This window comes from Thamnophis elegans, chromosome 12 (genome assembly GCF_009769535.1).
Source record: "Thamnophis elegans isolate rThaEle1 chromosome 12, rThaEle1.pri, whole genome shotgun sequence".
NCBI lineage: Eukaryota > Metazoa > Chordata > Lepidosauria > Squamata > Colubridae > Thamnophis > Thamnophis elegans.
In genome coordinates, this window is record NC_045552.1 from 10,500,596 (window position 1) to 10,644,774 (window position 144,179).

Below are 144,179 nucleotides of genomic sequence, written 5' to 3' on the forward strand. Positions count from 1 at the left end.
TTTTTTAGCTCAGCTGATTCGTACAGCATAGTGGATTGTCGCATGTGAGTTGTTTTACTCACAGGCTCTGACATAGAAGGTAAGTTTTGAAGCTTGAAAAGCTTCTTTTTTTGAATGCTGCATGCATGTGCAAAGCATGCATAAGACACTCACTGAACCGGTTGTTAAACTGGTTGCATCCCACCACTGGATAAACCTAAAGGAAACAAACCACCTTACTCGTCTCAGTGAGCCCATCCTGTATCTTTAATTGGCAGAGGAGGAAGTAATGTCCTCACCACCCACTTAAGACATGCTCAGATTTGCCTCGAACCGCAAATGGTTTGATAATAATGATTAAAAAAATGACAATAGGTACCACCTAATCTACACATGGTCCAGGCAACACTGGACCCCAAACATGTGTGAGAGCGTATAAAGCATTTCTTTCTGGGACTTGAGAGGCCATGCAAAACCAGAAAAGGATGCAGTTGCTTTAAAGAGAGGCAGCAATGTCTTTATGCTCCTGTGAGAATCCAGATTCCTCTTGGGAATGGAATGAAAAATGATTCATATCCTTATTTGAAACAAGGAGAGACAGAAGCATTTAACAGGCTGTTGGCAGGCTGAGAATTTCTATTCTGAGCTGTAGAGAGAAATGCATGCAAACAAATGGCTTAAAAAAATCTCACGATGTGTTTCTTTAGGTTGTGGTCATTTATCAGAATGCGACTCCTGCTAATGCTGAGCATCCACCCATCGACTGCAAAGAGCCAGAATCCCTCTGAGTTGCTTTCCCTTCATAGCAGCTCTTCCGGACTGTATTGGCACCTGCAATATTGAAGCCTGAAGCTTTTTAAGGAATTGCATGGAACTTTTTATTCAGGGGAACATAAAAATCTTTAACGGGATAAGCAAGGCACCATGTTAAATGGAAATATGAATGTTCTTTGTTGCTGGTTAAAATATTTCTGTATATGATGGTTGGCACCTGTACCAAGTTTTGTTTTGCTGTTAGAAAATCACACAGTTGGTGGGTTTATGGAACATGTTACAGATAAACTCAAGTTTCCACAATACGATTGTTGTGTCCAGTGGTGGGTTTCAAAAATTGTTCGAACCTACTGTGGGTGTGGTCTCCTTTGTGGGAATGGCTTGCCACCGATGTGACCGGATGGGAGTGGCTTGCCGGCCATGTGACCGGATATGAAGATGCTGACGACACTTGTCAAAACCACCTTAAATTACCTCACACACAGTTCTGGCATGCTTAAGAATATGATGTAAACTTGTTTTTTAAAAGGCATCTTTGGTTTGCGTTAAAACAACTTCAACACACGCAATGTTCTGATTGCACCACAAATGCAGTAGTCATCCTTACCTTATCCAGAGGCACTGAGTTTTATAAATATGAGCATGATAGTGTAGAATAATCATATCCAAGGACCAGTGGTGGGTTTCAAAAATTTTTGGAACCTCTTCTGTAGGTGTGGCCTGCTTTCTGGGTCCACTGGTGGAACCTCTTCTAACCGGTTCGGTAGATTTGACGAACCGGTTCTACCGAATAGGTGCGAACTGGTAGGAACCCACCTCTGGTTGTGTCACAGACCAGGCAAACTCCAAAGCTCAGCTCAACAGAGCTTAGCCAGATGTTTTTTTGCACCCAGTTACATTCATGTAACCAATTATGCTTATGGTTTATTTTAGCAACGGCTACCCCTCCACACCTTCTAGTAAACTGCTGATCTTGTCACTTGCCATTTTGATTTTTCATCTGAATTGCACTGGAAATAAAAGTGATGGAAGGACTCTAATTTGGGTTGGACATGTGTGGCACCAAATGAATTGTTGTCCTCGCCTTATGGAACATCGTGCCCTCTTCTGGCTTTTCAGAAGAGATTCATGAACTGCTTTTGTCAATTAGCAGAGAGATCCAAGAATGATAGGTCACTCTGGGAGTGATTGGTAGTTTGGGGGTAGTCCCTCTGTCTTTTTAACTTTGTCCTTTTAACTTTTTCTTTTAATGTTGTCCTTTTTGTATGATTTATAGTTTTTTAAAAATCTGTATATCACTGAAAGTCATTTCAATAGTGGAATGGATGGTGTATAAATGTGATTAATAAATCAAGAAAACATAACCCTTTAAAGCAGCTGTGTCTTTCCCCAGAATTGCGCAATGATCCTGAGAAAAGACACTGCTGCTTTAAAGACACCACATTAACATTCCTCACTTCAATAGTGGAATGGATGGTGTATAAATGTGATTAATAAATCAACAAAACATAGCCCTTTAAAGCAGCTGTGTCTTTTCCCAGAATTGCGCAATGATCCTGAGAAAAGACACTGCTGCTTTAAAGGCACCACATTAACATTCCTCACTTCAATAGTGGAATGGATGGTGTATAAATGTGATTAATAAATCAACAAAACATAGCCCTTTAAAGCAGCTGTGTCTTTCCCCAGAATTGCACAATGATCCTGAGAAAAGACATGGCTGCTTTAAAGGCACCACATTAACATTCTCATGCATTCCAAAGCACTTTGGTTGCTTTAACATGGTTGTTAAGTGAATCTGGTCTCCCCGTAGGCTTTGCTTGTCAGAAGGTCGCAAAAGGGGATCCCATGACCCCAGAACCCTGCAAACGTCATAACTGTGAGGCACTTGCCAAGCATCTGAATTTTGGCTACAGGAGCGATGCCGCAATGTTTGTAAGTGTGAAAAGGGTCACGTGTCCCCTTTTTTCAGCCCCGTTGTAACTTCGAACAGTCACTAAAACGAACTGTTGCAAGTAAGTCAAGGACTATCTCTATACAGAATCATTCTGCCCCCAGTCATTCAAAGGGGAAGAAGCAGAAAGGTCTCCATTGAGAAAAAGAAAAATTCAAATCAGATATTATTGTTTGGGAGTCTCTCTCTTTTTGCTGACCCTTGTGCTTTGCAGCAAATTTGGGAGGCTTTAAAAGAGAGCCGGACACTGGGATGGGTCTTTAGATCCCAAGCAAGCAAGCAAGTCATGATATTTCCCTGTAAGGACATAATCCAAGTTGGGAGTTTTGAAGAAGCAAGAGAGGAACAATATCGGCTGCTATGAAACCTGGCGTTGAAGAGAGGACTCGGGCTCTCCTTCCTGGCAGCACAGATCGCTGGCCCGACTCTCCCTGGAGAAAGGAAAGGAGGCGGAAAAGCCCGCCTGTCAATGGCATTCATTCCGCCTGGGTGAATCAGCTCCTCCTTCCCGGGCGGGCCTCGGGCAACGCTCAGATCCGCGGTTAAGCAGCGGCTGGACCGGACGGGGGCTGCTAAGCCAAGCCAAGCTGGATCGGATAGGTCAGCTTCACTTCGAAGGGGAGGGAGGGAAGACGGCCTCCTCCTCCTTCGTCCTCTTTTTCTCCTCCTCCTCTCTCCCTCCTCTCCCTCCTCCCTCCTCCTCCGTCTCCTTCTTTCTCCTTTTCCTCCTCCTCCTCTCCTTCCTCTTCCTCCTCTCCCTCTTCCACTTCCTTCCTTCCTTCCTCCCTCCCTCCCTCCCTCCTCCTTCTCTCCCTGCTCTTCCTCCTCCTCCTGCGTCCTCCTCCTCCTCCTCCTGCTCCTCCTCCTCCTCCTCCCTGATTTCGGAGCCACTGGGTACGGTAGTCGGTGGGCAGGAAAGGGGCATGTCGGGCGGGCAGGAGATCGCAAGGAGGCGCCAGTTACTTGCGCTTCTTTCGGCCAGATCCGAGTGGCGCGCGTTTTTACGCGCGGGGGGCGCTTCTGGAGCGCGCCGTGGCTTTGTGGAGAAGCCCGTTTCCTCCTTTTCGCCCGACGGGCGGCTGAGCAACGGACCGGACCGCACTCAGGACGGTAGATGGCGGGGTGGCTGTTCAGGTTTTTCAAACCTGTTGGATCGAACGCCGCAGCAGCTTCTGCATTCGGGCGATGCTCTAAATCGGTTGAGGTTTATATATATATATATATGGTGGATTACTGTTTTGTTTTCATGGGCGCGTTTCTGGGCCCCACCTCTGGCACGACTCAGCGTGTTTCGCAAGCAGGTGGATGAAATAAGATCATTAAGAGCCAAGGTGGCGCAGTGGTTAAATGCAGCACTGCAGGCTACTGCTAGATCAGCAGGTCAGCGGTTCAAATCTCACCGGCTCAGGGTTGACTCAGCCTTCCATCCTTCCGAGGTGGGTAAAATGAGGACCCAGATTGTTGGGGGCAATATGCTGACTCTCTGTAAACCGCTTAGAGAGACCTGAAAGGCCTATAAAGCGGTATATAAGTCTACTGCTATTGCTATTGAAGGTGTTGCGTCAATCCACTTGAGGTCCCACCCACGCCAAAGTGTCGCGGAGGGTGGGTTGAGGAAGTTCAGCCTCTGAAGTGCTGCTGGAGACGCTCCTGGGAATCTAGATACAGATGCAGATTAACAGAGTTGGAAGGGACCTTGTAGGTCATCTAGTCCAACCCCTCCCCCCAAGCAGACCCTTCACCATTTTTGAAAGGTGACAGCCCAGTCTCTTCTTGAAAGCCTCCAGAGATGGAAGCTCCTACAACTTCTGAATGCAAGCTGTTCCCACTGGCGGATTAAGGCTCACTGGTGCCCTAACTCACTTGCCCCTGTCTCGAATGGTATGATTGTTGCGTTTTAACTATGTATTGTTTCTGTGTTGTTATTAACTGTCTGTATCCCCCTTCCCTTGAGTTGTGAGCCGCCCTGAGTCCCTTCAGGGAAAAGGGCGGCATACAAATGAAATAAAACTCAAACTCAAACTCAAACTTAACTGTTCACCAAGGCTGCATTACTATTACTCATCGTTCCTATCACCCATCTCCTCCCACTTATGACTGCAGGACTGTAACTTTGTTGCTTGTATCCTTACGATATATTGATTCCTGATTGCTTATGACTATCATTAAGTGTTGTACCTTATGATTCCTGACAAATGGATCTTGTCTTTTTATGTATACTAAGAGCCTATGCACCAGAGACAAATTTCTTGTATGTCCAATCACACTTGGCCAATAAAGAATTTATTCTATTCTATTCTATTCTATTCTATTCTATTCTATTCTATTCCATTCCATTCCATTCCATTCCATTGTTCTTGATGAATGTATTTTATTCTCCTTATGTACATTGAGAGCATAAGCACCAAAGACAAATTCCATGTGTGTCCAATCACACTTGGCCAATAAAGAATTCTATTCTATTCTATTCTATTCTGTTCTGTTCTGTTCTGTTCTGTTCTGTTCTATTCTATTCTAAGCACTGGGAAATCTTGGTGCCCCCCTCTTTTGTACATACTGTACAAATCTTAATTGTTGTTTTTTTTTCTTTCTCAACTTTGGGCCTGGTTTGATTAATGGTTAATACACCACTGGCTGTTCCATTGGTTGATTGTTCTCTCATTGTCAGAAAATTTCTCCTTATTTCCAGGTTGAATCTTTCCTTGTTCAGTTTCCATCTATTATTCCGTCTGGCCTTCGGGGACTTTGGGAAATAGCTTGACCCCCTCTTCAGCTTTAGGAAGCCTCTTAAGAGTATGAGAGTGATGTTTTCATTAAAGTTATCTATTGTTGCATCTTGGTTTCGACACATCCTTGAGATAAATCTGGCTGTGGTGGGGCATTCTTAATCCAATGCCCTGAATTGTTGGAGTCCCTCCATACCATTAATATGAATTTGGCATGGATAGTAAGACTGGTATCCTAGCTTATTCTTCCTCTATATTGTTGTTGTTGTTTTGTTATCATTATTAATCATCACACAATCAACCAGGTGTTCAGCATGGGTTTGGCATTTTTGTCTACCTATTGAGTCCTTACCTGGGATGGGCAGATCAGGATTTGATAGTGTTTTTTTTTTACTAGAATGTGCAGAAATGAATAGATTGACACTGTCTATCAAAGAGAAAGAACCAACTGATTATTATACAATTCGGGAATCATTTTACCAATGGTTAGAGAATAGACGTAAGAATTAATAGTAGAAGAAGTTGTGTAAAATATAGAAAATGTATTAATAGTTAACATAATTAATAGAGTTAAGTAAATCATGATGAGGATTGTTATAGTATCAGACATTTAAGGCATTGAGAATTAAGCTGAGAATAGATTAACGAATGAATATGATTGTAAATTTTAATTGTTGGCACAAAATATTTGTACCCAGGTGACCCATGGTTTAATGGAAAATCTCCAGACTCTGTCACATCCATTATTCAGACTTTTTTGTCTGTCTTGTCAACAATTGTTAAGTCTGGAGCATTATGTGGCAGATGCCCATCTATTTGAATTCTAAAGTCCCAGAGCAATTGAACTTCTTCATTTCCAATGATTTCCCCCTGTTTTTATGGTCTCACCAGTTCTTGCTTATAGGCAAATGATATTTCTTGCACCATTGTTGCTCCTTTTCATGCCACTGCTTGTAGTCAGTTGTTGTGGTTGTTATTATTATTGGTTGCACAGTCAGCCAGATGTTTATAGACTGGATTTGGCATTTTTAGCTAGCTATCCAGTCAGGACCTTGGACAGGCAAAAGTTGTTGTTTTGAAGGTATCGTTAGCAATAACAGTTAGCAATAGCAGTTAGACTTATATACCACTTCATAGGGCTTTCAGCCCTCTCTAATCAGTTTACAGAGTCAGCATATTGCCCCCAACAACAATCTGGGTCCTCATTTTACCCACCTCAGAAGGATGGAAGGCTGAGTCAACCCTGAGCCGGTGAGATTTGAACAGCCGAACTGCAGAACTGCAGTCAGCTGAAATAGCCTGCAGTGCTGCATTTAACCACTGCGCCACCTCGGCCACCTCATTGCAGATTGTAAGCTGTTCGCAGTAAAGTTGTTTTTCTATGCTTCCTGTATTTGCTCTCTTATGAAAGTAAGGCTCTCCTGCTATCAATTGGTTTGACTCTTGACAGAAGCTGCATTGAAGACATCAATTAGATTCCTATCTATCATTATATATTTGTAGGCTATTGGGGAGTAAATTGGATGGCTATATAAATTTTCTTAATAAATAAGCAATGTGGTTTACGTCTGTGGAAGAAGCTGTCAGTCATGCTATCACCAAACCCTAAACTGAATCTAAACACAATTTGCAAATTGCAAAGATTCTGTTTGTGCAGCGAGTAAACCAAGCTGATCTTCAGAGCTGACTTTTCGTAATGTTTCTTATCCTCACAAATGGTTCCTTAACCTCAAGTTCAATCAGACAAAGACACAATCGCATTCAGAATAGAATACAATAAGGAATAGAAGAGAAGAGAAGAAGAGAAAAGAAGAGAAGAAGAGGAGAGAAGAGAAAAGAAGAGAAGAGAAGAAGGGTAGAATAGAATAGAAGAAGAGAAAAGAAGAATAGAGAAGAGAAAAGAAAGAATAGAAGAATAGAATAGAATATAAAATAAGGAATAGAATAGAATATAAAATAAGGAATAGAATAGAATAGAATTCTTTATTGGCCAAGTGTGGTTGGACACACAAGGAATTTGTCTTTGGTGCAGATGCTCTCTGGGTACATAAAGAAAAATTAGATACATTCATCAAAAATCATAAGATACAACACTTAGTGATAGTCATAGGTTATTAATAAGCAATCAAATCGTACTAGGAAACAAATAAAACATTATAAATGTTAAAGATACAAGCAACATGGTTATAGTCATAAGTGGGAAGAGATAGATCATAGGAAGGATGAGAAGAATAATAGTAATACAGTCTTAATAGATATTTTGACAGTGTTGTGGGAATTAGTTGTAAAGCAGAGTGATGGCATTTGGGAAAAAACTGTCCTTATGTCTAATTGTTCTGGTGTTGCAGAGCGTCATTTTGAGGGTAGAAGTTGAAACAATTTATGTCCAGGATGTGAGGGGTCTGTAGATATTTTCACAGAAGTTCCTCTGTCTGATTGTTGTTTGTTTATTGTTTATTAATGCTTATAGGCCGCCCTTTTCCCTGAGGGGACTCAGGGCGGCTTACATAAAATGAGGGGGGGGGGGTATACAGACAATAGACACAAACAATACATAGAAGTAAAATAGTAAGCAACATTCATTCATCATTCGGGTGGGGACAGTTATCTTTGTCCCCAGGCCTGACGGGCTAGCCAGGTCTTAAGGGCTGTGCGGAAGGTCTGGATGGTGGTGAGGGTACGAATCTCCACGGGGAGATCGTTCCAAAGGGTCGGAGCTACTACTGAAAAGGCTCTCCTCCGTGTAGTTGCCAGTCGGCACTGACTGGCAGATGGAACTCGGAGGAGGCCTAATCTATGTGATCTAATTGGTCGCAGGGAGGTAATTGGCAGGAGGCTGATATTGTGGGAGGCTCAGACCCAAATGCCTTTTCATGCCATAGATGGACGGCTCTCTTTTTACTCTTCTCCCAAAGATCTGAGAGTCAAGCATTCCCAAAATAACTGCAGTTCCATCTTGGGAAAATGTAACCACTAGGCCCCTATCTGCTACTCTAGAGGAAGGCAAACACCAGAAATGAAGGATAAAAGCAGTGGTGGGATTTAGCCAGTTCGCACCACTCCGGGAGAACCGGTTGTTAACTTTCTGAGCAGTTTGGTGAACTGGTTGTTGGAAGAAATCATTAGGGCAGAGAACTGGTTATTAAATTATTTGAATCCCACCACTGGATAAAAAGATACTGTGAAGTGCATTCCTTCTAAGACTCCTGATGCAAAACTTTAACTACTGAAGACTGGGAAATTAATAACGGGGATCATATGTTTTATATTTTGTAAGACTCTCTATTTTATTATCCCCTCTGTTTTCCTTCCTTTCTATAGTCCCCAGCCTTGCTGACAGATGGCCTAAAGGATTTCCCTACTTGTAAAGCTCAGCATGGATGCTCAGCCTGTGGTCCTGAGTGTGGGCTCTTCTCCTTACACCACTCAGAGTGATTTTCCAGTCCCGCTGAAAAAGTTTTATCAGGGTGAACCTTTGGCTCTGGGGGTGAGTATGGAGAGGAGTGGAATGATAGCTTCTCTTGTTTGGAGGATCCCAATGGTCTCCTATTCTGTTGCAATAGGAGCACAATGATTCTTTGTTTAAATACTGTACGTATGAAAATTCTTGGACCATTTGTTATTCTGACCGGCTAATGTAACATCTAAAAACTATATAACCCCCTCCCCCTTAAGGGAAGGTAAATCTTGAGGCCGGTAGCATGAAGCCCAGAAAAACAAAATCAAGACAAAAATCCCTTCTCTTCGTATTTATCTTCCTTTTTAAATAATGCTTAGACTTACATACTTATAAGGCAGTGCTTTACAGCCTTATCTAAGTGGTTTACAGAGTCAGCCATTTGCCCCCAACAATCTGGGTCCTCATTTTACTGACCTAGGAAGGATGGAAGGCTGAGTCCACCTTGAGCCGGTCAGAACTGAACTCCTGGAGTGAATAGTGAGCTAGTTTGGAGTACCTCATTGTAACCACTGCACCACCATGGCTTATTCATATACATATACATATACATGAAAGGTGGCTCAGTTGGTAAGACGCTGAGCTTGTCAATCAGAAGGTCAGCAGTTCGGTGGTTCAAATCCCTAGCGCTGCGTAACAGAGTGAGCTCCCGTTACTTGTCCCAGCTTCTGCCAACCTAGCAGTTCAAAAGCACATAAAAATGCAAGTAGAAAATAAATAGAAACCATCTTTGGTGGGAAGATAACCGCGTTCTGTGCGTCTTCACCGTTTAGTCATGCTGGCCACATGACCACGGAGATGTCTTTGGACAGTGCTGGCTCTTTGGCTTTGAAATGGAGATGAGCACTGCCCCCTAGAGTTGGGAACAACTAGGACATATGTGCAAAGGAAACCTTTACCTTTATTTATACCAATATCTATGCATATGAAAAAAGGTTGAACATGAGAATCCCTGATGAGTCCCAACAAAGATGAAACTGATTGTTAGTGCCTCCTACTGGCCAGTAGCTAAGATGACATGAAAAATATGTTGTCCAAAGGTTATTGAACAATACTGTAGTGACCAGTTGCCAGTGCCGAGAGATGCTGGAAGTTGTAGTTCAGCAACAATATCATTGAGCGTGGGAAGGTTGTAGCAGCCGCAGATGAATTGCATGTAGATATTCTATTTTAAAATATGGTATTACTTTACTAACATTCAAAGTTTTTGGGGGAAGGGAGGGGGGAAAGGATACATAGGTTTTGGCATGCATCTCGTTTCCCTCCTGTTCTGTTGCTCTGGTTTGTGGCCTGTGAGTGAAGGCGCTGTTTTTTTCCCCACTTTGCAGATCACACAGATATTCATAGGAATCATACAAATTATCTTTGGGATGCTGATCAACATAATTAATGAGAATGAGATTTTCTACCTTGTTGTATGGATGCCCTATTGGAGTGGAATCTTGGTAATTTTACACTTGGGGTGTCAAACTCAGTTTCATTGAGGGCTGTGGGTGGTGGTGGTGGTGACTGAGTGGGTGTGGCCTACTGGGTGGGTGTGGCCTGATGCCACTCACTGGGCGTGCCTGAGGGCCAGACAAGGAAGAATAGATGGAAACTGAACAAGAAGAGATTCAACCTGGAAATAAGGAGAAATTTTCTGACAGTGAGGACAATCAATCAGTGGAATAGCTTGCTTTCAGAAGTTGTGGGAGCTTCATCATTTGAGACTTTCAAGAAGAGACAGGACTGCCATCTGTCAAAAATGGTGTAGGGTCTCCTGCTTTGGGGGGGGTTGGCTAGATGACCTACAAGGTCCCTCCCAATTCTATTAAACTATTAAATCTGTTAGTGCTGGGTTGCACAACAAATCAATGACTGTACCTCCTGGCTGTGACACCTTAAAGCAGCTGCATCTTCAACTAGAATAGGGAATGGTGGTTGGGTTTCAACACAAAAGAGGAGTCCTACGGGATTGGGCGGCATATAAATGTTATTAAATTCAAATTCAAAATTCACAAAAGATGACCAGAGAACAGCAGGCAGTGACAATAGGTAGAAGTTTAAGGTGGAGGAGAGATGATGGGTCTACACTCTAAATCCAGTTCTCTGGGGATAGAGATATAGGGGTTCACTTCCTTTTCTTTTTCTTCCAGTACATCATCTCCGGATCCTTAGCTGTGGTAGCTGCTCGGAATCCCAGGATGCCTCTGGTAACTAATCTATTGGAGCAAAAGTAACAGTCATGGCTTAATCCAGGGGTGTCCAAACTCAGGAACTTTAAGACTTGTGGACTTCAACTCCCAGAATTCCCCAGCTGGCTATGGAATTCTGGGAATTGAAGTCCACAAGTCTTAAAGTTCCCGAGTTTGGACACCCCCTGGATTAATCAGAAACCCTCCACCTATGAGATCCTAGCAATGAAAGACTGAGAAAGCCTCTCCTCTGAAGCCCATGGAGAGCTACAATCCATTGGGTTACCAATCAGGAGCTTTGGTGGATTTCTGAAAATCCTGGACCACATCACGATGGTTGTGATTTCTTGTTTAAGAGTCTCTCCCCCCCCCCCAAATTCCTTTTTGGGAAGCTGAGGGCCTTTTGCGAATCTCTTTTTGCTTGATTTTGGCAAAGAGGTTTTGTGTCTCCATCTCTGGTTATGAAATAGTCTGGTTAGTTGAGGCACATGTGGAAGTTGCCTCTGTTGAAGTTGTCTCAGTTCTTTCTCTCTTGTCTCTCTTGAAGTTGACTCTCTTTCTCTCTTGTCTCTCTTGAAGTTGACCCTCTTCTTTCTTGTCTGTCTTGATGTTGACCCTCTTCTCTATTGTCTGTCTTGAAGTTGACTCTCTTCTTTCTCTCTTGTCTCTCTTGAAGTTGACCCTCTTCTCTCTTGTCTGTCTTGAAGTTGACCCTCTTCTCTATTGTCTGTCTTGAAGTTGACTCTCTTCTTTCTCTCTTGTCTCTCTTGAAGTTGTCCCTCTTCTCTCTTGTCTGTCTTGAAGTTGACCCTCTTCTCTCTTGTCTGTCTTGAAGTTGACCCTCTTCTCTCTTGTCTGTCTTGAAGTTGACCCTCTTCTCTCTTGTCTGTCTTGAAGTTGACTCTCTTCTTTCTCTCTTGTCTCTCTTGAAGTTGACTCTCTTCTCTCTTGTCTGTCTTGAAGTTGACTCTCTTCTTTCTCTCTTGTCTCTCTTGAAGTTGACTCTATTCTTTCATGGTGGCTAATCTGCCACGCAAAAGAGTCCCCATCCAACCTGTGCTACTCAAGAGGAGCAAGAAGGCTCAACGTTTCTGGCTTAAGCAAATCCAACACTGACACTCTCCTGTTCTCATCATTGTCTGAGATATCTCAGTTGCATCATAGCCAGCCTGTGTGTGTGTGTGTGCACGCGTGTGTGCACATTTGTGTGCGTCTTTGTCTGTATGCTTATTACTTTATTTTGTCTCCCCTAGGTACAAAGCATGGTGGCCATGAATGTGTTAAGTACTGTAGCAGCTGGATTGGGCCTGGCATCCCTGTTCGTCAGCTTCAGCGTACTCTTTCCATTCGATTTGTCTTGGTATTGCCACAACCTTGAAATAGAAATTCAGGAAAAGTGTAATCCAATCCGGGTACGCCCTTTTATATAATAAGTATGTGACCGTCCCAAATTCATCCAGATGAAGTTGATTTCAACAGGGGAGAGAAGGGAAAAGAAGTTAAAAGTGACCTCTAAGGGGGCATGTATCTCTTTGGAGGAGGTTCTAAAAATACTCCAAAATTCCCAAATAGAGTTTTAACCACAGAAAACTTTTATTAACTTTGGGATTTCTAAAATCAGGGTATTTTTCTTTTGCCAAGTCTTTCCAAAGGGATATATACCAGGGCTGTCCACAGGGATGGCCATGGTTTCAAGGTGGCAGCTCTAACAGTACAGTCAAAGCTTTGCTAGATATTTATGTGTGGCACAGAAAAAAGAACCTGGCCCAAAATAGTCTGATTGGACGGTACCTGTACATTGGGATGTACACTTGCTTGGGCTACTTCCCATGTTATCTCATTGCTTGGAATGCTAAGATGCCTCTGATAATTAAAGCATTGGAGAAAAAAAATTGTAGGTCATGGATGTAGCATCCCAAATGTTGGCCCATTGCCCACAATGTCTATGGGGCTGCCAGAAAGAAGAGGGGGTCAACCTACTACTGCAATGCGCTCTACATGGGGCAGCCCTTGAAGAGTATTCGGAGACTTCAACTCGTCCAGAACGCAGCCGTACGAGCGATTGTGGGTGCACCTCGGTACACCCACGTTAAACCTATCATCCGCGAGCTGCACTGGTTACCGATCAGTCTCCGGATACGCTTCAAGGTGCTAGTCGTACCTTATAAAGCCCTTCATGGTATTGCACCTGGGTACTTGAGAGACCGCCTGCTGCCAATTACCTCCCACAGACCCATTAGATCTCACAGGGTTGGCCTCCTCCGGGTGCCATCTACCAGCCAATGCCACCTGGCTATTACCCGGGGGAGGGCCTTCTTGGTGGCAGCTCCGGCCCTCTGGAATGAACTCTTCGTAGGGATTCGGACCCTCACCTCTCTCCAGGCCTTCCGAAAAGCCGTCAAAACCTGGCTTTGCCGGCAGGCCTGGGGGTGATGAGTTCCCTCCCCTCTCGACATGTATGGTTGTGCGACTGTTGTCTACTTTTATTATTTGTATTTTGTCTTTTATGTTCCCCCCTTTTTTCCCCCTTGAATTGTTCGCCGCCCTGAGTCCTCCCGGAGAAGGGCGGCATACAAATAATACAATACAATACAATACAATACAACCTATTTTCCAAAGCGCCAGAAAGGCAGGAGAAGAAACAATGGATGGAGAGAAGCAACCTAGAACTAAGGAGGAATTTCCTGATAGTTAGAACAATCAATCAGTGGAACAGCTTGCCTCCAGAGGTTGTGGGTGTTCCCTTCAATCCTTCAATCCCCTTATAACCTAGGCAATAGATCTTCCCTGTCACACCCAGGTCACCTTCCTTACTCTAGAATTGGAGATAAATATGCCTGTCTGGATATATAAAAGTGGAGATGTTTCTTTTCTCTTTCATTGGTAGAATATTGGCAGAGGAATACTGATTGTTCTTACTCTGTTCACCGCCCTGGAGTTCTGTATCACCATTTCAGTTGCGTCTTTTGGATGTAAGATGCTTTGCCGAGATACCTTCCCTGAAAAAGTAAGATTTCCAAAGGCAGATGGATAGTCAAGGGAAATGGATTGAGAAAGGGAAATGGATTGAGAAACATGGATTTCTGATATTTGGTTGAAGGAATAGTTGGATTGGAAGGCATTATGTTGGATGTTCTTGCCTGCTCTCCTCAGGCTAGTTTTCGTATACAATGGTACCTTGGTACTTGACGTTAATTGGTTTCAGGCGGTACGATAGATACTAAAAAGGACGAATCCTAAACAAACCATGTGACTTATCACCCTTTGTTTTGAATGGGAAGAACTTTCTGTCTGTCCCTTTTTATATGTCAGTGACTTTCCCAGCATGGCTGACTTCCTGTCCGCCCTCTGTGGTTGTCCCCCTCCTTTTGCAGTGACCTTCCCAGCATGGCCAACCTCCTGTCCGTCCTCTGTGGTTGTCCTCCTCCTTTTGCAGTGACCTTCCCAGCATGGCCAACTTCCTGTCCGCCCTCTGTGGTTGTCCCCCTCCTTTTGCAGTGAACTTCCCAGCATGGCCAACTTCCTGTCCATCCTCTGTGGTTGTCCCCCTCCTTTTGCAGTGACCTTCCCAGCATGGCCAACTTCCTGTCCGCCCTCTGTGGTTGTCCCCCTCCTTTTGCAGTGAACTTCCCAGCATGGCCAACTTCCTGTCCATCCTCTGTGGTTGTCCCCCTCCTTTTGCAGTGACCTTCCCAGCATGGCCAACTTCCTGTCCGCCCTCTGTGGTTGTCCCCCTCCTTTTGCAGTGAACTTCCCAGCATGGCCAACTTCCTGTCTGTCCTCTGTGGTTTCCCCCCACCTTTTGCAGTGACCTTCCCAGCATGGCCAACCTCCTGTCCACCCTCTGTGGTTGTCCCCCTCCTTTTGCAGCGGGCTTCCCAGCAAGCATCTCACTAACATGCTTTCTAGCTCTGTTCTCCTTTGCAGGGCAAAAGAAGACTTGGGAGGCAGAGAATAGAAGGGGGCGGGGCCAGCCAGAGGTGGTATTTACTGAATAGTTTCTCTGAACTATTCAAAATTTCCACTATCGGTTGGCCAGAACTGCTCAGAACCAGCTGAATACTACCTCTGTGTAAAGTCTTACTAGAAGCAGATAGAATCAGTCCAAAGGCTGTTGGAAAGCTGAGGAGTTCTGTTTTGAGCTGTGGAATGAGAATGTATGCACACAGACACACGTAAAATGGTGCTAAAGCTTTTGTTATTTGTTTTCTTTAGATTGTGGTCGTTTATCAGAATGTGTCTCCTGCCAGGGCTGAACAATGTCCTCCCCTCGACTGTAAACAGGAAGGAATTCAGTCCTGACTTGCTTTTCTTTCATAGCAGCCATTCTGGAGTGCATTCACCTCCTGCATCTTGAAGCCTTACACTTTTTTTAAAGGTCGTTTTTGATCAGGGGAACATAAAGGCTTTTAATGGACGAAGGAGGGGCAAAGGATCATCTGTAAAAGATCTTGTCAATGTTCATTGTTGCTGGTTAAAATATCATTTAATGAGCGGGTCGGCTGAGCCGTGGTGGCGCAGTGTTTAGAGTGCAGTACTTCAGGCTACTTCTGCCGGCTGCCGGCTGCCTTCAATTTGGCAGTTTGAATCTCACCAATGGTGAATCACTTCTGAAATTGTTGCCAAGAAAATATCATAGACTTGTCCAGCCAATCCAAACTATCAAAACTGACTCAAAGACCCCACCGAAACAAAACAAAACAAAAATAGTTAGGATTCTGGTTGACTTGGTAAGTTGATTTGGGGTTGATGCCGTTGTTCCTAAATTGTAGGTGGCAGCCGCAATGGTATAAGACAGTGATGGCAAGCCTTTTTCTTATGGCATGCCAAAATTGGGTGTGTGCCCACACCAATTTAATCCTCCTCGCCCACCTGCGCATGTGCACGTGACCTCCCCAGGCTCCGGAGGCTTTCTTGGAATTTGGGGAAGGTGAAAACGGCCTTCCCTGGGCCCCGGAGGCCCTCCGGAAACCGGAAATGAATCATTTCTGAATTTCCTGTTGGCCCGTTGGGGCTATTTCTCACCCTCCTCAGCCTCTGGAGGATTTCCTGAAGCCTGCGTTGGGAGAAAAGGGGCCTTTCTCGGCCCTCCAGGAGGCCAAAAATCAGCACATGCCTGCCAACAAATATGACTCTGTGTGCCACCTGTGGCATATGTGACAGAGGTTCGCCATCACGGGTTTAGGAGGAACAGTCACTATTGAGAGAACGGTTAACTAAAAGAGGACCAAGTCCAGGAAAGGAGTAAATGTTTTGGATGAGACCGTCCCCCCCCCCTCTAGTTTGATGAAGACAAAGGGAGAGAAGGGGAAAACATTCAGTCTTGTTAGATTGTCACTAAGGCTTTACAATAAGAGTACTGACCTACGTGACATTGAATTCCCAGCCTGATCTTCCTAAGATGTGCCTGATCTCATTGCCTGAAGGAACCTTGGCAAATTTAAGAGCCTTGGATGGGGAATTCTGGGAGCTGAAGTCCACGAATCTTAAAATGGCCAAGATTGGACACCTCTGGCATAAAGAATTGAATAATCGATGTGTGTATGGAGACCCTGGAAGTTTCAACACTGGAAGTTTTTAAGAAGATGTTGGATAATCATTTGTCTGAAGTGGTGTAGGGCTTCCTGCCTAAGCAGGGGGCTGGACTAGAAGACCTCCAAGGTCCCTTCCAACTCTGTCGTTCTATTCTATTCATATTGGTGTGGATACCCACATCACATTTTCCACGCTTTGGGATATTACATGTGCGCCCATCTCCCATGAAGGAAACCAACTTCATAGAGTGTTAGGCTCGTCACTCCCCTTAAAAGCATCACACGAGCACACACGCACAAACACAGACACACACATACTTTATATATGCACAGGCTGATGTATTCACACATATAACAATTGTGTGTTTCTTTCCTGCACTCCACAATGGAGACACCACCTATGCGAATGCAATCATTTATTGCTAAATCTACGGTCACTGGCAGCTCCAGAAAACTTTTTTCTTGTTTGAAGAGGGTAGCAGAGGGATTTGAGAAAGATGGCAGATGCTGTTCAACTTGTCCCAGCTGGCATGGAGAAGCAGATGGCCTGCATTGGAAGCGGTTTCACCTGATGAAAAGAGACAACAGCAAAATAAGTAAGGGGCCATGGATCTAGTAATTATTTACATATCTATCATCATTATAGAGCCGAGGTGGCGCAGTGGTTAGAGTGCAGTACTGCAGCCACTTCAGCTGACTGCTAGCTGCAGTTCGGCGGTTCAAATCTCACCGGCTCAAGGTTGACTCAGCCTTCCATCCTTCCGAGGTAGGTGAAATGAGGACCCAGACTGTGGGGGTGATATGCTGACTCTGTAAATCGCTTAGAGAGGGCTGAAAGCCCTATGAAGCGGTATATAAGTCTAACTGCTATTGCTATTTCTTTTAATGACCCCATAATCCCTTTGCGAGGTGGAGTCTGGGCAACTTAATGAAACTAGCAGTGTTTTAATGGCCAGATTCCCTTCCTGTTGCCATAGCGGAGATTTGTTCAGCAGATCTATTCTCAGTGTGCCCAGAGAGAGAGAAATAACTGCCTCTACCTAGGATAGAACTCGCAGCCTCCTGATTGTAAGGCGACAGCACCACCTTTAGGCCACTGCATCACTCCAATTATTCACATATCTATCCTACTAGCAAATAAAAGAGAAAGTCTGGCACTTACTTATTTAAACAAGCAATCACTTTTTGCCGTGGGAACTCCGATAACTGTCGTATCCACTTGAAACACCCAGCGACCTTGTTCACCGACATTGGTTGTCTCTTTAATATTGAGAATTCCAGGAGTTCGGGAACCAGGGATGTTGTAGTAATTTGTTTGGTCCCCACTGTCAAAGCCAGCCTGGGGAAGAGGTAGAAAAGGGGAAAGAATGACATCTTTTCTAATTAACACCCTAACAAACTTTCTCATTGAATTCCATGTCTGGGTATCGACCATAGAATGTTATTTTAAATGTTATTGTTAATCTTAATTGGGTTTGTTTTTTGGATACTCTATCTAATTTTTTTAAACTTTTGTAATATGTGTTGTTTTTTAATGTTGTACGCCGCCCTGAATCCTTGGGAGAAGGGCGGCATATAAATCCAATAAACAAACAATAAACAATGCAGCTTCTAAACGGGCAGAACTATTTTGCGCTGTGTTAACAGGAGCATAGAATCTCTCTGCCACGATGTAAAAAAGATGTGGAGACACTAGAAAGAGTGCAGAGAAGAGCGACAAAGATAATTAGGGGACCGGAGGCTAAAACATTTGAAGAACGGTTGCAGGAACTGGGTATGTCTAGTTTGATGAAAAGAAGGACTAGGGGAGACATGATAGCAGTGTTCCAAAATCTCAGGGGTTGCCACAAAGAATAGAGGGTCAAACTATTCTCCAAAGCACCTGAAGGCAGGACAAGAAGCAACGGGTGGAAGGAAGCTATTCAAGAAGAGAAACTAGAACTAAGGAGAAATTTCCTGACAGTTAGAACAATTAATCAGTGGAACAACTTGCCTCCAGAAGTTGTGGATGCTCCAACACTGGAAGTGTTTAAGAAGAGATTGTCTCTTCTTTTTGTCTGAAGTGGTGTAGGGTTTCCTGCCTAAGCAGGGGGTTGGACTAGAAGACCTCCAGGGTCCCTTCCAACTCTGTTATTCTATTACTCTACCCTGATTTGGTTTTGGAATTGAAGGTCACTTTTTGCAACGGTCCATTTTGATTAAAGGAGGTTGCATTAACTGGGCAAACATCATCCTGCATTTCTTGTTGCACCTTCAAGCTATCCCAAAGCTACCTGAGCGGGGAGTCCTCCAAATCCTGTGTGGATACCTCCACCGTTTCCCGTTCCAGTGGTCCACTGTATATCAGCATAGTTCAGCATGATGAAGGATATTTCTCCATCCGTGGCCAAGATAGCTTGGAAAGTGTTGACCTGCAACAAAAAGGGGGGAAATGGTATCCTTTCTTACCAAAGCTGTTTCTAAAGGAAAGTCATCTTGGAGTTGAATTCAAGTCTTAGTGATTTAGAATAGAACAGAATAACAGAGTTATTCTGAGACTTAACTCTACTAGACTTTCTAGGTCTCCAAACTTGGCTATAACTTTTTTTTGCAGGATGATAGAGGTGCCATCTAGTGACAACTTTGAACACTACATGTTGAAGATTATTTAGATCAGGAGACCCCCCAACCTCTGGGCCATGACTTGCTACCAATCCTGGGCCCATTTGGAATCATATGCGTGCCCACTGTTCATGCAAATAGAGCTGTGCATGCTTGCACCTACCTCTCACACAAACTGACAGCCTGGGTTCGAGACCCGAGAACTGTGCAACGGGTGTGAGCTCCCATTTCTTGCCCCAGCTCCCATTCCTTGCCCCATATGCCTGCTCACTGTTCATGCAAATAGAGCTGTGCGTGCTTGTGCATGCGCCTACCTCTCACACAAACGGACAGCCTGGGTTCGAGACCCGAGAACTGTGCAACGGGTGTGAGCTCCCATTCCTGCCCCAGACTGGGGCAGGTCTGACAGTATTGAGAGAGAAGGACAGTCTTAAAGTCATCCAGAGAGCCTCTACGGCTGAAGATGAACTTAAATCCGGGTCTTGGTGCTCCTTGTCCTACCCACCTAGCAGTTGGAAAGCATGCAAATGTGAGTAGATAAATAGGTACCACTTTGGTGGGAAAGTAACAGCGTCCGGGGCACCTTTGGCATATAGCCAAGCTGGCCATATGACCATGCTGGCTCCTTCAGCTAAGAAATGGAGATGGGCACCATGCCCTAGAGTGGGACACACCTGGACAGAGAAACCTTTACCTTTCATAATTTTAAACTTAAATAAAATAAGAAAGAATTGAAGGGTTAAAGGACTCAAACTATGAGTGTGGTATAAGAAAAACAAAGAAGTTTATTCTGCTCATTTTACTTTCATTCCCTGGGTCCCATATACGTTTTTTGGTAGAAAAACCTACATGCCTATGAACTGGACATTCTTCCAGCCAGGTGTATATTTTCTTAGGTTTTTTTTCCCCATTAGATTTATATACTTCCCTCCTTAAATTTATATCCTGCCTGTCTCCTTATCCTATATATGCTATAGTACTATAATCAGTGCTGGGATTCAAATAATTTAACAACCGGTTCTCTGCCCTAATGACCAGCTGGGTAGGCGTGGCTCAGTGGTCATGTGACCCGGTGGGCGTGGCCAACTCAACATCACTCAGATCGATGGGCGCTTTGCCTTAGCTGTGACAATGTAATAAGGGTTAAATGGAAAGGCAGTTTCTGTAAGCAGGGCAATAAAAATGAGGCTAGAAACAATGCCAGAATCTTTCCTTTCTGCCTTCCTTACAGGATTAGCCCATCACTGATTATAATATACTATATATTCAGTGTCTGTAACGTAAGTGTCAAGTTTGCCATCTTCGGCTTGGCACATCTCTGGCATCCTCCCATCAAAGGCTATGGGGGGGAAGAAATAGATAATAAACCTGTATTAGTACACGGAACATATTATCATTTATGGTGGACCTGTGAGGAGGCTAAATTTTTTTGGAAAAGGATCAAAAATTGGGTGGAGGCAATAACAGTGGTTAAAATAGTATGGAAACCTGAAGTTTTTTTATTAGGAATAATGTCTGCGAAATACAAAAAAGAAATTCAGTATTTAATACTACATATAATTACGGCGGCAAGGATTACCTTTGCCCAGAAATGGAAAAACAAATTAACTCCAAGCGAAGATGAAATAATAAGAAAGGTTATAGACTGTGCTGAAATGGACAAACTAACTAAAGAAATCCAGGGAAAAGAAGAATCAGAATTCTACCAGATATGGGATAAATGGTATAGGTGGATGGAGGAAAGAAACAAGAATCAACGAAGGAATATAACAAAACTCAAAAAATAATAGTTATGAGTAAAATAAGAGGGTTAAGAATGGTGAAATCCAAATGAAACAATAGAAGGGGAAATAATATAAGGTGAGCGGTATCAATTGATAATTGCTATTAGAAAGAACAGGAAGCTCCTGTTCGTATTGTATTGTGTAAATGTGGTGTACGTCTAAGTTTTGTACATGTTTGTTAATAAAAATAAGATAAAAAAACAAAAAAAACCTGTATTAGTATGTGCTGAGAAATAGAGAGGAGGGAGCTTGCCTAAGAACAATGAAGCTCCGAACCAGTTTGTGCCAGCACTCAAGGCCATGCACCCTGGGAAGGAATGTGGATTATCCCAATGATCTCAGTGCTCTCAAAACACCAAGGAGGAGGGGGGGAGGAGGAGGGTCGGGAGGAGGGGGAAATTTTTGCATCCTTTTAGCGTGGGAGATTTAATTCCAGCCTGACCTTACTGCCGTCAGCGTCTTTTAGTAAAAGAACCTATCACTTCTACCAAATGGAGTCGAGGGCCTTTCTTTCCTAAGGGATCAGACTAGGGCAGGTCTGACAGTATTGAGAGAGAAGGACAGTCTTAAAGTCATCCAGAGAGCCTCTATGGCTGAAGATGGACTTAAATCCGGGTCTTGGTGCTCCTTGTCCAACACTTTCACCTCTACCTCCATGGCTCTTGGACTGAGGGAAGGATTGACCTAAAGTCATCCAGTGAGTTTCTGTGATGGGACGTGTGGGAGGCTATAGTTCAGTACTTTTACCTATACGCCACATTTACTTTCAATAAATAAGCAGCAGTCTTCTGGAAGAGGAGGAAAACTCCAGATTGCCATTACTGTGTGAGACCTACCTTTTTTGAAGCAGATCCAAAGTAGCCTACTTTGTACCAGGTGGCAACAAACATCCACGTGGGTGTGAAAGAAATTTCAGGGTGATACCGACTGAGGTCCACAGCAAACCGACTAAGCAGCACTGGGTCTTCAGACTGTCTCGAGAAGATGCTCCCACTGACTCTATTGTCAACATCAGACCAAAATGGAGCAACAAAGGGTATTCCATCTTGCAGAGGGAAAGCATTAGGAGTGTACTCTGAGATGTACTTTCCAAAAGAGATAACCCCATTGTTGTTGACCTGGAGAAATATAAAGCAAGGTGGTAAGCCATGTTCATTTGACACGCTCAATATTATTATGAAAGTAGGCAACTTTCTGGAATCTTAAAAGATATTAAGCTATAAACTAAGTAATCTGAGTTAACATAGAATGCTTTCTCTCTTTCTTTCTCTTCCATACACACTCTCATCTTATCTATCTATCTATCATCTATCTATCATCTATCTATCTATCTATCTATCATCTATCTATCTATCTATCTATCTATCTATCTATCTATCTATCTATCTATCTATCTATCTACCTACCTACCTACCTACCTACCTACCTACCTACCTACCTACCTACCTATCTATTATCTATCTATCTATCTATCTATCTATCTATCTATCTATCTATCATCTATCTACCTACCTACCTACCTACCTACCTACCTACCTACCTATCTATTATCTATCTATCTATCTATCTATCTATCTATCTATCTATCTATCTATCTATCATCTATCTATCTACCTACCTACCTACCTACCTACCTACCTACCTACCTACCTACCTATCTATTTATCTATCTATCTATCTATTATCTATCTATCTATCTATCTATCTATCTATCATCTATCTATCTATCTATCTATCTATCTATCTATCTATCTATCTATCATCTATCATCATCCATCTATCCACACAACTCTCTCTCTCTCTACACACACGCACCAAAGTTAACTAGATTTTTAGCAAACGAGGACAACAGAGAAATCCTGAAACTAGTATAAGTTAATATCAGAGACGAGGAACCCATGGGCTTCAAGATGCTGTAAAATCGTATTTCCCAACATTGTCACTTTCGGTTGGACCTATTGGGACGTGGAGGCCAACACTGGGAGCCCCATAACTTTCTCACACTGATTTCTACTGTGCTCATGATTGGGTTTCTGAATGGTGATTGTAGCAGAGGTGGTATTCAGCAGGTTCAGACCAGTTCTGGAGAACCGGTAGTGGGCATTTTGAGTAGTTCAGAGAACTGATAAATACCACCTCTGGCTGGCCCTGCCCCCCATCTATTCTCTGCCTCCTGAGTCCCAGCTGATGGGGAGGAAATGGGGATTTTACAGTAACCTTCCCCTGCCACGCTCACAGAACCGGTAGTAAAAAAATTTGAATCCCACCACTGGAGTCTATAGACTGCTCATATCCCATCCATTCATTCTCATAAAGGCATATCGTGTTTCCCCCAAAATAAGACAGGTTCTTATTTTCTTTTGACCCCCGAAATAAAGCGCTTGGTCTTATTGTCAGGGAGGTCTTATTATTTTTGAGGTGCAGGAGACGGTGAGCATGGTCACCTCATGGCTGCTGCTGTGTTGCAATATTTTCAGGGAGGGCTTATTTTCAGGGGAGGGCTTATTTGCAAGGAAGAGCTTATTTTAGCTTATTTTAGCGATTGGGCTTATTATCCAGGGAGGTCTTATTTTCGAGGAAACAGGGTATTAGTGGGAAAGTATTAGTTCGGCCTCTTATCTCCCCAGGAAGCTATTTTAGAAATGAAAGCCATGGGGAGTTTGGTCATTCCCAACTAACTCTGCAAATGCTCCCTCTCTTCCCTCTCCAGAGAGGCCTGCAGGAATTACACATTAAGGCCATATTGAGAGTCAGGGGGTGGGTGGACAAGCCGAGTTGAATAGCCCGTTTCTTAGCTTCTGTAAAGAAATACGAGGTTTACATCTGGCAGGTATTACATACGAAAAGGGAGTTGTATTTCTTGCCGTAGAAGGAGAATGGCTTTTGGATGGAGATCTCTGGAGAATTCCCATCATCAGCTATTGGGTTTTCTGAGTCACCTTGGGTTTTCCCATAAGGATAGAGCAACGATGCTAGAAAAAGGGAGAACATCACTGGTTCACAAAAACAGTTATGTTGAGACCTTGGCATTTCTCCTCCCCTTCCAAACAGCTCTCTGGAACATCGATTTCTACAGATGTTGCTCATTCTAAATTCCCTTCGTGCCTCCACCTGGGTATGGATCCTGTTCTTCAAAACACCATCTTTCCTTTTGGGATTTTCAACCCTTAGCTGATTCTTCTGTTGATGGCCTACAGCAGGGATGGCTAACCTTTTTTGTCATCATGTGCCAAAAGTGCTTGCGTGCGCATGAAACAGTGGCCACCTGCACACATGCAATGTGTGCATGCCCCCACATGCCCCCACCCCGTACACATGCATGTGCAACCCCCTACACTCCTTCTCCCCCCTCCACATATGCGCGCATGATGCCCTGTGCCCCTTTTTGGGCCTACTAGGCCTCTGCGCACCACCTGTGCATGCCATAGATTCACCATCATGGGCCTATAGGGTTTCCTACTTGAGCAGGGGGTTGGACTAGATGACCTCCAAGGTCCCTTCCAACTCTGTCACTCTGTTCAATGGAAACAAAAAGTGTGCTTTTGCGATTCGCCACCCAACACGTTTAAAAAGCAATGTCATTCAGGTGCATTTATATTGTGCAAATGTTTTGGCAGGTTTGAAATTGGTATGTTGTTCTAAAATTTCCTGATCAACCCGATTTCTCATCCACTGCTAACCTGTATTGCACCCAAAGATGGATTCTGTTTATATCTTTTGGGTTCTTATTTCCAATGGATATGACTTTAGTCTACTGGGTAGTATCTAACCACAGATTTCTATTCATGATTGGCTAACTCATGATTGCTCTTGGCAGCAACTGGTGAATTGATAGTTTAATTTGGGGAATGACCAATAGGGGCCAGTAGAAATTTGTTATTAGTATAAGAGCAGTAGGTCTCTAACATTTTGCACAGAACATTCTATGATTTTCAAACATTATTTTTTTTTGCATTTTAAAGATTGATTACCAATATTCAACTGCAATCTCATCTGAGCTCTGCTTACAAAAGCACTGATGGAATTGATGGGAGTTTAGAATTTTGCCAGGTGATCCCATCACAAACCGACTATGATCATAAAGAAGGAGAAATTTCCAGACAGTGAGAACAATTCATCAGTGGAACAACTTGCCTCCAGAAGTTGTGAATGCGACAACACTGGACGTTTTTAAGAAGAGATTAGATAACCATTTGTCTGAAGTGGTGTAGGGTTTCCTGCCTAAGCAGGGGGATGGACTAGAAGAGCCCCAAGGCAGGGGTGGGTTGCTTAAGCTAATTTTTATTTTTTTCCCTTTCAAATTTATTCATAGATATACATTCTTATAATTGCTATTTAACATTTATCTATTCATCATTAATCTCTCTCTCTCTCTCTCTCTCTCTCTCTCTCTCTCCTATCTTCTCAACCTCCCTTCTCTGCCTTCTTCTTTCTTCCTCTCCTTCCTCCTTTCTTCATCCCCTCTCTTTCTCCTCTCCTCCTCCCTTCTCCTCTTTCTTACTCTCTCTCCTACTCTTAATTCCCCACCCTTACTTTCTCTGCTTTACCCTTTCTTCTTTTACGGCAGTGGTGGTAAAAAATATGCCGACAACGGCATCACCGACCAGGAAACCAATTCAGGGACGTGGCCAGCCTGAGTCACTGCTGGTTTGGGCAACCAAGGCCAAAATACCACTATCAGTTCGCCTGAACCAGTGCGAACCGGTAGCAACCCACCTCTGCTCCAAGGTCCCTTCCAACTCTGTTATTCTGTTCTATCCTAAGTTTGTTCTTGCACTCAGATGGGTGCGAGAAGAATTCTCTTGAGACTTTGCCATCCAGTACAGCATCATTGGAAGAAACATCTAGGGCTAGGCATACACAGAGGTGTAAGGCTGCCTTCTCTAACTTGAATGTCCTCTCGGGGTGTAAACTTCCAACTCCTAGGATTCTCCCAACAGCATGGCTGCTGCTGTGAGACTTCTGGCAGGTGTAGTCTGAACACCTGGAGAACATGGTGGGGGCAAGGTTGATCTGGAATGTGGGAGACTATTTTTGGATGATGCTAACGGTGATCCTTGTCCTGGGATCAATGTCTACTCCACCATTTTACTATTTTGCTATTTTGTCTCAACATAGCATTGTCTTTGCCCCAGAAAACACCCCAGTTAGATTGATGGATTCAACTAAAACTTACTCTTTGGGTTTGCAGCCAGACAAGGCAATGCTGATCCTAAAAGGAAAAAGAAAAAAAAAGAAAAAAAATGCAATCAGATCTGGAGTGTTTTTATTCATGTATGTAAATCCAGATACACGCATACATTCCTTATTCAGTCATTTTAATTAAAATGAGAATGAAGATGACTGAAAAACCACTTAGGTTCAAAAGCAGAAGATAGAAACACAGAGTCATTATTCCGGAGGTCTAAAGATCTGTTGTGCAATGTCAAAGGAGGAACTCAGAACACAGAAAGTGGAATAATTTTTAGATGAGCTTGTACATTTTTGACATGTGAGTTCCTCTTGGACATAATCTTCTTAAAAAGGATAGGAATTGTGCTGACGGCAGTACTTTCTATAACACTCCCATAGTCAGAAAGGAGCGCCATCAAGCCCACCCATCCTATATAGAGCTATGCCCTGATCTCTGCTAAAACCTCCTTGTAGTCACCAAACCTCAAGTAGCATCCTTCAGATGGAAACTGACCAAGGAGCGATTCAACCTAGAAATAAGGAGAAATTTTCTGACAGGGAGAACAATCAACCCATGGAACAGAAGTTGCCTTCAGAGGTTGTGGGGGCTTCATCACTGGAGTCTTTCAGGAAGAGATTGAACTGCTATTTGTCAGAATTTGTGTAGGGTCTCCTGCTTGGACTAGAGACCTACAAGGTCCCTTCCATCTCTGTAAACCCAACCCCAACCCCAACCCCAAACCTAAACCTAAACAATTTAAATCTAATGAATGCCTTCAGGTTTCCTTCTCCAAGTGACCTCCGGACATGTTATTATTCCCCAAATGAATAGCCAGCATGGCCAAGAAATGGCTGACAAATTCTCCAAAGCTATCTAGAAAATGCCAGAAGGGCAGAAGGATACTTCAGAGGATTAGGTTGCCTGTCCTTTGCAATAAGAATAATCTACTTCTTTATGAGATCCGTAGGAATGTTAGGCTACACTAAAACTGAACTCAGCAATTGGTGGTCCAGGAAGTTATAAGAATTCAGCTTTTATCTTCACATGCTGGAGGGGGACCAGGTCAATATGTTATGACATCATATAGATCAGTGGTTCCCAACTTTTTTTTGGCCATGTCCCACCTAAGCATCTCTGAAATCCTGATGCCCCATCCCCCCCATGACATATGCTTCTTACTTTGCTCAAAATGGAACTCTACTCATACTCACCTAAAAGGCCATTAACTTAGTTTAAACAAGGTTCAAATTGCGGGGGAAACCTAAAAGGCCATTAACTTAGTTTAAACAAGGTTCAAATTGCCCCCATGAAAAATCAAATTGCCCCCCCCTGTGGGACGTGGACCCCAGATTGGGAACCACTGATACAGATTGTTGAAGCCTTGTATGTTAAGATGGCTATAGCATTTTATTACTTAGGCTGAGTGTTAGCAACCTGATCACCTAGCCATATTTGTTCTTTCCATTCTATTGCGCTTCACTGTATTGAAACTTAAAAACAGTATTAAGTCTTGCATTCACTTATTAAGGTGGCTAGTCCAATTAAAAACACATTCTTATTTTTTTATTAACCATATCATATACAGTTGTCAATTTTTAACTCTTCTTCTTGTAGGTTAAAAGTCACTTAGGATCTCTTGGGTTTAAACTGAGATGCTTTCATTTTAAATATCTAGCTTTGATGAACATAACATACAACGATGAACTGCCTTATACAGTATGAATTGGTAGATAGATGGAAGTTTTAACGTATGTGCAATGCTTTTTGCCTCTGTAAGATAGCATGGTGGACTACTATTACACGCAACTTGTTCTGAAATCTAGCTTCCTTTTCAGGAATTGAAATTAGGCTGGATCTGCCATTTGCGGGAGAAAAAACAACCCCAACTTTTAAGCTCTTCACTTACCTGCTGCTAGTAGTAGGAAAATATAAAGCCTCTCCATTGTGCTCCTTTTTTTGATTGAATGAATGTGTGCAAGGCTGTTGCAGTAACCAGTGATGCCTTCGTTTTCTTGTACGGTAAGAAAAGGCCAACGTGTCTTGTCTCTCTCTCTCTTTCTCTCTCTCTATATATATATGTCTCCCCACACAAAGACCCACATATGTCTCTGCCACACCTAGGTTTACAAAGGCAACAAACGTTGGCCACAAAAGGGACCTTAAACCAAACAAAAATGCTGTGGAACATTTCAACCCATTGTATGAATTTCCCCATCCTTTGTGAGAAGCAGTCAACACCAGGATTGAGGGACAGGCCAGCTTCCTGAGTTGTGTCATGGGAGGAGGAAGAAACGTTCACAGCTATTAAATATTGAAAGACAAATTTGTTCCGGGTATTGTTGGGCCCTGAATGACACAAGAAAGTGCACCTCAGTGGTCAATTTCAAAAAGATTAAGTCAGGGTCAGAGCTGACTTAATCCTTGAATGGAAGGCCACCAGAAAGTCCTAGGACTACAGGTTAAGGGGCGGGGGGGGGGGAGGAAAAATACAGGCTACCTTAGGAAATGTCTCATTCCAAGGCTATTGGTCTGCCCCACTTGCTCTGGTAAAAGGGGCATCCTGTGGACCCCATTGGCCAAGGAAATTAGGGTGGCGGGGTACAGGAGGAGAGCTTTTTCTGGGGTGGCCTCCATCCTTTGAAACAACATGCCAGTCAAGGTGAGATTCACCCTCTCCCCAGCCTTCTGAAAGGGCCTGGAAAAATGGAAGAAGAATAATATACCAACAGAGGGGAATGTTAGAGTGAAAGTGTTAAGAGTGTGCAGAAATGGACAAATTTACAAAAGAAATAAAAGAAAAGGTGGAAACAGAATATTATATGGGATGGAACTAACTCTGAAAAGGCTTCCTCTCTTCCCTCTCCAGAGGGGCATACAGAAATTACACATTAAGGCCATATTGAGAGTCAGGGGGTGGGTGGACAAGCCGAGTTGAGTAGCTTGTTTCTTAGCTTCTGTAAAGAAATACAAGTATTTCTTTACTTGGCAGGTATTACATACGAAAAGGGAGTCGTATTTCTTGCCGTAGAAGGAGAATGGCTTTTGGATGGAGATCTCTGGAGAATTCCCATCATCAGCTGCTGGGTTTTCTGAGTCATCTTGGGTTTTCCCATAAGGATAGAGCAAAGGGAGAACATCACTGGTTCACAAAAGCAGTTATGTTCAGACCTTGGCATTTCTCCTCCCCTTCCAAACAGCTCTATGGAACATCGATTTCTACAGAAGTTGCTCATTCTAAATTCCCTTCCTGCCTCCACCTTTCTCCCCAGCCTTCTGAAAGGGCCTGGAAAATTGGAAGAAGAAGAATATACCAACAGAGGGGAATGTTATAGTGAAAGTGTTAGAGTGTGCGGAGATGGACACATTTACAAAAGAAATAAAAGAAAAGGTGGAAACAGAATATTATATGGTATGGAACAAGTGGTACAAATGGCTAGAGGATAGGTGTAAAGCTTAAGGAAAGACTAAATGAAGAAGGCACAGGAATTAGAAATTAGCAATGGATAGGCAGAGATGAACAAACGTTTATAAATGGAATGACGGATTGTAAATTAAGGAATGTATATAATAGTATCATACGTATAGACAAAGAGAAACTGAAATAAGGGGGAAGAAGTACATTTACAATGGATGGGTGTATACCGAGGTGGAAATGAGGTACAAAAGGAAATTGCAAAATATATTTTTTGTCTTTTTTATTTTTTAAAAAACCTATTTAATAGAAAGGGCCTGGAAACTTGGCTCTGCTGATTGGTTGGTAGCCCCGATGGGGTTGTCCCACTCTGGAGGTGGTTAGTGGACTGTGAAGATTCCCAACTCCATCCCACTTGTGTATTGGTTCCTTATCTAGTTTTCTGATACATTCTTTCACATAAATAAAGCAGTGTGACTAGGTTATCGTGTGATCCAAGATCTTCCAACTACCAAATATAATCCACGTGGAATGATTACTGATCTGCAAATGCGGTGATGTAATGACATTATGGGCTATGTTCTCTTCTCAACTCAGCATTATCTGTGTTTTTTTAAAAATCCTAAAATTAGTCATCCGTGTTTGTTTTACAAGAAAAGTAAACTTTCTTTCTTTCTTTATAAATCAAAAGGGAGACTGTTTGGCGTTCTGCTGGTTGACAGACATCAACCAGTAATGAAATATTTGCTTTAATGTCTGATTTGATGCCAAAGTCCCCATCTCCTGCTTTATCTTCAGGCCACTGGGTTATTTCTGTAATTTGAGAAATGCCTTCGAATTCTTTGCCCATGACTATAATAACAATTAGTAATTATTGATGCATAGATAAAAATGGGTTCACCAACATTGAAGAAGCACCTAGAACTAAGCAGAAATTCCTTGACATTGAGAACAATTAACCAGTGGAATAACTTGCCTCCAGAAGCTGTGGATGCTCCATCACTGGAGGCTTTTAAGAAGAGATTGGACAACCATGTGTCTGACATGACATAGGGATTCCTGCCTGAGCAGAGGGTTGGATTAGAAGACCTCCAAGCAAAAGGGTGATGGGAGTTGCAATCCAAGACCTCCCAGAAGGCTTCTGTATGACCATTGCCACCTTAAGGGTCATGGAAGGAGAGCTCTTCATTGGAGAACTAAAGGCTTCATCATTGGCCAGCTGATTGTGCTCCTACAAGGGTGTGTGTCAGGGGTGGGTTTCTCCAGGTTCGCACCAGTACGCCAGAACCGGTTCGTGAAATTTAGCATACCTTTTGGAACCTGTTCAGGAAGGAAGGAAGGAAAGAAAGAAGGAAGAGAGATACACACAGGAAAAGAAGAGATACACACAAGAAAGGAAAGAAGGAAGGAAGGAAAGGAGGGAGAGTGAGAGAAAAGAGAGAGAGAGAGAAAGAGAAAGAAAAAAGAAAGAAAAAGGAAGTGGGAGAGAGAGAAGAAAGAGGTGGAGAGAGACAAAAGGAAGGAAGGAAGGAAAGAAAGTGTGTGTGTGTGAGAGAGAGAGAGAAAGAAAGAAAGAAAGAAAGAAAGAAAGAAAGAAAGAAAGAAAGAAAAAGAAAGAGAACTTATGACCATAATTGAGCCCAAAATTTTGGTTACTAAGCAAGAGCATTGTTAAGTGAGTTTCACACATTGTCCAAGCTGGCCATGCCCACCCTGTCACATACCCACCAAGCCACGCCCCGCCAGTCCCATGACCACCGAGCCACTCCCACAAAACAGGCCACACCTACAGAATAGGTTCTAAAAATTTCGAAACCCACCCCTGGTGTGTGTGTGTGGAGTGAGGAGATAGAAGGGGCCATTTTGGGGAAGTCAGGATTTCTGGTTGAACAATATTGAAGAAGATTATGATTCTCCCACATCTGTAGTAGTACTTTCTTCGTCCAGCAAATGGAACCTGCAATTGGGCTACATCAGATTTCTTTCTATAGGTTTGCAGTGAACTTACTTCTGGAAGCATTCCCCACCTCCTCATAATATCTTCTCCAGCCCCATGCACACCCATTGTGGGACAAATCTGAATGAACAACTTGGAAATGACTTGAGAGTCAAAGCTCAAAGGACCGAGCTTTGGACCTAAACTACAATCAGGAGGCCACTCACTTCGGGTTCCAAATGGTTTAATAAGCCGGATGCTTGGCACACAGTGAGTTCTGTCAACAAAAAAAAGTAAGGAATAAAGTTAGAGCTGGGAGCCTCCACCTCCCAGAGCCCTATAAAGGCTGGAGCCGCCGCTCTCTGCTCCTGGAGCAGCTGACCATCCGGTAGGCCCAATCAGCTGATTGTCAGAATGCCGGCAGACTCGACCAGCTGCTGGTTGGCCAGCTTGCAGGGAACCATAATCAGCTGATTGTCAGCCAGCATGTATTCAGATGGGATTAGCTGTTTGTCAGCTCTGTGTTTCTCGCCGCTTGCAGCCTTCCCACCACCCACCTGCAGTCCAGGGGTTGACAGGTGGCTCCCCTCTACCAGGGCTGCACCTGTAAGACAGTAAGCACAAGCATCACGTTAGCAGACCATCACGCCTGTCCTCCCATATACCTCCTGGGTTTGTGGGGATATTCCTTGTAGAATTTATTTATTAGTCGTGTGGCTCTAATATTCTTACTCGCCACCCCGGAGGCTTCCGTTAATGGGTACCCTTCCCATTGTACCAGGTATTGCAGTCTTCCCCTATGTATCTGGGAATCCAACACTGGTTCAGGGTTTGACACAAACATACTTTGGATCAAATCGCATGCGCAACAGGTACTCAAATAAATTGAGTGTCAGCAAAAGAGAAAGAGAGACAGGCAGAGTAAGGTAAATTGCTCAAACGTTGCCTTGCAAAAGACCTGACATGCTGAGCCAGCAAGATTCACCAAATAACCCGAAGCTGAAGGCTGTTATTAGCATCTGGGTGAAACTGTGCTAAAATGAGGTGAGGGAAATGGATATAAGATCCAGCCTGGGACTTCAGCAAGGAGAAGTGAGGGAAAATATCTGCCTCTCATATATTAATTTGATCTGGCCATTCAAATCTGTGGTTACAAATCTCCAAGCGTCCACAAGAGCGATTGCACAGTTGCCTAATAATGCAACTATCTCCTGGAACAGATGAGATACTTCTCTATAATGGCACAGGGCAAACGCATGGAACCTAAAGGGAAATCATTTCTCTCAAAGAAATTGCACATCGTTCCTTTCGCCAATATCCTTTTAACCGAATGATGCAGACACAGAAGGGGCAACAGGCCCACAGAATGTAATGCCTCTAGAAATCTGACAAAAAAGGAGCTGAAATTCAAATAAATCCCATTTTGTTGACAGCAGCACTCACACATTGCAAAATCCCTCACCATCAACCCAGGCAAAATAAAAGAAAAGAAAAAAGCTCCTTTATCTATCCCTTCTACTTCCAGCTAAAGGTAAAGGTTCCCCTCACGCATATGTGCTAGTCATTCCCGACTCTAGGGGCGGTGCTCATCTCCATTTCAAAGCCAAAGAGCCAGCGCTGTCGAAAGATATCTCTGTGGTCATGTGGCCGGCATGACTAAACGCCGAAGGTGCAGGGAACGCTGTTACCTTCCCACCAAAGGTGGTTCCTATTTTTCTACTTGCATTTTTGGTTCACCGACAAAAGCATGCCTGACAAAAGTGCGCCCGACTAAACCGTGGTGACAAAACCGCGAGTTCTGAACCGTGCTGACGAATGAGCGTTGAATCGCGCCGACAACAGCGCGTCGACAGAAGGGCACTGTAAACCTAATGCTAATGCTAACGCTAACCCTAACCCTAACCCTAACCCTAAACCTAACCCTAAACCTAAACCTAACCCTTACCTTAACATAAATCGCCTTTCTGCTGGCGCACTGTTGTAAATCGCCCTTCTGTCGACGCGCTGTTGTCGAGGTGCTGTTGTTGGCGCGTTGATGATGTCACGGTTTTAGCGATGCGGTTTTGTCGGCATGCTTTTGTCGTGCACGTTTTTGTAAAGAGACACAGAGAGACACAGAGAGACAGAGACAGAGAGACAAAGAAAGACCGAGAGATAGAGACTGAGAGATAGAGACTGAGAGATAGAGACAGAGAGAGAGACAGAGAGACAGAGACCGAGAGACAAAGAGAGACAGAGAGATAGAGACAGAGAGAGGCAGAGAGACAAACACAAAGAGAGACAGAGAGAGACAGAGATCGAGAGACAAAGAGAGACAGAGAGATAGAGACAGAGAGACAGAGAGAGACAGAGAGACAGAGAAAGATACAGAGAGAAAGACAGAAAGAGACACACACACACAGAGAAAGACAGAGACAGAGAGAGAGACTCACGCTCACCTGGGAGCACACAACTAGACTTAGCAAGGCATTGCTTTGGAGAAATTAGGTTCAAATTCCTTTATTTGCTTGCTTAGCGTAATACAAAGACTTTGGGAAATATAAAACTTGTCCTGTCGCCGTGAATCAGCTGAGATTCTTGAAAAATCAGTAACTTCCTCCTTGCTCTCTCTCTTTTTTTTAATTTATCAGGACTTATTGCAATTACCAGGACTTTCAGCTTACTCCCCTTGCTTCTCTCGGCGGTTTTTTTACCCTGCATACATGCTGGCTCTGCTTTGAGCTCTCAGGGCAGAGAGTTCATAAATTTATAAAGGTAGCTCTGCTTTGGCCTCATGTAGGGCATTCACTCCTCCCCTTGGGATCAAACTAAGCTACATATGCCATAAAGGAGGTAAACGTTGCTCAACTTCAGCCCAGTGTCCTCACCACTCGAGCCACCGTGCTCCAATCTGTGGGTTGAAAATCCTTATAACCCAATCTGCAGTTGGGAATTCTTATCCACCAAGGGCTTACAACAATTGCAGAAAGAGCCAGAAAGATACAATGTTTATTTATTTTTATTTTTTTTGCAGATATTTACATTACACTCATATAGGATCAAAAGATTTGGGAAAAGTTAACATACCACTCATTCTATACTTCTTGGAAAGAAGAGTCTTTGAGATAAATCTGCTTCCAGTCAAATACAGCCAGAAAGGAAACTCTTCAACATAAAAAAAAGTAATTCTTGCATAACCCCCTTCAGTTTCAAAGCAATCATAGATGATTAGACTTCTGTAAATAGTGGTAAACAATATCAGGTTGCCAAGGAGATCTGCTGCTTCAAGGACAAGTAAGATTCCTGGCGCTTCCTTATCATAACAGAGTAGTTAAATAAACAAACTTCGTTAGAGTGTATAATTAAAGTGTAGAGGTCTACGTATTAAAAATATAAAGATAACTTCTCAACTTTACCCTCGGGGCTAAATAATTGCCTATTCAATTGGCTTTGAAACTGTACTGCACAAGTATTGAATCGTAGCTACTTGCAACTAACATATACTTACTCGGTCCCCTAAGACTAGATCCAGTGACTCACTACATTAAAAAAAACATCGTGAAATGATTGATTGGATCCTTTCCTCAAACCCCATCTAAGTTTCTTGGATGCTGTTTCTACCACTGATCACTGTAAGACGGGGGACCCCAATCCCTGGTCTGCAACCCGGCAGAAGTGGTGGGCGAGTGGGCATGTGAAGCTGCCTCTGTGAAAGTGGTGCGTGTGCACCAGTGCTGGATTGCTAACTAGTTTACTACCGGTTTGCTCGTGCTCGTGCACAAGTGCAGAAGCGTCTGGGTAGGTGGGTGGAGCCTCCCGCCACCGCCACTACTGGTTTGGCTGTGCATGCAAAACCATCCCCTCTAACTTCCCCTCACTCCATCCACTGCCCCCACCAATCTGCCGAGCTAGAAAGGTTTTTTTTAATTATTTTATTTCATTTCATTTTATTTTATGGATAACAGATATATGTATATACATGGTTATGAATACATCAGTGGTGGGTTTCAAAAATTGTTCGAACCTACTCTGTGGGTGTGGCCTCCTTTGTGGGAGTGGCTTGCCGCCCATGTGACCAGATGGGAGTGGCTTGCTGCCCATGTGACCGGATATGAAGATGCCGACAACACTTGTCAGAACCATCTTAAATTATCTTGGGTACTTGGGAGACCGCCTGCTGCCAATTACCTCCCAAAGGCCCATTAGATCCTACAGATTAGGCCTCCTCCGGGTTCCATCTACTGGCCAATATCATCTGGCTACTACCCGGGGGAGGGCCTTCTCTGTGGTTGCTCCGGCCCTTTGGAACGAGCTCCCCGCAGAGATTCGGACCCTCACCTCTCTCCAGGCTTTCCGAAAAGCCGTTAAAACCTGGCTGTGTCGGCAGGCCTGGGGTTGATGAGTTCCCTTCCCCTCTCGAATCGTGTGACTGTTGGTTGTCTTTTAAATTCCCTTGTACCTTTTCTGTTGTAGTTTCTTGTGTTTACCTCCCCCTTGGGTTTGTGAGCCGCCCTGAGTCCCTCAGGGAATAGGGCGGCATATAAATAAAATAAAACTCAAACCTCACACAAAGTACTGGCATGCATAAGAATATGATGTAAACTTGTTTTTTAAAAGGCATCTTTGGTTTGCGTCAAAACAACTTCAACACACGCAATGTTCTGATTGCACCACAAACGCAGTAGTCATCCTTACCTTTCACAGAGGCACTGAGTTTTATAAATATGAGCATGATAGTGTAGAATAATCATATCCAAGGACCAGTGGTGGGTTTCAAAAATTTTTGGAACCTCTTCTGTAGGTGTGGCCTGCTTTCTGGGGTCCACTGGTGGAACCTCTTCTAACTGGTTCGGTAGATTTGACGAACCGGTTCTACTGAATAGGTGCGAACTGGTAGGAACCCACCTCTGGAATACATGAAGTATATTCAAATACAAAGGAACATTAGGACAGGGAGGGTAGGCACTCTGGTGTGCTTATGCACACCCCTTACAGACGTCTTAGGAATTGGGTGAGGTCGACAGTTGACAGTTTAAAGTTAAAGTTATGGGGTTTGAGGATGCAACAACAGAGTCAGGTAGTGCATTCCAGGCATTGACCAATCTGTTGCTGAAGTCATATTTTCTGCAATTGAGCTTGGAGTGGTTTACCTTGAGTTTGTATCTATTGTGTGCTCGGGTATCATTGCAGTTGAAGCTGAAGTTGTCATTGACAGGTAGGACATTATTAGCGGATAATTTTATGTACTAAGCTTAGGTCGGATCAAAGATGGCAAAGTTCTAAGTTGTCTAAGCCCCAAATTTCAAGCCTGGTGGCATAAGGGATTCTGTTGCGAGCAGATGGAGTGGAGGACTCTTCTCGTGAAATATCTCTGGACTTGCTTGATTGTATTAATGTCTGATATGCAGTGCGGGTTCCAGGCGAATGATATATTTTGTGCTGATTAATGATGGCAATAAATTTGACCTGATCACTTCTGGTATTTTTCTCCTCCTCCTCTACCAGTAACTGCAGCCATTTGGGTCTCTTCATTATATGTCTGGCAGCAACTATTGTTTTGACCTTGTGCGGGGTTTTCCCTCTCGTTTCTTGCAAATTCTGCTCCCTATAAAAGAGGAAACAGCTGCAGGGAGGAAGAGGGTGAGCACAGAGAGTGCTCCTCTTCTTTCCTCAAACCCGGAGAAACCTCCTCAGTGGTGGAAGGTAAGAGTTGCGACAGACAAAAGCCCTGTGCATTTGTATTCTCCATCATGCAACATGTAGCTTTTTGTAATTGTAATTGTATGATGGGATGGCTGAGCTTCCGATATCTCAGGGGCTGCCACAAAGAAGGGGGAGTCAAGCTATTCTCCAAAGCACCTGAGGGCAGGACAAGAAGCAATGGGTGGAAACTAATCAAAGAGAGAAGCAACTTGGAACTGAGGAGAAATTTCATGACAGTGAGGACAATGAATCAGTGGAACAGAAGTTGCCTCCAGAAGTTGTGAATGCTCCCACACTGGTTGTTTTTAAGAAGAAGTTGGACAACCATTTGTCTGAAGTGGTGCAGGGTTTCCTGCCTAAGCAGGGGGTTGGACTAGAAGACCTTCAAGGTCCCTAACAACTCTGTTATTCTTTTCTTTTCTATTCCTCTTTCAACGGGTAGCGAATCAACTAATTCTGCTCCTCCCCCCTCCCCCGAGATCAATTACTTTTTGAAGAATAAACTGGTATTCTTCTCTTGCATCTTGTCAAACAGGTTTCATTAGATTGAGCTATATAGACAAATAAAGGCAAACGATTTTCCTTAAACCGAAATAATGCCTATTTTCAATCGCCTAAAGGAAATAGGCTGCCTGCCACAAGGAATTGAGTCAGACCTTGGATCCTGTGCGTGGAGAGAATTTTGCTTTGTTTACTTGCTTGGAGATTAATTTTTTTTCTCGAATCGTACAGAAGAAATTGCCTATCTCTTCTTTAACAGTTTGGAAAGATCTGGATATATATATATATATATATATATATATATATATATATATATATATATATATATGTGTGTGTGTGTGTGTGTGTGTGTGTGTGTGTGTGTGTGTGTGTGTGTGTGTGTCTGTGTGTGTGTCTGTGTGTGTGTGTGTGTGTGTGTGTGTGTGTGTGTGTGTCTGTGTCTGTGTCTGTGTCTGTGTCTGTGTCTGTGTCTGTGTCTGTGTCTGTGTCTATGTATATAAATTATAATATATATTTATTTTGGGGCACTGGAGGAAGGGGAGGGAAAGATAACCCAACAAATGGGAAAGGCTTGTCCTGTTGACTTCTGCCTAATAAATCCATAGAAATGAGAATCGCTCCAAACTTGATTGCAGAAAATACGACTTCAGTAACAGAGTGGTCAATGCCTGGAATGCTCTCCCTGACGCTGTCTTTGCATCCTCTAATTCCCACAACTTCAACCTTAGACTGTCTACTGTTGATCTCATCCCATTCCTCAGAGGTCTGTAAGGGGGTGTGCATAAGCGCATCAGCGTGCCTACTGTCCCTGTCTTACTGTCTATATTTATTCATATCCATTTCCTGTATTCATAAACGTGCTTTTATCTGTTATCTTATACATGCTTGACAAAATAAATAAAAAATAAAAATATGGCTGGTCATAGAGGCTGCATATCCAACCACGAAAGAAAGAAAGAAAGAAAGAAAGAAAGAAAGAAAGAAATGTAGCATTTCGTCAGGAAATCTCTATGCCAGTCAATGGTGTTAGTTTATGTTTACATCCTATTTAACATTCCTTCTTATATTCCTTTTGTGTCCTGTAGCAATGGGGCTGCTACCGCTGCTACTCCTTTTATCCTTAATGCTGCAAAATGGTGAGTAAACCCCAACACAATGGGGGAAGCTTGTTCCCAAATCCCAGTCTTGTCCATCCATGTTTGTCTGTCTGTCTGCCTGTCTGTCTGTCTGTCAGTTTTGTCTATCTGTCTTCTCTTTTTTCATGTCCAGACCCATGAGAACCAATGTGTCATTGTGCTGAAGGGGTCAGGACTGGGGCGATCCAGATTTTAAATGAATCATAATTGGCTAGACTTACCCGATATATGAAAGCCCACAATAAGATGTTAGACTTGGACTGGAGAGATTCTAAAAAGTCATTCTGCGATCTTGGATCGCTCTCTGCCCCCCCCTCTCAACTCTTTGACGGAGTTGTGGTCACTGGGTAATCATAGACATCTCTCTCTCTCACTCTCACTCTGTCTCTGTCTCTCTCTGCATCTCTCTCTCTCTCTCACACACACAAACACACTCTCACTCTGTCTCTGTCTCCCTCTGTTCCCCTCTCTGTCTCTTTCTTTCTGTCTCTGTCTCTCTCTGTCTCTCTCACTGTCTCTGTCTCTCTCACTGTCTCTCTCTGTCTCTCTCTGTTCCTCTCTCTGTCTCTCTCTCTCTGTCTCTGTCTCTGTCTCTCTCTGTCTCTCTCACTGTCTCTCTCTGTCTCTCTCACTGTCTCTCTCTGTCTCTCTCTGTTCCTCTCTCTGTCTCTCTCTCTCTCTGTCTCTGTGTCTCTGTCTCTCTCTGTCTCTCTCTGTGTATATGTCTCTCTCTGTTCCTCTCTCTCTCTCTGTCTCTGTGTCTCTGTGTCTCTATCTGTCTCTCTCTCTCTGTCTCTCTCTGTGTATCTGTCTCTCTCTGTTACTCTCTCTGTCTCTCTCTCTGTGTCTCTGTGTCTCTGTGTCTCTATCTGTCTCTGTCTCTCTCTGTCTCTCTGTGTGTATCTGTCTCTCTCTGTTCCGCTCTCTGTCTCTCTCTGTGTGTCTCTGTATCTCTGTGTCTCTGTGTCTCTGTCTCTCTCTCTCTCTCTCTGTGTGTATCTGTCTCCCTCTGTCTGTCTCTCTGTTTGTCTCTGTCTCTGTCTCTCTCTGTCTCTCTGTCTCTCTTTCTCTGTCTCTCTTTGTCTTTCTCTCTCTCTCTCTGTCTCTGTGTCTCTGTCTCTATATCTCTCTCTCTCTGTCTCTCTCTGGGTATCTGTCTCTCTCTCTCTCTGTCTCTCTCTGGGTATCTGTCTCTTTCTGTTCCTCTCTCTGTCTCTCTCTCTGTGTCTCTGTGTCTCTGTGTCTGTCTGTCTCTCTCTGTGTATCTGTCTCTCTCTGTCTCTGTCTCTCTGTTTGTTTCTGTCTTTGTCTCTCTCTGTCTCTCTTTGTCTCTCTGTCTCTGTCTCTGTCTTTCTCTCTCTGTGTGTCTCTCTCTCTGTGTCTCTCTTTGTCTCCCTCTCTGTGTATGTCTCTCTCTGTCTCTCTGTCTCTTTCTGTCTCTCTGTCTCTCTCTGTCTCTACCTCTCTCTCTTTCTCTGTCTCTCTTTGTCTCTCTGTCTCTGTCTCTGTGTGTGTGTGTCTCTCTGTGTGTGTGTGTGTCTCTCTCTCTTTGTCTCTCTCTCTCTGTGTATCTGTCTCTCTGTCTGTCTCTCTGTCTCTCTCTGTCTCTCTTTCTCTGTCTCTCTTTGTCTCTCTGTCTCTGTCTTTTTTTCTCTCTCTCTCTCTGTGTCTCTCTCTGTCTCTCTCTTTGTCTCTTTCTCTGTCTCTCTTTGTCTCTCTGTCTCTGTCTCTGTCTCTCTCTCTCTGTGTATCTGGTTTATGGTTATGGTTTATGGTTTAATTTATTTGTATGCCGCCCTTTTCCCTGAAGGGACTCAGGGCGGCTCACAACTCGAAAGGGAGGGGAAATACAAACAGAGTTACAAAAACATAGAAACCATACATAGTTAAAAGCACAACAATCATACCATTCGAAGTGGGGCAGCGAATCTTTAGCCCCAGGCCTGTCGGAACAGCCAGGTTTTAAGGGCTATGCGGAAGGCCTGGAGGGTGGTGAGGGTACGAATCTCCACGGGGAGTTCGTTCCAGAGGGTCGGAGCGGCCACAGAGAAGGCTCTCCTCCGGGTAGTCGCCAGTCGACACTGGCCGGCTGATGGAATTCGGAGGAGGCCTAGTCTGTGGGATCTTATCGGTCTAGTGGAGGTGATTGGCAGTAGGCGGTCTCTCAAGTACCCAGGTCCAATACCATGAAGGGCTTTGTAGGTGACAACTAGCACCTTGAAGCGTACCCGGAGATCAACAGGCAGCCAGTGCAGCTCGCGGAGGATAGGTGTTACGTGGGTGAACCGAGGCGCACCCACAATTGCTCGCGCGCCTGCATTCTGGACAAGCTGAAGTCGCCGAATACTCTTCAAGGGCAGCCCCATGTAGAGCACGTTGCAGTAATCCAGTCTGGAGGTCACAAGGGCACGAGTGACTGTTGTGAGAGCCTCCCGGTTCAGGTAGGGACGCAACTGGTGCACCAGGCGAACCTGGGCAAATGCCCCCCTGGTCACAGCTGACAAATGGTGTTCAAAAGTCAGCTGTGGGTCCAGGAGGACTCCCAAGTTGCGGACCCTGTCTGAGGGGCGTACTATTTGACCCCCCCAGCCTGAGAGATGGAACACTTGGCCAATTAGTAGGAGGGAAGCACAGCAGCCACTCGGTCTTATCTGGATTGAGTACAAGCTTGTTAACCCCCATCCAGTCCCTAACAGCCTCGAGGCCCTGGCACATCACGTCAATCGCTTCATTGAGTTGGCACGGGGCGGACAGATACAGCTGTGTATCATCCGCATACTGGTGGTATTTTATCCCGTGCCATCGAATGATCTCACCCAGCGGTTTCATGTCTCTCTGTCTGTCTCTCTCTCTCTGTGTCTCTCTCTCTCTCTCTGTATCTCCCTCTCTCTGTCTCTCTCTCTCTCTCCCACCAAACTATCTTACAATATTTTTGTTGTGGGAAACACTATGCACTGCCTCGAATTCCTGAGGTGAAAGTGTGAATAATGTAAAGAATAATACAGTAAAATAAATTAAATATTATCTCTTCAAAAGTGATAAAGAAAGTGAAACATTAATTTATGTGCCTTTCACTTTGGCCCATAGCAGTTTCCAAAATGTCTCCCTTCTCCCCCACCCCCGCCCCTTCTACTTTCTTCTTTCTTGGGGTATTTTATTGCTCTTCTTTCCTGACCTCAGTTTTTCACCCCTTTCTATCTTTCTCTCAGGCCAAGGGTTCTCGAGCTCCCAGGGAAAGCAATTCATCACAGCTTTCATGGAGAATTTTGAGACCAGCAGGCCATCTGAAACAAGCTTGAAGCTATTTCTCGTGGGCCACGGCAATGACACCAGGGTCTCCGTGACGGTGACCAGGTCTTCCTCCCGCCAAAGTTACTCTGTTGCAAGCGATGAAACGGTGCCTGTGGATCTCCCCGTGAGTTTGGAAATGAAGGGCAGTGGCATTTCCCCCCATTCCATTGTGATTGAGGCCGAGCACGACATTTCGGTGGTCTCATTTAACCGGAAATTGTATTCTGTCGGAAGCATGACCCTCTACCCGGTCCATGAGCTTGGCAATAGCTATTATGTCATCACACCTCCGGGCAACCAAGCGGACAGTTACAAGAAAGAATTTGCTGTCGTAGCTTGGCAGACTCCTACCCAAGTCACTGTTGATCTGCAAGGCGGAGTCTACTTCAAGGGACGGTCGTACGCAGCAGGGACTACCCTCACGGTACGCCTCAAAGCTTTTGAAGTTCTTCAGTTGCAAAGTACGGAAGACTTGTCTGGCACCAGGGTTCAGTCCTCGGCTCCCGTGGCAGTCTTGAGTGGCCATGTCTGCGTCCAGGAAAACTATTACTGCGACCATGTTGTCGAGCAACTCCTGCCAGATTCCAAGTGGGGCAAGACTTTCATCGTTCCTCCCGTGCCTCTACAGACGGGCTTCGATATTATCTATGTGGCGGCTAGTCAAAGCACGCGGGTTGTTTATCAGTCAGGACAGGAGAAAGGCTTCCAAGATATGGTGCCTGGAAAAATCGCTCAGTTTCAGCTCCAGTCCCCTCAAGCGCTTTACATCTCTGCTGATGCTGGGATCCAGGTACTGATGTTTTTCACTGGGATCAAGATGAGGAGCGTAGGATACGATCCATTTCTCATCAACATCCCCGATGTCAACAGTTATGGCCTGGCCTACCGAATTCATGGTCTCAGAAAGTTTGACAACCATGTCCTTGTTGTGGCAAAAAGCTCCGAAACCCTGACCTGGGATGGATCTGTTGAAGCAGGCATTCAATGGCAATCGATCCCTGGCTCAGAATATTTCTGGGGAGAATATAACTTGCAAGCTGATCTTAACCAACTTTCAGTTTTCCTTGAGAATCCTCAAACTCCCTTTGGTGTGCTGGCCTATGGAAACAAGAATTACGAAGGCTACGGATTTGCTCCATCACCTGTTGGCACGCTCGGTAACTAATTGCCTTTTGTCTAATAATCACCACTCTCATAATTACTGTATTTTTCAGAGTATAAAACGCACCAAGATTTTGAAGAGGTAAATTAAAAAAAAAAGTTTTGCACTCTGCAGACCTCCCAAATCCTCTGCAGACCTCATTTTTTTTTGTGAAAAACAGGGCATGCGGAGAGTTTGAGAGGCCTACAAAGTGCTCCTAAGGGCTGGGGGCAAAAACAAGTGAAAAAGGCCTATTTTTTTTTTTTTTTGCAAAAATGGGCCCATTTTATGCACCAATAAAGGGCATGCATAACCTTTAGAAGGCTTGTAGAGTGCTCCTGGGGTTTGGGGGGGGGGGGGGCGTGGGCAAAAAAGAGCAAAAAGGCCCATTTTTGTCATTTTTGCCCTCCCCCACCCCCAGGAGCATTTTGCAGGCCTCCCAAACCTTCTGCACGTCCATTTTTGTGAAGGGGGTGGGGTTTCAGGAGGCCAAAAATGCTGCATTCAGTGTATAAGACGAACTTAGATTTTCAGTCTCTTTTTTGAGGGGAAAAGGTGCGTCTTGTACTCCGAAAAATACGGTATGTCTTTTGAGTTAGAAGAATTTCTCACATGGTTGCTAATGCTGTGTCAATGACCTGCCCTCTAATTTCTTCTAAGTCAGGGGTGTCAAATTCTATTTAATTGAGGGCTGCATCAGCCTTGTTTTTGACCTGAGGGGGGCATGGCCAGCTGGATGTCACTCGTGTCGAGGGCACCTGTGGTGGTCTAAGTGCTTTGCCAGCAAAAACGGGTTCCCAAGCTCCGTTTTCAGCTGCGACGGCCTCCTGCAGTCCTCTGCCAGCAAAAATATAGCTCAGGAAGACTGCGTGGGGCCCTCCCAAGATCTGTTTTCACTGGCACCACGGACCGGTCCTTTGCTGTTTCCAGGCCACCCTGGAAATATCAGATTTGGGCCCTGGGCCTTGAGTTTGACACCCCTGTTTTAAGTTTTCTGTCTGGGCATTTGCATTTTATTCTTGCCAAACGTGGCAAGAAAAATCGTAAAATGGGGCAAAACTCATTTAACAAATCTCTTACTTAGCAATATAAAATTTGTGCTCCATTGTGGTTATTAGTCAAAAATTATATAGATTTGTCCAGAAAGTCACAAAAGCTTCAGTTTAAAGTCCTTTTTTTTTTTTTTTTTTAGTACAGGAAGCCAAACTGGGTGGAATAGTCATCTGGCATGTATTGCTCAGGCGATTCTCACTGTGAGATTTTTTTTTTTTGAATATTTAAGAATCATGCTGCAAAAGTGACAGGGATTTGCAGAACTTCCAGCAGGGGAAAAAAGCATTGTCCAAATCAACAAAAGTTGAAATCATTTCCCGAAAGTCAAATACAGCTTTCAGCACAGGCAAGAACATTTCTCAAGCTGTACCACAACACTGTGAAGACTTATTTACTTAAAACACACACACACACACACACACACACACACACACACACACACACACACACAGAGCTGTGCTTTCAGAATGATTCGTAGCAAAGAACTGATGGCCATAATCTTTATTGGTGTCATCAGTTTACTTTTCAGCCTAAGCACAAAGACCAAAGTTTTGCCAAGATGATAGTTTGGTTCCTTAACCCAGTCTCAAGGCTGGACATTACTTAGTTACGCTGAGAAAATGGGAATGGTTTGGGGAAAATGTGTGAGGTTACAATGGGTTGAGTAGCTGGAGTTGGATCCTCTACTCTGCAGAGCCTTGGGTTCTGTGTCTTTTCCACTTGACATGTGGGATAATTTCTTATTTTGTTACTTGTTCAGTGGCAGTACCTGTATTTTAGCCCCCAGCTATGTCATTGAACCAATATTTCTCTATCTCAACAATGTTAAGAGGTGTGGACTTCAACTCCCACAATTCCTCAGTCGATTCTGGGAATTGAAATCCACACATCTTAAAATTGCTGATGTTGAGGATTAAGGCAAAGGGGAGAGGTGCAGTGGTGGGATTCAGCCGGTTCGCACCTATTCGAGAGAACTGGTTGTTAACTTTCTAAGCAGTTCGGAGAACCGGTTGTTGGAAGAAATCTCCTTTTGTTTTTTTCCACTTACAGGGCTAATCCTGTAAGGAAGGCAGGAAAGAAACCTTCTGGTGTTGTTTCTAGCCTCATCTTTATTGCCCTGCTTACAGAAACTGCCTCTCCGGTTAACCCTTATTACATTTTAACAGCTAAGATGAAACCCCCTTCGATGTGAGTGATGTTGAGTTGACCATGCCCAAACAGTCACATGACCACTGAGCCCCGTCTATCCAGCTGGTCATTAGGGCAGAGAACCGGTTGTTAAATTATTTGAATCTCACCACTGGCTGTGGGGAAACACCACCAAGTTGAGGGACGATTTGAATCTCAGTTCCTAAATATTTGTGTATTTGTGTCAATGCTCCAATATAATTTTAACATTGTGGTCTCCAGGACTGGAGAAAGAGCTAGTTCTCCACCACCTTCTGAAACTCCAGTTGAGTTTGAGCCACTCGGTTCTCTGGAGGGAAGCTATTCCATACAGGAAGCACCAGAACAAGGTCTAGTTTATGTTGACTCTGATTAGTCAATTGCAAATGAATGCTATCCATATATGTAACTTTCCTAAGGAAAGTTTCCTTGTTATCCCTAAGGTTGCTGACGTTCCCGCTGCCTCTTTTGATCGTTGTTTTGCTTAGCTCTAGTTCCAGACCTGGATCCTGTCCAGTTGACCTGCCCCGAGAACAGCCACTATCTCTCCTGTGGAAATGCCTGCCCAGCAACCTGTTCCGACCGAGAGGCTCCATCCAGATGTCAAAATACCTGTGCAGAAGTCTGCCAATGTGACCAAGGCTACCTCTTCAGTGGAGAAAAATGTGTCCCCATGGAAAGCTGCAACTGTACTTACAACGGGGTGTCCTACAGAGCAGGAGAGGAGTTTTGGGCAGACGAAAATTGCCAGTCCCGTTGCAGGTGTGATAACAGGTTAGGCAAAACGGTGTGCGTGAAGTCTTCTTGCAAAGCCAAGACAAAATGCATCGTGGTGAACGGGGTTCGTGGTTGTCACGCCACCACCTACAGTACCTGCATCGCGTCTGGAGATCCACATTACCGTACCTTTGATGGAACCAAATACGATTTTATGGGAAACTGTGTGTATCAGATGGTGGGCGTTTCCTCCAAGAACCCAGCTCTCACCCCCTTTTCAGTCACAGTGGAGAACGACAACCGAGGCCACAAGGCTCTGTCTTTTACCAAATCGGTGACCTTGGAGGTCTACAACTTGACCATCAGCCTGAGCAAAAGTGCCCCACATCATGCTGAGGTACAGTGGTTGAACATTGGAGAAGCATGGGGGTGGTGGTGAAAATTTGGTAATTAGGCCCTCTTAAAATACTCTGCAGGGACATGGTGGCTCAGTGGTTAAGATGCTGAGCTTGTTGATCAGAAAGTCGAGAGTTCAGCAGTTTGAATCCCTAGTGCCACGTAACAGAGTGAGCTCCTGTTACTTGTCCCAGCTTCTGCCAACCTAGCAGTTCGAAAGCATGTAAAAATGCAAGTAGAAAAATAGGAACCACCTTTGGTGGGAAGGTTACAGTGCTCTGTGTGCCTTTGTCATTTAGTCATGCTGGCCACATAACCACGGAGACGTCTTCGGACAGCGATGTCTCTTTGTCTTTGAAATGGAGATGAACACCGCCCCCTAGAGTCAGGAACGATTAGCACATATGTGCAAGGGAAACCTTTACCTTTACCCTAAGTGCCAATGAAATAGTTTTTATATGGCCAAATTAAAAGTTTACTTGGGATTCATTCATTCATTACATCATATGAGCCAAGGTGGCGCAGTGGTTAGAGTGCAGTACTGCAGGCTACTTCTGCTGACTGCCGGCTGACTGCAATTTGGGAGTTCAAATTTCACCAGGCTCAAGGTTGACTCAGACTTCCATCCTTCCAAGGTGGGTAAAATGAGGAGCCAGATTGTTGGGGGCAAGAGCCTGACTCTGTAAACTGCTTAGAAAGGCCTGTAAAGCACTGTGAAGCAGTAGAACAGTCTAAATGTGACCAGGGGGGCATTTGCCCAGGTTCGCCTGGTGCACCAGTTGCATCCCTACCTGAACCGGGAGGGCCTCACAACAGTCACTCGTGCCCTTGTGACCTCTAGGCTGGAGTACTGCAATGTGCTCTACATGGGGCTGCCCTTGAAGAGTATTCGGCGACTTCAGCTGGTCCAGAATGCGGCCGCGCGAGCGATCGTGGGTGCACCCCGTTTCACCCACGTAACACCTATCCTCCACGAGCTGCACTGGCTACCTGTTGATCTCTGGGTGCGATTCAAGGTGCTACTTGTCACCTACAAAGCCCTTCATGGTATTGGATCTGGGTACTTGAGAGACCGCCTACTGCCAATCACCTCCACTAGACCGATAAGATCGCATAGATTAGGCCTCCTCCGAATTCCATCAGCCGGCCAATGTTGGCTGGCAACTACCCGGAGGAGAGCCTTCTCGGTGGCTGCTCCGACCCTCTGGAACGAACTCCCCGTGGAGATTCGGACCCTCACCACCCTCCAGACCTTCCGCGCCGCCCTTAAAATCTGGCTGTCCCGGCTGGCCTGGGGTTAAAGACTCTAACCCCACTCGAATTGTATGACTGTTGTGTTCTTAAATAATGTAGTGTTATCATGTTGTAAATTGTTTGTCCTTCCCCCTCCCCTTTTTGAACTGTGAGCCGCCCTGAGTCCCCCCAGGGAAAAGGGCGGCATACAAATAAAGTGAATATTTAATATTTAATATATTTAAATGCTAGCACTATTGCCATCAGGGCCTCCCCTTCTATGTCCTTGAACCAGAAGGAGACAACCCTGCAGGTCCAGAGATTGGTTCTTACCAGTTCGCACCTATTCGGTAGAACTGAGCTGGTTGGGATGGAAAATTTTCAGCACGTGGCGTGCTGAAAATTTTCCATCCCAGCCAGCTCACTGATTGGCTGGAGTCCAGGCCAATCCAATCAGTGAGCGGCAGGCTGGGCTGGCTTAAATTTGTAGGATAGAACGGAATGATGAGCCAGCCCAGCGAGCTAGCAGCTGTTAGGCGGGGGAGCGAGGGAGCTGCGAGCGGCAAAAAAAGCGTGTGTTTTTAAGAACCGTGCGGGACGCGGGAAAATTTATGAAAAGGTGTGCCTGTCCCGCCAAATGCAGGACGTCTGGTCACCCTAGGTAGAACCGATTTGTCAAATCTACCAAACCGGTTAGAAGAGGTTCCACCAGTGGACCCGGAAAGCAGGCCACACCTACAGAAGAGGTTCCAAATTTTTTTGAAACCCACCACTGCCACACACACACACACACAGACAGACAGACAGACAGACACAGAGAGAGAGAGAGAGAGAGAAAGGAAGAAATAAATAAATAAAAAAAGAAAAGAAAAAGAAAAAGAGTGGGAGATGAAAGAAAAAAAGAAATAAGGGACAGAGAGACAAAAGGAAGAAGAGAGAGAGAGAGAGAGAGAGAGAGAGAGAGAGAGAGAGAGAGAGAGAGAGAGAAAACACATGGCCGGCAAGCCACTCCCACCAGGTCACATGGCTGGCAAGCCACTCCCAGAAAGGAGGCCACAACCACAGAGTAAGTTCCAAAAATTTTTGAAACCCACCACTGTGCAGGTCGCATACACAACCATGCCACAGAAATCTGCTGATGCTAGGCTTGGTCTGATAAAGAGCATAGTAAACAGTTAGCAGAATCCTACAAGCACTCAGCAAAAGATCAATCCTGGTTGGAGAGATTAATATCTGACAGTTTTCATACAATAATCTCCTTCCCTGTTAGGGTAGAGCAAAGGTGAGCAAAACCTAGAAGGCAAATTCATAAATTCAGCACTGGTTCCACAGCTAATCTTAAGTCATTTCCCCTACAGCAACTTAAAGGATTTTCGTGAGACATTCAACTCTCATTGAATCAATATAAAAGGCTTTATATCACTTAAGTCAGTGATTCCCAAACTTGGCAAGTTTAAGACTTGTGGACTTCAACTCCCAGAATTCTCCAGCCAGCAGAGCAGAGCTGGCTGGAGAATTCTGGGAGTTGAAGTCCACAAGTCTTAAAGTTGCCAAGTTTGGGAACCACTGACTTAAGTGGTGGTTTGGTGATGCCATAAAGACATTGTAAGTCACTAGTGAATGCGGTGGCTTAAATCATCTCTAGACCCCATTTTTTTGAATTTGCTAAAACCCCTAAACGATGTGCCTCTTGTTTGTCTTTTAGGTCAATGGCGTTTTAGTGGATTTACCCTTTGCTTACGAAAATAAGCTAACTATCCACAAGAGTGGGGTCCATGGCTTCATTAGAACCGATTTTGAGTTGACAATCACTTATGACTGGAACAGCTACGCCAGGGTCATTCTTCCCAGTACATATGCCAATTCAGTCGCCGGACTCTGTGGCAATGCCAACCAGAATCCTTATGATGATTTCGACCTGCAGGATGGCAGTCCATCCAGTGACGTAACACAATTTGCAAACAGCTGGAAGGTGAAGGATGTCCCCGGGTGTTCTACGGGATGCACCGGTAAATGCCAAAGCTGCAGTGAGGCTGAGAAACGAACCTACCAGGCTGAACGTTACTGTGGGATCCTCACCAAAAGAAATGGGCCTTTTGTACCATGTCACAGGACAATTAGCCCAACAAGCTTCTTGGAAGATTGTGTCTTTGACACCTGCATGTACAAGGGGCATCCAGATATTTTGTGTGCGGCCATTGCTGCTTATGCAACCACCTGCCAAGCTCAAAATATCCAAATTAAGCCGTGGAGATCCAACGCCTTTTGCAGTATGTATAATTTTATGAATTTTTCTATCTCATTAAGTCTTGGGGCGAATATGCCACTCTGCTCATGAGTACTTAATACCGCTTCATGTTTTATTATTCCAAAGCATAAAACACGAATCATGGTACATAAGTTACAGGAAGACAGAGTCTACCTACTGTCAGCGTTCCAAGTATCATGTAGAATTAAATCAGAGTCCAAGGCAAAACGATCCTTAAAGTTCCAATTTAATAAAGCAGACATCTTAGCACATCTGTGTTAATCCCAATTCTGGAAATTACATCAGAATCCCACCCAGTTAAAAGTTCATGATCTTGTCCCCACACCCAAAATCCATCACATGGTCCAATCTTCTTCTTCCACGCTGGCATCCACACCCAGCTGCTTCCGGTCAGGTGTAAAAGTGCAGAGACAAAAGATGACCTTGATCTTCTAGAAAAGAATGAAAACAACACTTTCCACAATCCTACTCCTGTCTATTCCCCCCCCCCATCAACTATACTAATGAAGCAGCGTAATGAAATAAGAGAAAGTGTGGCAGGCCGAAATTCTAAAAGGAATATAATTGCAGGCCTGACACCTACATCTGTGATGATGAACCTATGGTGTGGGGGCCAGGGTGCTCACCTTGCATTCTGGGGCCTCAGGCACTGCCCCGCACTTCATTTTGGCTTCCAGGCTGGTGTAGAAGGCCCTCCAGGCCCAAATTGGGGTACGGGGGAGGTGTGCGGGGCTCCCCATGCCCCATTTTGGCCCTGGAAAGCCTCCTCCATCAACCTGGAAGCAAAAAATGGGTGAGTGGAGCGGGGAAGCACGGGGGGGGGGGGGTTGCATGCACATACATGGGGGTTTGTGTGGGGGTTGCAGGGGTTATGTGCACATTGCATTATGGGTGCAGGCATGTGGGTGTGCTGTTGCATGCGCGTTTGCTCTTTTGGCACACGACGGTAAAAAAGGTAACCCATCCTTGACCTCCATTCTGTAATCTAGAGAGGCATCTGGAATTGATGAGACTTTAGTAATGTTAATTCCCTTCTTCTTTCCATGGAGTCTCAAGTTTGGGGAGTTAAAAATATCCAAACAGGTTAATTATCACTTTTTAAAACATGGCTGTTTAAACATAAAGCTGTGACTAGGTCGCTTAGATTTTCCATTATACTGGGATCTATTTAATAACCAGAACTTTGGAGAACATTTTTCGTTCTCCATAGTCTTGTCTCTCATATTAAAAACCGGTAAATGGAAATAGTTGGCTATGTGTATATTTTAATGATTTAATTGAATCACTGAATTAGTTTATCCATAGCCCAGAGCTAAAATGAGTGAAGAAAGAGCATATTTAATGTTTTGATGCTATGCAAAAATGCCATAGGAAACAGCCTTTTTGAAAGACATTTCTTCTAGAATTAGGGATGAATCAGGGACCTGGTAGCTCAGTGGCTAAGACGCTGAGCTTGTCAATTAGAAAGGTTGGCAGTTCGGCGGTTTGAATCCCTAGTGCTGCATAACGGAGTGAGCTCCTGTTTCTTGTCCCAGCTTCTGCCAACCTAGCATGTAAAAATGCAAGTAGAAAAATAGGGATCATCTTTGGTGGGAAGGTACAGCGTTCGCCTTTGGCATTTAGTCATGCCTGCCACATGACCACGGAGACATCTTCGGACAGTGCTGGCTCTTTGACTTTGTAACGGAGATGAGCATCGCCCCCTAGAGTCGGGAATGACTAGCACATATGTGCAAGGGGAAACCAGGGGTGAAGAGAAATACTTTTTTTCCTTAGACATTCCCAGCTGATCACATAGTTATCTCATTTGTACCGTTCCAGACACTTAAGGCTTCAATAGATCAGGCAGGAGACTGATCTATTATTAAGATGCAAGGGAGAAATTATGATTTTTTGCCATAATTAGTACCGGAAGAGAAATTCCCTTCATTTGCAAGATGGATAGAGAGCTTTCTAAGCATAGGAAGTGCAGTGTGCCAGTAATGTTTGCTCTGCACATGGATTAGAAGGATTGCATAGACAGTTCTTATAAATATGTGCCAATAAAAAGGATCATAAACACGACACCCCCCCCCCCCCCCCCCCATAATAGAGGTTTCAAAATTCATGGAAATTTCATATATAGGTCAACTTTCCCCATTTTGAAATCCATACACAAGATACGGGGATGGGTGAGATAGGGAACCATCTATTTATTCCTTTATTTTCATTTGATTATTTATATCCCACCATTATTGTTTGTACAAATAAGGAAGTGAACATATCCCCCACACCTTCCTCCTCTTGTTTCCCCAACAATCCAACCCTGTGATGGGGATTGGACTGGGAGGGAATTACTGCCACCCAGCCAGCTTTCATGGCTAACGTGGGACTGGAACTCATGGTCTCCTGGGGATTGACTCAAAGTCACCCAGCTGGCTTTCATGGCTAAGGCAGGGCTTGAACCCGTGGTCTTCTGCTGATTGGCTCAAAGTCACCCAGATGGTTTTCATGGCTAAGGCGGGCCCTGAACACATGGTCTTCTGCTGATTGGCTCAAAGTCACCCAGATGGCTTTCATGGCTAAGGCGGGACCTGAACACATGGTCTTCTGCTGATTGGCTCAAAGTCACCCAGATGGCTTTCATGGCTAAGGCGGGACCTGAACACATGGTCTTCTGCTGATTGGCTCAAAGTCACCCAGATGGCTTTCATGGCTAAGGCGGGACCTGAACACATGGTCTTCTGCTGATTGGCTCAAAGTCACCCAGCTGGCTTTCATGGCTAAGGCGGGACCTGAAACACTCAGTCTCCTAGTGATTGGCTCAAAGTCACCTAGCTGTCTGTCATGGTTAAGGTGGGCCTTGAATTCATGGTCTCTTGCTTTCTAAGCTGGTGCCTTAACTTATTAGTGATAGGCCTCAAAATATTTGGAAACCCATACACCTGAGCAAAATATGGATGGGTCAACATTAATAGATCTTCAGGGCTCCTAAAGGCAATACTTGGAATGCTGTATTGACAGTCTATCTCATCATCCATCTCTTCCAGGTTTTTCCTGTCCACCTAATTCCCACTACGAATTGTGTGGAAATGGCTGCCCTTCCACCTGTCACAATCTTGCCACTTCCAGCTCTTGCGATGCTCCGTGCGTTGAAGACTGCGTCTGCGACTCTGGATTCGTCCTCAATGGGGACGAGTGCGTCCCTACTACTGAGTGCGGCTGTGTGTACGAAGGCAGGTACTACAAAAAAGGAGCAGAATTCTACCCTACAAACGCTTGCCAGGAGAAGTGCCGTTGTGTGGACACTGCTACTGTCGACTGCCATCAGTTTTCCTGTGGGAGTTACGAGGAGTGCAGGATGGAGAATGGCATCCAGGGCTGTTACCCTGTCGGTTATGGAACGGTAGTAACATCGGGTGGATCCCATTATACTACCTTTGATGGGAAGAGTTTTGATTTTCCTGGCTCCAGTTCTTACATCTTAGCTCAAATAATTGACCAAGACACTCAGCAGGTGACGTTTTCTGTGGTGGTGGAACATGATAAAGCTGATAATGGATCTTTAACTGACGTAACATCAGTTCTTATCAACCTACATGGACATACTATTTTCCTGGAGAGAGGGGGAAAATGGCAAGTTAAGGTAAGCGCCTATCTTATTAATACTTTCAGTGTTGCAAATAATGTACCCATGGAAAGCAGAACTCCGAGGCAGGTAGATTCCTAAAAGAACAGTTTATTGGATACATTATATTGGCACAACTGGTGAAAACCAACTCTGAAAGTTCCCGCAGTTTTTACTCTATTAAAAAGTGAAAGTTTCCCCTTCCCCCAAGTCATCAGTTATATTGTCCAATTGAAGTGCTGGGTGGTTCCTTGGCTACTTCACTCCTCCTCTCCCCAGCCACCAGTTAGAATGTCCTTGGTTCCCACAGGAAAACCTTTTGTTTTTACTATAAAACCCCCACTATCTATTTCCCCCCTCCCTGTCCCTTCTTCTTCCTTGTGGCAACCTTGAAGCCTCCAAGATGGCCTCAGCCAGGTTCACTTCAGGTTTGACAAACACATGATAATATCTCTTTGTGAGCAACTATATGAAAAATAATGTGATCGGTGACAATAATTTCTCTGTATAGATACTTTTTATTTATTTATTTTTTAGTTTCCTGCTTGAGTAAGGGGGTTAGAAGACCTCCAAGGTCCCTTCCAACTCTGTTATTCTGTTATATATCAGCCTATGAAGATCTAAGGGATGCAGTGGCTCAGTGGCTAAGATGCTGAGCTTGTTGATCAGAAAGGTCAGCAGTTCAAATCCCTAGCGCCACGTAACTGAGTGAGCTCCTGTTACTTGTCCCAACTTCTGCCAACCTAGCAGTTCGAAAGCATGTACAAATACAAGTAGAAAAATAGGAACCATCTTTGGTGGGAAGGTAACAATGTTCCGTGCATCTTTGGCATTTAGTCATGCCAGCCACATGACCACAGAGACATCTTCGGACAGTCCTGGCTCTTCAGCTTTGAAATGGAGATGAGCACTGCCCCCTAGAGTCAGGAACGACTAGCACATATGTGTGAGGGGAATCTTTACCTTTATGAAGAAGATGATCCCTTCTGTGCAATTCCAGATCTAAGACCTTTTATATATATTTTTTCTCTGTGTGCACAATGGATGGTGATGTTGGATTTGAGAGAGAATGATTCATACATTACATACATTACATTACATAAGAGCCGAGGTGGCGCAGTGGTTAAATGCAGCACTGCAGGCTACTTCATCTGACTGCAGTTCTGCAGTTCGGCTGTTCAAATCTCACCGGCTCAGGGTTGACTCAGCCTTCCATCCTTCCGAGGTGGGTAAAATGAGGAGCCGGATTGTTGTTGGGGGCAATATGCTGACTCTGTAAACCGCTTAGAGAGGGCTGAAAGCCCTATGAAGCGGTATATAAGTCTAACTGCTATTGCTACATCCGTGTTTCTCAAGCTTGGAAACTTTCAGATGCATGGACTTCAACTCCCAGAATTCATGCCGGCTTGGGATTTCTGGGAGATGAAGTCCACACATTTGAAAGTTGCCAAGGTTGAGAAACACTGCATTACACTATATTGAAAAGCTGTATTTTGTGAAAGTTCTGCTTTCGTTGATTGAGTCCCACTCCTATAGGGCAATAGGTGGCACCTTCTATTAATTTCCAGGGGAATTCATGTTAATCTGCCACGCACCTGCAAAGTTATAGGCAAATCATTCATTCTTTATTCTTGTTTCCTTGTTCAAGGTCGAAGATGAGGTTTACAACCTACCATTTAGCAGAGGCGATGGAAAATTTTGGATAACTCAAGAAGGGAATAATATAATTTTTCAGTCACCTGAAGGTTTCAAAGTCATTTATGACACTGCCAACTATGTCGAAGTTTCTGTGCCTAGGAGTTACCAAGAGCAGACATCTGGACTGGGTGGCAACTTCAACGAAAACTTGGATGATGATTTCCGGCTGCCTGATGGTACTCTCACCCCAAGTGTAGATGATTTTGGAATCTCATGGGAAGTCCCCACAACTGGGAGTGTTTGCTCTAAGAAATGTGTGCACAAGCTCCCTGCTTTTGACAAGGCCCAAACAATACCATATAAAGGTGACAGATTCTGTGGACTTCTCACTCTTGAGACAGGCCCATTCAAAGATTGTCACTCATTTGTGAGTCCTGCGATGTTCTTTCACAACTGCCTGTACGACATGCAGGTTTTCGGCGAGGGAGCTCTCTGTCAAAACCTTCAAGCTTACACCGCTAAATGTCAAGCAGCTGGAGCTGAAATTGATGACTGGAGAACAGCTGTCTCTTGTCGTAAGTATATAAAGTCGGCTTCCCTTAACAAGGGAAATACTATAATTCAAGGGTCCCCAACCTCAGGGCCACAGGCCATTTGTGGGCTATGAACTATTTGCAACCAGGCCCCAGAAACGGTGTGCGAGCTCATGCGTGCAAGCGCATGATCATCCCCCACTTGGGTGAGCAATGGGCAATCATGTACACGTACACTCCATTTGCGCGACTGCACTCTTGCCAGCCACTCATGCGGAACTATCCCCTCTACCCCTCCCCCTCCCTCTCCCTCCCACCCACCCACCCATCGGTCCACAAACCTGGAAAGATTGAGACACTGGGGTGGCTCCTATTTTTTCTACTTGCATTTTTACATCCTTTCCAACTGCTGGGGTTGGCAGAAGCTGGGACAAGTAACGGGAGCTCACTCTGTTATGCGGCGCTAGGGATTCAAACCACCGAAGTGCCGACCTTTCTGATCATCAAGCTCAGCGTCTTAGCCACTGAGCCACAGCATCCCTGTTGTAATTTGAGCCAGGTTTAAATTATCCTGATTCCAAGGCTATGGTGGCAGGAGAAACAAACTTGACAGGATGCCTCTTATGGATACTTTAAGAAACTGCCAGTACAATTGAGATAAATTCCTCATATCTACTCTCCCTCATTGATAATCCCCATCTGTTAGAATAATCTTTCTTGCCAGTTTTTCTTGTAAGAGATTCTCTTTTCTCCTACACAAGCCTTAATCCAATGCTACTTTCTTCCAAAGTTGGATTACAGAAAGCGTGAGAAAAGTAGCATTAAATGTAGATTATATTTCCAAATCCCTTTCCGAATGCTATATTTCGATAAACCCATTTCAGATTTATTTTGATATCGGGTTCTTTTTTTTAAAATTGATTTTTTTCCCCAGTTAATTATATTTCTTAGTGCTTAATAAATGTTGTGTTGTCTTGGCAATTTAATTTCCTGAACAATGCATATTACATTTTTAATTTCCACCCCCTTTTTCCCAACCGCTGATAAAACAGATTCCATTTTTGATAATGTTCTGTATCGTCTTTCTGCTGCCCTTTTAATGATCAGTCTGTCCATTTCTCCATACTCTAGTTCAGTGTTTCTCAACGTTGGCGACTTTAAGTCCTGTGGACTTCAACTCCCAGAATCCCCTGGGAGTTGAAGTCCACAGGACTTAAAGTCGCCAAGGTTGAGAAACACTGCTCTAGTTAGTCCCTTCTTAGTTATTTCTTCATCTCGTGGTGTTCGTTCATTTTTCCAGCTTTGATATCAGTTTCTTGTTGACTCTGCATTAGCAATTATTATACGAGAAAAGCTCCAGGGGATGCAGGGAAGCTGGGTAATCCTATTGTGATAAAGGAACAACCTTCTTCTGTGTTGCTATAGCTTCATCCTGCTTATATTTTATTCACCGGCACAAGGAAAACATTTGGCAAACCTTTTCTCCTTTTACCTCTTCAGCTCTCCTCTGTCCAGCTAATAGCCGCTATGAGACATGCATTAGAGCTTGCGATTCCAGCTGTGCCAGTTTCTTCACAACAGTGCAATGCCCTAAGATATGTTTTGAAGGTTGCCAATGTAATGAAGGCTACATGTTTGATGGGAACGCATGTGTACCTCTGGAAAAGTGTGGCTGTACACATAGTGGACTCTACTTGAAGGTAAGCTAGGCGATTTTTCAGGCGCCGAACCAGTAGTAATGCCAATAGGAACCCACCCCTGGTCATAAGTCACTTCTCTTGTTGCCATTGGAACTTCAAACAATTGCTAAATGAATGATTGTAAGTTAAGGACTATTTGTATATAGATCTGACTTTGCCTGATTTTGGGGAAAACCCATTTTTCCCATTTTGAACATATAGAGGTTGTTCCAAGAAGAATTGTAGAAGGATTGGCTGTTATATTGACTATTTGGAAAAACCCCAGACCGAATAAATGCTATGTAAATCAGACCAAGATGGGGTATCAATAGCACCAGCACCAGCACTTAGACTTATATACTATTTTTCAGTACTTTACAGCACCTTCTAAGTGATTTAGGTGCTCATTTTAATGATCAGAGAAGGATGGAAGGCTGAATCAATCTCGAGCCGGTCAGGATTGAACTTTTGGCTGTGAGCAGAGCTAGCCTGCAAAAGTTAGCCTGCATTCTAACCACATCACCACCATGCCTCATCTTACCCATTGTACATGGAGACTTAATAGTATGTAACATCCAAATTTCTTAGTGTTTTTCAACCTCAGCAGGTTTAATATCTGTGGGTTTCAGTTTCTAGAATTCCACAGACAGCAGAGACACCATTCTGATTAAAAGGCGTAGCCCTGTTTCAATCTAATAACTCTTCCTTGTTTTTCCCCATGTCTTCTGCAACTGGTGGATTGTCCTACTAGGCTGGAGAAAGCATCTTTTCAACCAACTGCACTGAGAAATGGACTTGTCAAGGTCTGGATCAAATCACCTTTGAGGAAACAGCATGCAGGGATGAAGAGATCTGTGTTCTTCAAGATGGCGTGCGTGGCTGTGAGCGCAGAGAAGGCCAGTGCAAAATTTCCCGGGAGGCCCAGCTGGTTTCTTTTGATGGAGCTTCAGCAAGATGGAACTTCTGCGGTGGGGTATATGATGTGTCCTCTGTGTGTGATGAGAGCGATGCCTCCTGGTTCAGGGTATCTGTCAACATTGGAAAAGAGTGTGAAGATAACCTGTCAGCGGTTAAGGCTGTTCATGTTTACTTTGGAGAGGTTGCCATTACTCTGAAACCTAACGACCGGATATGGGTAAGTGAGAAGGTCGGGAAGAGCCTCAAACATGTCTTAAGTCAGAAGTCTTCAAGCTTGGCAACTTTAAGACTTGTGGACTTCAACTCCCAGAATTCTCCAGCTAGCTGGAGAATTCTGGGAGTTGAAGTCCACAAGTCTTAAAGTTGCTAAGTTTGGGGACCCCTGTCTTAAGTGAACCAGGAAATTGTACCCAGCATTCTTGAAAGCTGCTTTCCTTCTCTGCCTTCATCTTCTATCACCAAGTCTGCTCATTAGCTGAAATCTGCTCCATTTCTGTGTTCCAGTGTTTGTGTGTTATTCCATCCCTTTGACTGATTTTGTAATTTGTCCGACAACCCTAAAACAAACGTTAGAAAAAAGATTACATTTACGATCAACAATAGGCATAGTTTTGTATGTAAATTTTGCACTTTTCCAATATCTTGAAAAATATATCCCGCCACCCACCCAATAGGCATTTCTATGGGCATTTTATATCAATGATATCTTCCCTTGTATGGATTTTTGGGAAAAGAATAACAGACTTGAACAAAAGCATTGTTGTTGTCATTCATAAGAACAGCTGCCAATTGTATTTCATTGTCATGTAGATCAAACAGAACAGAACATAATATGTTAACAGAGTTGAAAGGGACCCTCTTGTCCAGAGGTGGTATTCTGTGGATTGTGAAAAGTTCTGGAAAACCAGCAGCAGAAATTTTGAGTAGTTTGGAGAACAAGTAAATACCACCTCTGAGTGTCCCCACTCCCATCTATTCTCTGCCTCCTGAGTCCCACCTGATCTGGAGGGAATGGGGATTTTGCAGTATCCTTCCCCTGGAGTGGGGCAGGGGAGGAGATTTTATAGTATCCTTCCCCTGCTACACCCACCAAGCCACACCCACAGAACTGATAGTAAAAAAAAATTGAATCCCACCACTGTTCTCATCTGATGGGATCTCCTCACTCTTCCACTGTTGCACAAATACAATCCTAGCCACAGTCAGTACACATAAAATCAAATATGCCATGTTTTCATTATATTTTTTCAGTAGGATCCCTGTTGTGACTCAGCAGATGTCTGCTGTGAGTCTTTTCGGGATACAAGATTCATTCTGCAGCTGGGGCTCATTAGGGGCAGGTTTGGTGATAAAAGGACGGATGCTGCCACGCCCTAGTCGCAGGAGTCAACGTTCCTTCGTGCGTACAACATTGCTTAATACACTTGGACAAGTGCTTTGGTGTTTCCTGTAACCCTGATTCAAGGCTGCACTTGGAGAAGTGCATTGCTTATAAGAGTTGTTTTGTTTTCATTCTGCTATCTCGTTCGAGACTGTATTTATGTTATTTTTGGGCTCGAAGCCAGTTTGAACTGAGAACTGATAAAGAAAGTTCCTTTTAAGTTTATTAGTCTTGCCGTTTATTAAGAGCCGTGAAGGGGGGACAGAACAGATGCCCAACAAAAATGTCTGTTGTATTCCTGATGGCTTCCTGGGATTGCTCCGAATTTTCAATGTCCCAATATTTTATGTTTCCTAGGTGAATGGACGGTCAGTAAACCTGCCGTACAAAGTCTCCAAAAGTCTGACTTTAAGAAAGGAGCAGAATGGGATTGTGATTGACCGGGCTTCGGATATAAAAGTCCAGTTTTCTCCTGATGGTGGGGTAACCGTGAAAGTCAAGCATATTCCTCCAGAGAAATTATGTGGACCATGTGGGAACTTCAATGGAGACCCCAAGGATGACCAGAAATTGCCAAATGGGGAATCTGCAAACACTGCTGAGGTTCTCTATGCTTGGAAGGCTAAAGACTTTTAAAGTGGTAAGGTATAATTTAGTTTAGTTTAGTTTAGTTTAGTTTAGTTTGTCATTGCACCTTATCCAACGAAATTAAATAGCATCTTCAGTGTACATTATAACCAGAGGTGGGTTCCTACCAGTTCGCACCTATTCGGTAGAACAGGTTCGTCATATCTACTGAACCGATTAAAAGAGGTTCCACCAGTGGACCCGGAAAGCAGGCCACACCTACAGAAGAGGTTCCAAAATTTTTTGAAACCCACCACTGATTATAACTATAAAAATAAAACACAAACACACATCCTTTGCATTCTCTGCAAATGAATTGAAAAGCCCCTGATATTGCATTAATATTGCACTATACAGTAGAAGTCAAAATAGTTACTGCTCTGGGATAGAAGCTGTTTTTCAACCTAGTTGTCCTTGTTTTTATTTTATTCTGTACCATCTGCCAGATGGTAATAGTTAAAAAGAAGGGTTCCCAGAATGAGGTGTATCTTTAAGAATGTTTTGAACTTTCTTAAGGCGGCGGGAGCTATAAAGCTCTTTCCAAAGAGGGGAGAGGGCAACCAATGATCCTCTGGGCAATGATATTCGAGTGCTGTCCTATTTGCCACTTGCAATTGGTAAACCATACACAGGGACAGTAAGTTAAAATACTCGGTATGGCGCAGTGGTAGAAGGTCACCAACAGTTTTTTCATTCAGTTGCTGTTTCCTGACAGGTCTCAGGTAGTATAATCTCTGCTGGGCCCTTTTGACCATAATCCAGGCAGCAATTTTAGCAAATTTAAAAAGAATTTTTTTTAAAAAAAGCAGCATTGGTGATATCAGGATATCCTAGGTTTGTAGGCTAAGCTAGGATTTGAAAAATTGCATCCGAGGAAGACATTAGCCAATCACTTTGGCAAAGTGGGCCAGCTGGTGTTGACTCTAGAGGGTCTTTAACTTTTATCCTTTCTAATAAAATAACTGAAAGCAGATTGGGGGGGGGGGAGACCCGTGAAAAAATGTGATGTGCAGTTTGCCTCTAAATTTACATAAAATAAAATATAGCTTTGAATCCTGAGTTAGTTGAAGGTCAGAGTGGGAAGGGTGGAAAGTGCTTTCCCCCACCCCCAGATCTGCATAGCAAGAAGATTAAGTAGGGTAATCAACTCCTTCCTTGGTCACCCAGATATAATGGATGGATGTGAAATTTGTCAGTTCCCTAGTCAAATTTAAGATTGCTTCATCTGCTGCAGTGAGTTAAATAAGCCATTTCTTAATTAAGTTTCCCAACAGAGCAAAACCTGTTTTTATTTTGTAATGTCTTGTTTAATGAACCTTAAATTAACAGTCATTCAGCCAACAATTAAAAGGACTAATCAAATTAAGTGCTAGTTGCCACTTGATGAATAATCGACAATAATTATAAATGGAATAATCATGCCGTACAAAATCATCATTTATAGGATTACATCAGTTTTCAGCTTTGTTTTTTTTTTACTGTCCTATGAAATTGCTGAACCTTAGAATGTTAGTCTCCATTCTTAACTTTTTCTATAATTTCCCCCTATTGATAAAGTTTGGGCCGAGCAAGCCAGCCAAACTGAAAAGCCAAAATTTACAAGTTATTTAGCCCTCAAAAACTAATTGCTACTTTGGTGGTTCCCTTGTTGAATGTCTTCTCCAATGAGTTTCAACTCAGTGCTGCTGATTGATCTATTAAAAAAGGGTCATTACTTCTAAATAGGGCCGTCACCACTGAGGAAATCTTAGCTGATTGTGAGTTCTAATTGATTTACTTGATTAAGGTGGGGCAATTTAATTGACTCTCAACCTAAATTTGCATATTTTGAATAATGCAAAAAGAAAAAAAAGAAAACTTTGGGTTTTACATGATGCACACTTCCTCATAAACAGAGGTGGGCTACTGCCAGTTTAGACTGGTTTGGGCGAGCCAGTAGTTCCAACTATCGGCTGGGCCCACCCCTGCCCTGGCAGATCCCATCCTATAGAAGAGCCGAGGTGGCGCAGTGGTTAGGGTGCAGTACTGCAGGCCACTTCAGCTGACTGTTATCTGCAGTTCAGCGGTTTTAATCTCACCTGCTCAAGGTTGACTCAGCCTTCCATCCTTCCGAGGTGGGTAAAATGAGGACCTGGATTGTTGGGGGCGATATGCTGACTCTGTAAACCGTTTAGAGAGGGCTGAAAGCCCTATGAAGCGGTATATAAGTCTAACTGCTATTGCTATTGCTATTGCTATATATCTCACTCTCTGGCTCTCTTGCCCCGCCCATGCAGCCCAGCTGATTTCCTTGCTTCGCCCGCTTTACTCACTGTGGCTGCCCGAGAAGGTGTGCTGGAAGCTGCGTTGAGGAAATTGCTGCGTTTTTGAAGACCCGCACGCACTCACATTTTCAGTTCTGCACTAGGCAATCCGGTTGTTAAATTATGTGAAGCCCACCTCTGCCCATAGACCAGCACAACCAGTCTCCTAACACAACAAAGTCCAGATAGTTGGGTTAACATCAGTCTTCATTCTCGATTGACCATGCTGACTTTTAGGGCTACCATCAATTGAGCTCCAAAATCTATATACATTTTCATCAACGTATTAGATTTTTTTAAAAAAATGGTAATCCCAATGTAATCTAATGAATGGCTAATAAATGTCCACTTATTACTTGATGCCTTGCAGAAATGGGATGAATTACTCCCACTGAGTTTTATTGATGGGTTTATTGATTTATTTATTTTTTTGGAATCGATTTTGCAATTTTGCAAAATAGCCTTGGAACCACTTCAGAAAGAGCAGCGTATGGATATTTGCTGCTTTCCTTTTTCGAATGCATTTTAATATCCCAGCAACCAAGGATGAATTTCTAATGACAGAAATTGGAAGATGATAATCTTAAACCATCATGTGCAGAATGCAGCAGCGTGATACCTATGAAGGGCGGGAGCTATGAGTGCCACATCATAGCAATATACTCTACCAGTCAGTGTGCTGATTGCCAATATGCTTCAAAATGCAGTTCAAAGTGCTGTTTTTTTAACCTCTGAAACTCTTAAGATCTTGGTGCTTTTTTTAACCTATGTAGGATCACCTGCTTCCCGGAGGACCCATCTGTTCAGTGTGCTCAACCCAGAGGAGCCTATCACGCCAATCCAACGAGATCTGAAGAATGAGAAGAACACATTGCATTTCCACCGATACTCCTCTCCTAAGGAACATCATGCTTCCGGAGAACTGGATGATACCCTCCATTGCATCTTCTGGAGCAGGGGATCTCAAACTTGTGGACTTCAACTCCCAGAATTCCTCAGTCAGCAAAGCAACGCTGGCTGAGGAATTCTGGGAGTTGAAGTCCACAAGTCTTAAAGTTGCCAAGGTTGGAGACCCCTGTTCTGGTGGCGGTCCAGATAAAGCTCTTTTGTGGTAGAACATTTGCTTTTCGAAGACTTCTAGAGATGATCGGATGACAGGGTGTTTTTTTTTCTTTTTTCTACGGTGGTGGTATCTTTATTTTATGGATTTTGCCTATTGTAGACTTCTGGGGATGGATATAAATTTGACAGTGTCTAAGTATCACGATATAAATCAATAAATGGATGAATGAAGCCAGTCAAGAGATAAAGCTCTCGTTTTTAAAACAATGTGGTATTTTTGCTGTAGGCTTTAAGAACAGTGATCCTATAAAATGGTATCCTATAAAAACTTCTGGTCCCGCCACAGTGGCGATAGTTTATTCTCTTGTTTGGAGAGCGCTTATTTTATATGCTGGGATTATAGGATTTGGGGCTCTTCAGGTGATGCTAAGATGCAATTCCTAGCATCTTTTATCATCGACAACGCTAGCTAATTGGGAATTGTCATTCAATTATATTTAAGGCGGTCACCTCTATAATAAAATATTCTAGCTAATAAAAAGGGTTAGGGTGAGGGACGTCCAGGTTTTCATTGCAATGCATCGTTGTTAGCTTGCAAAAGTCTTTTTGCATTCTTTTCATTCCTTACTTATCTACCCACATAATTCCCATTAAGCTCTACGGGAAAAACCCACCAGGCTTCAGATAATTCTAGTTTTCTCTTCAATGGGAATGGGTGAGCCCCTATTGCAAAAGAAGGTTGCGTCACCAGGACAGGTATTCCTAGAAGGGAGGGAATCAAATATTATTATCTGAACAGTGGAGCCACCAAATGCAAAAGTTCTTAGATGGACCTTGTGAGAAGTATAGTGTGGAAAATGATGTCCAAGGCTGCCACCCTGTGGAATATGAAACAACTATAGCATCTAGCGATCTTCGGGGCATTCTCTTCAATGTTCCTAAGAGTTTAAATCCAAAGCTCTTGCATATACAGTACATGACTGCAGTTAGTAATCTTGGCATTCTTGTTTTGGGGAGAGGATTGAAATTCAAGATTCTTCTAAATATCAATCACATGACATGTCAGATCAGGTCTGGGGCTCCCTGGTGTGAAAACTGCCAGCTGATTACTAGCTGTATGGATTGCTGTTCGGCCAGAAATGATTTCCCTACTGACATTCTCTGACATTTTTGCAGATGAAGAATCCAATACGGCTCTGAATTGTTTACTTAAGGTCTAACAGCACACCTTAAGGAGCATGGTGGCTCACGTGGTAACTATGCTTGGTAGGAAGTTAGCAAGCCTGCATTTGAGACTCGAGTGCTGCCGTGGGGCGAGGTTGAGCTCCGTTCCCATCCTTCACTCTAGCTGCTGCCAGAGATATGAAAGGAGGCCCCAGCTGGATGTCCTGCGGGCAACAACGATGCCGCTCGCTAATCCTTTCAACTTGGAAGTGCCTTGGTGCTTCTGACACAAGTGCTTTGCCACAACACACCTCTTCTCACACACAACCCTTGGGAATGATGATTGAGGACCATAGGTGGTATTCAGCAGGTTCTGACTGGTTCTGGAGAACCGGTAGCAGAAATTTTGAGTAGATCGGAGAACTGGTAAATGCCACCTCTGGCTGGCCCCGCCCCATCTATTCTCTGCCTTCCGAGTTCCAGCTGATTGGGAGGAAATGGAGATTTTGCAGTAACCTTCCCCTGCCATGCCCACCAAGCCACACTCACAGAACAGATAGTAAATTTTTTTGAATCCCACCACTGTTGAGGACCATGGTCTTCCACAGTTAAGTCAACCAGAGGACAATGTGCATCGAACCAGAAGCTTCCTGTGGCACCAGGTGGATTTTGGTTTCTACTTGCTTCAATACTGGGGATAATTGCAGAGAAAAAGTCATGAGACAAAATTCATTACAGAGCATTATTTCTCCCTGAGGAAGACCTTAATACTCCAAGAAAGTAAAATAAGGAACGAATGCATATTAGAGCAGCTAGCAAGTATTGAAACCACACACCCATTTCTAAATTCTAAGCCTTAAATGTGATTGCTGGCTAGGGAATTCTGGGAGTTGACGCTTATACATATTAAAGTTGCCAAGGTTGAGAAACACTGATCTAAAGGTACATATATTAATCAGTCAGAATAGAGCTGAAAGGGATCTTGGAGGTCTTCTAGTCCGCCCCCCTGCTCAAGCAGGAGACCTTATACCATTCTAAACAAATCTGTTCTGTCCAGTCTCTTCTTAAACACCTCCAGTGATGGAGAACCCACAATTTCTGAAGGCAAACTGTTTCCACTTGTTAATTGTTCTCACTGTTAGGAAGTTTCTCCTTAATTCCAGGTTGCTTCTCTCCTTGATTAGTTTCCATCGATTGTTTCTTGTCTTGTCTTTTATTATTAACTAGTTGATAACCCGGCATTGTCCGGGTATTTATTTATAGGGGGAAAATGTCCGGACCAAATGTAATTTTTAATGTTGGATTTTCCCCCTTACCAGAGAGAGCCCCCTTGTGGAGTACTGTGAAGCCGTTACCATGGCAACTCCACTGCGCTGCACAGTAGAAGCCATTTTATGGCAGTACAGTAGAAAACATTTGAAGGCACAACAGGCTGTATCATAAGAGAGCACACACCCCAATGGATGTTAGGGGTGTCTTACCCCAACAGTATTTGTTTCCAGAGAGTAAGTCATCTGTGTACCAAGTTTGATTGAAATTGCTTGAGGCATTGCAGACTTATGCTGCAACACACACACACACACACACACACACACACACACACAGCCATTTTTATAGAGAGAGATATTAATATTTTTTTTATAAATAAGTAAAATACTTTTATTCTGGATATTGATTTTGGGAGAGAACAATACATTCTGTTAATCAAACGGGATCTTCTGATTTAGCGCTTCCCCAGACCTACCTGAGCTGGGATTCCTGGTTCACTGAATATCTGCAGAGTTGAACATGACGAACTATAGTTCTCCATCATTGGTCAAAACACCCTGGAAAGTATTGACCTGCAGCAAGAACAAAGGGGAGACCGTAGCTCTTTACTTTTATAGAGGGCAATGAGTCTGCAGTATATTGGCACTTGTGTTCAGGAGATTGTACACAAACAAATGTTTCTTCCCCCAAGTAGCCTCAGTAAGGGAATCTCTTGGGTTTAATTTAAGAGATGGATCCTCAGCAATTTAGTTCTGGAGGTTCTTTTATAAGGCTACCACTTCGTTGTGAAAAATGAAAATTGCACCTCTAAGCATAAAATGGGTTTCATTTCTTGTTGCCAGTGAGAGAGAGGAAACTAGCTCAGATCGGTATCTGTTTCACTTGGAATCGATCTGCACTCTTTCCCATCCTAGCAAATCAGGAGAGCCCAGATATTTTTTTCCAGGTCGAACTGAGAATCTCAGCAAAATAAACATTTTTATCTTGCCAGGTGTGTGCTTAGGCATATCATCCCTTCTCTTCTCTTTCTTTCCTGTGACACATGGAGAACCAGTTCCAAAGTATCTAGGACAGGGGTGTCAAACTGGATTTCTTTGAGGGCCAGATCAGCATTGTAGTTCTCCTCTGCGGGCTGGCTGGTGGTGGTGGTGAAACGGGCATGGGGAGCTGTGTGCGCCCCCCCCCATGCCCCATTTTCAGCTTGGACGGCATCCTACAGGACTTTGTCGGAAAGGGAGGACTCTGGGGTGGTGGTGTTACATTGAACCACAAACTAACTAAAGAGCCTTGATTCTCCCAATGGATTAAGTCATCAAAAAACTAACTAGCCATGGTTATAATTAACCAAATTCAGCATGTTGCGCAAATGCAGGTAAATCTTTCACTCACCTTGTTAAATATGCCAAGGCAATGAGACCTATCTCTTTTTTTTTTTTGACCCGCAATAGGCCACATTAGGGATGCGGTGGCTCATGGCTAAGATGCTGAGCTTGTTGATCAGAAAGGTCGGCAGTTTGGTGGTTCGAATCCCTAGCGCCGCATAACGGAGTGAGCTCCCATTACTCGTCCCCGCTTCTGCAAACCTAGCATTTCGAAAGCATGTAAAAATGCAAGTAGAAAAATAGGAACCACCTTTGGTGGGAAGGTAACAGTGTTCTGTGTGCCTTTGGCATTTAGTCATGCCGGCCACATGACCATGGAGATGTCTTCGGACAGTGCTGGCTCTTTGGCTTAGAAACAGAGATGAGCACTGCCCCCTAGAGTCAGGAACGACTAGCACATATGTGCGAGGGGAACCTTTACCTTTATCTTTAGGCCATGTTGGCCCAAGTACCAATAAAGGCCCAGGTAGCTGTGAAAGGGATCTCAGGGAGGGATGGATTGATGTTTTGCAAGTACAAAGTGTAAGATTTGTTCCTCTGTAGGAGTACAGACCCCAAAATGGGGTAATAAGGAGTCATCCATCCTTTAAGTATAAAAGATCAGGAATAAGTCCAAATTTGGAAAGTGTCATACCAAAGGAAATCACTCCATTATTGTCTGCCTGCCGGACGGACACACAGTCAGCCTCTGCTTTGCTGCTGCTTCGGCTGCCATTGAAACGGGGAGCGGGGGCATGGTATTTGGGAGGGATTACTAATTGTGCTGGAGGAAGATTCTGGAGTTTCTGCTGCCTGTCTTACTGCGCATGCGGAGGAGGTTCCCGCCAAGGCCAACGGCACAGACATTCCATCTTGGTGATGCCTTTCGAAGTTATCTCGCACCTGACACTTGGAAGAATTATGATTGGACTGTGACTGGGATGCCAAGGGGTGGGGAATGGGTTATTCTATATATCATTTGCTTTCGCGCCTAAATAATCAGTCTTCGCTTTGCTACGCTTCTGATCATTTATAGTTAGTAAAAGTACACTTGATTTCTATCAATGGAGTCTCGTGGGTTTCCTTTCCTAATTATCTAATGGAGGAGTGCTGACACACACATAACATGTTCGTGTGATTATTTACTGTAGAATTCTTTTGAGAATATATATTAATTTACACCAGGAGATGTATGTGAAAATATAAAAATGTTATAGGTGTTTTTTTATTAAAAGTTTTAAAAAGGTTTTACAAATATTTACCTCCCCTCCCCCCCCCAAAACCCACCTCCCCCCCCAACCTCCCACCCCCCGACCTCCAAGAGCAAATACAGGGTATAAATCTTTAACAACTATATTCTAAAATAAACTAACAGACTTTAGCATCTTCCCTCACTTGTAGTTTAACTCCCCTTTTGTTAAGCTAACTCTAAACAGGTTATATCATTCCTTGCTGATTCAATCATAAGCTATCTGGAGTTTCTTAGTCCCATATTTATTTTGAATATAATCAATCCATCTAAAAAAAATGTTATAGGTGTTAATGTAATCTTGAATTATATGCTAAAGCTTCGGAATTTGACTTTATCAGCAATTGTAGTTGGATCAAACATTGCGAGTGGCAAAAATGAATTATATTAAGGAATTGGAAAAATGATATTATTTCAGATATCCAGGAATAGTTGTTGGAAATGTATGATGCATCTGCTTTGGAAAAGGCAGGCTTTCTACCAAAGGATACAGCAGAATGAATTATTAAAGCAGATATTTTGTGATATCTTACAATAATAAAGTGTTTATATTATAGGAGTGAATTCATTGGTAAATAAGTGACTATTGATAAATATAAAATATTAGATAGGGTTCCCCCTCCCCAGGCTCAGTTTCAGTCTTTAGTTTGTCCATTTATTTTTTTAGATTCTTCATTTGAAGGTTAAATATTGTTTTGTTACACCAAATAAAGATATTAATTTAAAAAAGAAAAGGAAGCAGTTACGACTAGATGAAAAAAAACTCAGAAGATAAGAGGTAGGTGAATTTAACAGAGGTGTTTTGAATCAGTTGGTAGCACCGTGTCTCTGAAAAAGCTTCAGTTACTTACGAATTTGGCAATTTTTCTTAATACCTACATAAAATTTGAATTAAACCCTAAACACCAGAATAAGAACTATATTTTCTGTTACACCTTATAATGGAAAAATCGATACATTGATTGGATATTTTCCCTAAAAAATTAGACTATATGGTCTTTCCTGAAGGGTAAATACACACTGCATTAAAAAGGCAAATGATGTCTAGATATCTAGACAGATAAATAGAGACAGAGAGAGACTCCTTTTTATTTAAGTTGCTCAGGTTATTTACTGGAATGCCAATAGAAAGAGAGTGTCATCTCCTCCCATCTTGCCAAAAGACAAATCTTACCACTTATATAAATCAATGACCACAGCATACTAGGGAGGGGAGTGTGTACAATCTAAAATGCCAGAGCTATGTAAGTTCCCCTATAAACTTGGGGTGTAGCCTCCGTAGCCTTTCCCAAGAGAGAGATGTCTTTAGGAAACAAAAGGAAAAAATCTCTACATGACTGCTAAATAGTCACACAGCCTGGATTTAATTTATTTCGAAACCCATGTGCATTTCAATGAGATCTAATTTATGCTTTGTCCTGATCCTGTCCACTTTTTGTTGCTGTTGTTCTGGAACTGTCTATTTTGGGGAGTTGGTTTTAGCACAGTAGGTAGAAATATCGTCTACTCCTTAGTTCAAAAGTGGGTGCAATCCTTGGAGAAAAAGGCAAGATACGTATGAAGCAGTGGTGGGTTGCCAATATTCTTACTACCGGTTCAGGGGTGCTCCCACGTGCACTCGTGCAATTCTTATGAGCATGCAAGGAAGTGTCTAGGTGGGTGGGTAGGTGGAGCCTCCCGCTATCGCTACTACTGGTTTGCCTGATCTGGGACGAAGCGGGATCAACCCACCTCTGGTATGAGGGCAGGCTGAAATCTATGCAAGTACCTCTTTGGAGAACAAGTGTAGCAACTGTAGGAGATGACCAGGCTGGGCCTGGGGGAGGCATCAAACACATCATAGCAGTGGTGGGTTCTGGCTGGTACATCCCAGTACGTGCTGAACCGGTAGTAGTCAGGAGCAGTGGCCACCATACCAGTATGGTGGCTCGTTTGGCCCACCCGACCGCCCACGTGCCATACCTGTTTTTGAAGCAACCGGGCCAATTGTGAATGTGTGCACAGCATGTGGCACCTGCGCAACCTCCAGCGAGCAACTGGGTGTTGCAGGGGCGGTGGAGTGCGAATGCATGCACAGCGCATGTCTGGCACATGCCCGAACAGACAATGAGCAGTGTACTGGTAGCGACAGTAAGAGCAACCCACCACTGCCACATAGGTTTATGTCCCAGGCAGCTGAACACATGGAATGGAGAGTGAGTGTTATTTATATTCTCTCTTGGGCTTTGAACTTGAGCTTCCTATTCCTGTGGCAAGGGCAGGTGTTCTATTGGTTGCTGTAGGGGTCATGTGCAAATCTTAGGAGTTTGTCTGAGATAAATCTGATTGAACTGTGCTGGGTGATGTATTATCACCAGGTGCCATGTGGTGAACTCTGCTGCTAAATGGGAAGAGGGCTAATCCTATTATGTCCTGAGGGTCATATCTTAATCCCATCAGCCTGGAGCTGAAGATCTAATTATCTTGTAGATAGGCTGGCCCAGTCTTAATGTGCACCAAATTTCTGCTGGGGGCAGCGAGTTTTGTCTTTGTCTTTAAAAACCTGTTTCTCCTATTCTCATCCAGGGGAAATATAATATTCTGCCTTTTTAATATTTCCTAAAATATTTCATTCTTCTAGGAGGGGTAGGTGCTAACTTTCTTCACCAGGTTTTAGGATTTCGATGATCTGAGGCCTAAGACTAAACTTAAAACATTAATACGAATTCTACAACACTTTCTACAGCTTCTCGTTCATGGAAGAATCTTCTTTAACATTAAACAACAACCAATTGCCTAGGGAATTCTGGTATGGAGGCCCACACATCTTAATGTTGCTGAGGTTGAGAAACACTGTTCTAAGTGATAGCAGGAGCTGGGGGGAAATAAGTTTTTCCGTGAAAAAAGGGTTAGAAGACGTTCTGTCCTGTTACCGGATTCCTTTTTTATGAGCAGCTTCCAAAAAGGGACAAACCCACTATCTCAGAAAACTTGCCTGGTTAGAAAGAGATTCTCAGAAAATTAGGCTGTTGTTGGAAGGAGCATGGGGAATCTAAATGTCCACTACAGTTGCGGGGGTGGGCGATCTAAAGGTTTACTACAGCTAGCCTTAGCAGGTGACGGAAAAAGATTGAGGAAATAAGCCCAACAGACAGGGAGGGAAAAAGAAGAAACCATTAGCAAAAAGTATAGATGACATCTTATCTAATGAAAGTGCCTAACCTATGTGCTGCATTACCTTTCTCTGGGTGACAACTTTGCTCTCAAAATGAAGATGTTAACCTTCTTGCAGTAAATGAAGATTTTGACCTTCATGTAGAAATGAAGGGTTGGAATTATTCGTCAAATTAAATATACTAAGGACCTCTATTCTATCCAAAGAGTGGGTCTGTCTGTTTGTCTGTCTCCAGAAGAAACTGGATGATATAATATATCAGGAATCTATATTGTGAAGAATGGGAATTGAAGAATTCTTCCACTGCTGGGTTTTGTTTGTAAGCTAAGACAAGCAGATAGGTAGGTTAGGATTTCTGGCACAATAAACGGAGCTATTTAACAGCAAGTTTCAGGACGCCATGAAGATTTTTTTTTAAAAAAATAGGCAATCCATTACTATATTAAAGCTTCCTATAAAAATGAAGGTTACATATTTCCTGCCTTGTATAATCCTGATCCAGAATTTTGTATTTGAAAGAAAAGTAAGAAATAGAAATTAAAGTGAGAAAGTTGTGGATAAATGAAAGTATCGGCAGGAAAGGAATAGTGTTGTGGTCTATCAGCCACTGGCCTCCCTAGCAGCCAAATCAGAGGAGGAGGAGACGTGGGAATCAGGGTCAGCACCAAGGCATCCTGGGAACTCCTAGGGGGAAGAGGGAATGGAGCTGGCAGAGAGAGAGCCTGGGCTGTCCGTCAGCCCTCAGATGGAGATTCAACAGCCCTCAGGTCTGCAGGTGGCTGATGAGGAAGAGGAGGAACAGCTGGCTCCAGTGCATGATGCACAGATGCACAGAAGGCAGGGGAGAGGAGAACAGTGGAAATCTATGGGCCGGTCCTTGGGAAGGAAGAGCCACTGGTGCTAGCGAAGCCCCACCTTAGCTCTGGGGATAAAAGGCAGGGGCGGAGATGAATAGATGTGGCAGGCAACTATTCATCTCCCAGCCTGATGAACTTGTTAACCTGTGGTGAGAGAGAAACTTTTCCCTGAGCTCCTAATAAAAGCATTTTTGAGTTAACTTCAGAGGGTTTGTCGTGTTTCAGGAGCTGGGTCAGAACAAATAGACAGAAAGAAATGGCCAAATTAAAACTTAATTGTGAACCACTCAACTTCTAATCTTTCACCTCAATAGATTTTATATTATAGATAGAGTATGAATCTTTACTGCAGGAGCCAAAGGCCATAAATCCATGCCCATCCTGATACGAACCTCCAGCGATGAAAAGTCCAAAAGGATTTATAGGATGCTTTAGAGATAGACCTTTTCCTTCTGAACGGAAGAAATGTTCAGCCCAAGAACAGACTATCCAGAGTTGATGTCTAGTAGATATTTTCAATGGCCCTTTTGCCTAATATTATCTGGTTTATCTCTGAAATACGATGACTGCACAAATATCCTTCTGATTCATCTTATAAATGTGATGCTGTCTGCAGTAACTTGCAGGCTGGAATGTTGATAAGAAATGAATCACAGATTCTGTTTTTCTCTGGGGCTTCAGAAGCCAAAGAAAAGAGTTAAAGAAGCACCAGGGAACAACAACAGCTCCTAGATTTTAGCATCAGCAAAAATGTACAATGGCTCTGAATGTGTTAGGCAGGACAGGAAAAAAATTGCAGCTAAAAGAAATGGGGCTGATCCCAGATTTAATATATATATATATATATATATATATATATGTATGTATGTATGTATGTATGTATGTATGTATGTATGTATGGTATGTATAGTATGTATAGTATGTATATATACATACACACATACACATACACATACATACATACACACATACATACCTACATATATACACACACATATACACACACATATATACACATACATATATACATATACACATACATATATACATACACATATATAGACATACATACACATATATAGACATATACACACATATATACACACACACACACACACACACACACACACACACTAGATTTCTTTTACAACACCCGGTATGCCCAAATATGGGAGGAAGATCACTACTTCCATTCTCTGTCCTTTGGCTCGTCACAAGAGACCATCCAGGCAGAAACCCAATATTTTTACTGTTGCCTTTTTGTTACATTTTGTTGTATTTGTGCTGATAAATAAATAAAGGGAGACTAGTATAGTTCTATTTCAAGCTATTTAGCTCTCATCAGCTAGCCATACCCTTACTGGGATTTGAACCTGGGCTATATTACATACTAGGCAGACTTCTTAGCCATTAGGCCACAGGCTGTTATCCGTTATACCGGGGGTTGTAAAAGAAATCTAATAGATACCTTTCACCCTGGCTTCGCTGATAACGGATAAGAGCCTGTGGCCTAATGGCTAAGAAGTCTGCCTAGTATGTAATATAGCCCAGGTTCAAATCCCAGTAAGGGTATGGCTAGCTGATGAGAGCTAAATAGCTTGAAATAGATCTATACTAGTCTCCCTATATATATAACATTTTCTGGGGATGTAGCAACATGTGTCACATCAACATTGAGAAGGGACAATGAAGGTGCTTCCCCAGTGGAAAACTGGCAGGAGCCGCTCAAGCAACATGATCACAAGTTGTGAACTTTTTAGTTCAACTGCGTCCACTCAGGTCAGCTATAGATTTGGTCAATTCAATCTAGGTGCTTGAATAATCTGTGTTTTTGCAACTGGATTTCCTGGAAGGCCCTGAGATCTATAACAAATTTGCTTCTGCAGGGTAAACCTTCCCTTGAAAGTCAGTGGTCCTTTTACTGTATCTGTCCGCTCTGTGCCAACTCAGTGAAGCGGTTGAAGTGATGTGTCAGTGCCTGGAAGCTGTCAGGGTCTGGATGGGTGTGAACAAGCTTGCACTCAATCCCGACAAGACCGAGTGGCTTGTGTTTTTCCCTCCCAACGATTAGCCTTGTATTCCATCTCTCAGGCTGGGGGGTGAAATTATACGCCCCTCAGACAGGGTTCACAATTTGGGAGTCCTCCTGGACCCACAGCTGACTTTAGAACATCATCTGTCGGCTGTGACCAGGGGGACATTTGCCCAGGTTCGCCTGGTGCACCAATTGCGTCCCTACCTGAACTGGGAGGCCCTCAGAACAGTCACTCATGCCCTTGTGACCTCAAGACTGGACTACTGTAATGCGCTCTACATGGGGCAGCCCTTGAAGAGCATTCGGAGACTACAGCTTATCCAGAATGCAGCCGCGCGAGCGATTGTGGGTGCACCTCGGTACACCCACGTTACACCTATACTCCGCGAGCTGCACTGGCTGCCTGTTGGTCTCCAGACGTGCTTCAAGGTGCTAGTCGTTACTTTTAAAGCCCTACATGGTATTGGACCTGGGCACTTGAGAGACCGCCTCCTGCCAATACCATCCGCTAGCCAATGTTGACTGTCGACCCCTTGGGGGAGGGCCTTCTCTGTGGCTCTGGAACGATCTCCCCATGGAGATCTGGACCCTCACCACCCTTCAGGCTTTCCGCAAAGCTATCAAGATCTGGCTGTTCATCAGTCTGGGGCTGATGAGTTTCCAGCCCCACTTGAATTGTTGCAACTGTTGCGTTGTTTTTAAGCTGTTTTTTGTATTTGTTTTTGTCTTTGTTTGTTGTTGTATTCCCCCACCACCACCTTGTTTGTTAGCCGCCCTGAGTCCCTCGGGAATAGGGCAGAATACAAGTGTAATAAACATACAAACATACGTGGATGTCTACTTGAGTATTGATAGCAACAATAATGGGAGATCATCCACTGGGCGTTACCATTTAATACAACTGGCCCAGTTGGTGGGGTTGATGACTGTTGCACCTGTTGAGTATTCTTTGTGGCTGTGAGAGCAAACTGAGATTTCTTTGTTAGCTCAGATTAGCGCTGTACCATCATAAACACCAGTCCCTGGCATTTCAATGGAGGCTGGGAGCTGAAATGATACTGTGTGTTCTTCAGGAGGGGAAATTATTATTATTTTTTGGAAGTTAAGCTCATTTACAGGCACTGTGGCTGCTTTTGCAGGGGGCTGTGCACCGATAAGCAGCTTGAATTTTGCATTGGGTTGGCTGTCTCTGAGGTTGAACAGAAATGCTGCGAGGAATTTCTTCCCACAAATTTTCCCTGCAAAATAATAATAATAAATGAAGATTTTAAAGGGGCTAAGAATTAGGAGAAGGCAAGTATCCATTTCGGAGATTCAATTTCAAGCTGAACTGAGTCTCAGACTGCATTTCAAACAGGGAGGTTAAATGACTAATAAGATCTGGTGAGGAAATCATACGCCCACAGATGCGTCTGAATTGCAACTTATCAGTATTTCTCCCTATCGGCTGTGGTTTCTAAGGCTGCTGGAAGTTGAAGTTCAGCAAGGACTGAAGGTAACGCAGTCCAGACTTTGCCAAACTTCAGAACATGTACTATTTCTTCTCGGTCTCCATTTGTTTATTTGATTTCTATCCCACCTTTTATTATTTTATAAGTAGTTCAAGGTGGCAAATATAAATAATACTCTTTCCTCTCCTATTTCCCCACAACTTTAACCCTAGAATGGGTTGGGTTGGGAGAGAATGACTGGCCCAAGATTAGTCAACTGGCTTCCATATCTAAGGCAGGACCGGAACCAGGGTTGGGCAGCTATGGGTTTGGTAGAATCCATAGATAACGTTATGGCTGGTTTGGAGAACCTCCAAATCTCACCCCTGGCTGGTTCCTCCCCTCCCTGCTCTTCCCACCCTGCCCCTCCCACCTTGCGCGCCCTCTCCCAGGAGTCTCCATGTGGCCCGTTTTGGATGTGAGGCAAGTGCAGGGCCCATGCGGAGGCTCAGGGAGGGGGAAAAAACGGGGCTTCTGGAAGTTCCAAAAGGCCAGAATTAGGGATGCAGTTTTCACCCTCCCGGAGACTTGAGGAAAGCCTCCAGGGCCTGGGGAAAGTGAAAACGACCCCCCTGCCGTGATGCAGGAGGCCAACTAGGCCACGCCCATCATGGCCACGCCCACCCAGCAACTGGGCAGAGAATCCGCTGCTGAAATTTTTGAAGCCCACCCCTGACTGCTGGAACTCATAGTCTCCTGGATTCCAGGTCAGGAGCTTAACTATTAGACCAAACTGGCTGAGCTTTTTCTTCATCCTGATCTATATTTACTTTCCTCAACCAACCTTCTTTCCTTCTTTCCTTCCTTCCTCCCTATGTGTTTCTTTTAATGTTGTACGCCGCCCTGAGTCCTTGGGAGAAGGGCGGCATATAAATCTAATAAACCTAAATCTAAACCTAAAAACCTAAAAACCTAAAAACCTAAAAACCTAAAAACCTAAAAACCTAAAAACCTAAAAACCTAAAAACCTAAAAACCTAAAAACCTAAAAACCTAAAAACCTAAAAACCTAAAAACCTAAAAACCTAAAAACCTAAAAACCTAAAAACCTAAAAACCTAAAACCTAAAAACCTAAAAACCTAAAAACCTAAAAACCTAAAAACCTAAAAACCTAAAAACCTAAAAACCTAAAAACCTAAAAACCTAAAAACCTAAAAACCTAAAAACCTAAAAACCTAAAAACCTAAAAACCTAAAAACCTAAAAACCTAAAAACCTAAAAACCTAAAAACCTAAAAACCTAAAAACCTAAAAACCTAAAAACCTAAAAACCTAAAAACCTAAAAACCTAAAAACCTAAAAACCTAAAAACCTAAAAACCTAAAAACCTAAAAACCTAAAAAAAACCCTAAAACCCTAAAACCCTAAAACCCTAAAACCCTAAAACCCTAAAACCCTAAAACCCTAAAACCCTAAAACCCTAAAACCCTAAAAACCTAAAAACCTAAAAACCTAAAAACCTAAAAACCTAAAAACCTAAAAACCTAAAAACCTAAAAACCTAAAAACCTAAAAACCTAAAAACCTAAAAACCTAAAAACCTAAAAACCTAAAAACCTAAAAACCTAAAAACCTAAAAACCTAAAAACCTAAAAACCTAAAAACCTAAAAACCTAAAAACCTAAAAACCTAAAAACCTAAAAACCTAAAAACCTAAAAACCTAAAAACCTAAAAACCTAAAAACCTAAAAACCTAAAAACCTAAAAACCTAAACCAACCTTCCTTCCTTCCTTCCTTCCTTCCTTCCTTCCTTCCTTCCTTCCTTCCTTCCTTCCTTCCTTCCTTCCTTTTGATCTAATGATTAACTTACTTCCAGCAGGCTAGAAACATGGAGACGGTGAGTTGCGATGGGATCCGGATCCCATCGCAACTGGTACGCTGTGACAGGGCCGGGCGTCCACCTCGGGCATGCACGCTGAGCATGCATGTGCACGCCACTGCCCTAAAAATGCCCCAGCTGGTGCCGTACGATGTGCGTGTGTGTGCAATTGGCCCATTTCACTCAAAAAGAGGTAAGGAACGAGGGTGGGTGGGTGGGCCCAACGAGCCACCGCTGCTCCCAGCTGCCACCGGTACACCCGTACTGGGCTGTACCACCCGGAATCCACCACTGTTCTAGTCCCACCTTAGCCATAAAAGCCAGCTGGTTGACGTTGGGATAGATAATCACTCTCTCTCAATCCGCTTCACAGGGTTATTGTTGTGGGGGGAATAGCAAGAAGCAGGAGTATTAGATATGTCAGTTGTCTTGAGTTGTTTATAAAGAAAATAACAAAGGCTGGATTAAATATATATAAAATATAAATACATTCAGCCACAGATGCCTTTAACCAATTATTGAAATTATCCCTCTAATTAGTAGCACAGACTATTTCCTAAATATCCTCTTACCTTCACCTTTCTATACAGCAGACCTTCAAAGAATAAGTATAAGCAACTTGGTTAACTTCTTTTATCTCCCATCTGCTCCTTCTGCTTCTTTCTATAGAGAAAAGGAAAGCTCATTCATAGATAACTTCCAAGGAAACTCATCCAGCCCCTGAAATGAGGACCCAGACAGTGGGGGCGATATGCTAACTCTGTAAACTGCTTAGAGAGGGCTGAAAGGGTTCCACCACAAAACCGTGTTCGACTAAACTGCGTTCAATGAAACCGCGTAGCTGACATCATCAACAGGGCGACAACAGCACGGAGACAGAAGCACGCTGTAAACGCTAAACCTAAAATTAACCCCTAAACCTAAACCTAACCCCCCTAAACCTAATCCTAAACCTAACCCTAAACCTAACCCTTAACCTAACCCTAAACCTAACCCTAAACCTAACCCTTAACCTAACCCTAAACCTAATCCTAACCCTTAACCTAACCCTAACCCTAACCCTAACCCTAACCCTTAACCTAACCCTAACCCTAACCCTAACCCTAACCCTAACCCTAACCCTAACCCTAACCCTAACCCTAACCCTAACCCTAACCCTAACCCTAACCCTAACCCTAACCCTAACCCTAACCCTAACCCTAACCCTAACCCTAACCCTAACCCTTAACCTAACCCTAACCCTAACCCTAACCCTTAACCTAACCCTAACCCTAACCCTAACCCTAACCCTAACCCTTACCCTAACCCTAACCCTAACCCTAACCCTAACCCTAACCCTAACCCTAACCCTAACCCTAACCCTAACCCTAACCCTTAACCTAACCCTAACCCTAACCCTAACCCTTAACCTAACCCTAACCCTAACCCTAACCCTAACCCTAACCCTTACCCTAACCCTAACCCTAACCCTAACCCTAACCCTAACCCTAACCCTAACCCTAACCCTAACCCTAACCCTAACCCTAACCCTAACCCTAACCCTAACCCTAAACCTAAACCTAAACCTAAACCTAAACCTAAACCTAAACCTAAACCTAAACCTAAACCTTACCTTAAGTTGAATCGGCTTGCTTTCAAAGCGCTATTTAAAGCGCCCTTCTTTGTCCGTGCTGGCTGTTGTCGCCCTGTTGATGATGTCAGCGACGTGGTTTAATCGGGCGCGGCTTAGTCGAGCGTGGTTTTGACGGGTCACGGGCTGAAAGCCCTATGAAGCGGTATATAAGTCTAACTGCTATTGCTATTGCTAAAGATTAAAATTTGTTTAACCTCTTGGATTATTGGTTGGACAAAGGCAAAAGCCAAATTCCACAAGATACAGCAAGAAGTCAGTTTGTCAAAACCCAGGGCATGATAAGTACATTCATTATTTACTCAGGTCACAGATGTTGGGCAATGTGATTCTTCAGAATTACAAAAGAGAAATAAACTTGCGTTTGTTGCAACAGCATGACAAGTTGATTAATTCAGCCCTTCAAAAGAACCAAAAAACAGGAACTTTACATGCACCTAGCCAAGTACATTAGTTATCTCTTTCATAATCCCAGGACATATCAATTTCATAACATTTTAAAGCAATAGCAATAGCAATAGCAATAGCAGTAGACTTATATACCGCTTCATAGGCCTTTCAGGCCTCTCTAAGCGGTTTACAGAGAGTCAGCATATTGCCCCCAACAATCTGGGTCCTCATTTTACCCACCTCGGAAGGATGGAAGGCTGAGTCAACCCTGAGCCGGTGAGATTTGAACCGCTGACCTGCTGATCTAGCAGTAGCCTGCAGTGCTGCATTTAACCACTGCGCCACCTTGGCTTCCTCCCTGGTTATGACACAAGAGAGTCTGATTGTTTCAACCTGAATGGGGGCTATCACACCAAGGGGCCACGGTGGGCTTGGAACAATGGGTTGTAAAGTCCAACACGGTGGAAAAAACACTAGGTTGGGGAAGGCTGTACTAAATGATAATGGTAGAGACGACTTTGGGAGGAAAGATGATTGGGGAAGTATTGGTTCTGTTCAATTTTCGCAGCATGATTCCACCTCTCAGCCTGGCCCTTCTGAGGCAGACTGAGCGAACTGACTCAGGTGGCTCCGATGCCAATGAATACTAAATGTTCTCCATGATTTGCTTGAATGGCACATCCTGGTTCCCATTTAGTTGAATTGCAGCACAGGTATGCAGACAGTGATGATCAGACAGAGCACTGACCAAGAAGGACTAGGATCTCTGCAGATGAACAGTCGGGAGACAAGGCGCAGGTGTCTGCAGAAGCTCTTTTCAGACAAAAGCAACATTGTTCCATTGTTCCACAAGTATCACGTGTGTGTGTGTGTGTGTGTGTGTGTGAGAGAGAGAGAGAGAGAGAGAGAGAGATGGATGATGCACATGCAAAAGAGGGTAGGGCTTGCAGAAGGATGGCTTGATAATGTTCTTATCAATCTGTCCCGTGTTAACTCCCCTTGCAGATGCTGCGGGAGGCAGATCTGCCTATGCTTACATATTACACATACGTACCTTTGTCCAATGAAAAATCACCTAGTAGAGAAAGAGAAGGAGGGAGGGTAGGAAGGGGAAGAGAGAGGGTAGGAGTAGGGGAGAGGTAAGGGAAGAAGGAAGGGGAAGGAGAGGAGGAAGGAAGGAAGTAGCAAAGGAAGGGAGAGAGAAAAGAAAGGGAAAATAAGGTGGTGTTACAACAGGCACTAGGGATGGTAAACAAAGCAACCCAAACTGTACATTATAACCTTTTAAATGGAATAACAAAGGTATAAGAATGGCAAAGAAAAAGAATAACTATGTGAATGTATACCTATAATTGTATGTAAGAGAATAAATGATAGTATAAAGCATAATACAGGTAAACAATATTTTGTTATAAATAGCTAAGTATAAATAAATATAGAATTGTACATAAAAATGGATAACGAATAAGGAGACCATGAATGCAAGATAGAAATGTATAGGAGGGAAAACGCTAACTGTAAAGAAACCGATACGGAACTGCTGTAAGATATACGATGGAACTTATTGTTCCTATGCTGTGTTAAATCATGTGTTTGTTTTTGTTGATGTGTTCATGTGTTTAAAATAAAATAAAAAAAGAAAAGAAAAATCACCTTGTCCCTCATAATAACCCTTCTGATCCAACTGCATCTATGGAATGAAGGTACTATATATGACAGCCAGCCAAAGCTCTTGGGTCTGCTTCATTTATTATGGGAACCCCAACCTTTTGCCGTTGAGGAAATATGATGGAGCCTACAAGTGGACAGAGAGGTGGTTATGGTCACAGCAGAAAGCTGGCCTTGTCTGGAATAAAACCATGGTTTTCTTTAAAAAAAACCCCCACTTATTCTCTTTCTGCTCCACCTCAAGCAGGTTTTCCTTCTTCCTACTCTCTCCAACTTCAACCATCCTTAAAATACTAGTTTGAGTTTTAACCTTGCATATCAAAACCTAGTAGGAAGTGAGGAGCAGACAGATGCTAATTAGAGTCACATATTTACTATGCTGTCATATGGGCCAGTACTCAAAAGAAGAGCCTCCAGCAGAACCTGTGGAACGGCAGCCTCATGAGACACAAAGCCAAGAATCACCTGAGGTCGATCAAACATAGGGACCACCTGGAACAACTGATGACAATGTCAGGTCTCCCATCCCCCAACCCCCATTGGTCAAGTAGAGTGGAGAACAGAACAGAGATATTCTACAAGACTCCTTGCCAAGCAAGGGAGTAAATCCCCTGATTAAAGGCATATGGCTGCAGCCTGGTTTAAGAGGAAGCCCTGAGCCATGATTCCTCATTGGAATCAACTGTGCAATTTCTGGATCATGTGTGAGGTTGTGTTTATTCTACTTGTAAAAGTTTGACCTCTGGACCAGCTGAGAACCCTGACCTGGGTCTTGGAACTCTGGCCTGAATTGTGATTATTCTTCTGTGTGCTCTTATTAAAAGCAAAACCCTTCTTTTGTGGATTCTGTTTTGATTGGCAGCCCTTGTCTGCTGTTACCATCTAGACCTTGAATAAATTGCTAATTGCCATAGCAACTCTCCATATGAATGTATAACTGTAATGAAACATCAGAGTCACTTGGTTGAGATGAACTGCTGTAGAAATTAAATAAATAATAAAGGAGGACACATGGTTTATATCCTTAACACAGATAACAGAGAATAGGATTAAATTGTAGCTATAAGTCCGCTTTGTTGATGAACTTAGGCATGGTGTCATGAAAGGTTTAACGTAAATTAGGAGGATGCCCCAATGCATCAGAGAAGAAAATGGACACCCTCCAGATATTTTGGATTATAACTCCCATAATAGAGAAGCTGTAGGATTATGTAAACTGTAGTCTAAACCTGCAAACTCTATCTTATCCATATCTATCTTTATTCATGGCTTGTACCAGGTGGCTTGTACCAAGTTGAGGGAACTATCAGATACAAAATGGAAAATGGTATTTTTCTGTTTAAAGATGCCAAAATCATAGGCACAATTTATTAGGTGCTTTCACAATATCACAGCTTTGTCCCTAAGGGAGATTGCAAAGTTTGAGGAATTAGGCGTCAGTTACTTACTTTTTCAAATAAAAAAGCCACAAATATTTTCCTGTTCTTGGAACTCGTTAATAAAATCTTGCATGGGCAGCACTCCAAGGATTTCAAGTTTCCCTCCAAACAACTAGCAAATCCCAAAATTATTATCTTTCCTTTGAGAGTTTAGAAATAGCCACAATGACCTTTGCTTTATTTGGAATCAATCATAATCAAATTTTCAATTAAAAAAAACCCCAGGCTGTAGCAGAAAAACATAGATTTAGCTAAATATTGGAAAAACGTGCTCAGGATTTCTTATTGGTTGATGATTTGAAAAAGTATAGATGAAAAATTAGCACCTTATAATTGGCAGCTACTAAATACCATGAATTGACTTACAACCAAAATTGAGCCCAAAATTTCTGTTGCTAAGTGAGGCAGTTATTAAGTGAGTTTAGCCACACTTTATGACCAGAGTTGTTAAGTGAATTGCTGCAGTTGTTAAATTAGTAACATGGTTATAAAGTGAAACTGGCTTCCCTATCAACTTTGCTTGTCAGAAGGCTGCAAAAGATGATCACATTGAATTGAATTGAATTTATTATATTTCTATGCCGCCCTTTTCCCCGAGGGGACTCAGGGTGGCTCACAACTCAAGTCAGGGGGGGATAGGGGATACAAATAGGGAAAAATTAGTAGCCCAGTGATCAGCACATCTTTCAGATTTCTTTCAGAAAGAATCCTATTAATTCCACAGCAGCAAATCCCCAAATTAAACTGCATCCTATTTATGATGAATATATAGAAGAGGAGAATTGAAATGAGAGCCTCCAGATCTTCTGATTCAAAACATTCTCCTGAGTGATGCACTGGTGGTATTTAGAAATCAGTGCTAATACATATACAACACAGTTAAAAATAGCAAGTTTTCTTGGTTCTGATATACTGTGAAACTGACTACACAAAGTTCCAATCGCCTTTCAGAAGAGTCTAATTTTGAAGAACATATTTAGTCAGGAGAAAAGTTGAAGACATGGTGCCTTCCTCCCCTCTCTGCAAATACAAAACACAATCTTCATGTAGAGCTAGAGAGTGGAGCTGGTCTTGACTATCTGGAAAGAAGGCAGCATCTTCCTGGGACCAAAACACTGCACTGAGATCACCACAGGCTGACATGTTGAAGGAGGAAGAAGAGCTGGCACAGTGGGAGGTAGATGGCACAGATCCTGGCAAGTGACCAGTCTGGTGGAAAGGGCCAATGAGAGAAGAGAAGATCAACGCAGACACCTGAAGTACCAGGAACTGTTCCTGGGAGAAATGCAGGCTTTGAGCTGATATTACTCTTTTTATACCAGCTTCTTGGCTTCAAAGAAACTCTTGAGGTGTCTCATTTGCCAAACTCCAATGACTACAAGAATGAGAGTCTGGACTATGGACCACCAGAGAACCCTCTGGTTTGTGCTTTCACTGGTTTGCCAGAAACGCTCCTCTCGCCACCTTTGGTAGTTTTGTTCTTTCTGGATCTGTTCTATCTGCTCCAGAAGCTGGCGAACACGCAACTGCAGCTCACTCAGCTTGTCCTTAGCTGCAATCTCAGCATAATCATTGGCATGTTCCCCAACTTGGATGTCAAGATGGACCCTCAGCATGCCTCCTGCAAAAAGGGAAAACTTTGTGGAATTGGAGTGCAGGCAGATCTGATGCTCTCCTGGGGTGTGTGAAGTAAAGATAAATCTGCCCTCTGAGCCATACTGCCGGGACAACACCACCTTTTCATCGGGGTCCTTCACTCCCACAAACATGCCCAGGCCGGGAGTAGCGGGAAAGTACTCTTCTCACTGCTTATCGTACAACTGCGTCTGGTAATTCCCGATGACCATGGTCTCGTCCGGGATCTCCTCGATGAAGCATTTGCATTCCGTTTCACATGACCCTGGGGCACTGCAAATGTCATAAATATGAGGCAAGACTGAATTTTGACCATGGGACCATGCGGACGTTGCCGTAGATGTGTAAAAAATGGTCACAAGTCAGTTTTTCAGTGACACTGTAACTTTGATCGTTCACTAAATGAAAGTTTGTAAATCGAAGTCTACCTGTATGTTAATTACATAGAAGTAAAGTTCTTTTTCTCACAATATTTTTTATTATGCTTTTGTAAATGTTAATACAATGCAGTGATGTTTAATTGAAGCATATTCATACTCTGTCATTTAGTTAACTTAGACCATTGGAAATAGAGAAAGGAAATTTTATAAATATCAGTTTAGGATGTTACTATTGAAAGCATAAAATTATTTGGGTTTTTTTTTTAATCTACAACTGAATATAATATTAAAAGAAAAATCCGCTGCAGATTACATCAAAATATTTATTGTATAATATAAAATTCAATCTTGAGCTGTTTACTTAGTATTATGATCCCCATTGTATTGTTAAGATTTTGTTTACATGTTAATAAAAGGGAAATGTAGATAACTAAAGCAAAGCAAATTAAATACCTCCCCTCCAAAAAAAGAAAAGAAAAATGAAAAACACTGAGTGGGTTTCCAACTTCTCCATTTTTATACACCTGCTGATTTACAGTGTTTGCAGATATTTAAATGCCATGCTTTAATTAATTATATTTGCCATGCTGCATGATGTATTGTGTATACTGGAATTTTTCTTATTTAAACTTGATTAAACCTCTGTTGTGAATATATATTGTTAATTTTGCCGTTGCTGCTTATTCTCCAATTTTAAGTTTGCATATAGGATATTGTCAGAATTGCATCTTTCTTACATTGTTGGGCACAATTTAAGTTTACCTTTCTTTATTCTGTTGTGAATATATACTGTTAATTTTGCCATTGCTGCTTATTCTCCAAGTGTAAGTTCTCAATTTAATATTGTCAGAATTGCATCTTTCCCCCAGTGTTGGTTAAATTTTAAGTTTCCCCTTTCTTTAAAGACAGAAGCAAAAGCCACTGCTGCACATATTAAACCAAAGGTTAGTAGTTCACCCAAATTCTCAAAAAAAGAAATGCTATTGGCCCAAAGATGAACTGTTAGACTCATCAAACATGTTGGCTAATCATAGCTGTTTCATTTCCCTTTGCTTGTTAATTGTAAAAAACAACCAGCCTAGCGAGAGTTTATTCTTGGGAAATAGTAGCTGTTTCTTTTCTTTTTTTAATTTTTATTTTAAACACATAAACACATCAACAAAAACAAACGCATGACTTAAAATAACATAGGAACAAGAAGTTCCATCATATATCATACAGCAGTTCCGTATCGGTTTCTTTACAGTTAGTGTTTTCCCTTCTATACATTTCTATTTTGCATTCATGGTCTCCTTATTCGTTATCCATTTTTATGTACAATTCTATATTTATTTATACTTAGCTATTATTGTATAAAATATTGTCTAAAATATTGTATATAAAATATTGTATTGTATAAAATATTGTTTACCTATATTGTGTTTTATATTCTTATTGTCATTTATTCTCTTACATACAATTATAGGTATACATTCACATAGTTATTCTTTTTCTTTGTCATTCTTATACTTTTGTTATTCCATTTAAAAGGTTATAATGTACAGTTTGAGTTGCTTTGTTTACCATCCCTAGCACCTGTTGTAACACCATCTTAGCTGTTTCTAATACATATTCAATCACAAAGCAAGGCCAACCTTAACTTTTTTTAAAAGAAAATTGGGATACGGTTAAGACCCTTCTCAAAACTGTCTACAAATACATGGAACTGTGAAGCCAGCTGATTTAGAATATGGAAGATGGGGCCTCTCCAAAATGGACATTGATTGGCATCCCAGAATTTGTCCCATCTCATTCTGTATCCTTATTCTCAAACTCCAGACGTTGGAGAGAGATAGGTGAGTTTAAATGAACACAGTGATGTTCAAAAAACACACAACACATGCTTCATGTGCAAAAACAGTCAGAAGCATGATGTAGCTTTAGTAGCAATAGTAATAGAATTTAGAATTAAATAGCAATATATAGCACTCAGACTTATATACCACTTCACAGTGCTTTACAGCCCCCTGTAAGCGGTTTACAGAATATTGCTCCCAACAATCTGGGTCCTCATTTTACCCACCTCAGAAAGATGGAAGGCTGAGTCGGTGAGAATCAAACTGCTGGCAGTGAGAAGAATTAGCCTGCAATATTGCATTTTAACTTCTGGGTGAACAGGATTTCTTTAAGGAAACAAAATCGTGGCAACCAACAGAGTAGCAACTGAAAGAAAGAATTTCCAATTAAATAAAAATTGTGAAGAGCTCAGTTAGGCCATAGCTGTGTATAGAATGAAGCCTTATAGTGTTTCAATGCCTTTCTTCAGACATCACTACAAGCAGGATTGAAGGTGAACGTAAGGTCAGCAATGGAAGGAAAATGCAATGGAAATATTTTTAAAATGTTGTAGTTCAATGTTGTTTTTATCTAGAAACTAAACATAACCAAAAGGGAAGGCCCCAAATCCCATTGGACTATGTCCTCTTGCTATAACACAAGGCTGGACAATTCCTACCCTGAAGCTACCATTCATGTAGTTCTGGAATATATTCAGGAACCAGCTGCTGAAAGTTTGGTGTGACCATTTTTTTTTCACACTATAAAGCCAAACAAAAGTGAAAACAGATGCATTAAGCCCCAATGCAGTCATACAGATAGTCCTCAACTTATGACCACAATTGGGACCAGATTTTCCATTGGTAAGTCAGGCAGTTGTTAAATGAGTTTTACTGGAGATGCAAGCAGCTTGTGAGCCATGGCTGTACATGATATAAAATAGTCTTTCCCAACTCTGGCAGCTGGAAAGTGTGGGGAATTCTGGGAATTGAAATCCACACAGCTGCAAGTGGCCAAAGGTGAGAAACATTGCTTTAACATATATAAAATCGATTAGATTTTGTCATTTATTATCTTGCAAGGATGTTGGGGGGATAGTTACTGGCTGGGAACAGAAACAAGAGAGGCAGGACAGGACTTATTAATACAATGGCAACATTCATGGTGTAATTTCTGATCACCTCATGGATGAATTGATAACAACAAATCAATAGCCAATAACTCTCAGTCAGAATTCTCCAATAACTGGTAGGCTAATTTCATTCCTCACATCTCTGTAATGGAAGGCATTTATGGTTTCTCCCCACTTTTGTAGCTCTACTATCCAATCATTCTGTGAAAGGAACATTTTCAACCTTCTACAGATTCTGTTTTCTGCAAGGCTGCTGTTGATTCGAAGAAAGATTCACCAGGTATGGGTGAGTCAAACAATAATTGATGTCAATTTTATTTGCCTCCCTTGTAAATCAGATTCATTCAACTGCAAACTACTACATGTTTTCCTTCAATTTAATATTGATGTGAGCAAATATATCAGAAGCAATTCGTTGGATCAACTGTATAGTAGGTAATACCTAAATCTCATTAGCTTATGGTTATCTATCATGGTTCAGATGGTTGAATGATCCAACTCTCTTTTGTAGAGTTGCCTCTTAGATTACTAGCATTTTTATTTCTGATCACTTAGTTGGGAAAGTGCTAAGTGATTTCATTCAGATGTGTAATTGGATTGCCAAACAAATCAGCCAGTGTGTCATGGTTAAGGCCTCTGTTTTATTTTTCCAAGTAATAACCCCAGTCCTTGGGGCATGACTGATAATTCCACAGGAATTTATAGTTTTTATCTCTAATCTATAAAAAGGAGAAGGAACACTGATAAAAATAGAAGGAGAAGAATTCTCCCTTCTCTTCTTTCTCTGTCAGACCAAGACTGATTTCTTTGGCTGAAGGTAAGCAAAAAATTTTCACATTGAGCCTTAAGTGATTTCTAAACTGCTCCAGCAAACTAAACAAGAAATGATACTTGAGATATCTCAATTAAGCTTCAGGTTTTTTCCCTTATCATCTTGCAGTTTTAAACAGTTGAATCTAGAATTTTAGAAAAAAAATATTGGCAATGAAGAACAGGAGAACTCTTCACCTTATCAAATGAGGTTCTGCTCCAAGTTTTTCATCTATGCGTCTATTAAAGTATCTATATAGGAAAGGATGGAGCACTGAATCTGATCAGTTCAGGTTTTAGAAAATGGAAAATTCTGTTCCAAAAGATTTGAAGACAAGTTGATGACATAAGTAAACTTTGTTGAAGCATAAAGCAGAACTCATTTCCTTCCACTTTTAACAATGCTGTCAGTCTAAGAAATATAGACTAGCCTAGAGTCGGTTCACCGACAAAAGGGCGAACAACAAAACCGTGCCCGACTAAACCGTGCTGTTGACGTCATCAACAGGGCGACAACAGCGTGGAGACAGAAGCACGCTGTAAACCCTAAACCTAAACTTAACCCCTAAACCTAAACCTAACCCTAACCCTAACCCTAAACCTAACCCTAAACCTAATCCTAATCATAAACCTAACCCTTAACCTAACCCTAAACCTAACCCTAAACCTAACCGTTAACCTAACCCTAAACCTAACCCTAATCCTTAACCTAACCCTAAACCTAAACCTAACCCTTAACCTAACCCTAACCCTAACCCTAACCCTTAACCTAACCCTAAACCTAACCCTAATCCTAACCCTTAACCTAACCCTAAAGCTAACCCTAAAGCTAACCCTAAAGCTAACCCTTACCTTAAGTTGAATTGGCTTTCTTTCAACGCGCCATTTAAAGCGCCCTTCTTTCTCCGCGCTGGCTGTTGTCGCCGCGTTGATGATGGCAGCGACGCGGTTTAGTCGGGCGCGGTTTAGTCGTTTGCCCTTTTGATGGGTCACGCCTAGAGTCATCTTTTGAATTTTAAAGTTGTGGGATGGTAGGAATCCTAACAATGAAGAAGGGTATATGGTAGGTATTTTTCCTGTAGTATATAAACTTCTACATCTGCTTCTTTGAACTGCTTCCATTAGCACGAATGTGTCATTCAACAGATTTGTTTGCTTTGTAATGCGCTGGTTTTTTTCTAGGTTTTTAAAATTTTTGTGGGTGTGTGTGCTTGCATGGGTTCTTGTGCAACTGTTGGGGGTTGAGTTCAGTGTGTGTTTTTCTCTTAACATGTGTGATTTTCTTTCATGAAATCAATCAATATTACAGCTATGTGAAGCTTCTGTTTGAAGGTAATGCAACCAAATTGGCCCTTTGATTTAAACAGTTGAACCAAATTGCTGGATCAATTCAATGCTTCAGATCAGATCAAATGCACTCAACTGAGTTCAAACATTTCATGGACTTATAGGAGCCGAGGTGGCGCAGTGGTTAGGGTGCAGTACTGCAGGCCACTTCAGCTGACTGTTATCTGCAGTTCAGCGGTTCTAATCTCACCGGCTCAAGGTTGACTCAGCCTCCCATCCTTCCGAGCTGCGTGAAATGAGGACCCAGACTGTGGGGGCAATATGCTGACTCTGTAAACCGCTTAGAAAGGGCTGAACGCCCTATGAAGCGGTATATAAGTCTAACTGCTATTGCTATTGCTATTGTGCATGCCTGACGTACATATTGAATTGATTCATCTCTTGAAACCGAAGCACAAATTTGAATTAGATACTAGCTATTTTATAACCCCACAATGAATACTGTGTGGATCTGAAAATTCAATACTGTATGCAGTTTGAGGATTACTTTCCAACTTTGCTATTTACGCTATTTAAGCTTTTTTTTTTTAAAAAAAAAAACAAACCAGCTCACTGTTTTGTTTTTTATTTTTTAAAAAAGCATTTTGAGCCCAATAACACCCACCTATAAGCATCCATGAGGGCTATGATGTCATAACACATTTTGACCAAAACTCCAATTGCCAAGGATGCCCATGCACTCATCAGGGCAGCCATTTTGTGAGAGCACCTGCTACATTTTCCTACATATGACTTATTTGGCCTTAAAGCACAGTCCTACACATATCTACTCATAGATTACAGGGGGCATTTTGTCACCTTAATGCAGGCAGGAGTAGAGCCTAGAGAGCAACTTTTCCTTACTTCACCCAGCCTTACTCAGTGGTGGATCATTACATAATGTGTCCCCAACCACCATCATTAATAATATACTTGGGAGTGATATCTTCAATCTACTCATGACTCCTGATGAGTGGATTGTCACCCACGGCTTCAGGATTAATATAGAACTAGAACTCCCAGCCTCCCATTTCCTGACCTGGTGCCTTTTACTGCTACACCAAACTGGCTGTCAATCATGGTCCTCCTAATTATTATAGTTTCACCTTTTAATTTCATGCCCGTTACAACGATGTCTGCATAGTGACAGCTGGGCTTTGTTTCTGGGGGTGCAGGATTTGTTGGTTCAGGGGGGGAAATCCTTAATCTCTTCTCCTTTTGTAGGTATGGCACTGAGAAGACTTCTGCTCCTTTTGGCAGGTTTGGCCCAAATATGTGGTGAGTAAACTGGACTGCTTGATGTATACTTCTGTTGTTTCAACTGTGTGTATGGAATTTTGTGGTCTCTCTGTAGTTGCCTGCACATGGAGGGAAAGCTGAGCTTGGAACTATTTCTCCTCAAAATCATTTTAAAATTACTCTCCTTCTAGCACAATGATAACGAACCTATGACACTCATGTCAAAGGTGACACATCGTGACATTTTGGGTGACACGCCAGTTCGCCAACCATAATTTATTTGAATTAAGATAAAAAAGATAAGAAAGATTCTTCTTCTTCTTCTTTTTCTTTTTCTTCTTCTTCTTCTTCTTCTTCTTCTTCTTCTTCTTCTTCTTCTTCTTCTTCTTCTTCTTCTTCTTCTTCTTCTCCTCCTCCTCCTCCTCCTCCTGCTCCTCCTCCTCCTTCTCCTTCTCCTTCTCCTCCTTCTCCTTCTTCTTCTTCTTCTTTACAAAAGAGACATCATAGAACAGAGAGTTCCATTTCTTTTTATAGTTTGCACAACAAAGATATTTCAAAGCAAAACTTGATTGGATTAGGAAAAGACATCCATCCAGTTACAACAATAAAAATTAGACATCCAATAACATGTAAGTATGATGGATATTGGTAAATTATGCATTCACAGAGCTTTCCCAACAACTTGCTTTGTGAGTTTAAGTTTGGGAACAGCAGAAAACAGAAGTATGGCTCAAATGTCTCAAACCATTCAGACAGTCCTAGTTTCTAAAAGAAAATAGCAATAGCAATAACAGTAGACTTATATACCGCTTCATAGGGCTTTCAGCCCTCTCTAAGCGGTTTACAGAGTCAGCATATTGCCCCCAACAACAATCCGGGTCCTCATTTTACCCACCTCGGAAGGATGGAAGGCTGAGTCAACCCTGAGCCGGTGAGATTTGAACCGCTGAACTGCTGATCTAGCAGTCAGCCTGCAGTGCTGCATTTAACCACTGCGCCACCTTGGCTTTTAAAAATGTTTTTTCTTGAAGGTTAAGCCTTATGACATATAATTAGCAATACATTTGAAAGGGAAAGATGAATATAGCTAATTAAAATACAAGAAAACTGTATGTATTGGTATTGGTATTTGGTATTTATTCGATTTGTAAGCTGCCCTATTCCCCGAAGGGACTGAGGGCGGCTGAACAAAAACCAGGGGAAGGGGAAAAACAAATACAGAAAGTAAGACAAACAGGACAGTGATACAACAATTTAAAAAAGCACAGCAAACACAGCAAATTCGAGTAGGGAAGGGAACTCAACCCCAGGCTTGCTGGGACAGCCAGGCCTTAACGGCTGTCCGGAAGGCCTGAAGGATGGCGAGGGTCCCAATCTCCATGGGGAGCTTGTTCCAAAGGGCCGGAGCAGCCACAGAGAAGGCCCTCCTCTGGCTGGTCGACAGCTGGCATTGGCCGGCAGATGGAATTCGGACCCATGTATGTATGTTTGTATGTATAAACAAATATCTGTCTATATCAATCTCTTTCTCTCGCAAGTATTACATATTTCATACCCCGTGGCTCTAATTTTCTGTCCAGAATTTCCTTTAAAATTAATAATAATCCAGATTTTCATTTGTTGATCCATTTAGGGAGCAAAGCATGGTTTGAGTTCAGAGGTGGTATTCAGCAGGTTCTGACCAGTTCTGGAGATCCAGTGGTGGAAATTTAGAGCAGTTCAGAGCACCGATAAATACCATCTCTGACTGACCCCGCCCGCATCTATTCTCTGCCTCCCGAGTCCCAGCTGATTAGGAGGGAATGGAGATTTTACAGTATCCTTCCCCTGCCACGCCCACCAAGCCATGCCATGCCCGCCATGCCATGTGCACCAAGCCATGCCACCCCCACAGAACTGGTAGTAAAAAAAAATTGCATCCCACCACTGCTGGAGTTGAAATAGGTTGAAGTTGACCCATGGGGGTTAGGATTAGGGTTAGGTAATCCTAATCTAGTTTTGTCTCTTTATAAAGCAAAATATCCTGCATTGTTGAGGATACCCTGCAAAATATCCTTCACAGCATTGTGAAGAGCTGTCTGAGGTTTACTTCTTCCTTGTAGGACCTCAAAAAAACCTGCTGTGCAAATATGCAATTCATCCAGACCCAAAATGTATTTTTTAAAATAACACTTGGTGCTTTAAAGGACCACCAGAATGCTTTAGAGCAGAGGTGTCAAACTTGATTTCATTGAGGCCCACATCAGGGTTGTGTTTGACCTCGCTGGGATGGGAGCGTGGCCAGGGTGGGCGTGGCCAGCCTGACATCACTCATGTCAGGGTTGGTGGCCCGAGTGCTCTGCCAGCTAAAAGGGGCTCACAAGTTTCATTTTTGGCTGCGACAGCCTCTTGCCAGAAAAAAAGGAGCTTGGGGAGCTGTGTGCAGCCCCCTGGGCTGCATTTTCAGCCTCCTGCTGCCCTCTGGCAACAAAAATGGAGCTCGTGGAGGTGGGGCGCATGGCTCCCCCGAGCTCCATTTTTGCTGGCAGAGGCATTTGTGGGCCAGTCCTTTGCTGTTTCCAAGGTGGCCTTCCCAGGTCAGATCCAAGCAACCCATGGGCTGGAGTTGGCCCCCAGGCCTTGAGTTTGACACCCCTGCTTTAGAGGAGTAGATTAAAGAAAGAGTTGATAAATTGTTCCTCAAAGCAAACCATTTTTTAATCATACCTCTGCCCCCCCAAAAAAGCCGATGTTCATGTGATCATTATGGTTAAGCTTTGCTTAAACTGAATCTTTATGATCAGTCTTTCTCCATCATCCTCATGTCGTCACCCCCTCAGGATCAGTCATCTGAGTTGGCCACATAGAAATGGTAAATTTAGCCCTGATTTTCAGTACCTTTCTTAATAATTACTATGAGAGCTGGTTCTCATCCAGTTACAAGCAAACAGAACAGCCTGATAGCAAAACAAGAGCTATTTGTATCTCCCCCATCCCCCAAAAGAATATTTTTTACTTCATGACATCACAGTTAGCAATTTTATGTCTGCTTTGAAAAGCTGCTTTTGTCACTTTGGATTTGGATTTGGATTTTATTCAATTTGTAGGCCGGCCTATTCCCCGAAGGGACTCAGGGCGGCTGAACAAAGCCAAGGGAAGGGAAATTACAAAAAGTAAGACAAAGACAATCAGACAATACAAACAGTTTAAAAGCACAACAGACACAGCAGATTCGAGTAGGGGGGGGGATTCAACCCCAGGCTTGCTGGGACAGCCTGTTCTTCACGGCCGTCCAGAAGGCCTGAAGGGTGGAGAGGGTCCGAATCTCCACGGGGAGCTCGTTCCAACTTCTTTGTTCAACTGTTGGAGAGAAGAAAAAAACTGAAAATTCAATGGCCTCTTGAAAAAGCACCTTTGGGACATTTGAGAGAAACGTGACCAAGATCTTTGTTTTCTCTTCTAGGCTCCCAAAGAGCAAGTCCTCGTGGAAAGAAGTTTGTCATGGCTTTCATGCAAGATCACCAGAAATATCCATCTGACACTAAATACCATTTGCAAATCACTGGTCATCATCCCTCAACTGTTATCAAAGTGTCAGTAAGCAAGTATAAGTTCTGGAAAACACTTGTAATCAGCAAAGGAATCACAACAACAGTTAAACTCCCAAGCACATTTGGGATGAGTGGATCAAATTATTTCGATATGACTGTGTTCATTGAAGCTAACAAAGACATTTCAGTCTTTGCCCAGGGTCACAGAAGGTCTTCGGCTGGCACTACTCTTGTGCTCCCAGTCCACCAGCTAGATAGAGTGTATCATGTGGTAACTCCAAATGATAGCAACACAGATGGTTTCAAGGAATTTGCCATTGTAGCTCAGGAAGCTGCCACTCATGTTGACATTTCCCTAAAAGGAGATGTGCTACTCAATGGACAGGCTTATTCTGCAGGGAGTAAACTTTCTGTTAATCTTGAGGCATTCCAAGCACTTCAGCTGCAAAGCTCAGATGATTTATCCGGTACCAGAATCGAATCAAAAGAACCCGTGGCTGTCTTCAGCGGGCACAGCTGTATTATGAAAGATAACGCCTGCAACCAGGTTTTTGAACAGCTGCTGCCCAGTTCAAGCTGGGGCACCTTCTTCATTGTTCCTCTGCTCCCTTTCCAAAACAGGAGTGACACACTGTATATAACCGCTTCCCAAAACACTAATGTTAAATACCAACATGGGGATGTGCTAAGCTCCCACACTCTGGAATCTGGAGAAGTCATGCAGCTAAAGAAATATTCTTCTGAGCCAGTTTCTATTTCCGCCAGTGCTAGAATCCAGGTGCTTTACTTCTCTACTGGTGGTGAAAGCCAAGACCAGAGGCCATTGCTACTCAATATTCCAGCGGTTACAAGCTTTTGCAGATCATATGATCTTCCTTATGTGAGGCAGTTGAATAATTATGCAATCATCGTAGCCAAAACCTCTGATCCCAGTGGAATCAGAATACAGAGGAGGACCTTTGCAAAAAGCCAGTGGAAATCAGTCCCAGACACAGAATACCATTGGACTGAATACAGCTTGGCTAGAAGAGGAGGTGTCCTTTCTTCAGAGGGTCTTCTTGTTCCACTTGGGGTCTTCATCATTGGATTTTCACAGTATGATGGCTTTGGCTCACAGGGTCATTGTACCTCCCGTAAGTACTGTCAAACTTAATACCATTAATTCTGTGAGTCTTTCCGATTGTGTGGGTTTGTGTTTGAAAGGAGCTCTTCCTGAAGGAAACTCTATATCACATTTGTTTTTGCTTGGACAAGAGCTCTTTATTCCATATGATTTATAGTTCATTGAAGGATTAAGCCAGTTGAGTGAAATGCACATGGGAAAACTATCCTTAGAGCAGGGCAGGGGTGGGTTTCAACTGGTTCGCGGCGGTCCCTGCGAACCGGTTGGTCGGCGAACCCAGAAGTAAGTAACTTCCAGGAACGGCGAAGGGCGCGCCCGCCTGCCCGCGGTCCTTACCTGGTTTTGACGAGTTCTGCGCTTCTATGCATGCGCAGGACACATACAGTGCCTGTGCGATCCTCCAGGAGCAGCTGGAGCATCGCGCAGACGCTAGTACGCATGCGTGCACCATGCGCGTGCACGAGGATGCCGCCTGCCCCATTCCAACTGAACCGGGCGAGAAACCCACCCCTGGAGCAGGGGTGTCAAAGTTGCGTCATCACGGCTGTGTCACATGACATATCAGGACTTTTTTACCACCTTTGCTAAACCGGGCCTGCCTTGGAGACAGTATGATACTTAAGTACAGTTTTGTCAAACTGCAAACTCCAAAGAGCCGAGGTGGCGCAGTGGTTAAATGCAGCACTGCAGGCTACTTCAGCTGACTGCAGTTCTGCAGTTCGGCTGTTCAAATCTCACCGGCTCAGGGTTGACTCAGCCTTCCATCCTTCCGAGGTGGGTAAAATGAGGACCCGGATTGTTGTTGGGGGCAATATGCTGACTCTGTAAACCGCTTAGAGAGGGCTGAAAGCCCTATGAAGCGGTATATAAGTCTAACTGCTATTGCTATTGCTATTGTCAACCTTGGAAGCTTCAAGGTTTGTGGACTTCAACTCCCACAATTCCCCAGGCAGCCATATTGGTTGGGGAATTCTGGGAGTTGAAGTCCACACATCTTAAAGGAACCAAGGTTGAGAAAGCCTGAGCTAGTATCATGCATCGTTATGGCTCACATCAATTTGCTTCTCCGATAAGTATTTAAAAGCTTAATATTACTTTCAAGAAATAAGAGGGGATATGGAGTGCAAATATAAGTTTCTCTATATATGGAAAATCAATATACAGCTAGTCCTTCATTAATAACTACTGATTCAGTGACCATTTAAAGTAACAATGGCACTGAATGAATGGTGGTTATGAACAGAGTCTTTGAAGTTCTGGCCTTCCCAGCACCCCTGAAGTGATGTGATTTGGTTGCTTGATTGTTTCCTAGTATGATTTGATTGTTTATTTGTACCCCATGACTATCATTAAGTGTTGTACCTTATAATTCGTGACAAATGTATGTTTTCTTTTATGTACACTGAGAGCAGATGCACCAAAGACAAATTCCTTGTGTGTCCAATCACACTTGGCCAATAAAGAATTCTATTCTGTTCTGTTCTGTTCTGTTCCGTTCCGTTCCATTCCATTCCATTCTATTCTATTCTATTCTATTCTATTCTATTCTATTCTATTCTATTCTATTCTATTCTATTCTATTCTAATCTAATCTAATCTAATCTAATCTAATCCAACAGGATTGTATTTATGACAGTTGCAAACTCCCATGGGCACCATGTGGCCAGAGCTATACCTCTGTTGCAAGTCTAGAAGAGTTTTCATGACAGCATTTGGCAGCCACAGAACCATTAAGGGCAACACTTTTTAACTTTTCTCAGTTCTGACTCTGTATCTTCCAATCTCATGGGTCCCTCAGACTTTTGTTTCCACGCTGACTTCCAAGGGGACTAACAAATTCATATCCTCCACGTTGGTCCTCTGGAAACCTCTACCCACTGTTTGTCCTTTCTCTGACACATATTTTTATATGCACTGAAGAAAGGATTTCAATATTTAATTCTCATTTTATGGTAATCAACTGGCTAATCATTTTTAACCTTTTCTTAAAGCTTCTGAATCTGATAGCATCTAACATTAAGAAATGTGGGGTCTTGATGAGACTTTAAGCATGTTACAAATAAGAAAATAATCTGATCTAAAAAAGTTGGAACTTTTTTTCCCAAGTTTATGTCTACTCAGCTTTGGGCGTTGCTGAGCTGATAACCAGATATGATTGCAAATTAGAAAGCTAAAACTAACATTCTAGAAGGCATCTAGCTAGTAAAATTGTTGATATGGCTAAGGAAAAAATCCTATCAGTGACCTGTTCCTTTCGTCTATGGAGATACTCAGTCATCCAGGTCCTGGTTGTCCCAAAGGAGCGTTTTCAGGAGGCAACTGGACTGTCTTGTTTTTCTTTGAAGACATTTTGCTTCTCATTCAAGAAGCTTCTTCAGCTTTGTCCCTGAAAAAGAGCTGAAGAAGCTTCTGGGATGAGAAGTGAAATGTCTTCAGAAAAAACAAGAAAGTCCAGTTGTCTATTGAAAAAATATCTTTGGGACCTGTTCCTTTCCTTCCATGGATCTCGTTTTCTTCTCTCCTTATCAAGAGGTACGGAAGATTATCTGCCTTCTTTCTTCTCACTTTGAGCAGGCAATTATGATTTTCTAGGTCTCTTCTTTCCATTTGTTTAAAGTTAGTCTAGCAAGGAGGAGCTAAATTCAATTTGAAGATGTTATCAATTTTCTACTCTTTTTTCAAATATATTTTAGACTGTTTTTGTTAAAGATTTATACCGTGTATAAGTTCTGGGAAGTCAGGGGAGGGAAGGTTGGGGGTGAGTGGGGGGGAGGGTGGGAGGGAGGGAAGTATATTAGGCTTGAGGAGGAGTGTTAGGTTTTAAAATAATATGTTTGCACATGTATACTGTCTCCTATAATTTTTTCTTTAAAACTAAGATATGTTAAGTATATTGATATGGAAGTATAAATACCATCAACACAGAATGGAGTTTGCTCAGAAGCTGAAATACACCAAATGAATGAGAGGAAGAGTGGGAAGCAGAGGTGAGAAGAAAGATAGGAAGAGAGGGATAGGAGAGAGGGCAAGGGGAGGAAGATGAGGAGAATAAGGAGGAGTGGAAAGAAGAGAGAGGAGAAGGAGAAAGGAAGGGGAAGTAGAGTAGAAAAGGATGATGGAGGGAAGAAAGGAGGTAAGGAGGGGGAGGAGAGAGAGGCAGAAGAAAGTGGTGTATGGAGAGCAGAAGAGCCAATAATTGGTTTCTATCTTTTTTAGTTGTTTTTTTCAAGGAGTTGATGGCAAGATGAACTGATGTAATTAGTAATTAATACAACATGATATTGGCTATGTAATAGTATACGTGTGATTATATGTTATGAAAATGGAAAATAATAAAAAAATAGATTGTAAATAAAAAGAAAGAAAAAGAGCTGAAGAAGCTTCTGGGATGAGAAGTGAAATGTCTTCAGAGAAAAACAAGAAAGTCCAGTTGTCTATTGAAAAATCATCTTTGGGACCTGTTCCTTTCCTTCCATGGATCTTGTTTTCTTCTCTCCTTACCAAGGGGTACGCAAGATTATCTGCCTTCTTTCTTCTCCCCTTGAGCAGGAAATTATGATTTCCTATGTCTCTTCTTTCCATTCAGCTATGACCTGTCCAGCCAACAGTCACTATGAACTTTGCACTGACACTTGCTCCAACCACTGTGCCAACGTCACAAATGCTGAGCCATGTCCAGAGACCTGCAAGGAGGGCTGCCAGTGTGATGATGGGTTTTTATTTGATGGCGCTGTATGCATTCCCAAAGAAAAGTGTGGCTGTTTCAGCAACGGACGCTACTATCAAGTAACTAATGTTTTGGACTTACTTCTGTACTCTCTGTTGTTGTTGCCTTTACTTACTAAATTTACTTATTAAATAATTTTAGATAGCCATCCATCTATCCACAGGAACTCTGGGTGGCTCACCAAATAAAAACACAATGCAATAAAATGTTTAAAACATTAGTCCTTCTCAATGAATGATAGGAAAAATTTGGTGGTGGCTGGTGTTCAGAGTGTGTGGAATCATGACCCCCCCAATTAGAGAGCTGAGGTGGCGCAGTGGGTAGAGTGCAGTACTGCAGGCCACTTCAGCTGACTGCTATCTGCAGCGCAGCGGTTCTAATCTCACCGGCTCAAGGTTGACTCATCCTTCCATCCTTCCGAGGTGGGTGAAATGAGGACCCAGGCTGTGGGGGCGATATGCTGACTCTGTAAACCGCTTAGAGAGGGCTGAAAGCCCTATGAAGCGGTATATAAGTCTAACTGCTATTGCTATTGCTAATTTCTCAGCATCCCTTCATTGGATTGTGTTCTTTAAAATTTTATCATCTTCGAAATCTGAAAACGATGAAACTGTAAGGACTGGACTGCAAGAGATAAATATTTTTTTTACACATCTGAAGCTCAGGGTTTCCCCTCTAAATGTTGCCATCTGATTCTTCTTGACTTTGTACTTTGTGATCTCCCAACTAATAATTTTTCAGGGCTTTCACATTGCAATGGGAATTTGATGGGTGTATTCACTTACATTATTTAGAGTCACGCATCAAAGTGATGCAAAATGCTGTGCTTTTAGGAACAACAATTATTTCTTATAAAAGACTTGAAATCCTTTATTGCCTTTTTGTTGAAAATGGAGAAAGATGAATGGGTGAACGTGAGGTATACTGATTAAAAGGAAAAAGTTCATGGGAAGAAGGAAACCGTGATATGTAGTTTGGGACAGTGGAAATGATAATTGTAACCATGTTTGTAACTGCTGTAAGGAAGTTTGGAAATCACTTCTTTAGATATTTTTTCTCTTTCTTTTTCATGTTCTTCTTTTCTAATATGGATATCTTAGATTTCTGTGAAAGTCGCACAGATACATCTATTCAGACCTTTTCGGTGAACAATATTTACAATTCAGATCTCTCAATGTTGTAGATCTGAAATCAGCTTTGATTGTGTTCTGTTTTTTGTCTTTCCATTTTGACTACAGCACAACGAGATGGTTCTGTTGAATGCTTGCACGAAGAAATGTACCTGCCTCCCAGGTGAGGGGTTGACCTGTTCTGACCACAGCTGTGCCGCTCAGGAGACCTGTGAGTCCCAAGAAGGAGTCATGAGATGTGTTCAGAAAGGTAACCAGAATCTCAGAATGGGGGCTGAAAGGGGTTCTTAATGGTTCAGAGTTATCTCGAAATACGATTCTCGGGATATTTATCCACAGGGAAAACAATCCAAACAAATGGAAAACAGATGAAATGTGCATATTGGCTTTAACCAAGGAGGCCAATCAGTAAAAGATAGTCAGGGGCCATACTGTGACATTTTGGCCTGTCCGAAGGCCACATGGACATGGAGGGAGGTGTAGCACCATCACTAAAGTAGATGTGATTGATATATTTTTTAAATATAGAAAGTGGAATAGGGGGTGATGGAGTGATAAAAGGGTAAAATAGCTGACTGGGGGTAGGAATTCATTGGTTCTTATTTTCCCTGCTTTATTCTGGACTTTCTGACAACCAGAAACAAGAAGAACCGACAGGGAAGTATCCTAATTTAATGCACAAGCAGATCTATCCTCTCCTAAAAGTCCTTCTTTGTTTCAGGAACTTGTCATGTAAGTTTCTGGGGGAAGAGTTTTGTTACTGCCTTCATGCAGAATCACAATCCTGAGCAATCTGGTCAAAACCCTGAACTGTACATCTCTGGATATAAGTTTGCGACAAATATTACAGTGTCGACAAGCAATACAATACTACACAAAACCATCAATGAAGGAGAAGTCATTTCCATTGAATTCCCACAGTCGTTAGAAATGGTGGGGAGTGATAAATTTAATAAGGCGGTGCTGATCAAAGCTGACCACGACATTTCTGTCATCTCCTACAACTACTTGCCTAACATAAGTGATGGAACAATCATTTATCCCATCCACCAGCTGGGACAGTTATATTACGTGGTCACCCCCATAAGAAATAGCACCAACGAATTTGCTATCGTAGCCCATGAGGTTCTCACAAAACTGACCATCCACCTGAAAGGCACTGTGAGATACAAAAACAAGGTTTATCCTGCTGGGTCCATCTTGATGACTGACCTCGAGGCTTTTGAAGCAATTCAGCTGCAAAGCCCAGAAGATTTATCAGGCACCAGGATTGAATCGACCAAACCTGTGGCTGTCTTGAGTGGACATAAGTGTGTTTCCAGGTTCACAGCCTGTTATCATGTTGTTGAGCAGCTCCTGCCAGTTCAGAACTGGGGAACCACCTTCATTGTCCTTCCTGCTCCTTTCCAGACAGAATATGATATTGCATATATTGTTTCTGCAGAGAACACTTTACTCAAATATCAATCCAGCTCCAAAACAGAATCCAGTACTCTGGTGGCTGGAGAAGTGGTTCAAATTAAGATCCAGGACTCTCAACCACTTTTTATCTCTGCTGATGTGGGAATCCAAGTCCTTTTCTTTTCCACTGGTGCCAAAAGAGACAATTTCTATAACCCCTTCCTCATGAACATCCCTGCCATAACATGCTATTGCAATTCATACCACATTTATGGAATGAAGGATGTCATAAATTATGCCATGATTATAGCCAAATTATCAGAATCTGGTGAAGATGAGACAATCAGGTGGACAAGGATTACTGAAAATTCATGGGCCAAATCATCAGAATCTGGTGAAGATGAGACAATCAGGTGGACAAAGATTCCAGGCACTGAATATTCATGGTCCAATCAAGATTTGGTGATATTAGATCATGCTCTGTCAGTGGAATACGAGGATCCTCCATTTGGACTTTTCATCTTTGGAGGTGGTATATCAAATGGCTATGGGACTGCTGCTCTTTGTTCTTCAGGTAAGTATCCTCATAAATTGATGAAGATATTTAAGTTCTTATTTGATTTGGATGAACGCATAGGTTGGTCATCTATATATGAGGGGTCACTTTGGGCTCTATAACTCTGCCAATTTCTCTTGTCAGAGATCACTCTTACCCATTCAATATCTTCCCTCTAGCTATTATGAGAATGGAAGGACAACTGCTTAACACGAATACTGAGTAATGAAAATTCTTTACCTTTCACTGTCTATGGTGATTCTCAATTATCCAGGTCATGGTTGTCCCACAGCTGCTTTTTCAAGAGACTTTCTGCTTTTTCTTTGACAGTGTTCTGCTTCTCATCCAAGAAGCTTCTTCAGCTCTGACTGGATGGTGGGGAATGGAAGGATTTATAGTCCTTGTGGACAATTGGCCATTTGCATTCTTTTAGAGAGTCATTGAGGCTACCTGGACCTTGTCTCACGAGGGTCACTTGAGTACTGAAAATGGATGTAGAGTCTTCATGGAATTGTTGAAAGGATTGTGTTGTAGACTGGAGATAGATGATGTCATATCTCTCCCTCGGTTGAGAGAGAGCTGTTCAATTTTGACATAGATGGCTCTTTGACTAACTTTACTTTAACTTTTAGTTTCCTAAAAAAGAGCATGAGATAAACCACTAAAGGCTCTCCTGTTCCCATTCACAGGATGTGCATTACACTATGTGGGGTGTCTTGCTGAGAACTGGAATGACTGATTGGAAAGTTGTGAGGTTGTTTCCAACCATAAATCAACTCAGCTTTCAAAGCCAGCTCAGCTCATAGGTCCAGAGCTGCTTCTAAGGCAGGACAAAGCTCATGTCTAACGACTCAATTGGAAACTGATATTGAAAGCCCCATTTCACAAAGCTTCTAAATAAAGACATAAATGTGTCTCAGATCCTTAAAGGAAATCCGAAAGGAGCACCAGAGCACTACAAGCATTCTGTTCCCTACTTGCAATTGTCCTCCCTACTAGCTTTGTGTGGGGTCTCCATAGATATTATCTTCCACCACAGCCCCACTACCCTTAATTGATAGCTAGGTCCATCTTCATTCCATTTTCCTCTGCCTTGAGTAGCACCCAGGAAATTTCAACTAATATACATATGTCTATTTTCCCATTTAGTTGCAAGCTGCCCAGTCAACAGCCATTACAGGGTCTGTGCCAACCTGTGCCCCACTACTTGTGCCAAGATCAATAACCCTGATCCATGCCCAGAGACCTGTGTGAAAGGATGCCAGTGTGACGCCGGCTTCTTCTTTGATGGCCGTTCCTGTGTTTCTGTGGAAAGCTGTGGCTGTTCCCAAGATGGGCACCACTACAAGGTTAGCATATATACATATAGTCCTCAACTTAGAGCCACAATTTCAGTTGCTAAACAACTGCAGTTAAGTGACTTGTGCCCATTTTGCAACCTGTTTGGCCACATTTGTTAAGTGAATCACTGCAACTGTAAAGTGAACCATGCCGTCACTAGGAAAATCTGGCTTCCCCCATTGACTTTGCTTGTCAGATGTCAGCTGGGAAGGTAGCAAATGGTAATCAAGGGAGAAGCTTCTGCCATGTCAGTTGCCAAGGCTACAAGTTTTGATCAGGTGATCTTGGGGATGCTGCAACCATGAATATACTACAACAGTCGTAAGTGTGAAAACAGGTCAGGAGTCACTTTTTTCTAATGCTGTTGTATATTTGAATAATTGCTAAACAAATGGTTTTAAGTTGAGGACTACCTGCACGCTATATTCATCCAGTACAAGAAATATATGTGCATGTACAGTATGCGGAAACTTATGATTTTTCATGGTCAATTTTTAAAATTTTTCTTACTGATGAATTTTTGTTCTGTTTATTCTTTCAGTATTATGTTATGCAGTTGATGTTTTAAATTGAACAGAATGGCTTAAAACCACAAATGGTTCCATCAAATACTGAATAAGTACCTAAGCATTCTTTATCTTGCTATACTACGGGTGATTGTTTCCACAGATATTCCTTCTAAATTGACAGCATCTAAATGAATCTATTGAGAAATATGAAAATCCGACAGACATTCTATTGGGGATCGTTGCAAAGAGGTATAAGAGCCGAGGTGGCACAGTGGTTAGGGTGCAGTACTGCAGCCACTTCAGCTGACTGTTATCTGCAGTTCAGCGGTTCTAATCTCACCGGCTCAAGGTTGACTCAGCCTTCCATCCTTCCGAGGTGGGTGAAATGAGGACCCAGACTGTGGGGGTGATATGCTGACTGTAAACCGCTTAGAGAGGGCTGAAAGCCCTATGAAGCGGTATATAAGTCTAACTGCTCTTGCTATTGCTAGGTCACCTTTTTAGAATCTAAGGTCATAAATGAACTCAAAGAAAATAATAATCAGAAAATATGAGAGGAATATCTGCTGCTACCTAGAATTGAACTCAGAGCCTCCTGACTGTGAGGCAAGAACTCCACCTCTAGGCCACCATGCCATTCAATAAATTCAAATAAATAAAATAATTAAATAAAATTTATATCAGAAAGTCAATATATGTCTATATTGTAATTCCAAAAATCTCTGTTTCTTCCTACCAGCCCCATGAGTCTGTTCTGCTGAATACCTGCGAGGAAAAATGTACTTGTGTCCCCGGTAAAGGGCTCCTATGTGAGGCCCACTCTTGTGCCGCTGATGAAACCTGCCGCCTTCAAGAAGGAGTCCTGACCTGTGTTAAGGGTAAGTATTCATTCCTTTATGTTCACTGGCTAAGTATCCTCGGTGAAAGACAGTTGTAGCTTCAGGACTATAGGCCAAGACAGTGTGGACTTCAACTCCCAGAATTCCTCAGCCAGCTATCTTGGAGAATGCATCTTGAAGTGGCCAAAGTTGAGAAACAGTGGAGCATATGACTGGCAGAGTGAGTCAGTTATGAGGACATTTGAGAAAATGAGCATATGTTATCCAGATTCTATCAGGCTGCTCTGAGGTGACTTCTACGATAGGGAAAGCCAACCAGTATACCAAACACTAATTACCAAGTAGAAAACAATTGAAGTTGCTTCCTGCTGTCTCTTCAAGCTATCTGCCATGTTGTTGCTTAAGATGATTAACGCGGATCCTACCAATCTCATTCAAAGTTAGGACAGGAAGTCGGACTTTACTTTCCAATTTGCCAATCCCATATTCATGCATTTTTTTTAAAAAAAAAGAATCAGAATATTTATGTAAGTGGGCTAAGAAACAACAGGGTGAACATTAACGAATATTCACCAGTACCTTGATGTCTGTGGCCTACAATATCTAGCCAAGATCATAATTCAAGTCAATGTTTCTCAATTTTGGTAACTTTAAGAAATGTGGACTTCAACGTCCAAACTTCTGAGAGTTGACGTCTACATGTTTTAAAATTGCCAAGGTTGAGAAACGCTGCTCCAAGTCAAGCATATTCAATCTTCCTCAGATTGATTCCCTGTATTGAATGTTTCATGGCCCATTGTGGGCCTTATTTCATAATGGGTGAAACCAGAATATTATTTTCCCTGCATGGGGGCTCTAAAAGTCAACATGGAAGGAAAGGATATGGCTGAGTTCACTCAAGGGCGCCTCAATGAAACTTGATTGAAATTCTCAGTGGTTGACACAACAGCTATATCTTTAATGCAATTCTAGAAGAGTTTCCAATGCAATATTCAGCAGTTCCAGAGGCATTAAGAGAAATAGGTATTCCACAGTTTTTAAACTCTTTTTGGATCAAATCTGATATATTCTGGAAACCTCTCCCAACTAATGTATCCTTGCAAAAGTGGATTCATTGAAGAAAGGATTTCAATGTTTAATTCCAATTCTATAATTTGATTTTATGGCAATTTATTGATCCTCGTATTCAGCATCACTTTCAATTTTGCATCTTATCCACATGCACAAGCAGATTTATCCTCTATTAAGAGTCCTTTTCCCTTTTAGGTACTTGCAATGTAAGTTCCCGGGGAAAGAAATTTCTTACCGCCTTCATGTACAATTATTACCATTTCCAGAATAAAAAACTGGAGCTGTACGTCTCTGGATATCATCCAGCAACAAATATTACAGTGTCAACAAACAAAGGGAAAATACACAGGACCATTAATGAAGGAGAACTTGCTTCCATTGAATTGTCACTGTATTTAGAAATGATGGGGAGTGACATCTTTAATAAGGCAGTACTGATTGAAGCCAACAAAGACATTTCTGTCTCCTCTTATAGTGGTGTTGCTGCTTCAGTTGGTGGTACACTTATCTATCCCATTGACCAGCTGGGACAGTTATATTATGTGATCACCCCAACAGAAGATTCATCTCTTAATTTAAAAGAGTTTGCTGCTGTAGCTCATGAGGATTTCACATCTGTGACCATTCACCTACAAGGCACTGTAACTTTCAAAAATAAAGTTTACCATGCTGGGTCCATCTTGATGACTGACCTCAAGGCCTTTGAAGCAATTCAGCTACAAAGCACAGAAGATTTATCAGGCACCAGGATTGAATCGACCAAATCTGTGGCTGTCTTGAGTGGACATAGCTGTGTTACCAAGTTCACATTTTGTGATCATGTTGTTGAGCAGCTCCTGCCAGTTCAGAGCTGGGGAACCACCTTCATCGTCCCTCCTCTTTCTTTCCAGACAAAATTTGATATTGCATATATTGTTTCTGCAGAGAACACTTTACTCAAATATCAATCCAGCTCCAGGAAAGAATCTCTTACTCTGGTGGCTGGAGAAGTGGTTCAACTTGAGATCCCGGCCTCTCAACCACTTTTTATCTCTGCTGATGCTAGAATCCAAGTTGTGTTTTTTTTCACTGGTGCCAAAAGAGGAGACGATTACTATGACCCTTTCCTCATGAACATCCCTGCCATAACATGCTATTGCAATTCATACCACATTTATGGAATGAAGGAAATCATAAATCATGCCATGATTATAGCCAAATCCTCAGAATCTGGTAGGGTCACAATGGAAGGCAGGACGATCCAGTGGACACAGATCCCTTACACCGAATATTCATGGGCTGAAGAAGATGTGAAGATAACAGATCGTGCCCTGTCAGTGGAACATGAGAACTCTCCATTTGGACTTTTTGTTTTCGGAGTTGATTATAATCGTGGCTATGGTACTGCTGCTCTTTGTTCTTCAGGTAAATAAAATGATGATGGTGGTGATAATGACGATGGTGGTATGTATCTTTTAAAACTAGTTGTTATTAGAATATACATTCAAAATGTCTCATACTTTATTAGAAACATCAGGCTGTATTTGGGGCCACTTCCAATTCAATATCTCTTCCACCAAGTTCTCTATTCGGAAATCAAGCAAGTTGATCTAGACCCTCTTTGCAGCTAACCAGGAGACAATGCAAAGACAATAAGCATGGTGGCTCCAGTCACTACACATCCTTAAGTATTAAAAAATTCCTTAATTTCCTCTCTAAAAAAAAAAAAGCACAAAGGGCACCTACAGTTACGTGCTCTCTCTTTCTCTTTCTCCCTCCCTCCTTCCCCTTTATCTGTTTATCTTTGTATTGCCATTTCCTGAGAAAACTGGCATGGGAGATTACAAGCTGTAAAGGTGCATCCCTCCATTAAATATAACATGCACAGTGTGCTTGAAAAATAGAAGGCCAGCATCCTTTGTTATCCAGTTCATGTCCCGGAGAGGGTAACCTTGGCTAAGGGACCCACTGGATTTTTCTTCTGAGCAGAAGTACTGAGATGCAAGTCAGTGAAGCTCAGAGAGGGAAGAGGAAAGAATGATGTAAATCTGAGATCCAGAAGGGAAGATGATACAACAGGAAAAAATAAAGCAAGCAAGATCCTTATAAAACAGCAGAGCCCAAAACCAAATGGCATCAACATTGATGCAGTTGCAGATAAGATGATCATCGTGGGTAGGGTTTTTGCTTACAAGTGCATTCCTCCTGGGCAAGATTTCTTCAGCCTGGATGGCATGGATCCTCTTCCCAGGATTAAATCTCATGGAATGTACAGGGGAGTAAATTTTGGCTTGCTAGGGCTGCAGAATTTCTTTAATTCTGTTTGTTAGTTCTGTTTAATTTATTTTTCATTAAAAAATAAACTAACAAATCAAATGTTTATAAGCAAGATTAAGCATTAGATCGATTTGCATTTCTCTTGCATTTGGATATGTATTTATTTTGGCTTTAAGTGCTGCTCTATGTCTAACACTGAGTCACTTCCAAAGCAGTAATCAAATAAAAAACTAAACCCAACAATATAACTGAATCAGTGGTGGGTTTCAACATTTTTTAGAACCTATTCTGTAGGTGTGGCCTGTTTTGTGGGAGTGGCTCAGCGGTCCTGTGACCGGGCAGGCATGATTTGGTGGCCATGTGACCGGGTGGGTGTGGCCAACTTGGAAAATATGGTGAAACTCACTTAACAATGCTCTTGCTTAGCAACCAAAATTTTGGGTTCAATTGTGGTCATAAATTCTCTTTCTTTTTCTTTCTTTTTTTCTTTCTTTCTTTCTTTCTTTCTTTCTTTCTTTCTTTCTTTCTTTCTTTCTTTCTTTCTTTCTTTCCTTCCCTCCTTCTTTCTCTCTCCCTTTCTTTCTTTCGTCTCTTTCTCCCACTTTCTTTTTCTTTCTTTTTCTTTTTTCTTTCTCTCTTTCTCTTTCTATCTGTCTCCCTCTTTTTTCTCTCGCCCTCCCTCCCTCCCTCCCTCCCTCCCTCCCTTCCTTCCTTTCTTGTGTATATCTCTCCCCATTCCTTCCTTCCTTCCTTTTAGAACAGGTTCCAAAAGGTACACTAAATTTCATGAACCGGTTCTGGCGTACCGGTGTGAACTGGGAGAAACCCACCCTTGAACTGAATCTAACAGTAGAAAGAAAGGTAGCAAGCCAAAGTCCAAAGGATCCATTCTTTCATTATTTCCCTACCAACGCACCCAACTTTAAAATGCAAAGTAATGCATTCAAACTTTAGGAATAGAAAAAAGAAAAATAAAAGGATAAACTTGTTTAATTTTTTTATGGTTCCCTATAATCTGTAATGTATTGTTAACTAGTAAATTAGAGATAGGGGATAAAAAGGGAAGTACTAATCTTTTCCCTTCTTGCTAAATGGGTAAGGCAATGTTTCTCACCCTTGACAATTTGAAGTGCATGGCTGGCTTGGGAATTCGGGGAGTTGAAGTCCACATATCTTCAAATTGCCACGGTTGAGAAACATGGCATGTAAAAGTGTTTTCCTTCCTTCTTCCTCCCATCCAATTCCTCTATTAATTTTCAACTGCTTATTCAGCATTTTTCAGTAATTAAGCAGAACAAGTGCAGCTTAGTAGCATCTTCTTATCCAACTAACCAATTCTATTAAAAGGTGTTGGCTTTTGCGGCTCTTTGCATCTAATGAAGGGTGTGCAGCTCACAAAAGCTTCTGCCTTTTAATAAAATGTGTTAGGTGTCTTCTGATTTTCTCTCTCTCATAAACTAACACAACTCTCCTCCCACAATGTAGAGTTTTCTGCATAAAGATGCTTTCCTCTCTTCCCGAAGCTTTAAAAGGACTTTCCTGCACCTTCTTTTTCAAAATCCCACAAGGAAAGCCTGCTGCTCCTTTGATTATCCAGAACCGATGTGAATCTTTTTGTCATTTTGCATTAGACACGTAGGGTGTTTTCTCAGTAATGAAGTGCATGTCAATAGTCACTAATCTTGTTTTAACCGTGATTTCGTTAAATAGTCCGAATATCCTGCCCTGAGAACAGCCACTATGAAGCCTGTGGAAATGCCTGTCCAGCCACCTGCTCTGACCATTCTGCTCCCAGCACCTGTAACAACACCTGTGCGCAAATCTGCCAGTGTGACGAAGGCTTTGTCCGCAGCGGTGAGAAGTGCGTTCCGGTAGACACCTGCAATTGCATTTACCAAGGCGTGACCTATAAGGCAGGGGAAGAGTTCTGGGGAGATGAAGACTGCCAGAGTCATTGCAAGTGTGATGCCAAATTAGGCAAGGCTGTATGCCAAAAGTCTTCTTGCAAGGGCAAGACAAAATGCAGCGTGGTCAATGGTGTCCGGGGATGCCATGCTGTCAGTTACAAGACCTGCACAGGAACCGGAGACCCTCACTATACAACCTTTGATGGGAAGAAATACAATTTCATGGGAACTTGCATTTACCAAATGGCCGGGCTCTGCTCCCAGGATCCTTCTCTGACCCCGTTTTTGGTCACCGTGGAGAATAACCACCGAGGCAACAAGGCAGTGTCCTTCACCAAAGTGGTGACCCTGGAAATCTACAACTTTACCATCAGTATGAGCCAAGAGTTTCCCAAAAAGATCCAGGTACATAACCTAATCCAAGGAATGGCTTATTAATAATAAAAAAGAGTCATTACAAGGTTCACATTCTCAGGCATAAGACTTTCATAGGTGTTAAGTTCTCAGTGTTTCTTAGTTCTTGTTCCTCTATGGAGGTTTAGCTACGATTTCTCCAAACCAGGATGGGATGATAGTTGCAGATTGCACAGTATACATTTAAGAGGTCAGATATATGGGACTTGCACAGGCCAAAATGTTATCATCTCTAAGTTGATGCTCCCAATATCGTTTCGTTTCGTTCGTTTAATTTATTTGTATGTCGCCCTTTTCCCTGAAGGGCTCACAACTCAAAAGGAAGGGGAAATACAAACAGAGTAACAAAACATAAAACCATACATAGTTAAAAGCACAACAATCATACCATTCGAAGTGGGGCAACGAGTCTTTAGCCCCAGGCCTGTCGGAACAGCCAGGTTTTAAGGGCTATGCGGAAGGCCTGGAGGGTGGTGAGGGTACGAATCTCCACGGGGAGTTCGTTCCAGAGGGTCGGAGCAGCCACAGAGAAGGCTCTCCTCCGGGTAGTCGCCAGTTGACACTGGCCGGCTGATGGAATTCGGAGGAGGCCTAGTCTGTGGGATCTAATTGGTCTAGTGGAGGTAATTGGCAGCAGGCGGTCTCTCAAGTACCCAGGTCCAATACCATGAAGGGCTTTGTAGGTGACGACGAGCACCTTGAAGCATACCCAGAGATCAACAGGCAGCCAGTGCAGCTCGCGGAGGATAGGTGTTACGTGGGTGAACCGAGGCGCACCCACGATCGCTCGCGCGGCTGCATTCTGGACAAACTGAAGTCGCGAATACTCTTCAAGGGCTGCCCCATGTAGAGCACATTGCAGTAATCCAGTCTGGAGGTCACAAGGGCACGAGTGACTGTTGTGAGAGCCTCCCAGTTCAGGTTGGGACGCAACTGGTGCACCAGGCGAACCTGGGCAAATGCCCCCCTGGTCACAGCTGACAAATGATGTTCAAAAGTCAGCTGTGGGTCCAGGAGGACTCCCAGGTTGCGAACCCTGTCTGAGGGGCGTACTGTTTGACCCCACAGCCTGAGAGGTGGAACACTTGGCCAATTAGTAGGAGGGAAGCACAGCAGCCACTCGGTCTTATCTGGATTGAGTACAAGCTTGTTAACCCCCATCCAGTCCCTAACAGCCTCGAGGCCCTGGCACATCACGTCAATCGCTTCATTGAGTTGGCATGGGGCGGACAGATACAGCTGTGTATCGTCCGCATACTGGTGGTATTTTATCCCGTGCCGTCGAATGATCTCACCCAGCGGTTTCATGTAGATGTTAAAAAGGAGGGGGGACAGGACCGAACCCTGCGGCACCCCATACATTAGGGGCCTAGGGGTCGATCTCTGCCCACCGACCAACACCGACTGCGACCTGTCCGAGAGGTAAGAGGAGAACCACCGTAAGACAGTGCCTCCCACCCCCACCTCCCGCAGTCGTCGCAGAAGGATATCATGGTCGATGGTATCGAAAGCCGCAGAGAGGTCAAGGAGTACCAGGATGTTACTGTTTAAATGTTGAAATAGTAAAATAATGTTCTGCATGGTAGAATCCCAAGTGATCCTCCACGTTTTCAAGACTTATTAGTCTCACACAAGAATTTTCATGAGAAAAGCAAGATTGCATATGCTTTCATGGAACGACCCCAAAAAACACAGTTTAAAAAGACTACTGGCTTTTGATTTAGGGAGCTGACACCCAGCATATTTTCCTTGCTGCAGCTCTTCCAGAGACCTACTGAAGATATTAGTTAGGAATTATATTAGTGATGTATTTCATAATTAATACTATTGGTGTCAAGTCTCTTACAATAGCTCATAATTCAAAACCTTAAAATAGGCAGGTATATTGGGAATAAAAGATGGAATGGGGTTAGCATACAGAATCCTGAACACTAGGAATGTATACAGAACTTTGATTCTTCTTTCTCAGTGAAGATATTAAAGGCAAGACTTCCATGTTGTTTTTGATCCAGTTCCCAATTTAATATTGCTTTAATAGGGAGAATGGAAGTCACTTATTTGATATCATAAAAATATCTATTTATATTCTGCAGTATCTTAGGAATGTCTATAGAATGTTTTTTCTTAGGCTCAGATACTTTCATGAGAATTAGTGAGGAAATTATTTCAGTTATCAATAAGCTAGTGTTTCAAATGTTTTGTGCAATATTTACAAATCATTTTATTTGTTATACTGTTTCATATAATGCCAAATTTAAATTACACCTGCAATTTCCTATTTGGGTGTTTTGGCTATCTATCTATCTATCATCTATCCATCCATCCATCCATCCATCCATCCATCCATCCATCCATCCATCTATCTGTCTCAATTTATTTTTATTATATAGTGATAGATTTCTTACTTTGCTTATTTGTCAAACAGCCCATGGAGTGGAATAGGGGAGATGATGAGTCTGAAAGCTGATAAGACCAAATCTATTCTTTACTTTGAAATAATTATTAGTGCCTTGACTATTTTTTTTCTTTATTTTAATTCAGGTCAATGGCATCTTTGTGGAACTGCCCTTCTCTTTTGAAAATAAACTGAGCATCTACCAGAGTGGAGTTCACGGCTTCATCAAGACAGACTTTGATCTGCGTGTCAGCTTTGACTGGTACAGCTATGCCAGGGTCATCGTTCCCGACTCTTACACCAATGCACTCTGTGGCCTCTGTGGTAATGCCAATGAAGATCAAACTGATGACTTTCTCATGAAAGATGGAACCCAAGCAGAGAATGAAATTCAATTTGCAAACAGCTGGAAAGTGAAAGATATTCCTGGCTGCTCTTCTGGATGCACCAAAAATTGCCCAGTGTGCAGTAATGCTGATAAACAAACCTACCAAGGTCCATCCTACTGTGGGATTCTTACAAGAAAGAGTGGGCCTTTCAGGCAATGCCATGATGCCATTGATCCTCAGTCTTATTTTGATGATTGTGTCTATGATACCTGCATATTCCAAGGTCACCATGAGGCCCTCTGTATTGCCATCAGCTCCTACATGACAGCATGTCAAGCTCAAGGCATCCAAGTTGAGGAGTGGAGATCACCATCCTTCTGCAGTAAGTCTTCTCTCCTGCATTCAAAGTTTGGTCAGCATAAGAGATGAAAGAGACCCTAAATCCAGTAGTAGAAATGGGAGAGTCATTTGATGAAGAGCCCCATTTATATCACAGTAGCCTTTCTCAACTTGGTGCCCATCAGATGTGTTTGAAGCCCAACACGTCTGAAATGGTGGCAAGTTCAGCAAGGTAATGTTCCAATGATCTGCGGATCTACGATCTGTGATAAACTGAAATCACCAGCTTGAATTAGAAATAGGAAAGAGGACCAACATTAAAATATTAGAAATATTAAAATAAGAGCAATCCTTCCCCCAAATATATTAAGCTCCAGAGTGATTGTGAATTAACAATGCAACCTGTATGCAATTTTACAGAAAAGAAAACATTTATATTTAACAGAGTTTAAACCCAATATTAATCCTCCCACCCTATTTTTTTCTGTAATTACTGTAATAATAATTCTGTAATATACAGTATTTTGAACTCTGACCTGTTGTTCATGGATTTATTGCTTCAGTTCAATGCCTTAAGGATTTTTTTAAAAGGGGGATGCAACTATAGTTACTGTGGTTGTAATAAATATTGATTTCCTATAGCAAATTAATGGGACATAGGTGGAACAAGTTTAATTTAGATTCAACCCTTATACAGAAGTATTAAATGGCTAGTATCAGAACCACTCCATCAACATAAAATACCTTGTCTTGTCCAATAAAAGTTTCTCTTTCCCTTTGGCTCTACCCTTTCAACGAATTCATTCCGAGGAATATATTTGCTTTAATATTCACAGACATTTTCCTGCATACTCCTCTCCATAGGTACTCCCTTTTGGCTGACTTTTCCTAGTGTGCACATTTTCTGAATAAAATATTTCATAGGAAGAGGTCACACTGCCTCAGTGTTGTAAAAGCTGGAATTTCAAGCCAGCATCACCAATGGATGTGTAGTTTAACCACATTTGAGAATGCAAGGATGAAGAATAACAGTGTTGGGAGGGACATTGGATTCTTCTAGTCCAACCCTTTGCACAAACACAACACCCTATAATATTCTAGACAAGTGGCTGTCTAGTCTCTTCTTAAAAACCTCCAATGATGGAGCATCTACAACTTCTGAAGGCAGGCCGTTCCACTGATTAATTGTTCTCACTGTTAGAAAATTTCTCCTTAGTTCTACATTGATTCTCTCCTTGAATAGTTTCAATCCATTGTTTGCTATCTTGCCTTCTAGTGCTTTGGAAAACAGGTTAACCCCTCTTCTTTGTGATAATTTGATAAGAAATATTCTCTTTATTCTGTTCTTCAGGTATGTCTTGCCCACCTAACACCCACTATGAGCTCTGTGGTAGTGGTTGTCCAGCCACATGCAAGAGCCTCATCTCACCGCAGAAGTGTGATGTTCCATGCCTGGAAGGATGTTTTTGTGACTCTGGATCTATCCGCAGTGGGGATCAGTGTGTTTCAAATGCAAACTGTGGCTGTTTTGACCAAGGCCGATACTACGAACTGGAAGAAGAGTTTTATCCCACCACTTCCTGTGAGAAAAAGTGCATCTGCAAGGATAACGCAACCATAGAATGTCAAAAGTTCTCTTGTGGAGAATATGAGGTTTGCAAGATTGTAAAAGGCATTCAAGGCTGCCACCCCATAGGCTATGGAAAGGCCATTGTATTGGGGAAACCTCATTTCATTTCCTTTGATGGAAGGCATTTTGAACTCTACGGCTCCTGTACTTACACCTTAGCTCAAGTCTGCCAGCACAATCCTCAGCTCCAGAACTTCACTCTGTGGGTAGAGAATGAGAAGCTTGGTGATGGTCCTTTAATTCTAATCCAGAATCTGAAGCTCTTCATTCATGGTTCCACAATCACCCTTCAGAGGGGACTAAAGTGGCAGGCCACGGTAGGTGAAAGAGCTTATCACTAGGAAGTTTTTTTTATGGGTTTTTGTTATCAAACTTGGGGGAAAGGCTTTGAATCCTAGAGCTAGCAAACTGTTTGGAGAATAGGGGCTACACCCCCCTCCCCCCAACATTTTATTTGGTCTTTGTATAACTTCAGAGAACATGGAAATATTGTAGGGATGGCTCCCAAATGACTGGAAGCAGAAATCTCTGTCTTTTTCTTTTAATAAAACAGGTGCATTAAATTTATTAGGGGTTTAATGCACCACAATCAAGCAGAAAAACTCAGTTTTACATTCAGCAGTGACGTTTTGGTCTTAATCTCAGAAGACTCAGGATTTCAAAAATGGTGGGGGCAGATTTGGGAGTTAAATGCATGCTTTCTACTTCTGATGATTTTCCTAATGCAAAAGCAATGTGAAATGAGCATTAAATTCTATGCATGTAAAACCAGAACTAATCCCCAATTTCATTCTTTGTTGGTACAGGTGGATGGACAGTTGTATACCCTGCCAATGAATGCAGCTGATGGGAAATTCTGGATCACCCAAGAAGGGAACAACATCATTATCTCTACAACCTTTGGCCTCACAGTCCTATATGATACTTCTTCATATATTGAGGTTTCTGTGCCCAGTACTTACATGGGTCATATGTGTGGCCTAGCTGGAAACTTCAATGGGGATTCAAAAGATGACTTCATGCTACCTAATGGAAAACTCACTGAAAATGTGGAAGAATTTGTGGCTTCTTGGAAGGTCCCAGTGAATGGTGTAATTTGTTCTGATGGCTGTGGGGACAGATGTCCCATCTGCAACAAAACCCAGAAAACAAAATATGAAGCTGAGAACTTCTGTGGAATGATCCCATCCAAGACAGGTCCATTCATAGGCTGCCATTCACTGGTGGACCCTGCAGAATATTTTGAGCACTGTTTGAATGAGGCCTGCACAAGCAATGAGGTTCAAGAGTCCATTTGTCGAAGTCTTCAAGCTTATGTAGCTGCTTGCCAGGCATATGGTGACAACATTAGAGCATGGAGAAACTCTTCCTTCTGCCGTAAGTTTGTAGGAAATTACTTTCCATAAATAGCCAACTCTCTGCCTCAAATGTCTTCGTCTATCTTCCTGTGCCTTGCCTTACTATTCTTATTCATGGCTGAATCTATCCAGTTCACAACCATTTAAATCCTAACATCCTCTAGTGCTTAACCAACCATGGATGCATCCTGATTGAAAGAGATTCCAGAGCTGTTTCAGCAATTACTGTGTTTCCCCAAAAATAACACCTATCCCAAAAATAAGCCCTACCATGGTTTTTGCTACTGTGCACAATATAAGCCCTATCCCCAAAACAAGGCCTTCTTAAGCATCAGCACAACTGCCCAGCTTCCCATTCCCTCTGGTTGCTTGTGGTGTCATGGCCGCAGGGCCTCCTGCCCTGCCACGACGAAGCAGAAGAAGTGGGCCTCCCATGTACTCTTCAAGTACATGGACAAAGAAACAAGTCATTTTCCCAAAATAAGACCTAGTTCTTATTTTGGAGCCGAAAATAAATCAAGACTGGGTCTTATTTTTGAAAAAAACATGGGTACTTGTTCCAAGAATCCTTAACTTTATTGCCTACTTGCTTATAATCTCTCAATATTGTACTTGGGTTCTTTGGTGTGTCATTCGTCCCACCATGAAGAAGGAGGGAAGATTAGTAGTTTGTGGGCCTAATTGTTTTGGTTAGGTTCAGCCACATTTTGATTTTTGGCTCTAGGGAGACAAGATGCCTCTCTAGATTGTACTTTCCTCCTCTGGAAGATGTGATTGCAAGTCCTTAGCACTTCCTTAGTGCAGTGTTTCTCAACTTGGGCAACTTTAGGAGATGTGAACTTCACTTCCAGGAATTCCCTACCCACTTTAATCTATTTGCTTCTTCTGCTTTGCACAGCTCTCACCTGTCCGGCCCACAGCCACTATGAGCCATGTACCAGAACTTGTGATTCCACCTGCGCCGCCTTGTCTAGTACAAGTCAGTGTTCAGAGAACTGCTTTGAAGGCTGTCAGTGTGATGAGGACTATGTCTTTGATGGATCTCAGTGTGTAACCATGAAGCAATGTGGCTGCACATATCGCGGAGCCTACCTCAAGGTAATTTCTCTCTCCCTTGACGTGGCTGGGAGCAAAAAGGGGCTATTTCTCATGGGATGGAGACTAGGAGTGATCCCTGACAGTCTACAGACTTACAACAGTTCATTTAGTGACCATTTAAAGTTACAACGACACTGAAAAAAGTGACTTTATGACTATCTATCAAAGTTATGACCTTTGCACCATCTCCATGGTCATGTGATCAAGACTCAGATGTTTGGCAACTGGTTCATATTTATAATGGTTGCAGTGTCCTGGGGTCACACGGTCACTTTTTGCAACCTTTTGACAAGCCAAGTCAATGGGCAAGCCAGATTCACTTAACAACAAGGTTACTAACTTAACAACTTCAGTGATTCACTTAACAACTGTGACAAGAAATGTCATTAAATGGGGCAAAACTCACTTAACAAATGTCTCACTTATGGTTGTGTAAGCCCATGAACACCATATATTTTTATGTGGTATTTATTTTATTATTTATTATATTTTATTTGATTATTTTTCAAAGTCCTTCTATCTTCATCGACCCCTCTGTTGATGCCCCTGGTTATGGGACCGGCAATATGAATTTATATCTACAATTTCAGTAATTTAAAAATTGGAAGAATGGAGGGAGGGAGGGAATGCTTTTCTTATTGTAATTGACTCTGGGACTTTGCTCAACAGATCGGCGAGCACATTTACTCGAAAGGCTGCACAAAAAAATGCACCTGCCAGTCAGCAGGCCACCTCCAGTGCAACGAAAGCAGCTGCCAGCTTGGAGAGACCTGTGCCCTTCGGGAAGGCGTGCGTGGCTGCGTGACGCTGGAAGCTCAATGCCAACTCACTGCCCAAGCGCGGTTCACTTCTTTCGATGGTGCCACAGGGAGATATTCCTGCAGTGGAGTCTACGAAATAGCTTCTCTTTGTGACAAGAACTCTGCCTCCTGGTTCAGGCTGTTAGTGAGCGTTGGAAAAGTGTATACGAAGGAGATGGTGGTTGGAAAATCTGTCTTCTTTTACTTTCGAGGTGGCTTCATTCAGATAATAAACCGAGAAAAGTTTTGGGTAAGTGAAAATGAAGAGCGAATCAAGAAGTTATGGAACACTTAGTAGCCTTCAACATACATTCTTCAAAGTCTCTCCACCCCCCACCCCCTGTCTCCACCCCACCCCTTGAAGAATCCTTCATAAATTCTGGCTAGAGAATGCAGATGGGACAATTCATACTCTACCCTTAATCAGCTTTACATATTTAAACAATAATGTTGCCTTTTAAATTTGGTAGTAGTAACTGAAGGAAAATAAAGTCTCCTTTGAGTCAAGCTAGATTCTGGTTGAATTAATGGACACTCCTCTGTTATACAGAAAATTTTGCCACTGCCATGTTCAGGAATGCTCTTTGATATTTCAGTAAAGGGGCAGTTGAAACATTTTATTATAGAATAAAATACAAAGACACAAAACAAATAGTAGGACTGTGGGGAGGAGAAGGAGAAAGAAAAATGAGGAGGGGAGAGAGAAAAAAATATTGACTTCTGACTCCCTCTGTTGCAGTAGAATACGGCATTAAACCTCAACTTTTTATGTTTCCATAATATTAGAAACTAGCCATTTCTATAACGATAAATCATTCTAATCAGTAAAACCCCAAATCAAAGTTTCATGTTTTTCCAACTCAAGGAAACCCCTTTCAATTACTAACCAAGTTTCCATTGCTTACCTTCCAAATCTAGACAATAATAGTCAGGAGCAGTTATAAACGAATGAGTTGACACCTGATGAAAACAGTATGCAGATGTTTTTGCAAAAAATGGGGTGATACCTAATATCTTCTTTTCTTTCTAATCAGCTGTTGTCTGCAAGACATCTGATCTCTTGCAAAAGATTTTGTAATTAAGCTGAGGACTATTTGAGTAGATTCAAAGGAAGAAAACAAACATTTAAAAATGGATGCGGGGATGTTTTCAAGTTGCTAACTGTTTTCCTACCTCAATCATGTTTTCCAGGTAAACGGTCAGAATATAAAGCTGCCATATGAGAACAACCCTGTGTCCATGAGGAAAATTCAAGATAAAATTGTTATTGACCATGATTCTGAAGTGCAAGTTTATCTCCATCCTGATGGGATGGTGACAATGGCAGCCAAGGAGAGCCTCAGAGGGAAGCTGTGTGCCGCCTGTGGAAACTTCAACAAGGACCATTTGGATGACTTGAAGCTGGCCAGTGGAGAGAGAACAAATAATTTTGATGAAGTACTCAAGTCTTGGGAGGCGGAAGATTTTCTTGAAAATTGCTTCTAGATTGTTCCATCTGTGCTTGCGATCTGATGTAACAGACTACAGCAAAGCACAAGGAAACCCCAACATTTTGTGGAGGATATGGTCAAATGCTTTTTTAGGAGAAATAGCATTCTTGATATCCCAGAGTTTCAGCTTCTCTTTGAAGGACATCCCAGAAGCATCCCTCAAAAGTGACATTTCAGAATCTCTAAACCCACAAATAATGGACAGACAACTTTGATTAATTTCTGCATTTGGGAGGAATTATTGTTAGCCTCACTAGGTAGATCAGACCAGGAAATCACAAGAAAGCTGAAACCACTATTATTGAGACTGGCTATAGTAGTAGAATCTTGCAAATCTGACTCTGTTCTACAGCCTCCTTATACTCCAGGGAATTAGAGAGATGTCTGCCTGAGATACTTTAGAATGTAATCTTCCTGCTAAGGACTTCATCTCCTTTTGCCTAGGTTAACAATTCCTGCATATCTCTGTCAAGATTATGACCTGTCAAGATGTTAAAGAAGAGATGGATAAAAGCCTTCTAATAGCATGGGAGGGAAATTTTGGCTATGAGATTGAAATGGGCAAATGATGGGATCTATGGAGTAAGACTATTAAACTTGCAATATCTACAGCATTTAAAGAAAACATATACAAGATGGTTTATAGGTGGCACTTCCCCCCAATGAGGTTAGCCAAAATGTTTCCTGGGTTATCTCCACTGTGTTGGAAATGTGGAAGAAAGGATGGCACATTGTACCATATTTGGTGGTCCTGTACTGAGGCCACGAAATACTGGAGAAGGATTCAAAACTGGCTAAAAGAGGTTACCGGGGCAAGCATGGAATGGAAACCCGAGACTTTTTTACTAAGCATAAAACCAGAAAACATGAGTAAATCTATATGGCATTTGAGCCTACATATAATTGTGGCCGCAAGAATAACCTATGCGCAATTTTGGAAATCTACTACCATACCATCGGAAGATGCCATAATTAAAAAGATTTATGAATGTGCAGAAATGGACAGAATGACAGGTTGGCTGAGGGACAAGGAGAAATGGAACATTATCTTAGCTGGAACCTATGGTACATAGGCTTACATGTTAATAAAAGGGAAATGTAGATAACTAAAGCAAAGCAAATTAAATACCTCCCCTCCCAAAAAAGAAAAGAAAAATGAAAAACACTGAGTGGGTTTCCAACTTCTCCATTTTTATACACCTGCTGATTTACAGTGTTTGCAGATATTTAAATGCCATGCTTTAATTAATTATATTTGCCATGCTGCATGATGTATTGTGTATACTGGAATTTTTCTTATTTAAACTTGATTAAACCTCTGTTGTGAATATATATTGTTAATTTTGCCGTTGCTGCTTATTCTCCAATTTTAAGTTTGCATATAGGATATTGTCAGAATTGCATCTTTCTTACATTGTTGGGCACAATTTAAGTTTACCTTTCTTTATTCTGTTGTGAATATATACTGTTAATTTTGCCATTGCTGCTTATTCTCCAAGTGTAAGTTCTCAATCTGATATTGTCAGAATTTCATCTTTCCCCCAGTTTTGGTCAAATTTTAAGTTTCCCCTTTCTTTAAAGACAGAAGCAAAAGCCACTGCTGCACATATTAGACCAAAGGTTAGTAGTTCACCCAAATTCTCAAAAATAGAAATGCTATTGGCCCAAAGAGGAACTGTTAGATTCATCAAACATGTTGGCTAATCATAGCTGTTTCATTTCCCTTTCCTTGTTAACTGTGAAAAAAACCCATCCTAGCGAGAGTTTATTCTTGGGAAATAGTAGCTGTTTCTAATATGTATTCAATCACAAAACAAGGCCAACCTTAACTTTTTTAAAAAAAAAATTATGATACGGTTAAGACCCTTCTCACAACTGTCTACAAATACATGGAACTGTGAAGCCAGCTGATTTAGAATATGGAAGATGGGGCCTCTCCAAAATGGACATTGATTGGCATCCCAGAATTTGTCCCATCTCATTCTGTATCCTTATTCTCAAACTCCAGACGTTGGAGAGAGATAGGTGAGTTTAAATGAACACAGTGATGTTCAAAAGACACACAACACATGTGCAGGATGCTTCATGTGCAAAAACAGTTGGAAGCACGATGTAGCTTTAATAGCAATAGTAATAGAATTTAGAATTACATAGCAATAGCACTCAGACTTATATACCACTTCACAGTGCTTTACAGCCCCCTGTAAGCAATTTACAGAATATTGCTCCCAACAATCGGGGTCCTCATTTTACCCACCTCAGAAAGATGGAAGGCTGAGTCGGTGAGAATCAAACTGCTGGCAGTGAGAAGAATTAGCCTGCAATATTGCATTTTAACTTCTGAGCGAACAGGATTTCTTTAAGGACACAAAATGGTGGCAACCAACAGAGTAGCAACTGAAAGACAGAATTTCCAATTAAATAAAAATTGTGCAGAGCTGAGTTTAGGCCATAGCTGTGTATAGGATGAAGCCTTATAGTGTTTCAATGCCTTTCTTCAGACATCACTACAAGCAAGATTGAAGGTGAACGTAAGGTCAGCAATGGCAGGAAAATGCAATGGAAATATTTTTAAAATGTTGTAGTTCAATGTTGTTTTTATCTAGAAACTAAACATAACCAAAAGGGAAGGCCCCAAATCTCATTGAACTATGTCCTATTGCTATAACACAAGGCTGGACAATTCCTACCCTGAAGCTATCATTCATGTAGTTCTGGAATATATTCAGGAACCAGCTGCTGAAAGTTTGGTGTGACCATTTTTTTTCACATTATAAAGCCAAACAAAAGTGAAAACAGATGCATTAAGCCCCAATGCAGTCATACAGATAGTCCTCAACTTATGACCACAATTGGGACCAGATTTTCCATTAGTAAGTCAGGCAGTTGTTAAATGAGTTTTACTGGAGATGCAAGCAGCTTGTGAGCCATGGCTGTACATGATATAAAATAGTCTTTCCCAACTCTGGCAGCTGGAAAGTGTGGGGAATTCTGGGAATTGAAATCCACACAGCTGCAAGTGGCCAAAGGTGAGAAACATTGCTTTAACATATATAAAATTGATTAGATTTTGTCATCTATTGTCTTGTTGGGGGGATAGTTACTGGCTGGGAACAGAAACAAGAGAGGCAGGAAAGGATTATTAATACAATGGCAAAATTCATGATATAATTTTTGATCACCTTATGGATGAATTGATAACAACAAATCAATAGCCAATAACTCTCAGTCAGAATTCTCCAATAACTGGTAGGCTAATTTCATTCCTCACATCTCCGTAATGGAAGGCATTTATGGCTTCTCCCCACTTTTGTAGCTCTACTATCCAATCATTCTGTGAAAGGAACATTTTCAACCTTCTACAGATTCTGTTTTCTGCAAGGTTGCTGTTGATTCGAAGAAAGATTCACCAGGTATGGGTGTGTCAAACAATAATTGATGTCAATTTTATTTGCCTCCCTTGTAAATCAGATTCATTCAACTGCAAACTACTACATGTTTTCCTTCAATTTAATATTGATTTGAGCAAATATATCAGAAGCAATTCTGTGGACCAACTGTATCAGAGGTGGGTTCCTACCAGTTCGCACCTTATCGATAGAACCGGTTCGTCAAATCTACCGAACCGGTTAGAAGAGTTTCCATCAGTGAACCTGGAAAGCAGGCCACACCTACAGAAGAGGTTCCAAAATTTTTTGAAACCCACCACTGGTCCTTGGATATGATTATTCTACACTATCATGCTATATTTATAAAACTCAGTGCCTCTGTGAAAGGTAAGGATGACTACTGCGTTTGTGGTGCAATCAGAACATTGCGTGTGTTGAAGTTGTTTTAACGCAAACCAAAGATGCCTTTTAAAAACCAAGTTTACATCATATTCTTATGCATGCCAGTGCTGTGTATGAGGTAATTTAAGGTGGTTCTGACAAGTGTCGTTGGCATCTTCATATCCGGTCACATGGGCGGCAAGCCACTCCCATCTGGTCACATGGGTGGCAAGCCACTCCCACAAAGGAGGCCACACCCACAGAGTAGGTTCGAACAATTTTTGAAACCCACCACTGTATAGTAGGTTGTTCTGATCCCCACCTTGTCCGTTCAGAAACGAAAGCCAAACAGAACGTTCAAAGGAATGTTTTTATCAGTCCCGGATCTTGCTGGCTGCGAGCCCAAAATGTACTTGTACTTGTACTTGACGCCTCTTCACCCATCGTGGGTATAGGCGACTTCCATGGAAATTTGACGCCACTGTTTTCGGTCCTGGGCTAGGGTTGTCAGGTGGTGCAGCCAGTCGCTATTATATGATTTTCGGCTAAGATTGAATGGGCGCATGACTATATCTTCGGCTTTCCGTTTGAAGTGACGCAGAGTGGTTAGACGAACACCTCCTTTTGGCCGTTTCCAGGTCGGACCAGGCTCTGCAAGCAGGGAAATTTTTGGGATTCGATTTTCTGGCATTCTCAATGTATGGCCTAGCCAGCGCCAGCGCCTAAGTTCTATAATGGCAGATACATTTTCATTGATATCACATCTTCGGCGGATTTCAGCATTGGATATTCTTTCAGAGTACTTGATTTTCGTAAGTCTACGCAAGCAACGGTTTTGAAATAAGTCCAGTTTGTGTTGATGAGCAATTTTTATTGGCCAGGTTTCACAACCGTATAATAACGTTGGTATGATAGCAGCCTTGTATATACGGACTTTGGTTTTCAGGCGAATGTCTTTCCTAGCCCAAAATAAACACAGATAAATGCTCTGGCAAAAGTCCTCACTCATAATCTACTACAAAACAGGATTATATAAATCAAGTCACTTATCCAAATGCTTTTCTCGATGGTTGCACACGAACGGAGAACGTTGAACAGAACGGAACATTGACTTCTGCAACCAGGGCGTGGCACCATCAGTCTTTTATCCACATGAGGAGATCCTAACGAGCAACAGCTGCTTGTTATCATCTCCTGTGAGTCCTCAATTGTTCCTTACATTGGTCAGCCCTTCTCCTGCGTGCATCCCGAAACAACTCACAGGAGGTTTCTGTGTCAGCCTCTCTCACTGATCCAATGCTCAGTCATTACCTGGGGACCAACTAATCTCTCTGAGCCCTGCTCGGAGTCAGAACTCTGTCCAGGGCCCTCCACCTCCTCCAGGTCTGACTAAGGTGACCAGATTTTCAGATTGGTAAAGAGGGATACCATTGACGGCGGGGGGGTGGGGTGTGATTAAAAATTTTATATTTTGTCAAAAGGTCACCCCAGGACACTGAAACCAGCATAAATATGAATCTGTTGCCAAACAAAATTTTGATCATGTGACCATGAGGATGCTGCAACGGTCACTAAGTGTGAAAAATGGTCGCAACGGTCGCTAAGTGTGAAAAATGGTCATCAGTCACTTTTTTCAATGTCATTGTAACTTTGGTCACTAAATGTTTTCCCCCTCCTCGAGACACCTCACTTCTTCCTTCATTCCTCTTGCTTATCTACCTTCACCTTATCCGTCTTCTGCTCTTTCCCTCTCTTCCTTCCTTTCTCCTTCCATCCTCTCTTCTTTCCTCACTCACTCCCTTCCTCCTTTTCTCTTCCTTCCTCCTTCCATTCTTTCAGCTTCATTTCTTTTGCCTATCTACCTTCTCTGTCTTTCTGCTCTTTCCATTTCTTTCTTCCTCTTTGCTTCTGTTCCTTCTTCCTTCCCTCCTTTCCTATTTCTTCCTTCTTCATTCCTTCTGCCTATCTACCTTCACCTTCTCTGTCTTTCTGCTCTTTCCCTGTCTTCCCCTTTCCTCCCTCCCTCCCTTCTTTCCTTTCTAGTTCCATCTTTTCTTCTTTCCTCTCTCCCTCCCTTTTTCTTTTTTCCTTCCTTCCTCCTTCCTCTTGCCTATCAACTTCATCCTCTTTGTCTTTCTGCTCTTTCCCTCTCTTCCCTCTCTACCCCTTTTCTTCCTACCTCCTTCCCTCTTTTCTCCCTCCCTTCTTCTTTTTCTTCCTTTCTTCTTTTTCTTCCTTTCTTCTTCCATCTTCCTCCTTCTCCTTCCATTCTTTCTCCTTCCATCCATCTTTTCTCCTTCCATCTTCTCCCCCCCCTCCCTTCTTCTTTTCCGTCCCCCCTCCCTCCTTCCTTCCTCTCCTTCCCTTTCTCACACACAGGAAGGGGAGGGGGGCTTTCTAGTCGCTTTCACAGCATAATTTCTTTATCTAACTTTTAAAAAACACTGTGCAAATCAAACATGAGATTTTCGTAACCTGCGAAGCACCAAGTTATTATCTTCTGTTGTTGTTACAAATTCGCAGCTACTCCATTCTTTCTGATAGGGAACTTCATTTCCCAAGATGCCTCAGGTCCTCAAAGCGCTGAACGCGGTTTTGCAATTGACTCCAGCGAGGCCCGGTAGCCGCCGGTGGGGGTGGCTGTCAGGGCGCTGATGGCGGAGTGGACGTGTCCAGTTTGTTACTGCTTCCAGCAATCGAGATGGACAAGGGAAGCAGCGGTGGCGGACATCGGCAGCGACTGTAACGACTGCTTGGGCGAGGTGCGGAGGAAGAATGGAAGGTCCCTCCCTCCCGCGACGACGGCTCCAGCCATGGATGAGCAGGCTGGCCCCGGCGTCTTCTTCTTCAACAACAACAACAACGCGCTGTTCTTGCCGCCACCTCCGGGTGGGAAGCAACCATGCCTCGCGGACTCGCTTCCCACCGCAGCATAGGCGCCGCACAGGCTTGGTTGCTTCCCACCCGGAGGTGGCGGCAAGAACAGCGTGTTGTTGTTGTTGGGGCCAGCCTGCTCTTCCATAGCTGGAGCCGTCGTCGTGGGTGGGAGGGACCTTCCGTTCTTCCTCTGCACCTCACCTGAGCGGTCGTTACAGTCGCTGCCAACATCTGCCACTGCCGCTTCCCTCGTCCGTCTCGATCCCTGGAAGCAGTAACAAACTGGGCGCGTCCGCTCCGCCGTCAGCGCCCTGACAGCCACCCCGGGCTCTGGAAGAGGCGGAGGTAAAGAAGGCGCAGGCGGGGGGACCCGCAGCTCGCTTCCCACCACAGCACAGGCGCCGCCAGCGGGCTTGCTTTGCTGACCATGGGGGCGACTGACACTAGTTTGAGCGCCGCGGCCGGCACAAACTACCGTCAGTCGCTCCGTGCTCATCAAAACAAGTCTGCTAAAAGGGCCACAGTTCCCCATTCCTGTTCTAAAAAAGCATCAAGGAGCGAGACCAGATGGAGGTACTGCTCAGCATACGCTCAGCCCCGCTAGCTAGTCCTAGCGAGTAACATTAGGCAAAGGGGCAGAATAGCCCGACTTTAACTTGCTTCTTTGAGAACTCTTGTGTCCCGAAGAACAGGAGAAAAGAGTCTGGAATTTAGCCCGGCCACCATCCTTCTGCATTACAGGAAAGCGATAATAACGCACTGAGCATTAATCTCGTGGAGCCTCCAGAGAACACCAGGGCTACGGAAGGAGGCAAAAGACGCTCCGAAGCAAATCGCCTTTCTCCTCTCGGCACTCACCATTGCTGCGCTGAATATTAATTGATAAGCCAGGCTGAAGGCACTTGTAAATGTTGGAATCCATACTAAACTAATGCTTCCGGCTCTTCTAAAGAAGGGGGGGCTTGTGCAGAAAGGAATCTCTCTTCTCCTCCCTGTATGCACCCCACTGGTGCCCGCATCAGAGCTCGGGCGTGTCTCAGGCGAAGGAAAGGACTTTTCTTTCGCCGGCATCAGAGCTCGGGCGAGCAAAAGCAAGTATTTTAATCAGTGGGCTGTGCGCAGGGATGAATATATCCTCTCCTCCCTGCACACATCCCACTGATTAAAGTGCTTTCTCTGGCCCGCTCGATCTCTGCTGCGGGCGAAAGGGAGCTGGGAGGACAGGAGATTCCTCCCTGTATGCATCCCACTGAAAGTGCTTTAGTCAGTGGGGTGCGTGCTGGGAGGAATCTCTCTTCTCCCTGCACGCACCCCACTGGTGCCTGCATCAGAGCTCGGGCGTGATTCAGGCGAAGGAAAGGACTTTTCTTTCACCAGCATCAGAGCTCGGCGACCCCTTTTCTTCCTACCTCCTTCCCTCTTTTCTCCCTCCCTTCTTCTTTTTCTTCCTTTCTTCTTCCATCTTCCTCCTTCTCCTTCCATTCTTTCTCCTTTCTTCCATCTTTTCTCCTTCCATCTTCTCCCCCCTCCCTTCTTCTTTTCCTTTCCCCCCTCCCTCCTTCCTCTCCTTCCCACTCCTTGCAACTGCAATCGGAACCGCAGACAGGGAAGAAGAAGAGGAGGAAGCGGTGGCCAAGCCGAATCCTTTTGAGAGGGGATGGGCACGACCTGGGAGACACAGGGAAACTCCGCAAAGGGGGAGAAGGAGAGGAGGGCCATCTCCTCCCCCCAGGGCCTCCCGATTCCCATCAGTACCATTACTCACCAGTTAAGCTGCAGCAAGCAAAAGACGAAATGAAATGGAGACTCGCGCGGTAAGCTAAGTGGACTCCAGCCAATCAGTGAGCTGGCTGGGATGGAAAACTGCATGCTTAAAGTTTTCCATCCCAGCCAGCTCACTGATTGGCTGGAGTCCAGGCCAATAAGTGAGCGACAGGCTGGGCTGGCTTAGATTTTTAGTGTAGATAGAACGGAAAGAGCGAGCAAGCTAGCAGCTGATGGGCGGGGGAGCGAGGGAGCTGCGAGCACCAAAATAAAGTGGGTTTTTTTAAGAACGGCCGGGGACGTGGGAAAAATTATGAAAAGGCGTGCCTGTCCCGCCAAATGCGGGACGTCTGGTCACCCTAGGTCTGACTCATAAGGCCCCTCGCTGTCAGAATCTGATAGCAGCTCCAAAGGCTCCTGCCGAGCCACAACAGTACGTAATATCCAAATCTTATTAACTTATGGTTATCTATCATGGTTCAGGTGGTTGAATGATCCAACTCTCTTTTGCAGAGTTGCCTCTTAGATTACTAGCATTTTTATTTCTGATCACATAGTTGGGAAAGAAAGTGCTAAGTGTGTTCATTCAAATTCGTAATTGGATTGCCAAACAAATCAGCCAGTGTGTCATGGTTAAGGCTTCCCCTTTATTTTTCCAAGTAATAACCACAGTCTTCTTGGTACGACTGATAATTCCACAGAAATTCATTGTTTTTATCTCTGAATCTATAAAAAGGAGAAGGAACACTGATAAAAATAGAAGGAGAAGGATTTTCCCTTCTCTTCTTTCTCTGTCAGACCAAGGCTGATTTCTTGGGTTGAAGGTAAGCAAGATTTTTTTACATTGAGCATTAAGTGACTTCTAAACTGCTCCAGCAAACTAAACAAGAAATGGTACTTGAGTTTTCTCAATTAAGCTTCAGGTTTTTCCCCTCTTTGAATCTAGAATTTTACAAAAAAAAAATATTGGCAATGAAGAACAGGAGAACTCTTCACCTTATCAAATGAGGTTCTGCTCCAAGTTTTTCATCTATGCGTCTATTAAAGTATCTATATAGGAAAGGATGGAGCACTGAATCTGATCAGTTCAGGTTTTAGAAAATGGAAAATTCTATTCCAAAGGATTTGAAGACAAGTTGATGACAAAAGTAAACTTTGTCGAAGCATAAAGAAGAACTCATTTCTTTCCACTTTTAACAATGCTGTCAGTCTAAGAAATATAGACTAGTCTAGAGTCATATTTTGAATTTTAAAGTTGTGGGCTGGTGGGAATCCTAACAATGAAGAAGGGTATATGGTAGGTATTTTTCCTGTAGTATATAAACTTCTACATCTGCTTCTTTGAACTGCTTCCATTAGCACGAATGTGTCATTCAACAGATTTGTTTGCTTTGTAATGCGCTGTTTTTTTTCTAGGTTTTTAAAATTTTTGTGGGTGTGTGCTTGCATGGGTTCTTGTGCAAATGTTGGGGGTTGAGTTCAGTGTGTGTTTTTCTCTTAACATGTGTGATTTTCTTTCATGAAATCAATCAATATTACAGCTATGTGAAGCTTCTGTTTGAAGGTAATGCAACCAAATTGGCCCTTTGATTTAAATAGATGAACCAAATTGCTGGATCAATACAATGCTTCAGATCAGATCAAATGCACTCAACTGAGTTCAAAAATTTCATGGACTTTTCTGCATGCTTGACGTACATATTGAATTGATTTATCTCTTGAAACCGAAGCACAAATTTGAATTAGATACTAGCTATTTTATAACACCAGAATGAATAGTGGATCTGAAAATTCAATACTGTATGCAGTTTGGGAATTACTTTCCAACTTTGCTATTTACGTTATTTAAGCTTTTTTTTTTTTTTAAAGCTCACTGATTTGTTTTTATTTTAAAAAAAGCATTTTGAGCCCAATAACATCCATGTATAAGCATCCATGAGGGCTATGATGTCATAACACATTTTGACCAAAAGTCCAATTGCCAAGGATGCCCATGCACTCATCAAGACAGCCATTTTGTGAGAGCACCTGCTACATTTTCCTACATATCAAATATACCCCTGGGTTTTACTTATTTGGCCTTAAAGCACAGTCCTACACATATTTGCTCATAGATTAAAGGGGGCATTTTGTCAGCTTAATGCAGGCAGGAGTAGAGTCTAGAGAGTAACTTTTCCTTACTTCACCCAGCCTTACTCAGATTCAGATTCTCTCAAAAGTCTCATAGAAATAGCAATAGCAGTTAGACTTATATACCACTTCATAGGGCTTTCAGCACTCTCTAAGCTGTTTACAGAGTCAGCATATCGCCCCCACAATCTGGGTCTTCATTTTACTCACCTCGGAAGGATGGAAGGCTGAGTCAACCCTGAGCCGGTGAGATTTGAATCGCCAAGCTGCAGAATTAGCAGTCAGCTGAAGTGGCTGCAGTACTGCACCCCAACCACTGAGCCACCTCGGCTCTTGTTCCCTAGTCATGAGGACTAGTTCTTTAACTAAAGCTGCAACACTGAGGCATTTGCATATATTTATTGGCTCTGACGAAAGATGAGTCATTTATTTCATCTAGTGTGAGTTATACCAAATAATCACACAAAGATGGGCGGGAACATTTCAAAAAAAATATTTCTGCTCAGAACTAATGCCTTAAAGCAAGCGCACCAAATCTCCTCACAACAGGTATTGTCTGCAGTTCATATATTACATCGGCATTTCTGATTGGCTGCTTAAATTTACCTCACCAGCTACCTTATCTTTTGGCGGGCTTTTTAATCTCTGGGTTGATTTGTCTAACACCCTCAAGGGGGCGCCTAATAACACACTATATGTAACCCTTTTCCCTTCTAGAAACTTCTAGCCTCCCTTGTGTTGCCCTCCCATTGATACCAGTGTCATCATATTGAACCAAATATTCAAAAAATAAAGAATATTTTGGGTGCCTTTAAATATCACTGACTGATTATTGATCTGCTATCAAATTGGTGCCATTTCTTAATGACCACTTTGATTTCCTCTGGTCTTTCACGGGTGTCCCATCGTCAGTATAACTGAGCTTATGCACTTTGCTGCTGGTCATCCTTTTCCCTTCCATCTTCCCCAGCAACCCAGGCTCCTCCAGAGAGGTGGATCATTGCATAATGTGCCCCCAACCATCATCATTAATAATAGTTATACTTGGGAGCGATATCTTCAATTTACCCGTGACTCCTGATGAGTGGATTGTCACCAACTGCTTCAGGACTATTATAGACTTATAACTCCCAGCCAGGGCCACCGAGGGGATTATGAAGGGCTGGAAAAAGAATAATTGCCCCCCCCACACACACACAACCTCCTACACATGGGCACAAAAATCAGTAATGTCATAATTGTATGTTTATTCAAACATACTTGCAAATATACTAAAAAGAGGAACAGGCACTTCTGTAAAAGATAATAAAAACAATAAATGCACATTAGTCTATAAACAATAATGAAACAAAATACATAAGCAATGCATTCAATAAAGGTTATGTCAAACAAGACTGCAAGGCGGTTTTGCTGTGCACACAGAGTATAGAGTATGAAGTATCTATCCAACATTGTTTTTCTTTTTAAAAATTTGGCTTTGTAAAAATTTAAAAACAAATTTCCCTTTGAGCTCCATGGGCCCCGGAACAATGTACTGGTTGCACTCCCGTCTCCTCAGGCCTTTTCCCAGCCTCCTGTTTCCTGGCCTGGTGCCTTTTACTGCTACATCAAACTGGCTGTCAATCATGGTTTGACAAACTAATTATCATCGTTTCTCCTTTTAATTTCATGCCAGTTACGATGATGTCTGCATGGTGACAGCTGGGCTTTGTTTCCCCAGTGGATCTGGGGGTGCAGGATGTGTCGGTGCAGGGAGAAAAAAAATCCTTAATCTCTTCTCCTTTTGTAGGTATGGCACTGAGAAGACTTCTGCTCCTTTTGGCAGGTTTGGCCCAAATCTGTGGTGAGTAAACTGGACTGTTTGATGCATATTTCTGTTATTTCAAATGCATGGAAGGAATTTTGGGGTGTCTCTGTATTTGCCCGCATATGGAGGGAATGCTGAGCTTGGAACTATTTCTCCTCAAGATCGTTTTAAAGTAAGATGACCAGATTTTCAGATTGGTAAAGAGGGACACCTTTGATAGGAGGGGGGGGGGGGGGCTTGATTAAAAATTTTATACGGAGTAACAAAAATTTTCATACCATGCAAAAATAGTATTGTAATATTTTTTTATTTCAACATAACTACAATTTACAAATATAAATTGTAGCTGTTGCCAAACATCAAAATTTTGATCACGTGACCATGAGGATGCTGCAACAGTAGATAAGTGTGAAAATGGCCACTAAGTGTGAAAAATGGTCATCAGTCACTTTTTTCAATGCCATTGTAACTTTGGTCACTATACCACCTTTCTTGCCACAGTTCTTAAGTGAATAACAGCAGCTGATAAGTTAGTAACATAAGTGAATCTGGTTTCCCCATTTGACTTTGTCAAAAAGTGATTATATGACCCCAGAACACGGAAACCATCATAAATACGAACCTGTTGCCAAACATCAAAATTTTGATCACGTGACCATGAGGATGCTGCAACGGTCGCTAAGTGTGAAAATGGTCGCTAAGTGTGAAAAATGGTCATCAGTCACTTTTTTCAATGCCATTGTAACTTTAGTCACTATACCACCTTTCTTGCCACAGTTCTTAAGTGAATAACTGCAGCTGGTATTTTGTATTTTGGATAGAATCTTTTTTTAAATAGTCTAAGACAATTTTAAAAAAGAATCCACACAGAATAAAACTATTTTAAAAAATCCTATGCAAAATAAATAAAATATTATTTTAAAATACATTTAAAAAAAAAGAAAAAAACCCAGCTCCCTTACCAGCAGGCAAGCACATATAATGTTCAGACTGTAAAACTCCTAGGAATATTTTTTTTAACCTGAAATATTGCTTCACATACACCTACCAGAATTATCTAATTACCTAATTCTGGCAGGTTGACCAAAAGATCTTATCTATAATCAGTAGATTAGAATTAATGATAATAATTACAATAAGGATATAGTAAGCATCAGAAAAAATGCTTTGGATCGTGTGAAATGATAAATATAGCACCATCTGCAACTTTTTAAAGCAGATGCTTTCTAATTTTAAGGAAAAACATTTTTAGGGCAACAAATATGTTATACAATAGAACCTCTGGTCACGAACGCTTCTGACCAAAATATTCACATCCCCCCCCTGTTGATTTCCCCTTCTGCACCATTTTTTTTGTAAGCACCAAATTTCTAAAATTAGGTTTAATTCATGACCAAATAAGTTTGCGACCAAAGTTATGGAATGAATTATTGTTGTGACCAGAGGTTCTACTGTATTCATGCCTTTACATACTCTATACCACCTCAAAATGTTGCACAGCCTTCATAAGTTTCTAATACAGGTAAAATTAAATACAACATCAAAACCATAAAAAAGTAAAATTAACCTGGCTGGAAAATCCTATGCCCGTCTTGCTATTATTACTGACACACCTGCTGCAGTATTTGATGGCTAAAAGAAAAAAAATATTGTTAAAGTGTGTATTATGTTCACTCCCATGTCTTGTCTGCTGCGTTGATTTTGAATTCATTAAAAGAGCTTATTTTACATCAAATCCCTCTCATATTATTCTCCTATGTTCAATAAACCCTAAGAGACAGCATACTATACATGAAATTCCTGTAACTGTATATTTAGTAAATTGTGGAGCTGAGTTTATCCAATTAACTCAGTTTTTGGACTTGAGTAACCACATACAATAAAGGAAATAAAACTATTTAGAATGAAGTGTAGTTGGCTATTTGTGATTGAGGGTGTCATGCAGAAACAATTATAGTTTTGATCAGGAAAATATCCTAAAAAAACCCTTTTGTTCTTTCAGGGTTTTTTTTTAACCTTGCTTTGGGAACAAAAAACATTCTTGCTACTTCAGATATTTGCCTCAATTTAGTCCTGCATTCTGTCTCCAACAGCTACTAGGCAAATAGTCCAGGATATCTCATCATGTTGGCAAAATTAGGTGATAGTCATCTCTTTGTTGTTTGTTGCTAACATCTGGTAACCAGAAGTATACAATTGCTCCACAGGAAGGCTTCAAATTTGCTTTCCTGGTAAATATCAATTCAATGATTTTTCCATGGCACATCATAGTGTTACACATATTGTTTTGAATGAAAAAACAGCAACTGCACATTTTTAAAAACCTACATTATTTTAAAATACATTAAAAATGAAAGAAAAAAACCCAGCTCACTTACCAGTAGGCAGGAACTCCAAGTCAATCCAGAATGATATAGATGTTAATACAAAGAACTGAGCAAATTAAAATGGTGAAATAGTCCCAGGGAAATATTTTTCAAAGAAAAATGAGAAGGCACCATTTTTTCCCACACGAGCCGACCTCCAACCTCCATGCCCCTCCCATCCGGGAAATCCAGGAAGGAACAGTTGCTACTACTCTAGGCAAAGTGTTTCCTGCAGCTCTATGGTACTTGGTCATTTTTTCTTATAAAACGAGGTAAAAGGGGTGCAGGGCTTTAACGTTTTAATATCTTCAATGAAAGTACTGAGACAAAGAGAGGGATTAGACAGGGTGTCTTTTGTCTTGCCCCAGTTAGGATTTCTTAAGCAAATCCACTGGGCTTTCAACATGAAGCCAGAAAATTGGGACTTTTTAAAAACGCCCCGGGAAACAGGACAAATTGTTATAAAGCATGACTGTCCCGCTGAAATCGGGATGTCTGGTCACCTTATTTTAAAGTTACTCTCCCTCTAGCACAGTGATGGTGAACCTATGATAAGTGTGTGGGGGAAGCCCCCCTCTTAGAAGAATGAAATATTTTGGGAAGTATTAAGAAATGCAGAATATTATATTTCCCTAAATGTGAAATAGAGAAATGTGCTCTTAAAAGCCAGAAAGGAGACTCAGTCTTCCTCTCCCCACACCCCCAGAAACTGAGGAGGCCACCTTTTTAAAAATGCAGATTTGGTAATCCATTCAAGACAGGACTAAAACCCCAAGGAAGCCAGGATCTAGGATTAATTGTATTTGTTAAACAAGATGGAAAAAAAAAACAAGGAACCCAGCACTTTTAAGAACATATTTCTCTATTTCTCATTTACGGAAATGAAATATTCTGCCTCTTTTTAATATTTCCCAAAATATTTCATTCTTCTAGGAGGGGGGCTTCCCACATGTGTCAAAAGTGACACATCATGATATTTTGGGTGACATGCCAGTTCGCCAACCCCCAACATCTCTTCTCCAAAGCATGCCCCTTTGTCGCAGGGGTTTTAGAGGCTGTGGAAGTGAGAATGGAGGGTGAATGGAGAGTCTCTGAACGGGGTGTGCTTTTGCGTGGTTTTGAAGGCTGCAGAGCCTTCACCAAAGCCACTTCGAGAATGAAGGCCTGGTGAGTCCTGGAGCAGGTTCTATTAGGCCGCAGAGGCCTCTCCAAAAAGAGAAAACACCACCTAAAGGTAAACAATGTGCTCACCTTTCCCCTGAGGTAAGCTCCTGAGGAGCCCTGAGCAGGGTGGAAAATTGTGCTGTTCCCTAAGGCAGCCTTTTTTGTGGGGTACTAGAGCCAAAGGTGCTTTTAAAAATGTTGAGGACTTGGAAAGTCCTCGACATATGACCAGGCAGCTAGCAACAAGCCAGGCTGTGCCCTGATTGGCTGGGGCGCAGCATCGCCTGTTGCTAGCTGCTAGAGGCGCCCTGATTGGTTTAGGCACAGTGTCATCAGTTGCTAGACGCTGAAGCGCACCCATTGGTTATCCCTGCTCTGACAGCTCGTTTAAATAAATGGTGCTGAATCGCCTGTAAATAGTGCTTGTAAATAAACCTCTTGTTCGGCAGTCCTGGCTCGCATCTCGTCTTTCCGCCGAACCACAAAACATTTGTATGGTTCAAAACCATACAAAAGCACACCCCGTTCAGAGACTCTCCAAAAGTCTTCAGAGACTTTCTTGTTGTTGTTTTTTCCTCCTTGAAAATGTAACATCCAGATAACTACAAACACCATAAATCTTTCTATTCCGCAACATTCAGAAGAACGGAAGAAGCTTCTTGGATGAGAAGTGAAATGTTTTCAAGGAAAAAAATTAAGTCCAGTTGCCTTTGGAACACACATTTGGGACAACTATGACCTGGATAATCTCCATAGACACTAGAATTGAAGTTGAGGCCCAGATCTCTACTTCAGGCCCAGCCTTGGCCCTGCCTCCCAGTAGGATAGCCTAGATGGGCGTCGGGGTGGGGTAGAAAATTCTCTCTGTTGTTTGAGGGAGGCATTTTGACACTGCAGTATCACGTTTGACATTTTTCAATTTTTTGACAGGTTTGCCATAAGTCCTCAAGCATTTAAATGTACTTGATCAGGAAAATTTACAACACCTTCTTATCTATTGGGAAAATATTTGCTGTGGTTCTTTTTGATGGCCAAATGTTGGCTCTGGGTTCCTGCCTCGCTGTGATGGACCTCAATTAAATACCGAGACAGGAAGACCATTTAATTCATAATTTAGGATTATTATTATTATACAATTGTATCACAGCGGCCAGTTGTTTTGCCGGATTTGGCATTGGTTACTAGTCGGGCCCCACCCAGGGGCCTAGGACGTCGTAACGTATTTTCGTAATATGCATGCAGATCCAAGCAGTGCGGCTTTTTGCATTTGACTGATGGTGATTTTGTCAATTTTTAACTGTTTTAAATGTAATTCCAGTGCTTTTGGAATAGCACCCAGTGTGCCAATTACCACTGGAATTATCACTGCTGGTTTGTGCCATAGTCGTTGATTTTCGATTTTTAAGTCCTGGTATCTTGCAATTTTTTTATGTTCCTTCTCGGCGACCTTGCTATCACCTGGTATTGCGATGTCTATGATTGTGACCTTATTTTTCTCAACCAGTGTGATGTCTGGTGTATTATGCGCCAGTATTTTGTCGGTTTGTATACGGAAATCCCACAAGATCTTGACCATCTGATTTTCGGTGACTTTTTCAGGCTGATGTTCCCACCAGTTTGTTGCTGTTTAATATTATAATTTTTGCACAAATTCCAATGGATCATTTGTGCTACTGAATTGTGCCGCAATTTATAATCAGTCTGCACGATTTTTTTACAGCAGCTGAGTATGTGATCAACAGTTTCATCAGCTTCTTTGCAAAGTCTGCATTTGGCATCATCAGAGGATTTTTCGATTTTGGCCTTAATGGCATTTGTGCGGATAGCTTGTTCTTGCGCAGCCAGGATTAGTGACTCTGTTTCTTTCTTTAATGTACCTGTTGTTAACCATAACCAAGTTTGTTCACTGTCCACTTTATCTTTTATTTTTTCCAGAAATTGGCCATGCAGTGCTTTGTTCTGCCAACTCTCCATTCTTGATTTTATCACATCTTTTCTGTATTCTTGTTTCGTTTTGGGCCTTCAGTAGATTTTTGTTCTTTACTTCGATTAATAGATGTTCTTGACTTTCTTTTAAATAATCAGCCAGTGCATGTTTTTCTTCTTCAACTGTTTGCTTCACTTGTAATAATCCTCTGCCACCTGATTTTCGGGGCAGGTACAGTCTATCAGTATCACCATGTGGATGTAAACTGTAGTGCATTGTCATTAGTTTCCTGGTTTTTCGGTCCAAAAGGTCCAAATCAGCTTGTGTCCAGTTAACTATACCAGCTGTGTATCTTATAACTGGTATTGCCCAGGTATTTATGGCCTTGATTGTATTTCCACCATTCAATTTAGATTTCAAAATTTTCCTAACTCTGTTGGTGTTCTCTCGCCTGACAATAGTTTTTACTTCTCCATGCTTGATGTTATCCAACTGCAGAATGCCTAAGTATTTGTAGGCTTCACTTTCTTTGCATTTAATTAATTGGCCATTGGGCATTTCAATTCCCTCACATGCAGTGATTTTGCCCCTTTTTATGGATACAGTGGCACATTTTTCCATGCCAAATTGCATTGAAATATTGGTGCTGAATACTCGGACTGTGTTTGTCAATGATTGGATTTCTATTTCTGACTTTCCATAGAGTTTCAAATCATCCATATATAGTAAATGCGAATTTTTTTCATCTTCTTTGGCTGTTTGGTAGCCTAATTTCATTTTTTTTTTAAGATTACTGATAGTGGGATCATTGCGATGATGAAGAGAAGAGGTGAAAGTGAATCACCCTGGAAAATTCCTCGCTTGATATTAACCATTCCGTAGATCTCATTCCCTACTGCCAACTCAGTTCTCCATTGTTTCATCGCCTTTTCAGTAAAGGATGTAATATTTTTGCTAATGCCAGTTGTTTCTAAGCATTTTATGATCCAACTATGTGGCAGTGAGTCAAATGCCTTTTTGTAATCAATCCAGACCATATTCAAGTTCGTTTTTCTGTTCTTACAATTTTCTAATATCATTTTATCAATTAGAAGCTGATCTTTTGTGCCCCTGCTCCTTCCTTTGTTACCTTTTTGCTCTACTGGCAAGATGTTGTTTGTTTCCAAATAATCCATCATGTTATCTGCAATAATGCCTGTGAGTAATTTGAAGGTTGTTGGCAAGCATTTTATTGGTCTGTAGTTTTCAGGTGTTGTTCCTTTAGTTGCATCTTTCTGAATCAAATATGTTTTTCCAGTTGTCAACCATTCATCAGTTTGGCCCTTTTGTAAAATTTCATTCAACTAATGCCTAGTTCATTAGTGACTATTACAGCTGCGCTGTACATTAACTGGTTCGTTTCCAAGATGGATCCCGATTCAATTGTTGAAAACACTGCATTAACCATTTTCATGATAGGGGCCAAAATTTTCTTAGGCACAGTTTTTAGTGATGGTAAACGTTGCCTTTCCTCATTAAGCAGAAAATGCTCCATGATTTTATATGATCTTGAATATCAGTTATTTCCGCTTGTGATATTGTTTTTTTGGTTTTGCAATTTGCCTGAATTTCCTGAAGTCCAACTTCACTAAACACTTTATTCCATGTAATAAATCGCCTTTGATCTGCTAGTCGTTGTTCACTAACATTTGAATCTGGTTATTGTTGTTTCCATAATTCATACATTCACTTTAAATAACCTCTTTTTTCTGGCTCTGTGTTGTAGTAACAGGCCATTATGGCACGGTTTTCATCTGCACTATATTTTTGTCATTTTGTTGGCTGGTCCACTTGTAGCCCACTTGTCGACAGATGTCCAGGGACCCCAACATCCGCCGCGGCCCTTGTTAATCCGCGCGATGACCGATGTGGTATAAATTTTTTATTTGTTTCTTTCACCATATTGTATGGGTTGGCGGTTTTTTTTTTATGGGGCCAGGTTGCCAACCTGACCCCAACCCTCCTCCTTTCTCATCCGGGCTTGGGACCGGCAACGGCAGAGTTGTTATTGTTTTTGTTTTTGTTGTTGTTATTATTATTATTATTAAAGAGAGAACCTGGAACATAGATTTACATTTGTTTTTATGGTTTGCACAAGAAAGATACTTCAAAGTAAAATTGAATTATGAAAAGTCGTCTGTCCAGTTACATCATGAAAAATTAAACATCCAACAACATGTAAACATAAGGATTTTTAAAAAAGCATTATATTCTGAATAAAAGTTTAAAAAAACATTTGCAATGAAAAATGTCAGAATGGGTATTGGTAAATATACATTTCAAAGCTTTTCCAAGTTTCAACAACTTACTTTTCAATTGAACTTTGAGAATAGTGAAAAAACAAAAGTACTTTTTTACCATGTAGCAAATAATTTCGACAGTTCTAGTTTCTTAAATAAAATGCTTTTAGTTAAGGCTTTTAGTTACATACATACATACATACATACATACGTACGTACGTACATACATACATACATACATACATGAAAAGGTAAAGGTTCCCCTCGAACATATGTTCTAGTTGTTCCTGACTCTAGGGGTCGGTGCTCATCTCTGTTTCAAAGCAGTGTCAAAAGATGTCTCCGAGGTCATGTGGCCTGCATGACTAAATGCTGAAGGTGCACAGAACTCTGTTACCTTCCCTCAAGGTGGTTCCTATTTTTCTACTTCCATTTTTATGTGCCTTCAAACTGCTAGGTTGCAGAAGCTGGGACAAGTAATGGGAGCTCACTCTTTTACGCGGCACTCGGGATTCAAACTGCCAAACTGTCGACCGTTCTGATTGACAAGCTCAGCGTATTAGCCACTGAACCACTGCATCCCATACATATATGCATACATACATACATACATACATTCATACATAAATACATATGCATGCACACGTGCGCACAGACGCACACACACAGTATGGATTACAAATTTTATATCGAGTGGCCCTCATTTTCGATCCAGAATTTCACTTAAAAAACTAATAATCCAGGTTTAAATTTGTTGATCCATTTAGAAAGCACAGCATTGTGAAGAGCGATCTGAAGTTTACTTCTTCCTTGTGCGAACTCAAAAAAAACTGCTGTCCAACCATGCAGTCCATTCAGACCAAAAATGTATTTTTTTAAAATAATACTTGCTCCTTTAAAGAACCACCAGGATGCTTTAGAGCAGTGGATGAGAAAAAGGCTTGATCAATTGTCCCGCAAAAGCAAACCGTTTTTATTATACCAGTTTCCCACAATAGGCTATGCTCATGTGGTAATTATGATTAAGCTTTACTTAAGCCGAATCTTCATGATCAGTCTTTATCTATCATCCTCAAGTTGTTAGGATCAGTCGGTCATCTGAGGTGGCCACATAGAATTGGTAAGTTTAACAGAGCCAAATCCAAAGCGGAAAGTATCCTAATTTAATACAAAAGTAGATCTATCCACTCCTAAGAGTTCTTCTTTTTTTTTTCAGGAACTTGTCATTTAAGTTCCCGGGGGAAGAGTTTTGTTACTGCCTTCATGCAAAATCAAAATCCTGGGCAACCTACTCAAAAGCTTGAGCTGTACATCTCTGGATATAATTTTGTGACAAATATTAAGGTGTCAACAAGCAATACAATACTGCACAAAACCATCAATGAAGGAGAAGTCATTTCCATTCAATTACCACAGTCCTTAGAAATGGTGGGGAGTGACAAATTTAATAAGGCGGTGCTGATTGAAGCTGACGAAGACATTTCTGTCATCTCCTACAACTACTTGCCTAGAACAAGTGAGGGAACAATCACCTATCCCATCCAGCAGCTGGGACAGTTATATTATGTGGTCACTCCCATAGGAAATGGCGCAAAAGAATTTGCTATCATAGCCCATGAGGTTCTCACAATAGTGACCATCCACCTGAAAGGCACTGTGACATACAAAAGCAAGGTTTATGGTCCTGGGTCCATCTTGATGACTGACCTCAAGGCCTTTGAAGCAATTCAGCTGCAAAGCACAGAAGATTTATCAGGCACCAGGATCGAATCGACTAAACCTGTGGCTGTCTTGAGTGGACATACCTGTGTTTACAAGTTCACAACCTGTGATCATGTTGTTGAGCAGCTCCTGCCAGTTCAGAGCTGGGGAACCACCTTCATCGTCCCTCCTCTTTCTTTCCAGACACAATATGATATTGCGTATATTGTTTCTGCAGAGAACACTTTACTCAAATATCAATCCAGCTCCAGAAAAGGATCTCGTACTCTGGTGGCTGGAGAAGTGGTTCAACTTGAGATCCCGGCCTCTCAACCACTTTTTATCTCTGCTAATGCTAGAATCCAAGTCGTGTTTTTTTTCACTGGTGCCAAAAGAGGAGACGGTTACTATGAACCTTTCCTCATGAACATCCCTGCCATAACATGCTACTGCAATTCATACCGCATTTATGGAATGAAAAACTTCACAAATCATGCCATGATTATAGCCAAATCCTCAGAATCTGGTAGGATCACAATGGAAGGCAGGACGATCCGGTGGACACAGATCCCAGGCACAAAATATTCATGGGCTGAAGAAGACATGGAGATAACAGATCGTGCCCTGTCAGTGGAACACGAGAACACTCCATTTGGACTTTTTGTCTTTGGAGGTGGAAAATCTGATGGCTACGGCACTGCTGCTCTTTGTTCTTCAGGTAAGCATCCTCATAAATTGACGGTGATGGTGGTGGCGATGATGATGATGATTTCTGTCTTTTAAAGCTGGTTCTTATTAGAATATACGTTTAAATGTTTAAAGCTTTATTGGATACTCAGATTGCTCATATGTAACCGGGGCCACTTTCAATTCCTTATATCTTCCACTGATTTCTCTATTCAGAAATCAAGCCGCGTTGATCTAGATTCTATTTGCAGCTAACCAGGAGGAGAATGCAAAGACAATAGGTTCACCGACAAATGCACGCTCGACAAAAGTGCGCCGCCAAAACTGTCAAGAGAAAACCGCAAGGTCAAAATGGCGCCAACGAATGCATGAAGAAGCACGCCGACAACAGCGCACTGACAAAAGTGCACCTTCAACAAACAACTAATAACAAACTAATAACCCTAAACCTAACCCTAAACCTAACCCTAAACCTAACCCTAAACCTAACCCTAAACCTAACCCTAAACCTAACCCTAAACCTAACCCTAAACCTAACCCTAAACCTAACCCTAAACCTAACCCTAAACCTTACCTTAACTTAAATCACGCTTTTCTGTGCACGGTTTTGTCGGTGCGTTGTTGTGCGCGGGTTTATGATGTCGCGGTTTTCTCGCCGCACTTTTGTTGGCGCTCTTTTATCATGCGCACATTTGTTGGGTCATGAAGACAGTAAGCATGGTGACTCCAATCACTTCACATCCTTACGTATTAAAAAAACTCCTT

The 144,179-nt window shown here is 42.5% G+C and overlaps 6 protein-coding genes across 8 annotated transcripts in view; 4 read left to right on the forward strand and 2 right to left on the reverse strand.

Annotated features, from left to right (window-relative positions):
- LOC116515446 (membrane-spanning 4-domains subfamily A member 4A-like) overlaps positions 1-1,024 on the forward strand; it is a 10,499-nt gene extending 9,475 nt beyond the window's left edge. Inside the window, exon 7 of the mRNA XM_032227496.1 lies at positions 687-1,024. Coding sequence (XP_032083387.1) covers positions 687-767 — 81 coding nt within the window. The 3' untranslated portion in view covers positions 768-1,024. The remainder of the gene's footprint in view (positions 1-686) is intronic.
- A 2,204-nt stretch (positions 1,025-3,228) lies between these two features.
- Positions 3,229-15,922, forward strand: LOC116515445 (membrane-spanning 4-domains subfamily A member 15-like). 3 transcript variants are annotated; one of them, XM_032227493.1, is made up of 7 exons: positions 3,229-3,307; positions 8,755-8,920; positions 10,219-10,335; positions 11,026-11,082; positions 12,318-12,476; positions 13,952-14,071; positions 15,280-15,922. In XM_032227493.1, exons 2-7 carry the CDS (start codon positions 8,810-8,812, stop codon positions 15,364-15,366), a joined length of 651 nt encoding a protein of 216 aa, XP_032083384.1. In that variant the 5' UTR covers positions 3,229-3,307; positions 8,755-8,809; the 3' UTR covers positions 15,367-15,922. The 3 variants fall into 3 exon arrangements, with proteins under 3 accessions (XP_032083384.1, XP_032083386.1, XP_032083385.1); XM_032227495.1 differs by lacking the exon at positions 3,229-3,307 and adding an exon at positions 3,530-3,911; XM_032227494.1 differs by lacking the exon at positions 3,229-3,307 and adding an exon at positions 4,548-4,588.
- A 1,561-nt stretch (positions 15,923-17,483) lies between these two features.
- On the reverse strand, positions 17,484-28,790 carry LOC116515598 (sushi, nidogen and EGF-like domain-containing protein 1). Its single transcript, XM_032227720.1, has 7 exons — positions 28,654-28,790; positions 26,160-26,195; positions 25,798-25,967; positions 23,825-23,955; positions 21,820-22,101; positions 18,872-19,009; positions 17,484-17,937 (listed from the first exon to the last, which is right to left on the reverse strand). The coding sequence occupies exons 1-7, from the start codon at positions 28,788-28,790 to the stop codon at positions 17,761-17,763; spliced, it is 1,071 nt and encodes a 356-aa protein (XP_032083611.1). The 3' UTR covers positions 17,484-17,760.
- An 8,325-nt stretch (positions 28,791-37,115) lies between these two features.
- Positions 37,116-64,074, forward strand: LOC116515439 (IgGFc-binding protein-like). The gene is made up of 11 exons (XM_032227481.1): positions 37,116-37,186; positions 38,773-38,823; positions 42,033-43,271; positions 45,964-46,589; positions 49,527-50,091; positions 53,120-53,715; positions 55,346-55,910; positions 57,369-57,568; positions 58,299-58,682; positions 60,204-60,486; positions 63,550-64,074. The coding sequence occupies exons 2-10, from the start codon at positions 38,775-38,777 to the stop codon at positions 60,480-60,482; spliced, it is 4,503 nt and encodes a 1,500-aa protein (XP_032083372.1). The 5' UTR covers positions 37,116-37,186; positions 38,773-38,774; the 3' UTR covers positions 60,483-60,486; positions 63,550-64,074.
- Positions 64,075-84,055: 19,981 nt separating this feature from the next.
- On the reverse strand, positions 84,056-85,179 carry LOC116515447 (transmembrane emp24 domain-containing protein 9). The gene has a single exon (XM_032227497.1). The coding sequence runs from the start codon at positions 85,129-85,131 to the stop codon at positions 84,676-84,678; it is 456 nt and encodes a 151-aa protein (XP_032083388.1). The 5' UTR covers positions 85,132-85,179; the 3' UTR covers positions 84,056-84,675.
- A 48,085-nt stretch (positions 85,180-133,264) lies between these two features.
- LOC116515440 (IgGFc-binding protein-like) overlaps positions 133,265-144,179 on the forward strand; it is a 22,211-nt gene continuing 11,296 nt past the window's right edge. The window contains exons 1-2 of the mRNA XM_032227483.1: positions 133,265-133,326; positions 142,243-143,445. Of these exons, the coding sequence (XP_032083374.1) occupies positions 133,275-133,326; positions 142,243-143,445 (1,255 nt within the window). The 5' untranslated portion in view covers positions 133,265-133,274. The remainder of the gene's footprint in view (positions 133,327-142,242; positions 143,446-144,179) is intronic.

Coding starts and splice junctions, on each gene's coding strand:
- LOC116515445 (XM_032227493.1), top strand. CDS start 8,810: ATGGATGCTCAGCCTGTGGTCCTGAGTGTGGGCTCTTCTCCTTACACC. Junction 11,083..12,317: donor GGAATCCCAGGATGCCTCTG/GTAACTAATCTA, acceptor TGTCTCCCCTAG/GTACAAAGCATGGTGGCCAT. Junction 12,477..13,951: donor AAAAGTGTAATCCAATCCGG/GTACGCCCTTTT, acceptor TTTCATTGGTAG/AATATTGGCAGAGGAATACT.
- LOC116515598 (XM_032227720.1), bottom strand. CDS start 28,790: ATGGAGGCCACCCCAGAAAAAGCTCTCCTCCTGTACCCCGCCACCCTA. Junction 19,010..21,819: donor TTGGATCTGCTTCAAAAAAG/GTAGGTCTCACA, acceptor TTTTTGTTGCAG/GTCAACACTTTCCAAGCTAT. Junction 17,938..18,871: donor TTGGAGGACTCCCCGCTCAG/GTAGCTTTGGGA, acceptor CCTCTTCCCCAG/GCTGGCTTTGACAGTGGGGA.
- LOC116515439 (XM_032227481.1), top strand. CDS start 38,775: ATGGGGCTGCTACCGCTGCTACTCCTTTTATCCTTAATGCTGCAAAAT. Junction 46,590..49,526: donor GTGCCCCACATCATGCTGAG/GTACAGTGGTTG, acceptor TTTGTCTTTTAG/GTCAATGGCGTTTTAGTGGA. Junction 50,092..53,119: donor GAGATCCAACGCCTTTTGCA/GTATGTATAATT, acceptor CATCTCTTCCAG/GTTTTTCCTGTCCACCTAAT.
- LOC116515447 (XM_032227497.1), bottom strand. CDS start 85,131: ATGTTTGTGGGAGTGAAGGACCCCGATGAAAAGGTGGTGTTGTCCCGG.